The sequence below is a fragment of the Hypanus sabinus genome, chromosome 1, assembly GCF_030144855.1.
Source record: "Hypanus sabinus isolate sHypSab1 chromosome 1, sHypSab1.hap1, whole genome shotgun sequence".
Classification (NCBI taxonomy): Eukaryota; Metazoa; Chordata; class Chondrichthyes; order Myliobatiformes; family Dasyatidae; genus Hypanus; species Hypanus sabinus.
In genome coordinates this window covers 25,160,471-25,304,649 of record NC_082706.1, presented here as the reverse complement: position 1 = coordinate 25,304,649, position 144,179 = coordinate 25,160,471, and positions in this window count along the sequence as shown.

Genomic DNA, 144,179 nt, shown 5'->3' with positions numbered 1-144,179 from the left:
CCCTGCCATCCCAGGAATCAACCTAGTGAATCTATGCTGCACTTCCTCAATTGCCAGAATGTCCTTCCTTAAACCTGGAGACCAAAACTGTACATAATATTCCAGGTGTGGTCTCACTAGGGCCCTGTACAAATGCAAAAGGACATCCTTGTTCTTGTACTCAATTCCCCTTGTAACAAAGGCCAACATTCCATTTGCCCTCTTCACTGCCTGTTGCACTTGCTCATTCACCTTCATTGACTGGTGAACTAGGACTCCTAGGTCTCTTTGCATTTCTCCCTTACCTAACTCTACACCATTCAGACAATACTCTGCCCTCTTGTTCCTGCTTCCAAAGTGGATAACTTCACATTTATTCACATTGAATGACATCTGACAAGTATCTGCCCACTCACCCAGCCTATTCAAGTCTCCCTGTATTCTCCTAATGTCCTCTTCGCATGTCACACTGCCACCCAGTTTAGTATTGTCAGCAAACTTGCTGATATAGTTTTCAATGCCCTCATCTAAATCGTTGACATAAATCGTAAAGAGCTGTGGTCCCAATACAGAGCCCTGTGGTACCCCACTAGTCACCTCCAGCCAGTCCAAGAAACACCCATTCACTGCTACCCTTTGCTTTCTATCTGCCAACCAGTTTTCTATCCATGTTGAAACCCTGCCCCCAATGCCATGAGCTCTGATTTTACTCACCAATCTCCTATGTGGCACCTTATCGAATGCCTTCTGAAAATCTAGGTACACAACATCCACTGGCTTACCCTCATCTAACATCCTTGTTACACCCTCAAAAAACTCCAACAGATTAGTCAAGCATGATTTGCCCTTGGTAAATCCATGCTGGCTCAGCCTAATCCTATTTCTGCCATCAAGATGTGCCACTATTTCGTCCTTAATAATGGACTCAAGCATCTTCCCCACGACTGACGTTAGGCTAACAGGGCGATAGTTCTCCGTTTTCTCCTTCCCTCCCTTCTTGAAAAGTGGGATAACATTAGCCACTCTCCAATCTTCAGGAACTGATCCTGAATCTAAGGAACATTGGAAAATGATTACCAATGCATCCGCAATTTCCTGAACCACCTCTTTTAGAACCCTCGGATGCAGACCATCTGGACCCGGGGATTTATTAGCCTTCAGTCCTACCAGTCTACTCATCACAGTTTCTTTCCTAATGTCAATCTGTCTCAATTCCTCTGATATCTTATGACCCTGGCCCATCCATACATCTGGGAGATTGCTTGTGTCCTCCCTGGTGAAGACAGATCTAAAGTACGCATTAAATTCTGTTGCCATTTCCCTGTTTCCCATAACAATTTCTCCGAATTCATTCTTCAAGGGCCCAACATTGTTCTTAACTATCTTCTTTCTCTTCACATAGCTAAAAAAGCTTTTGCTATCCCCTTTTATATTCCTGGCTAGACTGAGCTCATACCTGATTTTTTCTCTCCGTATTGCTTTTTTAGTTAAGATCTGCTGTTCCTTAAAACTTTCTCAGTCATCTGTATTCCCACTCATCTTAGCCCTGTCATACTTCTTTTTCTTTAATGCTATACAATCTCTGACTTCCTTTGTCAACCACTGTGGCCCCTTCCCCCTCTTTGAATCCTTCCTTCTCATTGGAATGAACTGCTTTTGCATCTTTTGTTTTATCCCCAAGAATATCTGCCACTGCTGATCCACTGTCTTTCCTGCCAGGGCATCTGCCCATTTAACTTTGGCCAGCTCTTCCCTCATGGCTCTGTAGTCTCCTTTATTTAATTGCAACACTGACACCTCTGATCTGCCCTTATCCCTCTCAAATTGTAGATAAAAACTTATCATGTTATGATCACTACTTCCTAATGGCTCCTTTACTTCAAGATCACTTATCAATTCCTGTTCATTACACATCACCAAGTCCAAAATAGCCTCGTTCCTGGTTGGCTCAAGCACAAGCTGTTCCAAAAATACATCCCTTAGACACTCCACAAACTCCCTATCCTGGGGTCCAGCACCTACCTGATTCTCCCAGTCCACCTGCATGTTGAAATCTCCCATAACGACTACATTACCTTTAGCACATGCCAATGTTAACTCCCTAATCAACTTGTACCCAATATCCATGCTACTGTTTGGGGGCCTGTACACAACACCCATTAGTGTCTTTTTACCCTTACTGTTCCTCAGCTCAATCCACACAGACTCTACTTCCCCTGTTCCCAAGTCATCTCTTGCTAAGGACTGAATCTCATTCCTCACCACCAGGGCCACCCCACCCCCTCTTCCCATATTTCTGTCTCTACGATAGCACGTATACCCTGGTACACTCAATTCCCAGGCCTGATCCCCTTGTAGCCATGTCTCCGTTATCCCAACAATATCGTAGTTCCCCATTTTCATCTGAGCTTCAAGCTCATCTGTCTTATTTCTGACACTACTCGCATTCAAGTATAGAATTCTGAGCCCATTCCTCCTCTCTTTGCTTAAAACACTGTCTACTGTACCTAACCCAGCTCCTTGAACTTCCATCGGGCTAATTGCACCCTGAATTTTGATGACCTTCTCAAGATCACCCAAACCTTCTACACATTTAACCCCATGCTCCTTCTGACCAACCCTCTGGATCTGGATCCCTGCCCCCTGCACATCTAGTTTAAACCCCCCCGAGCAGCACTGGCAAACACTCCTGCAAGAATGTTAGTACCCTTCCGGTTCAGATGTAGACTGTCCCTTCGAAACAGATCCCAATGTCCCTGGAACAAAGACCAATTATCCAAAAACCTGAACCCTTCCTTCCTGCACCATGCTCTTAGCCTCGTATTGATGTGCATAATCATTCTATTCTTCGCCTCACTCGCACGTGGCACAGGTAGCAATCCCGAGATTGTCACCCTGGAGGTCCTGCCTTTCAGCTTCACTCCTAACTCCCTAAGCAGGAACCCCTCACTCACCTTACCTACATCGTTGGTTCCTACATGGACCACTATATCTGGGTTCATGCCCTCGTTCTCAAGAATAGCCTGCACCCGATCTGAGATGTCCCGGACCCTGGCACCAGGGAGGCAACATACCATCCGAGACTCCCGATCTGCCCCACAAAATCTCCTATCTGCCTCCCTGACTATAGAATCCCCTAAAACTATCGCTCTCTTCTCTTCCCTCCTCCCCTTTCTAGTTGAGGGTTCAACCTCTGTGCCAGAGGCAGGACCACTACAACTCATTCCTGGTAGGTCATCCCCATCAACAGTATCCAGTACGGTATACTTATTGTTAATGGGAATGGCCGCAGGGGTGCTCTGCTCTCTCTGCCTGCTCCCCCTGCCTCTCTGGACTGTCACCCATCTGCCTACTTGTTGGTTTTTTGGTGTGACTACCTCCTGATAACTCCTATCTATCTCTGCCTCTGCCTCCCGAATGATCCGTAGTTCATCCAGCTCCAGATCCAACTCCCTAACTCGGGCTGATAGGAGCTGCAGCTGGACGCACCTCTTGCAGGTGTGGTCATCAGGGACAACTGTGTTGACCCTGACTTCCCACATACTGCATACGGAGCACACCACTGCTCTGACTGTCTCCCCCATACCTGAACTGGATTGATAGAGTAAGTCTAAAAAGCACCTAGCGACCTTACCTTCTTCCCCTCAGTGAGCAATCACACAGGCTTACCGAAGTCCCCTTATGCCGAAGCCCACTTAGCCAAAGCCCAGGACTCTACTTCCACAGACTCCGCTGCCCGCTCTGAAAAGAAGTCCTGCCTTTTAAAGTGCGCGCTCGACGCTGACGTCACTCGTACCTGCGCAGTTCCCCCTCCTCCACAGGTATTGACCAGGTAGGCTTAAATCCTACCTACACGGTCGAATTCTCTGAGCTCCCAGCTGAATCACAAGCTGTAACTTGCTCCTGATTCAAATATAATATCCCTCTTGAACTTCCTTCCCCTTACCTTAAAGCCATGTCCTCTTGTATTGAGTAGTGGTGCCCTAGGGAAGAGGTGCTGGCTGTCCACTCTATCTATTCCTCTTAATATCTTGTACACCTCTATCATGTCTCCTCTCATCCTCCTTCTCTCCGAAGAGTAAAGCCCTAGCTCCCTTAATCTCTGATCATAATCCATACTCTCTAAACCACTCAGCATCCTGGTAAATCTCCTCTGTACCTTTTCCAATGCTTCCACATCCTTCCTATAGTGAGGCGACCAGAACTGGACACAGTACTCCAAGTGTGAAGTTGCATCATTACATCGCATCTCTTAAACTCTATCCCTCGACTTATGAAAGCTAACACCCCATAAGCTTTCTTAACTACCCTATCTACCCGTGAGGCAACTTTCAGGGATCTGTGGACATGTACCCCCAGATCCCTCTGCTCCTCCACACTACCAAGTATCCTGCCATTTACTTTGTACTCTGCCTTGGAGTTTGTCTTCCAAAGTGTACCACCTCACTTTTCTCTGGGTTGAACTCCATCTACCACTTCTCAGCCCACTTCTGCATCCTATCAATGTCTCTCTGCAACCTTCGACAATCCTCTACACTATCTACAATACCACCAACCTTTGTGTTGTCTGCAAACTTGCCAACCCACCCTTCTACACTCATATCCAGGTCGTTAATAAAAATCACGAAAAGTAGAGGTCCCAGAACAGATCCTTGTGGGACACCACTACTCACAACCCTCCAATCGGAATGTACTCCCTCCACCATGACCCTCTGCCTTCTGCAGGCAAGCCAATTCTGAATCCACCTGGCCAAACTTCCCTGGATCCCATGCCTTCTGACTTTCTGAATAAGTCTACCATGTGGAACCTTGTCAAATGCCTTACTAAAATCCATGTAGATCACATCCACTGCACTGCACTTTCATATCCAGGCCTGAAGGTTCAGGAAATTCTTCCACCCGCTGTTGACTATCACCAATTTTTATAGATGTACAATTGAAATTGTTGTATGGCAACTGCTCTGCCCGAGACTGCAAAAAATTGCAGAGAGCTGTAAAATTAGTCAGCTCCTTCATGGGTACTAGCCTCCGTAGTATCCAAGACACCTTCAAGGAGCGGTGCCTCAAAAAGGTGCCGTCCATTATTAAGGACCATCAGGAAGGAGGTACAGAAGCCCAAAGGCACACACTCAGCAATTCAGAAACAGCTTCTTCCCTCCTGCCATCTCAATTTCTGAATGGGCATTGAACCCATGAACACTACCTCATAGAACATAGCATATAGAAATCTACAGCATATTACAGGTGCTTTGGCCCACAATGTTGTGCGGATCACATATCCTACTCTAGAAACTGCCTAGAATTACTGTACCGCATAGCTCTCTATTTTTCTAAGCTCCATGTACCTAACTAAGAGCCTCTTAAAAGACTTTATTGCATCCACCTCCACTACCACCACTGGCAGTGAATTCCACGCACCCACCACTCTCGGTGTGAAAAACTTACCCCTGACATTCTCTCTGTACCTACTTCGAAGCACCTTAAAACTATGCCCCTAGTGTTAGCCTCAGCCCTAGGAAAAAGCCTCCGTCTATCCACACGATCAATGCCTCTCATTATCTTTTACACCTCTCTCAGGTCACCTCTCATCCTCTGTCGCTCCAAGGAGAAAAGGCTGAGTTCACACAACTTATTCTCATAAGGCACACTCTCCAATCCAGGCAAAATACTTGTTTGTACCTCACTACTTCTTTATTTCTGTTTTTGCACTACTTATTTAATTTAACTATATTACACACACACACCCCCCCACAGAAACAGGCCATCTCAGCCCTTCTAGTCCATGCCAAATGTTTACTCTCACCTAGTCCCACTGACCGCACTCAACCCATAACCCTCCATTCCTTTCCTGTCCATATACCTGTCCATTTTTAAAAAATGACAATATCGGACCTACCTCTACCACTTCTTCTGGAAGCTCGTTCCACACAGCTACCACTCTCTGAGTAAAGAAGTTCCTCCTCGTGTTGTATTTATTTATTTATTTATTTATTGTAATTCAGTTCTTTTTCTTCTACGTTATCATGTATTGTATTGTACTACTGCTACAAAGTGAACAAATTTAGGACATAAGCCAGAGATATTAAACCTGAAGGACAGTTTCTATCTGGCTGATATAAGATTCCTGAAAGGGCCTCTGGTACATAGAGGATGAACTCTTGACCTCACAATCTACCTCATCATGGTCCCTGCAACTTTTTGTCTACTGTCACTACACGTTCTCTGTATTTTTCATTTTGTTATTGCTTTTCTCTTGTACTACCTCAAGATACTTACATTTTCCAACTACCTGTATGGAAAACTAAGTTTTTCAATGTGCATGTGACTATAATAAACCAATAAGTTGTATGAAAACTAATAGCCATGGGATGGGGTGAAAGGGCAACTTATGTACCAGATTGATGCATTATGACCAGCGTGTAGCAGAGCTGGGATTATAAATATTGGAGATTACCAAAGAGTTAAGGTTGCAGAATTTGGACCTGCTTGTGTGAATTATGGCAACGTTCACTGACCACTGATGAGGGATACAAATAGTGGACATTTTGTTAGGTACAGAAATTGCTTAATAAAGTGGGCACTGAGTGTATGCTCATTGTGACCTGCTGCTGTAGCCCATCCACTTCAATGTTCACCACGCTGTGCATTCAGAGATACACTTCTACACACTACTACTGTTGTTATCTGAGCTACTGTTGCCTTTCTGTCAGCTTGAACTATTCTGCACTGAGTTCTCTCATAAACAATGTGTTTTCACCCACAGAGCTTCTCCCTCCCCTCCCGCCAGATGGTTTCTTTTTGATTTTTTTTCCCACCATTCTCTGTAAACTCTAGAGACTGCTGGGAGAGAAAATACCAGGAGATCGGCAGTTTCTGAGATACTCAAACCACCCTGTCTGGCACCGCCAATCATTCCACAGTCGATGTCACTTTCTTCCCCACTGCTCTGCTTGGTCTGAACCTCTTGACTGTGTCTGCGTTTTTTTATACATTGATTGGCTGATTAGATATTTGCATTGATGAACAGGCGTACAGGTGTACCTAATAAAGTGGCCACCAAGTGTATGTTCTGATAACATTTCTGCCTTTTAGCTGCATGCTGATCATTGCCATCATTTAGTGGTTCAGCGGATTAGGGATAAACAGCCTGTGCCTCCAGAGAAACAATATCAATGTAGACTAGTATATGTTTTGCATTGTGCCACAGTAATACTTCACTCCCTCATGGCCCCTGCTCCATTAAACTCATTGAGTCACTTGTCAGCATGTTTGTTTTGTGATGTAAAATTAGATCATGCTAGGCTGGTGTATTAGACCTGAGTGAATTCAGAGTTCCACTCCATCCAATGTGAAACAAACGTATAATTAGTGAAATCGGCTTTTGAGGGGAAATTGAAGATAAAAAGTTAATAAAGCTGAGTTATTAAGAGATATCCCCTTGCTCCCTGCACTATAAGGTAGATTGCCTTGAGCAAACAAATATTACTGTCCATATGGTGAAGGTGTTCCCACTACCTGGTGGGTGGAACAGTCTGGGATAAAGACCCAGTGGGTGTGATAGAAGAGCGGGTACTAGGATTACATACTAGGATCACATACATGATTGAGGTAACACTGAGCCAACCCTAGAAGATCAGACAGAGACACCACTGGTATTGAGGAATTCCCTTGGTACTTCAATCTGATTGTCAGAGTCTAGAACATAGAACAAGAACAGGCCCTTTGGCCCACAGTGTGTGTGCCAGCCGTGATGCCAAAATAAACTAAACCCATCTGCCTGCAGGTGATTCCTATCCCTTCATTCCCTATGTGTTAATGTGCCTCTTAAAGGCCTCAGTTATGTCTATTTCCACCACTATCCCCACAGGGTGTTCTAGGCAACTACCACTCTCTGTGTTGAAGCCTATCTCCTTTAAACTTTAGCCTCTCACCCTAGAGTTATAATCTCTAGTATCAGACATTTCAATCTTGGGAACAACACTCTCTGTGCCTTTGTACACTACATATTCTCCATCTCTCTCAGAATTTCATGAACTCCTATCAGGTCTCACCACAGCCTCCAATGCTCCAGGTTTGTCCAAACTCTCAATATAGCGAATTCTCTCTAATCCAGTCAACATCCTTGTGAGTCTGTTCTGCATCTCACCAAAGCCTCCATGTTCCTCCTGCAATGGGACGACTGGAACTGCAAACAATACTCCAAACGTGGCGGAACCAAAGTTTTACCTGGCTGTAACGTGGCTTCCTGAATCTTATATTTAACAATCTGTTAAAGATCTACCTCAGTCTGCACCCCATACCAATCCCGCAGATCCACGAACTGAGATTGAAGGCACACAGCTCTCCTCAGGAAGCTGCCTCACTTTCTCCTGCAGTCTAGATTGAGAGGTCTCCAACAGACTTGCAAAAACTGGTGCATCCTTTGGCAGGCTATGGACAAGTGTGTGGGGAGAACATGGTATAAGGCTGAAGACCAAGATGGCAGTCTGCTGAGCAGTCGTCCTGACTTCTCTGCTGTATGGCTGTGACCCCATACTGCTGGCACATCAAGATGCTTGGCCTTCGCAAGATCGTGGGCATCTCGTGGCAAGACAGAGCCCCAGCACAGAAGCGCTACGAAGGGCTGAGATGCCTGGCACAGAGACGCTGATCATGAAGGTTCAACTTTGGAGGGTGGGACAGGTGGTCTGGATGGAAGACAACTGCCTTTCCAAGATGGTGCATGGCAACAGAAAACAGGAAGGCACCACAAAGCACTGTAGAGTCTGAGTGAAAGCATCCTTGAAGCCATGCAGTAACCCTGTGACTGGATGGGAGGCCTTGCACAAAGGCTGCAATGCACATATAAAGGCACCAGCGCATTCGAAGAGCAGCGGCTGAAGGACCTCTATCGAAAGCACCAGGACCGCAAGGAGAGACGACTTGACCCTTCAATGGCCGTAACGAGCCTGACCTGTGGGCACATTTGCACTTCCCGGTTTGGGCTTCTCTCTCATCGGAAGCGCCACCAACATCATTATCATTCCCGACAGACTTCCAAGACCCCGTAAGCACAAGAGATCCTGCAGATCTTTAACAACACATATAAAAAGCTGGAGGAATTCTGCAAGTCAGGCAGTATCTATGAAGGGGAATAAACATTCAACATTTCAGGTTCATCAGGCCTTACCTCGGCCCGAATTGTAGACAATTTAATCACCGCCATTGATGCTGTCTGACATGCTGTGTTCCCCTAGAATTTTGTGTGTGTTTCCATCCAATTTCATTGTCCACCTCAAAGAGAAATTGTAACATACCCAAATTGTTCAAAGGTCCAAAAGTTCAGTTAAATATCAGAGAATGTATATAGTATACACCTAAAATTCTTCCTCTTCACAGACATCCACGAAACAAGAAACCCCATAGAATGAATGATAGAAATGTTAAACCCTGAAGCCCCCCTCCCCCGCATTGTGCATCAAGATAGCCTCCGTAGTGGAAGAGACCTATTTACATGCAAGGCTGGGATATTGTACTAAGAACAAACAGTGGAGTATGTTGTCTGTGGTAGAGCAGCTCATGCAGTAACAAGTCCTTCCTCCACAAGACATCATTACTGTGAAAAATGGTGACCATGAAGAAGATGAGTTAAAGACTCTACTGGGAGCTATGGAGAAGGATCACATCAGTGGCGGCTGATGAGGGAATTGAGGAGTGAGTGAGGAGTCCCGAGGGTTTGTGGAGAGGTGGCAGGAGTTGTTTAGGGTGGAAGGGAGGGGTGTGTTGCTGGATAGGCAGAATGGGGCAGTCAGTTCTAATGAGGATTTGGGATGGCTGGGCTTTCAGTTGGAAAGCCTGAGGGAGGGGCAGGGTGGCAGTGGACATTTAAGTAAGAACACACCTAAAGGAAGATGGAGTTCTCAGATTTCCTGACAGAGATCCAGGGCAGGACTGACTCTATGTCAGGGAACCCAGGTAATGTGTAGGTCAGTAGGGCTGCTGGAGGTCACAGGGAGAAGTCGGCAATGACAGGGAATGGTCGAGGTCACAGGGAATGTTTGGGGGCAGGTCACAGTAAGAGGCAGAGGCCACAGGAAGAGATGAGAGGTTACAGAGAACGCTCAAGGTCTCCGATAGAGGAGGGGTTCGCAGGGAGAAGCAAGGTCACAGGAAGAGGTGGGAGGTCACAAGAAGAGGTGGGAGGTCACGGGAAGAGGTGGGAGGTCACAGGAAGAGGTGGGAGGTCACAGGAAGAGCTGAGAGGTTGCAAGGAATGGTGAAAGCTGACAGAGAGAGGTGGACATATTTGAAGCCAGTGATATAAATTTTAACTTATTTGCTTCAGAGCCCCAGCTAGTCACACTGGTCAGTGAACACATGTTTTATGGTGGATGTGGCGTGCACTAGGACCCTTGCAACATACCTTTGGTCCATCTCAGGCTTCCAGCAGGCGAAGTACAGTCAAGTGAAGCGAGAGTGTATCGGCAGCTCTGGGAAAAGCAGATGCTGGAAAGAATAGCAGCAGATGTTCATCGTTTGCTTGTGCTGGTCTAATATAAATATGTAAATTACAAATGCAATGCTAAAATAAATCCAGACTCACTAATTTGTCTTGCTGTTCTGCTCAAGCCGTTTCCTGAGCTTGATGAGTCATGCTCTTCACCATTTAATGTGTAATTTGGAGGCTGTAATAAGCTTGTGGGCGGGTTTACCACTCCTTATTAATTTTTTCTTCAGTAATTTATTCTGAGTTCTAATCCACATTTGCCAAAAGCCAGTAGGTAAACACCGAGCAAGGAAGAAAGAGAGTGTGAGGGGGCGGCCAAGATAATTGAAGGCCACGGACTTCAGGTTTAAAGGTTGTTCAATGTTTTCTTGCCACATTTTAGGAAGACCCAATCGGATGAAGCTCTATCGAGGTCTGATGGCCAAGAGGAGTGAATTATTGTGTTGGCGAGAAAGCAGCAAGAGAGAGGGAAAATACAATGAGATACAGAAATATTTAGAGAATACTGGAGATTAGCACGCTCTGACAAAACTGGCATAAATTAGGAGCCTGGAGATTGTTGCTTTCCACTGTACTGAAGCAAAAATATTCTTTTCCCTTTCGAGGGAGAATTTATAAGCATGGCCATCTTTCTGTTACTAAAGCCCAAGGATACATTATAAGTTAAAATTTCAAAATAAATTTACTATCAAAGTATATACAGTGCAGTACTCTGCAAAGGTCTTAGACACCCTAGCTATAGATATATGCTTAAGATGTTTGCACAGTCCTGTATATGTTATCATATACTACCTGGAGATTAATTTTCTTGCAGGATGTGCAGGGAAATAAATAAAATACAATACAATATAGTTTATGAAAAGCCACACATGAGCAGTGACTGATAATGTGCAAAAGAAGAAAAGTTGTGAGAATGGAAAATAATATAAATAACATTAGTTGTAAAGAGCCCTTGAAAATAAGACTGTAGGTAGTAAAATCAATTTGGAGTTGTGGTACCGATTCAGAAGCCTGATGGATGTAGGGTAATAACTGTACCTGAACTTGGTGGTGTGGGTCCCAAGGTTTCTGTACCCCTTGCCTGATGGTACCAGCAAGAGCAGTGCATGTCCTGGATGGTGAGGGTCTTGAGGTAACAATCCATGTAAATGTGCTCAAAGTGGAAAGGGCTTTTTCGGTAATGGGCTGTGATGTATTCAGCACTTTCTGTGGCATTTTGCATTCCTGGACATTGGTGTTTTAATACCAGGCCACAATGCAACAGTTAGGATGCTTTTCACTGTGCAACTACAGGGGTTTGTCAAAGTTTTTTTGGGCATCACTGAAACATGGCTGAAAAAAGATGAAAGCTAGGAACTTAATGTCCAAGGACCCACATTGCATCAAAAGGACGGGCAGAAGGCAGAGGGAATGGCGTGGCTCTGCTGGTTACAAACAGATTAGTCATTAGGAAGAGGTGACATTGGGACAAATGGTGTCAGATCATTGGAACTGCAAGGGTAATAAGACCCTGATGGGAGTTATGTACAGACCCCCAAACAGTAGTAAGGATGTGGTCTACGAGTTACAAAGGGAGATAGAAAATGCATGCCAAAAGAACAATTTTACAATAGTCACGGGGGATTCCAATATGCAGGTAGATTGAGAAAATCAGGTTGGTGCTGAATCCCAAGAGGGGGAATTTCTAGGATGCCTATGAAATAGAATTTCATAGAATGCCTATGCTTTTTAGAGCAGCTTGTAGTTGAGCTCACTAGGGGTTCAGTTATTCTAGATTGGGTGTTGTGCAATGAATCAGAATTGATTAGAGAGCTTAGGGTAAAGGAGCCCTTAGGGACCAGTGATCATAATATGATAGAATTCACCCTGCAATTTAAGAAGGAGAAACTAAAGTCAGATGCATCAGTATTACAGTGGAGTGAGAGGATTTAGAGGCATGAGAGAGCAGCTGGCCTAAATTGTTAGGAAAAGAACGCTGACAGGGATGATGGCAGAGCAGCAATAGCTGGAATTTCAGGAAGCAATTAGAAAGATGCAGGATATATACATCCCAAAGAAGAAGAAGTATTCTAAAGGCAAGATGACACAACTGTGGCTGACAAGAGAAGTCAAAGCCGCCGTAAAAGCCAAAGAGAGAGCAGATGATAGAGCAAAATTAGTAAGGTTAGACAATTGGGAAGCTTTTAAAAACCAACAGAAGCCAGCTAAAAAGTCATAAAGAAGGAAAAGATGGAATACCAAGGTAAGGTAGCTAATAATATTAAAGAGGATACCAAAAGTTTCTTCAGATACATTAAGTATAAAGGAGAGGTGAGAGTGGATATTGAACCACTGGAAAATGACGCTGGAGAGGTAGTACTTAGGAGAAGAATTTTGCATCAGTTTTCACAGTGGGCAACACTAGTGGTATGGTGGAAGTTCAATCATGTCAGAGGGCAGAAGTGTGTGAAATTGCCATAATGAGGGAGAATGTTCTTGGGACTCTGCGAGGTCTGAAGGTATATGAGTCACCTGAATCAGATGGTGTACACCCCAGGGTTCTGAAAGAGGTGACTGAAGAGACTGTGAAGGCATTAGTGATGATCTTTCAAGAACCAATTGATCCTGGAAGGGTTCTGGAAGACTGGAAAATTGCAAATGCCATTCCACTCTTCAAGAAGGGAGCAAGGCAAAAGAAGGGAAACTGTAGGCCAGTTAGCCCATCTGACTGGTTGGGAAGATGTTGAAGTCAGTTATTAAGGATGTGGCCTCAGGATATTTGGAGGCACATGATAGAGGGAAACAGATGGGACATTATTTACTTGGATTTCCAGAAGGTATTTGATAAGGTGTCAACATAACAGATTTATCCATAAGATAAGGATGCATAGTTGGGGTGATGTATTAGCATGGATAGAGGATTGGTTAACTAATAGTAAGCAGAGAGTTGGGATACATGGGTGTTATTCTGTTTTGCAATTAGAGGTGAGCGGTGTGCCACAGGGGTCGGTGCTGGGCTCACAACTGTTCATGATATAGATTAACGATCTGGAAGAGAGGACTGAGTGCAGTGTATCTCACTTTGCTGATGATACTCAGTTAAGTGGAAAAGCAAATTGTGCAGAAGATAGGGAGAGTCTGCAGAAATATATAGATAGGTTAAGTGAGTAGGCAAGGGTCTGGCAGATGGAGTACAATGTTGGTAAATGCAAGGTCATCCACTTTGGAAAGAAAAATGAAAGAGCAGATTATTATAGTAAAAATGGTAAAAAAAAAACTTGCAGCACGCTGCTGTGTAGAGGGACTTGGGAGTGCTTGTGAATGAATCACAGAAGATTAGTTTGCAGGTGCGGCAGGCTATCAAGAAGGCAAATGGAATATTGGCCTTTATTGCTGGAGGATCATCTGGAGTAATGTGTGCAGTTCTGGTCTCCTTTCTTGAGGAAGGATTAACTGGCTTTGGAGGTGGTGCAGAGGAGGCTCACCAGGTTGATTCCGGAAATGAGGGGGTTAGACTATGAGGAAAGAATGAGTCGCCTGGGACTGTGCTTGCTGGAATTCAGAATAATGAGAGGAGATCTTATAGAAACATATAAAATTATGAAATGGATAGATTTAAGATAGAGGCAGGAAAGTTGTTTCCACTGGTAGGTGAGATTAGAACTAAGGGACATAGCCTCAAGATTCGGGGGAGTCGATTTAGGATGGAGATGAGGAGGAACTGCATTTTCCCAGAGAGTGGTGAATCTGTGGAATTCTCTGCCTAATCAAGCAGAGGAGGCTACCTCAATAAATATATTTAAGACAAGGTTAGTAGACTTTTGCATAATAAGGGAATTAAAGGTTATGGGGAAAAGGCAGGGAGGTGGAGATCAGACCATGGCCAGATCAGCCATAATCCTATTGAATGGCAAAGCAGGCTCGACGGGCCAGATGGCCTACTCCTGCTCCTATTTCTTATGTTCTTATGTACGCTGAGCAGCTCTTCAATCATAGTCATTCATTTCTTAATGTCACATTGCCGAGCAACAATGAAGAGGTTTGATTTGTGTGCTACCCTGACAGATCCTATGTATATCGAGGTGGAAAAAAGAAATACAAAAGGGCTGATAAACGAAAAGGCCTGCAGATGCTGGAAATCTGAATTAAAATAGAAAATGGCAGAAGTGACCAAGGAAGCTAACTTGGAGAGAGAAGCAAAGGCAACTTTCAGGTCAATCATTGACTTGGGATGTCTGTGGATACTGGCGTTTCCGGTACTTTCTATTTTGGCTTCCAATCCAATTTTGATCCGATGTACAAACAAAGGCAGATTTCAAAAGACAATCAGTGAGTAAGAGTAAAATTTCTGGGAGATGTTAATTTACCTGTGATGGGGATATGATGATCACTCCCAACAGCCTGAAATCTGGCCAGGCCAAAGATTTCAGCAGAATCAGGTTTATTATCACTGACATATGTCAGGAAAATCGTTGTTTTTTGGCAGCTGTTCTGTGAAACACATAAAAATGTTTCACTTGTTATTAAATATATAAAAAATAAGTAGTGTATGAAGAGAGTAAAATAATGAGGCAGTGATTGTGGATTCATAGACTGTTCAGAAATCAGATGGCAGAGAGGAAGAAGCTATCCTGAAAATGTTGAGCGTATCTCTTTCAGGCTCCTGTACCTTGTCGGTGATGGTAGTCAGGAGAAGAGGGCCTGTCTTTGGTGGTAGGGGTCCTCAGTGATGGATGCCAACTTTTTGAGGTTCACCTTCTGAAGATGTCCTTGATGGGTGCAGAGGTAACTGCCTAGCATGGAGATGGCTGAGTTTACAACCCTTTACAACTGCTGCAGTACTGTGCAGTGGCCCCTCCGTGCCAAACTCTGATGCAACCTGTTAGAATGCTCTCCACACCACATCTGTAGAAATTTGCTGGAGTCATTGGTGATTGAAGCAGGACCTTGTGCTTTCCTTTTTTATTATTCATTATGAGGCATGGTGGAAAGTCTGAACTCTGGAGACGCAAAATACTGCGGCTGCAACATGCTAAGTATGTCGGAAACCTGCATCAGGCCAGAGGTACAGGAGCCTGAAGTCTCCCACAATGAGGCTAATGAACAACTACTTACCTTCAACCATTCAGTTCTTGAACTAAACTGCACAAACAAACTCCCTACCTCAGTTTAGCAACACTATGACCACTTAGCACTAAAATGGACATATTTTATTTGAATTGCATTCTTTCTTGCTCCAAACCTACGCACATCCTCCCGTATACTTTAAATCATCTCTAGATTACTTATAATACCTAATACAATGTAAATGCTATGTAAATGATTGTTATACTGCATTGTTTAGGGAATAATGACAAGAAAATTTTTTTATTTCCAACAAAAACATTCAATAAAATACAACTTCAAATGAACTGAATCAAACACATGGTAAATGACTTATTGGAATAAATGTAGAATGTCACTGTCACTATAAAACTTCATAACTTGTCTTTCTGTTTCTTTAAATCATATACAGTGGTAGATCCGACACTATATTCTTCAGTAAAACGCTGCACAGACACACCATGATCAAGCTTCTGCAATAACTTGAGATGTAACACTGAGCGTCATAGGAAGTCATTCCTGCCTGTGGCCGTCAAACTTCACAACTCCTCCTTTGGAGTGTCAGACACCCTGAGCCAATAGGCTGGTCCTGGACTTATTTCCACTTGGCATGATTAACTTTTTAATTATAAAAAATGATTATTAAATGGCATGATTATTATTTAATTACTTATGGTTTTATATTGCTATATTTCTAGACTATTCTTGGTTGGTGCGGCTGTAACGAAACCTAATTTCCCTCCGGATCAATAAAGTAAGTCTGTCTGTCTGTAACTCCACTTTCTGCGTTATTGATAATGATAGATGCTTCCTTCTCTTTTTCTCATTGTTACCCATAGGGATATCTGCAGCTCTTTTTGGCATTTTCACAGTGAAATTAAACACAAAGTCAACAGTGAACACAAAATATCAGTGAATAGCAAATGCATGTGTAACCAGTACGAGCACTGAGTCACAACTGACGTCCGGCGGCCTCTGCTAGTGCTGCCACGTCACACCTGAGTGATATCAGCTGTTGGCGAGAAAAACTTCGGTTTTCGGAGCTTTTTGGATTTCAGAATTTTGGAAGAGGGATTGTGGACCTGTATTATTTATGCTTAATTTATGTATTTCTTGTAAGTGCATTGTCTCTAAGTGTTATGTGCCTGTGATGCTGCTACAAGGACATAGAGCATAGCAACAGACCTTTTGACCCACAGCGTTATGCCAAACTAATAAAACATCTACCAAACTAGTTCCCTCTGCAAACGCAAGATCCATGCCCCTCCATTCTCTGTATAGTCATGTGACTATCTAATAGCCACTTAAATGCCACTATCATGCTTCCCTCCACTACCACCCTAGGAAGTATATTCCCTGCAGCCACTGCTACGTTTTGTAACTTCTGGAATCAATCAAAAGGTAAACATGGGAGCCCAGGAGAACGTGTATGCTTCATTTTCACTTTAGTAAGGCATTCACTTATGATGTGGCGGCATAATGATGCTTGCCATTTATGTACTTTTACATAAAACCAGAAATGAATTATTTAAACAAGAATACTTAATCAAATAAAATATTTACAATATTACTCAAATATCACCGAAATATTAAATACACAACACTGCTTAGCTATACATTCCATCTCAATACAGAATGCAACTCGACTGCATACACAGTATACTGTCTAATACAACTACTATACAGACATCCGTGACATAGTAAATTTTAAATTTCCTATTCAGGTCTAAAGATTTAATCACTGTGGAGTATTTTTTTACTCTTGTGGAGTAGCGTCATTCTTGACAAGAGGGAGTCTTGTGAAACAATCTCATGTTCTCAGGCCTCCTCAGTGGTGCTTGTCGGAGTTGACTCTGAGACTGCAGGAAGTGGTTCTGACAGCTCCAAACACCTTTCTTCTCTAATTGACCCTGTTTTCCTCAACTGATCGATATATCATTTCCAGATGACGTGAGACACAATCTTCACCACGTAGGTGAGTGGTCCATCCTGTCCTTAATCTTTCCAAATATACACTTTTGATCATCTCAGTAGTCTCTTGCCAGCACTACTTGTCCAGGAGAGAAACAACAAGCCTTCTTGTTTGACAAGCCCTCAACTCGTCTCTGCTATTTGCCTTGCATTCTCCTTCTGAGGAGACCCAGGCATGAGCCCAAGGGATGGTACAGAAACAGCATTGCTGGTGAGTTTTTGGTTGTGGACTGTACTGCATTGTGATATGCAAGGAGGAAATTGGCAAGCCTGTCATTCATTGTCAGTATAGTGTGCTCTGCATTGCTTGCATTGCATTTTTTAGACTCTGGGCAAGCCTTTCTACCAAGCCATTTGCAGCTAGGTGGTCTGGTGCAACTGTAATGTCTCATTCTATTCATTTTCAGGAATGACTGAAACTGTTCCGCAACAAACGGTGGTCCATTGTCACTGACTACATGTTCTGGAACACTTGTCCTTGGGAAGAGGCTTCTGAACACATCAACAATGTGCAAGTTTGCAGTGGAGGTTATTGGGAACTTTGTAGCTGCTTTCACTACTACCGAGAAATTTGTGCCGGTGAATGGTCTGGCAGAATCCCCATGAATCCTGTACCAGGGCAACGTGGGCCATTACCAAGGATGGAAGGGGTGCTGCTGTTGGCATATTCTGGACATGCTGGCATCCTGAACAGTGCATGGCAAGCTGCTCGATCTGCTGATCTATCCCAGGCCACCAGACAAAGCTTCGAGCCAACACCTTCATTCCAACCACACCTACAATAGACGATTGGCATGTAGCTCCTCCAACACTTTAGCTATTAGCTTGGCTGGTACAATAACTCTCAATTCCCACATAAGGCAACACCACCCCATCCCCGTTAAGGGCAAGTTCATTCTGGCGCTGGTACAAATTGGGAAACTGGAATTTTTGGTTGCACGTTCCAGCCAGTTTGCGTTGCCATGCAGACCTGAGACAGCATGAGGTCTTTGGATTATCTCTTTCGCAATACGGAGGCTTATGATTTGCTTCAGGGAGATAACATTAAGAGGAGAGTCCACTTTTGTAAATTGTTCAGGTATTTCCTTTTCCAGGGGTAAATAGAACAATCCATTATCACTTCCATGATTTGTCATCCTCTTGAATTTGATCTTGTAGTTTGCCCCATTAGAAACAGAGCCCATCTCTGCAATTACACTGCTGCTGTTAATGGAATATCCTACTGTGGATTGAAAATGGACACCAATGGTTGAAGGTCAGTAATTAGGGTAAACTCTCTCTCATACAAATACTGGTTGAAATGTTTTACACCCCACACCATACTCAAGGCCTCTCTGTCAAGCTGTGCGTAACTTTTCTCTGTAGCGGTACGAGAACATGATGCAAAGGCTATGGAACACTCACTTCCATCTCTCATAACATGTGTCATAACTGCACCTATTCCATATGACGAGATGTCACAGGCAAGTTTCTAATGTGGATTCTAATGTGTGCGTACAGTGTCTGACATCACCACTTCCTTTGTCTTTTGAAAAGCCACCTCACACTGCTTTGTCCATTGCCATTTCTTCCCAATCTGTAGGAATGAGTTCAAGTGGTGGAGCACAGCAGCCAGATTTGGCAGAAATCTGTTAAAGAAATTCAAAAAATTCTAGAAACGACTCCAACTATGACATGTCTTTGTCTTTGAGGCAACTGCCACTGCTTGAAAATTGTCAGGGCTCTTGTGTAGACCTTCTGCGTCATTGGTGTGACTATAGTAAATGATGCTTAGCTTAAAGATTTCGGAATTGTTGCATCATGCTCTGAGCCCTTAATCTTCTAATTTTTTTAACACTGTTTTGAAATTTTGGAAATGTCCAGTTTTGTCATCCTTACTGGTAGCAATGACACCATGCAGGTAACACTGGGTGCCTGGGCAGCCTTGCAGCACCTGGTCCAAAGATTCTGTCAGAGTGTGAGTGCAGATGCTACTCCAAGAAAAAGCCTATTATAGCGATATAGTCCTGTATGTGTTTATACTGAGAAACACTTTAGACTCTTTTCCCCTCTCCATCTGTAGGTAGGACTCACCTAAGTCCACTTTATTGTGTTTCCCTCCAGAAAGATTTGCAAAAATATCCTCTATCCTGGGCAGAGGGTATTGATTGGGTTGATGGCGTCGTTAAAGTCACCAAACATTCTGACAGACCCATCCTTCTTGGCTACTGGGACCCATGGGCTCCACTCAGCCTTGGAAAGGATTATTTCCTGCATCCATGCGATCTAGCTCAATGGTTACTTTATCATGGATGGGGTATAGGAGCTTGATTGGCTTTGCAAGGCTTGGGTGTGGCACTTTCATTTAACAATACTTTACTCTTGATATGTTTGAGCTTTCCAATGTCATTCCTGACCACTACTATGACATCATCCAGTAGCTTTCACAACATGGAGGGCTGAAGGGCCTATACTGTGCTGTAGTGTTCTGTGGTTCTTTCTTAATTAGCATTCAATTGACTTTATTGCAGGTGATGTGGCATGCAAATATTGGATGGATCTCCACTCAACTTGTAGTTGTCTCACCCAGTCACATTCCTACAATGCTGGCCCTCCTCTTTTTACCACAAACAAGCCTATTATGGTTTGTTGTATTTCACTTACAAACGTTACAAACGTCATTCCCTCAGGAGTCATCTTCTCTCCAGTATAAATTCTTAGTTGGATATCTGCAGGTTTCACTTCTGTATTTTTGAAATGCCGTTCAAGCTCCTTATGTGGAAACAGACAAGGTAGTGTCCAATTCCATTTTAATTAATTTGCCGTTGACTTCTGGTGTAAGCCATATTGCTTGTCTACCATTAATGTTCACATTGGAAATCCCAAGAGTACACAATCCTGTGTCACTCTCATCACTATGAGATATTTCACCGACAGCATGCAGATTAGTGCTCATTTTTGAAACAGCGACTTAACTTTTTCTCTTTTTTTTTTCTTTACTGTGCAGTCTATTTATTCTTATTTTCCCAGCATGCTCTTTGTACGTATCCTACTTTGCTACATTTTCTGCAAGTTTCACCTTTAAACCTGCATTAGTCTTGTGTATGTGAGCCCCTGCCGCAATGCTAATACAACTTGTTCAGCCGGGCAAGTTTCTGTGTCGATATTAAAATATTGTTCACACTCACTTTCATTCTTGACTGCAATTCAACTGCATTTTTCGCTGCTGTTCCCATTGATAAAGCTACCGTACTTCAACCACATTTTTAAAATGTGAGTTATACTTGAGTTAGAAGTCATATTTTTACGCTGCTTGTAAAATTATGCCATCTAAACAATCACTCAGGGCATCACTAAGCCCATTCGGAACTGACCATGCGCGGATGATCTCTTCAGATAAGTCACATAACATGAAGTGGATTCTCTTTCCTTTTGATTCCGCTGATGAATCTTAAAGTGTTCTGCAAGCAACAGTAGTTTCAGTTCTAAATAATCTAGCATTACTTTCACGAGATCAGCAAAGCTCATTTCAGCTGATTCAGTTGGAGCAGTCAAACTTTTTCAGCAGACTGCCTGCTTCTCCACCAATACCTCCCAGCAAAACTGGCACTTGTTTCTCATTGGCTATTTCATTTGCTTCAAAATACTGCTCAATCTGTCCAGTATACGTCAGCCATTTGCACCTTCTGCAATCGCGTGTGTCAATCTTTCCAATGTTTCTGCTTTTTATTTTATTTATGATTATTGTCACCTAGTACGTGTTGCTTGGCTCCCTAAGATTGTTATAGCTAGGGTGGTAATGGGGAAAAGCTCCTACACCTTATTAAATGCTCCCCATGGTGTGCACCTCAAATAGCTTCTGACAACCAAGTCCAGCTCTTGGCCTTCCCATGTGGTTTAGCTACTAAGCCTGGCAGAACACTTTCTACAGACAGGAGAAGGGCAAAGGCTGGTTACTGGTGCCTTAGAACCAGTCACCTTTGGCAAATAGGGCTCATCAACCACAGTGGGCAGCTCATCTAGGAGAAGGAAAACTCTGATCTCAAACCTCCGCTGCCTTGCGGCTACACCCACTCATGGGGAAGGCTTCGGGAGTAAACCCTGAAGGAAAAATCCAGAGCTCGATTCCCTAAGGCAGTCCTGTGTTGAGTTCAATGCTGACTGACAACTCTTGTTATGCTGCTGGTACCAAACTGTATCAGTCTCTGCTATTCCTCTGGATTTGTCAGATGTGTGGAGAGGGGGAGCTTGCTCCCCCCAGCTTACTACCCAGGCTTGCGTATCTAGACAGCAAAACGCAACATCCATGGTCAGCTTTGACTGACAGAGGTCTCACTCACTCACTTATTGCTTATGCACTCGTAAATTTTATCCATTTTCCGCCTCTTCATGACTTGATTATCTCTCTCTTGTGAAGGAAGCGTGTTGTGCTTCAGTTTTTACAACTCGAACTTCTTGCTGTGCTTTAACAGGTGGGTAGTTGTCTTGGGTTCGTTTTAAAACATACTCATTGCCACAGTTATGTTTTGAAACTTTGGAAATTAATTGTAATTTAAACACAGGAGCCTAGGAGAACATGTACACTTCATTTGTTCTTCAATGAGGCGCTTACTTATGACGTGGTGGCATAATGATTTATGCCATTTACGTACTTTTACATATAATCCGCAATTAATTAACAAAGCATGTTTAATCAAACAATATATTTATAATATTACTCAAAAACTACTGAAATATTAAATACACAACACTCATCCCTGTAAAAAACTTGGCTCTGCACGTCTCCTTTGAACTTACAACCACTCACCTTAGGTGCATGCCCTCTGGAATTAGAATTTCAATCCTGGGTAAAAGATAACAGCTACCTCAGAGTCAGAATTAAAGTCAGGTTTATTATCACTGACATATGCTGTGAAATTTGTTGTTTTGTGGTAGCTGGGCAGTATAATACACAAGACACGTTACAAATTACAATAAGACTTTCACAAACCTACAAACTTCTATCAGGTTACGCAAGCCCCTGTACAAACGAGAATAAATTTGATCTTGATTTTGTTGTGAGGTCAGGCAATGTTGGTGGAAAGAGAAAAGTGTTAATATTTCAGGTCAGTGACCTTCCATCAAAACAGACACAATAAATCTCTTCTGAAATGTTGCTGGCAGCATATAATTTAGCATCATAATGTTAGTCAGCCTGTATTAATTTTGATGGTTGAGTGAATTGATAGGAAATTTAAACAGGAACTGAGCATTCACTTGCAGCAACTGTAAGTTTTGATTCTCACTGAACAGAGAGTTTGCAAGTTTTCAGAAACTAAGTGGCTGGTCATTGGCAAGTTTTAGTTTCTGTGATGTCAAGGACCTGCTTAAATTGTTCCACTGGCCCAGTCAAATGAGCAGAAACATTTTTCACTGCAGTGGCTCCAACTACACAGGTCCTTAATTGACAAGTTGTAAGACACCTTCAAAATGTCTGCCCCATTACTACCAAGTCAGTATTCTGTTTTGCCTGATTACTATGCTGTAGGGTGTCCAAAGTTACATTATTGAACAAGGGAAAGCTGTTACATTGGTAAAAGCCACACTATATTCCGGAAGTAACTAAGAGTTGAGTAGTGGGGCACAATGGCTGTGACCCTACAACTCAACACTACTGTCCTTTGTAGTAAAGTTTCTTCAGAAAAACACCTTCGACCGCAGTCCACCAGGCAGTGGTCAGTACAGAGCACTTTGTGGCTCTGTGGGAGAAGGGCACGGTGGATCTTGTGGGATGGTTCCATGAGCACACTGTCAAAGCCACGTTATTGGAACACACCGAAAATTACCAAGACCTCACTTGGCTGCCAATTAGCGGACTTATCCCCATCAGATCCTTCCTGCATGGTCAAGTTCAGACTCCTAACGCGCACTGGCTCGGAATGGGTGTGATGAGGAGAAGACAATCACCTCCCTCCTTGCAGACTGCTCACTTGCAAAGAAGGCCTGGAATAGGATGCAAGGGCCACAGTGAAGTTTGTCCCGAACAGCAGTGTACCAGAGGGCTTTCTGATCTCTGGGCTGTTTCTGGTGACACACACCAAGATTATTATCAACAGCTGCTGGAAGAGCATCAAATCACTATTTCACACCTATAGGTCTTCCAGCACGGCGAGAGGTCCATAAGGGAATGACGCCAACTGACACCTTCCAGGCTGCAGGTATACATGTGTAAGGGACACACTGGGATTCGGCGCAGTCAGTGCAAAGGCTTTGTGGGGAGAGATTGTAATCTACAATTTTTCTACCACTGGGCACTGATGGGCTGGATCCCATGTACCAGTCTCTCAAACACTTGATGAATGCATTATTCAAAGAGGTCACATGAATGTGAAAGGTGCTTTTCAAGAATATAGAATATAGATCACAGAAAAATACAGCACATTACAGGCCCTTCAGCCCATCATGCTGGGCCAAACTTTTAACTTACTCCAAGATCAAACTGTTCTCTCCTGCATAGTCCTCCACTTTTCTTCCATCTATGTTTCTATCTAAGAGAACATGTTCTTTCAATTTTATTTATTTATTGAGATACAACACAGATTAGGCACTTCTGGCCCATCGAGCTGTGCTGTCCAGCTACCCCCAATTTAACCCTAGCCTAATCACCGGACAACTTACAGCGTCCAATTAACCTATCAACAGGTACATCTTTGGACCAGGGGAGGAAACCTACATGGTCGCGGTGAGAACGTACAAACTCCTCAAAAGACAGCGATGGGAATACCTTCCATTGTGGTGGTAGAGGCAGAAGAGATGTTGGGTGGGGGGCAAATTTTTGTGCACACAGAGTGGTGGATGCTTGGAATGTGCTGCCTGGGGTAGAGATAAAGGCAGGTACATTAGGAGCTTTTAAGAATTGATGAGTTAGACTCATGAATGTGAGGAAAATGGATGGATAAGGACATGGTGTTGGCAGAAGAGATAAGTTTAGCTAACCATTTGATTACTAATTGGTTCAGCATAACATTATGGGCCAAAAGGACTGTCCCTGAGCCCTACTGTTATATGTTCTATGTTATATTAACACGATGAATGCAAAGACTGGATAACACTATGTGCAAATACGGCCATACACTGTTTTGATTTCTTGTATATATTTTTCTCTGAAAAAAAAAGTTAATTTTTGAAATAAAGAAACCTCATTCTTTGTCACTTATCATTTACCTGTTTTGTTTTGGACCAACATCCTGAATTACATCAGATTCACTCAGGCCAGTAAAAATGTTTATCCCAACTGAGAATTTAAACCAGACATTCTTTCTACGACCTACGTTTTTCTTTTTAGTGTTAAATTATCCCAGTGAGCCAACTGGATGCAAGCTCATTTGATTCTAAAGTCCCACTCTCTCGTTCACCAGTTCCAAAATCAGGTTGTATGTCAGGTGTCAAAGAGAGGCAGTGTGTTGATGTGGGTTTCAGTTTCTATGGAGAAGTGGGATCTAAGACTACAGCAGAGAAAAAAATCAGTTCTCATTCTCACTGGGAAAATACAGCTTCCATAGATATTGGAAAAAAATACAACATAATTAAAAAGTATTTGCATAAAGGAAACATTTTGTTTTCAAATTAAGGGTTTATAACAAATGACAGGAACTGCTGTGGTGCAACATCTGTTCAGCCAGATGTTGTTTATTGGAACCAGAAAATGTACGGACACACTAGTGTAAGAGTTACTGTAAAGGTCTTACTCAAGATCTACCACTTCCTTCATGTGGCACTCTTCATCAAAGTCACTTTGGCCTTTCTGACACGCTACTTCTAACCATCTAATAACTGAACATCATTAAAGGAAACAAGGCATAATAAAATGAACACTGAATGAAAAGGAGCAGTTTATATCAGAAAGAATAACGCTCATGTGATTAAAATAATTGTAGCCTGTAAATGTATACATTTGATGGCATCTCTTTTTGAAACTGGGATTACCATTTGACGGGACTCTGCCCACTGTTTGTGGCTGCAACATTTGGCTACGTAACTCCAATTTATTCCACCATATGGGTGCAGATTTGCTTCCAATTTTCTTTGTGAAATGAAAGTGTACATTTTTAGCACGCATCTTGCTACTTGGCAAACGGGCTGGCGCAAATGTAGGCGCGCGCATTGCAAGAGTGTGGAGCTGGCATTCCGTAACATTAATGATCGTGCCATAGGGCTAACGTTGGCTGGCAGCAGGAGGAGCCCACATCACCACTCAATGACTTTCTGTCTGTTGGGGATTGACTAGGAGGGAAACTTGAACATAGAACATTGAATTATACTACACAGGAACAGGCCCTTTAGCCTGCAATGTGCCAAACCAACTTAACTTGTAATTAAACAATTAATTAAACTAATTCCTTCTCCCTACACATTCTCAGCATGTTTTTATGCCTATCTAAGCCTCTTAAATACTGCTATAGTATTTGCCTCCACCACCCCAGCAGCAAATTCCAGGCAGCTACCATTCCAGGCATAACAAAATTGCCCCACACACATCCTTTACCCTTATTCCTTAAATCCATGCCCTCTAGTATTAGAAATTTTGACCCTGGGAAAAGACACTGGCTGTCGAGTTACTGCATTCTACACCATTGATATTTGGGGGCAGCGGTGAAGGTCCTCCATCTCTGTTTATCCTTGGCCATCTTCTCGATAGTACCCCAGATGTGGTTCAGGATCATTAGTCCTGCCTCTACGGCACGGCGCCAAGTTGTCATTGGTCTCCCGCGTGTCCTCCGCCCTTCAGGGGACCAATGAAATGCTGTCTTGATGATGGAGTTGGCCTCTGTCCTCATCACATGCCCAATCCGTCTCCAACATTTCCTCATGATGATTGTGGCCATGTCCTCCTGGTGACACTGTAGGAGTTGGGCGTGGATGGCGATCGTTCTTGACCAGAAGATATGGTGTGGAATGATGACATCTTGGCAAGGTCATTCTCTGTCATACACCAGCATTCTGACCCGTACAAGAGTGTGGACAGAACACAGCTCTGGCTGTCTACTCCATATATAACTTGGTTGGAGTGTATTATGATTTGGGGGAAGGTTTGAGACTTGGAGGTGCTGAAGCAGGGTCTGAAAGAGCTGTGTTCATCTTTCTGGGGCAGAATGATAAGTTGGGGCGGAGGGAGGATTCTGTCCCAGTGGTATCTCCAGGACCTTCCAAAAGCAGATGAAGGTGCTTTCAAAGGTGGTCAACAAGGCATGAGTTGTAGCCACAGAAGCATGCCACATCTCTCTGCCTTTGTACCTTCAACTGCATTTGGAGAGACCAGCCACAATTCCCAATCTTCAATGCCCAAGGGATTCAGTGCCCGAGGAGGTGAATTTGCCTCCTTCATTATGGCACTAGTAGCAGCCCAGGTTCATGGATCACCAACACAGGAAGCTTCCTGAAGGGGATGAAGGATTGAGAAATACACAAAATCACCCAGGTCACCAGAGTCTCAAGGTTTAGCTTTCCATTTATGTATAGATTGTGCACAACCACACACAGCAAGTTTCCATGGTCGTTATGTTGGGAATTTAAGGATCCTTTCACCTCACCCATTGAAGGTGGGCAGAGGTACTGTACCCATCATATTTCAGTCAATATTGGAGAACAAGGGCTATTTCCTAAATGCCATGGTCACTACAGCAGTGATGTCTCCAATGATACCCCTCAGTGTCTCAGAAATACTGTATATGCCCCAAGTAGTATGCAAGTGCACTCGAATCTGCTGCAGAGAGAGGCACCTTGTGCCACACCACACAATTGGTCAGGTGTTCAGACTCAGCTCTTGTGCAAAGCCACAGGAAGATGGGGAGGAAGGAAAGGCCGAGGAAGATAGGATGACAGAGTAGAGGAGCTGTTACCGAAGAGATCCATTGTTGCGTGAGAAACCAGCAAATTGCCCTTCATGTTCTGCCAGGAGCTCAGCAACATCAATAATGGTCCAGTTAATGTAACGTCATAGAGTTATGCAGCACAGAAATGGACCTCTTGGCCCAACTTGTCCTTAGTGACCAAGTAATCTAGTCCTATCTGTCTATGTTTGGCCCACATTCCTCCAAACCTTTGCTATCCATGCACCTGTCTGAATGCTTTTTTAAATATACTTGGACTACAGAGTACATCTTATGAAGATAGGTTGACTAGCTAGGGATTTTCTGTTTGGAGCAAAGGAAGATGCGAGGTTGTTTGATAGAGGTGTACAAGATGATAAGAGGCGTAGACTGTGTAGGTAGCAAGAGAAATTTTCACAGAGAGGAAATAGCTAATAGAAGGGGACATAATTTTAAGGAAATTGCAGGGAAGTAATAGACAATAGACAATAGACACTATGCAATAGGTGCAGAAGTAGACCATTCGGCCCTTCGAGCCTGCACCGCCATTTTGAGATCATGACTGATCATCTACTATCAATACCCGGTTCCTGCCTTGTCCCCATATCCCTTGATTCTCCTATCCATAAGATACCTATCTAGCTCTTTCTTGAAAGCATCCAGAAAATTGGCCTCCACTGCCTTCCGAGGCAGTGCATTCCAGACCCCCACAACCCTCTGGGAGAAGAAGTTTTTCCTTGAGTATTGAGGGATGTCAGAAGTAAGCTCTTACACAGTGAGTAGTGGGTGTATGGGGTAATGGTAGAGGCAGATACATTAAGGGGACTTAAGAAATTCTTCGATAGGCACATAGATAATAAAAAAATAGTGGGTTATGTAAGAGGGAAGGGTTAAAATGTTGGCATAACATCACTGGGCGAGGAGCTTGTATTGTACTGAGAGGTTCTATGTTCTATGTTCTATAAATGTTGTAATTTTATCCAGCTCGACTGCTTCCTCTAGCAGCTTGCTCCACACACCCACCACCCTCTGTGTAAAAAAATGTACCCTTCAGGTCTCTTTAAATCTTTAGCTTCTTCCCTTAACTCCATGCCCTCTACTTTTAGACTGCCCCACCTTGGGGAAAAATCAGTGACAATTCACATTATCAACGTAAGGCCTGGATTACATTAAGACATGGGCTGTCAAATTACCATCATCCAGGCATTCCAAGTTCAGGCAACAGCCACCCCAAAAAGGAAACAATCTCATCACTTTACCATGACATTCAATCTCATGGTTACTACTCTTGTTTGCAACTTGAAGATCACTACTGATCTAGACCAGACACCTAATTACTTTGGCTAAACCAGAGTCACATTATAACCCACGTCTGACTATATGACTCATCCATTGATGCCCCAGATTGTGGCAGAATACTCTCCACTTGCCTGGAAGATGGCAGTTCTCATGCACTAAAAGATGAACTCTTGATCTCCCAAATGTACTTCATTGGGGGCCTTGTACTTTATTTGTCTACCTGCACTGCACTTGTACGCATGCCCGTTAATGCAAATATCTAATCAGCTAAACATGTGGCAGCATCTCAACGCACAAAAGCAAGCAGACATGGTCAAGGGGTTCAGTTGTTCAGAATGGGGAAGAAATGTCATCGAAGTGACTTTGACCATAGATTGATTGTTGGTGGTGGCTTGAGCATCTCTGAAACTGCTGATCTCGTGGGGTTTTCAAACACAACTGTTTCAAGGGTTTACAGAGAACGGTGCAAAAAACAAAAAAAGTAACATCAGTGAGTGGCAATTCGGTAGGCAAACACACTTTGTCCCGAGAGAGGTCAAAGATGAATGGTTCAAGCTGGCAGGAAGACAACAGTAACTCAGATAACTACGCGTTACAACAGTGGTGGTCAGAAGAGCATGTCTAAATGTTCAACATGTTGAACCTTCAAGTGGATGGATTACAACAGTAAAAGACCTTGAACATATACTCGATGACAACTTTGTACTTCCTGTACTTAATAACATGGCTACCGAATGTCTATTGGGCGTTCTGCTTTCTTTTTACTAACTTGATGTAATTATAAATTAAATCTGTCTGGATGGCATGAAACAAAAGCAATATTTCAACATTTCAACAATACTAATATTTCAACACTACCATGGCATCTCACCCAGTGTGCTGCTGGTGTATCTGCATACAGAAGGCTTGCTGAGGTTCGTTGACTTCACGCCCCCTCCCACCCGGAGGATTAGAGAATCAGAATTTGTCTATTTATTAATATTTCCAGTAGATGGAGAGCCTAGGACCAGAGTGCACAACCTCAGAATACAAGGGTGTCCCTTTAGAACAGAGATAAAAAGGAACTCTTTTACTGAGAGGGTAGTGAATCTGTGGAATTCATTGCCAAAGATGGTTATGGAGTAGGAACACTTAAAGCTGAGGCTGATAGCCTCTTAATTAGTAAGATTGTCAAATCTTACAGGCAGAAGGCAGGATGATGGGGTTGCGAAAGAAAATAAATCAGACTCGGTTGAAGGGTGCAGTCGAATGGCCCAATTCTCTCCCTGTGTCTTATGGTCTTGTTATTGTCAAATGTACCGAGATTCAGTGAAAAGCTTATTTTGCATACCACTCGTACAGATCAGATCATTGCATAGTGCACTGAGGTCAAATATGGTCAAACAATAACAATGTAAGAACTACAGGCAAAGTGCAGAGCAGGTAGACAATATGCAGAATGTCATAATGAGGCCGATCGTAAAGTCAAGAGTATCTTATTGTACTAGCAAGCTCTTTGATAGTCTTATAATAGTAGGGTAGATGTTGTCCTTAAGTATGTATTTTCAGGCTTTTAGATCTGCTGCCCGATGGAAGGGGGAGAAGACAGAATGTGTTTTTTACACAGCAACAGGCCCTTACGTGTTGGCGCGTGGCCTAGTGGATAAGGCCTAGTGATCTGAAGGTCACTGGTTCGAGCCTCAGCTGAGGCAGCGTGTTGTGTCCTTGAACAAGGCACTTAACAACACTTTGCTCTGCGATGACACCGGTGTCAAGCTGTTTGGGTCCTAGTGCTCTTCCCTTGGACAACATCGGTGGCGTGGAGAGGGGAAGGCTTGCAGCTTGGGAAACTGCCGGTCTCCCATACAACCCTGCCCAGGCCTGCGCCCTGGAAACCTTCCAAGGCACAAATCCATGGTCTCACGAGACTAACGGATGCCTATTATTACTATTAGCAGGCCCTTCTGGCTGAGTAAGCCTGTGAAACTCAATTATGCTCATGTTAACAATTAATCTACCAACATGTATAGCTTTTGAATATGGGAGGGAACTAGAGCACTTGGAGGTCATGGGGAAAATGTACAGGCAGCAGCAAGAATCGAAGCCGGGTTGCTTGTGTTGCAATAGTATAACATTAACTGCTACACCACTGTGACACCCTCCATTCCAGGTGCCCTGGGTGGGCTCTCTTATTAGGCTGGCCTTGAGAAATGCAAACACAAGAGATCCTGCAGATGCTTGAAATCCACAGCAGGAAACGCAAACATGAGATTCTGCAGAAGCTGGAAATACACAGCTAGAAATATAAACTGGAGTCCACGGAGGGGAAAGCAATCACAGGGACACACGCAGCGCACAACTCTGCCTCCAAGGCAGGCAACTTTCTCACTTGCAAAAATATCTCCACTTCTTCCTCAGTGGAATCCGAACTCAGCAACTCCTGCTGAACCACACTGTGGGTGCTCCACAAGGACCCCAGTACGTCAAGGAAGTGGTTCCCCACTTCCTAGGCTGACCTCCCTGTGACACCCAAGGGAAAAATCCCCGTCATCACAGTCCACATGTCACTTTCCTTCAAATGCGGTAAACCTCAGGGATCACATGACAACATGAGTATGTGGCCTGAGCAGATCGCCCAACAAAGCTAATTTGGAAAGCAAAGCCATTGATCAAAGGATCAAGGATCAAAACCATTGACCAGCGACCTGGTGCACCCCTTCCATGCACTGTCTCTGTTGCTTTTCTCTTCATTACGTGGGATAGACAGTTTGTGTTTCACTGGGCCTTGTCAGTCCCAAATTTAAAGCCTCCTCACTGGGATGCAGGCCACTCAACCCACATGGATCTCTCATCCACATTGGTCACTGTGCCCCATCAAAGTCCCATCGGACAATGGAACTCAGCACAGTCATACATGTCGGAAGTCAAACCTTCTTTTGTGACCGCAGGATGAGGCGGGTGAAACGAAAGCTATCTGATGCTGCATTATGGTTGGGTCTTCAGTTAATGAGATGGACAGGTCACTAGCTACAGAATGGATCCAAGGCTCTACATGGGGCCATGAACATTGTAAGAGCTCCATTCTGCCATTCTCCTCAGCAGAATCGCTCAGATGTTGAGTTAGATATGGCTTCTGCTCATGAGGTCTCCAAGGGGGAATCAAATAAACCTTGAAGTTGGGCCTCTATCTCTTACTGAGGTGTTGACTAATTCCAGCCACTGGCCAAAGACATCCAAATGTTTTCAATACAACCACAGCATACAAGAGCAGAGTTAGGTCATCCAGCCCACTGACTCTTCTCTGCCATTTAGTCATGGCTGACTTTTTATCAACCCCATTCTTACACCTTCACCCTGTAATCCTTAACCTCCTTACCGATCATGAACCTATCAATCTCTGCCTTAAATACATCCAATCACCTGGCCTCCATGGCTTCTATGATGACAAATTGCACAGGTTCACAACCCCCTGGTTGAAGAAATTCCTCCTTTGTTCTAAAGGGATGCACCATTATTCAGAGGCCATGCCTCGGACCCTAGACTTTCCCACATGGAAACATGAGACCATAAGACCTTCATACATAGAAACAGAATTAGGTCATTTGGCCCATCAGGTCTTCTCCATTTTCCCTCTCAACCCCATTCTCCTGCCTTCTCAAACATAACCTTTCACACCCTGACAAATTAGGAACCTAACAGCCACCACTTTAAACACAGCCAATGTCTTGGCCTCTACAGCTACCTGTGGCAAGGAATTCCACAGATTCACCACCATCTGGCTGAAGAAATTCCTCCTCATCTCCATTGTAAATGGACATCCCTCCAATCTGAGGTCGTGCACTCCGGTCAAAGACATCCCCACAATATAGAACACAGAACATAGAATAGTACAGCACAGTACAGGCCCTTCGGCCCACAATGTTGCGCCGACCCTTAAACCCTGCCTCCCATATAACCCCCCACCTTAAATTCCTCCATATACTTGTCTAGTAGTCTTTTAAATTTCACTAGTGTATCTGCCTCCACCACTGACCCAGGCAGTGCATTCCACGCACCAACCACTCTCTGAGTGAAAAAACTTCCTCTAATGTCTCCCTTGAACTTCCCTCCCCTTACCTTAAAGCCATGTCCTCTTGTACTGAGCAGTGTTGCCCTGGGGAAGAGGCACTGGCTGCCCACTGTCCATTCCTCTTAATATCTTGTACACCTCTATCATGTCTCACAATAGGAAACATCCTCTTCACATCCACTCTATTGAGGCCTTTCAACATTCAATAGACTTCAATGAAATCCCCTCAAATTCCCTAAATTCCAATGAGTACAGGCCTAGAGCCTTTAAACGCTCCTCATATTGTAACCCATTCATTCCCAGAATTATTCTTGTGAACTTCCCCTGGACCTTCTCCAATATCAGCAGATCCTTTCTTAGATAAGGGGCCCAAAACTACTCAGAATACTCCAAGTGAGGCCTCACCAGTGCTTTATAAAGCTTCAGCATTACATCCTTCCTTTTATATTCTATTCCTCTTGAAATGAATGTTAACATTGTATTTGCCTTCCTTACCACTGAATGAACCTGTAAGTTAACTTTTAGGGAATTGTACTCAAGGACTCCCTTTTGCACTTAGGATTTTTTGAATTTTCTCCGCATTTAGAAAAAGGTCTACACTTTTATTCTTTCTACAAATGCATGACCATACACTTCCCATGCTGAATTCCATCTGCTACCTCCTTGCCCATTCTCATAATCTGTCCAAGTCCTTTTTCAGTCTCCCTGCTTCCTCAACACTACCCCCCCTCCATCTACTTTTGTAACATTCACAAACTTGGCCACAAAGCCAGCAATTCCATTACCCAAATTGTTGACATACAATATAAAAAGAAGAAGTCCCAAAACAGACAAGAGAAAGTCTGCAGATGCTGACAATCCAAGCAACACACACAAAATGCTGGAGGAACTGAACAGGCCAGGCAGCATCTATGGAAAAAGTACAGTGGACATTTGGGGCTGAGACCCTTTAGCAGGACTGGAGAAAAAAAGCTGAGGAGTAGATTTAAAAGGGGGGGTGGGGGTGGGAGAGAGAAACATAAGGTGATAGATGAAACCTGGAGGGCAAGGGATGAAATTAAGAGGTGAGAAGTTAATTCATGAAAGAGATACGAGGCAGGAGAATGAGGATTCGGAAAGGAGAGGACAGAAGGACATGGAAGAAAGAAAAGGGGGGAGGAGCACCAGAAGGAGGCAATGGACAGGCAAAGAGATAAGGTGAGAGAGGGAATGGTGAAGTGGGGGGACAGTACCAGAAGTTCAAGAAATCAATGTTAATGCCATCCGGTTGGAGACTACCCAGATGGAATATAAGGTGTTGTTCCTCCAACCTAAGTATGACCTCATCAAGGCAGTGAAGGAGGCCATGGATAGTCATATCAAAATGAGAATGGGAAGTAGAATTAAAATGGGTGCCCACTGGGAGATCCAGCTTTTTCTGGCAGACAGAGCGTAGGTGCTCGATGAAGCGATCTCCCAATCTATGTCAGGACTCATCGATATACAGGAGTCCACACCGGGAGCACCGGATACAGTAAATGACCCCAACAGATTCACAGGTGAAGTGTTGCCTCACCTGGAAGGACTGTTTGGGGCCCTGAATGGTAATGAGGGAGGAGGTGCAGGAGCAGATGTAGCACTTGTTCCACTTGCAAGGATAAGTGCCAGGAGGGAGATCAGAATGGACAAGGGAGTCCCCATACAGACCCCTGTGGAGCACCACTAGTCATGGGCAAACAATCCAAAAATGCTCCATTTATTCCCTTTCTGCCTCCTACCAAACAGCCAATCTTCTATCCATCTCGTATCTTTATCTGTAATACCATGGACTTAACTTGTGTGGCACCTTATCAAAGGCCTTCTGAAAATCCAAATACACAACATCAGATCATCCTTCTTTGTCTATCGTGCTTATTATTTCCTCAAAGAAATCCAACAGATTTATCAGGTAAGATATTCCTTTAAGGAAACAATGCTGACTTTGGCCTATTTTATCATGAGCCTCTAACAACCCTAAGATCTGTAACAATCAACTCCAACATCTTCCCAACTACTGAGGCCAAGCTATCTTGCCTATAATTTGCTTTCTTCTGTTCCCTGAAACTCTCAAACTTCTGGCATACTGTTGGTGTCTTCCACAGTGAAGACCGATGCAAAATACTCATTTAGTTCATCCTCCATTTCCCTGCCCCCAATTACTACCTCTGCAGCATCATTTTGCAGTGGTCCAATATCTACTCATGCTCTCTTTTACCCTTTATATATCTGAAAAAAAATTGGTATCCTTTTTGATATTATTGGCTCGTTGACCTTTATATTTCATCTTTTCCCTCCTTATTGTTTTTTAAGTTGTCCTCTGTTTTTAAAAGTTTCTAATAACTTTCCACTATTTTTTGCTCTATTGTATGCACTCTCTTTTGCTTTTATGTCACCTTTGACTTCTGTTGTCAGCCACAGTTGCATCATTCTGCCTTTAGAACATTTCTTCTTCTTTGGGATGTATCTATCTTGTGCCTTCTGAATTGCTCCCAGAAACTCCAGCCATTGCTGTTCTGCCGTCATCCCTGCTAGTGTCCCCTTTCAATCAACTTAGGCCAGCTCTCTCTCATACCTCTTTATTTCTCTTTACTCCACCATAATACTGGTACATCTGAATTTAGCTTCTCCCTCTCAAATTACATGGTGAATTCTATTACTAACTCCTAAGAGTTTTTTTTTACCTTAAGCTGCCTAACCAAATCCTGTTCATTATAGACACCTGATCTAGAATAGCCTAGTGGGCTCAACCACAAGCTGCTCTTAAAAAAAATCTCATAGGGATTCTCTCTCTCTTGGGAACCAGCACTAACTTGATTTTCCCAATACTATCTTAACATCACCTTTTTGGCAAGCCTTTTCTATCTTCCATTGTAATTGGTAGCCCATATCCTGGCTACTGTTCGGAGGTCCGCATGTAACTCCCATCGGGGTCTCTCTACCCTTGCAGTTTGTTAACACTCCCCACAAGTCTCTTACATCTTCTGATCCTATGTCACGTTTTTCTAAGGAATTGATTTCAATTTTTAGCAACAGAGCCACACCACCCCCTCTCCCTACCTGCCTGTCCTTTCGATATAATATGTATCCTTTAATGTTAAGCTCCCAACTATAATCTTCTGTCAGCCATGACTCAGTGATGCCCACCACGTCACACCTGCCAATTTCTAACTGCACTACAAGATCATCTGCTGTATTCCATATACTGCTTGCATTCAAATATAACACCCTCAGTCCGTTATTTGTTACCCCTTCCGATTTTGTCCCTGTTACACTGCAGTTCATCCGGCTGACTGCAGTTTTGCCCTGTCATCTGCCTCCATCTCCACTCTGTCCCGGCCTTTCTGCGCTTTAGTTTGCATAGTTTGTGGAAGCAGCACGGTCTCCATAATGTTCTGACCAGACTCTTAACCATGGAAGAGCTGGAGAGTATGTTGTGCATTTAGTATTTCAGTAGTATTTGAGTAAAATTTCAAATATACTAATTGATTAAGCATTCTTGTCTGTTTAAATAATGAGACATAACAACCAACAAGCCACATTGGACTTGTATGTACTAAAAAGAGGAGGACCAGCATGGTTGGAGATGCGATTGACTGAGACAACAGTTTGGTTGGAGATCTATCCACCATTTGCATGCCATATCCCCTGCAAAAGAGACAACTGAAAGCTAATTAAGAAAGTTACTGGATGATGCCACAGCAGTGATTAGGGCTGACACTGGAAAACTCAAACATATCAAGAGTGAAATAGTGTTAAATGAAAATGCCACACCCAAGTTTTGCAAAGCCTATCTGGTTTCCTATACTATCCATGATGAAGTAGCCAGTGAGGCTAGATTGCATGGAAGCTGAAGGAATTCCTTCCAAATTTGAGTGGAGCCCACGTGCAATGCCAGTGGCCCCAGTAACCAGGAAGGATGCGTCTGTCTGGTTCTGTGGTGATTTTGAGGACAGCATAAACCCAGTACTGATAGTAGATCAGTACTTTCTGCCCGGGATAGAGGATATTTTTGGAAACCTTTCTGGAGGTAAACACTTCCAGCAAAATGGACTTAGCTGAGGCCTTCCTACAGATGGATCAAGACTCCAAAGTGTTTCTCACCATAAGCATTAACAATGGACTTTATCACTATAATAGGCTTAACATCTGCACCTGCACTCTGGCAGAAAACTATGGACCAGGTATTGCAAGGCAGTTCAGGTATTCAGTGTTACCTGGATGACATCATTGTTACCAGTAAGGATGATAAGGAACATCTTGAAACTCTCAAGGCAGAGTTAAAAATATTAGAGGATTATGGGCTCAGAGCACAATGCAACAAGTGTGAACTTTTTAAAACAAGAAGCACTTACTATGGTCACAAAATTAACACATAAGGTTTACACAGGTGTACTGTATTCAAGCAGTGTTGGATGCCCCAAAGCCGAGAAAAATGTCACAGTTATGGTCCTTTTTAGGATTTGTCAATTACTATAACAAGTTTCTGCCAAACCTGGCCACTGTGTTCCATCCCTTGAACTCATTATTGTGAATCAGGGAGAACCCGCTTATGCGTGGGAGGGTGGAGCTGGGGGGGCACTTTGGGGTTCTAACATTTAACTGTCATTCATTCTTTGGGGCAATCCTCTGTTTTCATGGATGTTGGCAAAGAAAAAGAATTTCAGGATGTATATTGTATACATTTCTCTGACATTAAATATGCCTTTTGAAATGGCAATTAACAAAGCAGTGTGACGTGGCTTTCCAAACGGTAAAGGAGATGGTGAGGTCAGACACTGTACTCACACATTATGGTCCACATTGTCCAGCGAAGCTTACCGATGCCAGCGCATCCAGAAGAAAGTTATCCTGACCTGTCAGAAGTGTTTCCTGCAGTTCCAGAGTCAACTCCTACAACTACCACCAAGGAGGCCCTAGAGATTGTTTCGTAGTCACAAGTCTCTCCTGCCAAGCAGGCTGATCTCATTTATGAGGAAAGATGTTACCCATAAAAGTAAGAAGAGCTCCACAGCAATTAAATTCTTAGGCCTGAATGGGACAATTTAAAATTTACAATGCTGTGCATGTCTGTATATAGTAATTGTATTATGTACAAACTGTATATATACAGTATATTATATTCTATATAGGAAATACATATTACATATTATATATACAGTATATTACATAATTGTATTTCATATAGAATATACTGTGTATATGGGATTCCTTGTTATAGCCGGAAGTGGTAATGGGGATAAGCCCCCACTACCTATTAAATATTCCCAATGGTGTGCACCTCAAATAGCCTTTGACGCCCAAGTCCAGCTCCTGGCCTTCACATATGGTTTAGCTACTAAGCCTGGCAGAACCGTTTCTACTGACAGGAGAAGGGGCAAAGGTGGGTTACTAAGCAACACACACAAAATGTTAAAGGAACTCAGCAGGCCAGGCAGCATCTATGGAAAAAAAAGACTGTCAACATTTTGGGCCAAGACCCTTCAGCAGAACTGGAGAAAAAAAGGTGAGGAGTAGATTTAAGAGGTGGGGGAGGGGAGAGAGAAACACAAGGTGGTGGGTGAAACCGGCAGGAGGAGGGGTGAAGTAAAGAGCTGGGAAGTTGATTGGTGAAAGAGATACAGGGTTGAAGGGAGAGCCTGATAGGACAGAACAGAAGGCCATAGAAGTAAGAAAAGGGGGGGAGGAGCACTAGACGGAGGCAATGGGCAGGAAAGGAGATAGGTGAGAGGGGGAAAAGGGGATGGGGAGCGGTGAAGGGGGAGGGGGTCCATTAACAGAAGTTTGAGAAATCAGTGTTCATAAGGTGTTGTTCCTGCAACCTGAGTGTGGCCTCATCGCGGCAGTAGAGGAGGCCATGGATTGACATATCTGAAGGGGAATGGGAATTTGAATTAAAATGGGTGGCCACTGGTAGGTTCCTGGTGCTTTAAAACCAATCACTTTGGACAGCTGGGGCTTGCAGCCATGGTTGGCAGCTCATCTAGTGGAAGAACTTTGATCTCAAACCTCCGCTGCTTTGCAGCTATACCTGTCCATGGGGAAGGCTTCGGGGTCTGCGTGCGGTTGGAGGTGGGCTCGCCTGTCAGTGCTGCCCTCCTGTGTTAGGTCCATGGAATTACAGGCTGGACCACCAGGAACAATCAATTTGCAGGACTTGACACTCAGGGTCTTGGACCTGAGTTTTCCTACCTGACTATGTGCTTTTATTTCTTTCTCGCTATATTGAACGTGCGTGTATGTTTTTGAACCTTGGCCCCATAGGAATAATGTCTCATTCACCTTTATCCAATGCATGGTTTGAATGACAATTAAACTTGATTTGACTTTACACCTTTAATCTATGATGTCTAGTTCTAATCTCACCCAACCTCAGTGGAAAAGCCTGCCTGCAATTACCCTCTCTGTACCCTCATAACTTTATATACAGTAACTCTATCAAATCTCCCTTTATTCTCTTAAACTCCAGGGAATAAAGTCCTAATCTAGTCAATCTTCCCTATAACTCAGGTCTTTAAGTCCCGGCAATATCATGGTAAATGTCCTTCCTCAAGAGTAGAAGACCTGTGTGCCCTGCCCTCTGAAAGTTGACGTCTGTGCTACCCTAACCCCTGACTAAACTGCAGCCTATTCATGCCCAGTGCTTGTGAATAAACACTGAAGTGTGCTGGGACTGGTAGTGTCCCACATGCAAATAAAGACACAGCTCTAATATTGGATCAAAACATCGTGTATTAATTGAGCACCGGTTCCAGCACATGCCCTCCAGCGCAATCTGAATACAGTCCCTGAACTCCATGCCTATTGGTGCTCCCTGTAGCACAGGGAGTTTATACTCCAACCTTGCTGGGGAGTTAAGTATAGAAAACTCCTTCAACCGCACACCTGTACTTCCTCTGCTGTGCAAAGATACATTCGCAACTTCGTTCTCAATTGCACAGCTATTGAAACATCAGAAAACACAACCCAACGAATACTACCGAGTCCCAGTTCCCAACACATATGGCCTCCATTGGGGGTTTGAATGGCCTGAATTACCTTCTGTTACCTGAAGTCATGTCATCAGCTAATGCATCAAGAAAAAAGAGTGGAAAGAAATACACTTAGCATTTATTTATTTATTTTTGTCATGTAATTTGTGTCAGGCCATACAAGTGTAATCACAGAGTACTACAGCAGAGAAAGAGACCCTTGGCCCATCTCAAATTTCTGGGTCATAACCTGCAAGGACTAATTTTTGTTACTCCATCAGCCGTTACGTGGTGGCTGCCTGCACGGCATAAAGCCGAACCAAACCAATCAGGTATAATTCTGGATTTACAGCTCACACCTTTTTTGTTCATGTTCTATTTTGATTCAAAGGGATCTGTTTCTGAGTTTTGTTGTTGGTCTGAATTCTGCTAACATGGCCTCAGGTGAGCTGTGATTGGATAATGGCCTGCTGATTTTGGAATCCATGGGCTGGAAACTGCATGACCCCAGAGGGAGGGTAATCGTGAGATTCAGAGGGGTGGGCACGGGCAGTGGTCACGAAACAGCTATGTGTGGTTGTATAGGATGACAGTGCAGGTGAAAGCAGCACGTAGGGTCAAGATTGGGTATTGGAGATGGAAGAAGTCTGGGGATAAGTGGGGTCAGGGGCTGGAATGGGGCGGGGGGGGGAGAGTTTTGAGGCCTATCAGTCAGGACTGCAGTCACAGGAGGGCAGTTGGTGAGGAAAGGGAGAAATGGACTGGTTAGAGCTCAGGGGGTCAGGCCCATCGCAGAGCTTTGGGACTGATTGTAGTGACTGGGCAGTGGGATTGTGTGGTGGGAAGCTGGTTGCTAATTGTGCTGGGCGGTGCTCATGGAAAGGAGCCAATTAGAAGAATGTACTCGGATTCGGAACAAGAAGGCAGTGGGAGAGTACCTAAGGATTTCCGGCGGGAAGACATTTTGAGTTCTCAGGGGAAGAGAGAGGCCAGACTGCACAGGCGCGTGATGTCAGCCAGTTGAGTGTGAACAGTTTAAAAAGGAGGCAGCCATATCCAGCGGGCAGTGTTGGCAGCGGGCAGCAGAGTGAAAGGGCTTTGGCTCAACTGGCTTCGGTGGTAACGGGATGAGGTGAGGCAGTTGTTGATTGCAAAAGGAGGTAGTATGTGTGTGAGGCCAGTATTCTGTGGTCGGTGTCAGATGTGGGAGGTCCTGGAGTCTTCCAGCATCCCAGACGGCCACATCTGCACCCGGTGCATCGAGATGCAACTCCTAAGGGACTGCGTTAGGGAACTGGAGCTGCAGTTCGATGACCTTCACCTGGTCAGGGAGAGCGAGGAGGTGATAGAGAGGAGTTACAGGCAGGTGGTCACACTGGGGCCACGGGAGACAGACAAGTGGGTCACAGTCAGGAGGGGGAAGGGGAAGAGTCAGGTACTAGAGAGTACCCCTGTGACTGTACCCATTGACAATAAGTACTCCTGTTTGAATACTGTTGGGGGGGGGGGCAGCCTACCTGGAGGAAGCAACAGTGGCTGTGCCTTTGGCACAGAGTCTGGCCCTGTGGCTCAGAAGGGTAGGGGAAGGAAGAGGAAGGCAGTAGTGATAGGGGACTCTATAGTCAGGGGTTCAAAAAGGCAATTCTGTGGACGCAGGAAAGAAACTCGGATGGTAGTTTGCTTCCCAGGTGCCCGAGTCCGGGATGTTTCTGATCGCATCCAAGATATCCTGCGGTGGGAGGGAGAACAGCCAGAGGTCGTGATACATATTGGTACCAATGACATAGGTAGGAAAAGGAAAGAGGTCCTGAAAGAAGACTACAGGGAGTTAGGAAGGAAGTTGAAAAGCAGGACCTCAAAGCTAGTAACCTCAGGATTACTGCCTGTGCCACGCGACAGTGAGAATAGGAACAGAATGAGGTGGAGGATAAATGTGTGGCTGAGGGATTGGAGCAGGGGGCAGGGATTCAGATTTCTGGATCATTGGGATCTCTTTTGGGGTGGTGTGACCTGTACAAAAAAGACAGGTTGCACTTGAATCCCAGGGAGACCAATATCCTGCCAGGCAGGTTTGACAGAGCTGTTGGGGAGGGTTTAAACTAGTTTGGCAGACTGGTGGGAATCAGAATGTGAGTGCAGGGATTAAGGTAGAAGGACAAGGGCATGATGCTAAGAGTTCTGAGTTGCTGAGGAAGGACAGACAGGGGACAGAACATAATTGTAGCCAGTTAAAGGGGTTGAAATGTGTCTATTTCAATACCAGGAGTATTAGGAACAAGGAGGATGAACTTACAGCATGGATTAGTACGTGGAATTACAATGTTGTAGTCGTTACTGAAACTTGGTTGGAGGAAGGGCAGGATTGGATGATGCAGATCCCGGGGTTCAGGTGTTTTAAAAGTAATAGGATGAGAGGTAGAAAAGAGGGTGGGGAGTGGCATTGTTGGTCAGGGATAGTATCACAGCTATAGAAAGGGAGGACGCTGCAGAAGGAGTTTCCACGGAGTCAGTCTGGGTGGAAGTCAGAAATAGGAAGGGATCAATCACTGTGCTGGGAGTAGTCTATAGGCCCCCAAATAGCCCTCGGGACACCGAGGAGCAGATAAGCAAGCAAATTTTAGAATGGTGCAGGAAATACAGGGAGGTAGTTATGGGTGATTTCAACTTCCCTCATATTCACTGGCACCTCCTGAGTGCAAGGGGGATAGGTGGGGCTGAATTTGTCAGGTGTGTTGAAGAAGGCTTCCTGACACAGTATGTGGACCGGCTGACCAGAGGAGAGGCCATACTGGATCTAGTTCTGGGTAATGAACCTGGTCAGGTGACAGACCTCTTGGTGGGGGAGCATTTTGGTGAGAGTGACCACAACTCCCTTAGCTTCAGCTTAGCTATGGAAAGAGATAAAGTCAGAGGAAATGGTAAAGTGCTTAACTGGGGAAGGGCTAACTTTGAAGGGATGAGGCAGGAACTAGTGAGAGTAAACTGGAAACAGATGTTCAAAGGGGAAAGCACAGGAGTAATGTGGGAGAAGTTTAAGGACCACTTGAGCTGGGTTCAGGATAGGTTTGTCCCACTGAGGCAAGGAAAAAATGGTAGAAAAAGGGAACCGTGGTTGACGAAACACGTGAGGCAACTCGTCAAGAGGAAAAAGGAAGCAGGAAGTAGGAGGGGCTTATGAGAAATATACGGTAGCCAGGAAGGAGCTAAAGAAAGGACTTAGGAGAGCTCGAAGGGGGCATGAGAAGGCCTTGGCATGTAGGATTAAGGAGAAGCCCAAGGTGTTCTATGCATATGAGAAGAACAGGAGGATGACGAGAACGAAGGTGGGACTGCTAAAGGATAAAGAGGGCAACATGTGCCTGGAGGCGGAGGAGGTCAGGGAGGTCCTAAATGAATACTTTGCTTCAGTATTCACAAGTGAGAAGGATCTTGATCAGGATGAGGTCGAAGTAGAGTGGGCCTGTGTGCTGGACAATGTGGAGATTAAGGAAGAAGTAGTGCTGGATCTTCTTAAAAACATTAAGATTGATAAATCCCCAGGGCTGGATATGATACACCCCAGGTTGTTGTGGGAATTGAGAGAAGAGATTGCAGGAACATTAGCTATGATCTTTGAATCCTCTTTGGCTGCAGGGGAAGTGCTGGAGGACTGGAGAATGGCAAATGTGGTTCCCTTGTTTAAAAAAGGTAATAGGGAGAAACCTGGGAACTATAGACCAGTGAGTCTTACGTCGGTTGTCTGCAAACTACTGGAAAGGATTCTTAAGGATAGGATCTACAAGCATTTGGAGAAGTACAGTCTATTCATGGATAGTCAACATGGCTTTGTGAAGGGAAGATCGTGCCTCACGAGCCTGATTGAGTTTTTTGAAGAGGTAACAAAAGAAATTGATGAGGGTAGGGCAGTGGATGTGGTTTACATGGACTTTTAGCAAAGCATTTGAGAAGGTCCTTCATGAGAGACTCATCCAGAAAGTCATGAGGCATGAGATAAGTGGAACCTTGGCTGTTTGGATAAAAAATTGGCTTAAAGGAAGAAAGCAGAGGGTAGTTGTGGAAGGAAAGTATTCTGCCTGGAGGTCGGTGACTAGTGGAGTGCTGCTGGGATCTGTCCTGGGACCTCTGCTATTTGTGATTTTTATAAATGACCTGGATGTAGAGGCGGAAGGATGGGTGGATAAGTTTGTGGATGATACGAAGATTAGAGGAGTTGTGGATGGAACTGCAGGCTGTCGAAGGTTACAAGAGGATATAGACAGGCTGCAGAGTTGGGCAGAAAAATGGCAGATGGAGTCCGATCCGGACAAGTGTGTGGTGATGCACTTTGGAAGGACAAACCAGAAGACTGAGTACAGGATTAATGGTCAGTTACTTAAGAGTGTGGATGAACAAAGGGACCATGGGGTTCAAATCCATACATCCCTCAAGGTCGCTGCTCAGGTTGATAGGGTAGTTAAGAAGGCCTATGGGATGCTAGGCTTCATTAACAGGGGGATTGAGTTCAAGAGTAGAGAGGTCATGTTGCAACTCTACAAATCTCGGGTGAGACCGCACTTAGAGTATTGTGTTCAATTCTAGACACTTCATTATAGGAAGGATGTGGAAGCTATGGAGAGGGTGCAGAGGAGATCTACCAGGATTTTGCCTGGTTTGGAGAACAAGTCATATGAAGCAAGGTTAGCAGAGCTGAGACTTTTCTCTTTGGAGCATAGAAGAATGAGAGGAGGGAAGTTAAGGGGAGACATCAGGGGTAAGTTTTTTTTTACACAGAGGGTTGTGAGTGCCTGGAATGACTTGCCAGAGATGGTGGTGGAGGCTGAAATATTAGGGGTATTTAAGAGGCTCTTGGACAGGCACATGGATGAAAGAAAAATGGAGGGTTATGGGGTTATGGGGTAGTGTGGGTTTAGTACTTTTTTTAAAGGATTATATGGGCCGGCACAACATGGAGGGCTGAAGGGCCTGTACTGTGCTGTAGGGTTCTATGGTTCTACTCACCCGGAATTCACACTGCCACAACGTGCTTGTCCTACAAGTGCCTATATAATAAATTATTTCGAGATACAGCACAATAAGTCCCTTCTGGCCCACTATGTCTGTGCTGCCTGTTGACACCTATGTGGCTAAGTAATGTGAACCTGTCTCGATGGCAGTGCTTCCAAAGCACAGGGTGCTTCCTTTATTACACACTCAGGTGCACAAGGGTGATTCAGAGCTGGAAACGCTGATCAAATTCCTCGAAGGGCATGACTGAAGATAGAAACAGTGGCTGTCTGATTCTGTTACGTTTCCCTCACCCCCACCCCAATTTCCTTCCCCATTTAGGCTCTCAGGCCTTCGCCCATTTCTGAAAAGGCTCACAATTGGGAGGTGAACTGGAGTGGCTCGGAAACCGGGGTGTCGCAGCCAATGGGCCAGAGCCAATGAAAGCCAGCCAGGTTCCATTGGCTGGAGCCTAGCATGGGAAGGTGTGGTGGGAGAAACAGATTACTTACAAAGACAAGGAAGCTGAAAACTTCAAGATGCAGGGACGCACTGAAAGCAGGAGATAAATTCATTGCTTTGGGAAGCAAGTAGAATGTCGAAGGGGGTGTTGACCTTCAGTGTAAAGGGAGTATAGAAGTAAGGAAGTCATGTTGAAGCTGTTCAGGCCTTTAGCAAGGCCTCATTTGGAAAAAGAGTGTGTGGTTTTGGTGTCTGAAACTAAAAGAGGATGTCCTTGTTTGGAGAACTTAAATGTTATGCAACTCCCTGAATCCTCCACTGCCCCCCTCAGGCAGTGAGTTACGGATTCAAAACATCCTCTGGGTAAAATGATTATTCCTCACATCCCTGCTAAACCTCTTGCTCCTCACCTCTGGTCTTCGAGTATGTAAATACTCTAATAAACTTCTACAGATGATCTCTGGAAGTGTTCTGAGTGATTGTACCATGGTCTGGTATGGAAATTTGAATGTGCAGCAAAGTTCAAAATGGCAGAGCAGTCAACTCAGTCCAATTCCTCACAGGCATATCCCTGTCCACCATCGGTTATCTCACGGGCACACCCCTCTCCAGCATCAGTAGTATCCATCATTAAAGATCCCCACCATCCCCAATCTTGCAGCTGCCATTGGGCAGCAGGTAAGGCACCCTGAAGTCCCACAACAGCAGCTCCCATCAACCATCTGGTGTTGAGCCAACCAGCAAAACTGTAATCAGCACAATACAGCAATACTACGACCAGTTTGATCACTTTGCACTAAAGTGGACTTTTTTTTGGTTTTATCTTGTAAAAACTGTGTGTAATTTGTGTTTTTTTTGTAAATGCTGCCTTATGAAGTTTCATGCCTGCGATGATGCAATAACTTCATTTTCCATTGCTTCCTTGTACTTGTGCATATGACACTAAGTTCAACTTGGACTTTGAAATAAAAGAACCTATGGACTAAGGCAAGAGGAGGACATCTGGCAAGAGGAAAACCGCTGTGCCCTTTAATAAGATCTTGACTGAACTAATCCAGAAAGTTTGAGTATTCCTCAAAAGCAAAGCTTCCAAGTCAAGTCAAGTCACTTTTTATTGTCATTTCGACCATAACTGCTGGTACAGTACATAGTAAAAATGAGACGACGTTTTTTCAGGACCATGGTGTTAATGACGCAGTACAAAAACTACACTGAAAAAAAACTCGGAAAAAAATTACACTAGACTCAGACCTACCCAGGACTGCATAAAGTGCATCAAACAGTGCAGGCATTACAATAAATAATAAACAAGACAATAGGGCAGTAAGGTGTCAGTCCAGGCTCTGGGTATTGAGGAGTCTGATAGTTTGGGGGAAGAAACTGTTACATAGTCTGGTCGTGAGAGCCTGAACGTTCGGTGCCTTTTCCCAGACGGCAGGAGGGAAAAGAATTTGTATGAGGGGTGTGTGGGGTCCTTCATAATACTGTTTGCAGATGCAGCGTGTGGTGTAAATGTCCGTAATGGCAGGAAGAGAGACGCTGATGATCTTCTCAGCTGACCTCACTATCCGTTGCAGGGTCTTGCGATCCGAGATGGTGCAACTTCTGAACCAGGCAGTGATGCAGCTGCTCAGGATGCTCTCAATACAACCCCTGTAGAATGTGATGAGGATGGGGGCTGGGTGATGGACTTTCCTCAGCCTTCGCAGAAAGTAGGGACGCTGCTGGGCTTTCTTTGCTATGGAGCTGGTGTTGAGGGACCAGGTGAGATCCTCCGCCAGGTGAACGCCAAGAAATCTGGTGCTCTTAATGATCTCTACCGAGGAGCCGTCGATGTTCAGCAGGGAGTACTCGCTCCATGCCGTCTTGAAGTCAACAACCATCTCTTTTGTTTTGTTCACATTCAGAGACAGGTTGTTGGCTCTGCACCAGTCCGTTAGCCGCTGCACCTCCTCTCTGTAAGCTGACTCATCGTTCTCGCTGATGAGACCCACCACGGTCGTGTCATCAGCGAACTTGATGACATAGTTCGAGCTGTTCATTGCAGCAGAGTCATGGGTCAGCAGAGTGAACAGCAGTGGACTGAGCACGCAGCCCTGGGGGGCCCCATGCTCAGTGTGATGGTGTTGGAGATGCTGCTCCCGATCCCTGATGTCATCTGACTCCATCTTTTCCACACCCACTCCATCATGAGCACCGGATAAGGCAACTTCCACTCTTGGAACAGGTTCCCGAATGCAGCCTTCCACGGGGATTTGACTCCCAGCCAGTGAGACTCCAGGTAACACAGGACATCTCCAAACCTACCTGGTGTGATCTGACATCGGTGGCTGGTGAAGCCCTGTCCTTAGACCACCATCTACCTTAGCTGAACGCTTGTGAAGGCCTTCACTACTGACAACAGATGATAAACGTCCAGGCATTATTTCAATATCGAAGATATTAGAGAAGAATTTAAACAATGTTTTTAAAAGTCTCAACCACTTCAGAGCTCCAACATACATCTGAACTAGAGGGAGTTATCAGCCAGCAATTACCCCTGCCTCACAAAACCCCCTTTCCTATACACACACTATGTTCCCTCTTCACTTTTGGTTCTGATGCAGGGTTTTAGGTCAAAATTCCTCTCCCTGAACAGCTGCTCGATCCGCTGGGTTCCTCCAGATTCCAGTATCTATGGTCTTCTGTGTTTTTGAAAAGGAAGCTAACTTGTATTTCCTGCCCTCTACCTGAGACACTTCTTCCACTGAAATCAATAGGCCTGTTGAATATACACTGGTGTGGGCCCCACAAGCCAGGAAATGTGGTGTCGAGCAGCGTAGCAGAAGGCTGTGTGCTCGGGAGTTGCAACATCTGCCCAGTTTAAGTCAGGAAAAGTTCTGTTCCAAGCAGAAATTGGCATTTGTTCCTTGACATTCAGTGGCATCACCATCACTGAATCCCCTACTATCAACATCCTGGGGGATATCATTGACAGAAAAGTGAACTGGTCTGGCCATATAAACACCATGGCTACCAGAGCAGATCAATGACTAGGAATTCTGCAGCATGTAACTCATCTCCTGACTCCTCAAATCCTGTCCACCATCTACAAGGCCCAGGTCAGGAGTGTAATGGAATACTTGCCACTCACTAAATGAATGTAGCTCCATCAACACCCAAGAAGTTTGATATCATCCAGTACAAGGCAGCCCACTTGATTGGTACCCGTTTCGCAAGCATCCAATCCCCCCACCATCAACGAACAGTTGAGACAGAGCGTACTATCGACAACACACTGCAACAACACACCAAAGCTCCTAAGGCAGCACCTCCCAGACCCACAACCACCACCATCCAGAAGGATGAGAACAGCGATAGCTGGGAATACCATCACTTGGAAATCCCCCTCCAAGTCACTCACCATCCTGACTTGGAAACATATCGCCGTTCCTTCATTGTCACTGGGTCAAAATCTAGGGTTCTGAAAGAGATAGCGTCAGAAATTGTGGTGACATTAGCAATGATCTTTCAAAACTCATTGGACCCTGGCACGGTGCCGGAGGACTGGAAAATTGTAAATGCCACTCCACTCTCCACGAGGAAGGAAGGCAGCAGAAAGGAAATCATAGACCAGTTAGCCTGACCTCAGTGGTTGAGAAGATGTTAGAGTCAATTGTTAGGATGAGATGATGGAGTACTTGGTGACACAGGACAAGATGGGACAAAGTCAGCATGGTTTCCTTAAGAGAAAATCCTGCGTGATGAACCTGTTGGAATTCTTTGCGGAGATTACATGTAGGATAGATAAAGGGGATGTAGTGGATGTAGTATATTTGGACTTTCAGAAAGCCTTTGACAAGGTGCCACACATGAGGCTGTTTACCAAGTTAAGCGCCCATGGTATTACAGGGAAGTTACTAACTTGGTTAGAGCATTGGCTGATTGGCAATGGGGATAAAAGGATCCTCTTCTGTTTGACTGCCAGTGACTGTTGGTTTTCTGCAGGGGTCAGTGTTGGGACCGCTTGTTTTTATGCTGTATATAAATGATTTACCGTAAATTCTGGACTATAAGCCGCTACTTTTTTCCCACGCTTTGAACACTGCGGCCTATACTATGGTGCGGTAATGCATGTTTTTTTTTCATGCCGCCAAAAACATTTTGCCTCGTAACAGTAGACCAATAAAATTGATGAGTAGTTCACAGAGGTCCAATGAAATTGTACGATAAATCAAGCGCACTTTCACAATTAAATTATTGTAAATCAGTCATTTGTACTCACCCTCATCAACATGGAAAACACTCGAAGAAAAGCATATGATGCAGCTTTTAAGTTAAAGGTGATCAATCTGGTGGTTGAAGAAGGAAATCGAGCTGCTGCACATAATCTTGGCATAAATGAATCGATGGTGAGATGGTGGAGACGCCAGCGTGAAGAACTGAGTCAATGCAAAAAGACGACAAAAGCTTTCAGAGGTAATCATAGCAGATGGCCCAAACTTGAAAACTTTCTTGAATACTGGGTTAACACACAGAGAGCAGGCGGCCGTGGTGTTTCCACCGTGCAGATCAGACTGAAGGCTAAAGCAATCGCCACCAAAATGAAAATCAAAGATTTTAGAGGTGGGCCATCGTGGTGTTTTAGATTTATGAGACGAAAAGGCCTGTCTGTCAGGGTACGCACGACTCTGTGTCAGCAGCTCCCTCCCGACCACGAGGAACAACTTGTTAACTTCCGCACATTCACTCAAACAAAGATAGCGGAGGAAGATGAAGAAGGCGATCAATAACTTTTCCTGTTAGGCTGCAGTATATATATTTTTTACCAGTCGTTAGGAGATATTGGAATGTTGTTCGTGCACTGTTCAGTAAAAAAGTATACGCAACGTAATTTGTGTGTTACCGATACGTATGTATATTTAAAAGTAGCTGTGTTACAGGCACTGTTTGAATAAAAGCATTTGCAATATGTATTTGTTTATGTTACCATACGGATTTAATTAAAAGTTAAAAAATCCTCACGTGTAATATCTTTCTGTGTAAATATCTCATACTACAACGTGGGACACCTGCAGCTTAAAATCCGGTGTGGCCTGTACAAGTACAAAATTGATTTTCTTTCTAAAATTAGAGCGTGCGGCTTTTAATCAGGTGCGCTCTGTAGTCCGGAATTTACGGTAGATGATGAACTAGATGGCTTTGTTGCCAAGCTGTCAGATGATACAAAGATTGGCAGAGGGGCAGATAGTGTTGAGGAAACAGGTAGGATGCAGAAGGACCTAGACAGTTTAAGAGAATAGGCAAGAAAATGGCAAATGAATGTTAATGTTGGAAAATGCATGGCCATGCACTTTGGTAGTAGATATAAACGTGCGGAGTATTTTCTAAACGGAGAAAATCTGAAAATCTAAGATGCAAAGGGACTTGTGAGTCCTTGTGCAGAACACCCTAAAGGTTAACTTGCAGGGTGAGTCTATGGTGAAGAAGACAAATGCAATTTCAGCATTCATCTCAAGAGCAGGGATGTGATGCTGAGGCTTTATAAGGCACTGGTGAGACCTCACCTTGAGTATTGTGTACAATTTTGGGCTCCCTCTCTTAGAAGAGATGTACTGGCATTGGAGAGGGTCCAGAGGAGGTTCACAATGATGATTCCAGTAATGAAAGAGTTATCGTACAAGGAACGCTTGATAGCTCTGGGTCTGTACTCGCTGGAATTCAGAAGGATGAGGGGGGAATCTCATTGAAACCCTTTGAATGTTGAAAGGCCTAGACAGAGTAGATGTGGAAAGGATGATTCCCATGGTGGGAGTGTCTCGGACAAGAGGATACAGCCTCAAGATAGAGGGGCATCCATTCAAAACGGATGTGGAGAAATTTCTTTAACCAGAGGGTGATGAATTTGTGGAATTTGTTGCCATTTGCAGCTGTGAAGGTCAGGTCGTTGGGCGTAATTAAGGCAGAGATCGATAGTTTCTTGATTGGAAATGGGACAAAGGTTGTGGGGAGAAGGCTCGGAAATGGGGTTGAGAAGGAGATAAAAAGGATCAGCTATGATTGAATGGTGGAGCAGACTTGATGGGCCAAATGGCCTAATTCTGCTCCTATGTCTTATAGTCTTATGGTTATGCTTTTGGAAAATCTGATTTATTCATGAAGCTATGACAGAAAATATACTCATTTTCCGAAAGAGAGTATTTTAGTTAGCCAAACTTGACACATCTTCCTGTATCACCAGCCTAGGGATTGTGATTGTTAGCCCAGTAATTTAAAGGTAAACTGCTCTATCTGGTATACAACCTTAGAAAAGTTTCACAAAGGCTTTTTGTAAAGATCTATAATTATATAATCTTGCCATCTGTAACTTCGGATCATGTATTTTCTATTTCCGCCCTATTATGTGGCCCTTTAAAGTTTATATTTCTGACTTTAGTAATTGGGACGAACTGGAAGACTAATTCAGATCAGGCGTTTGGTGTCTTAAAACTGGTGATAAGGTTCTAAATTTAAAATTAAACTCCCCTCAACAGAATTAAATATGATAAATATAACTGGCGTGTCAGAGCTATCAAGAAGGTACATTAGCAAGCTGTGAGATTTGGCAATATTTACAATTCCCTTCATCCTCGTTAGCAATCAATGCGAATATTCACAACCTGTTTCATCAACACTCTGGTGGAAAATGAGCTTCCAACAAATTGATATCTGCACAGGAAATCAAAAGGAAGATGGTGAGCAGCTGATAAACGGTGTTCAGACATCGTGTGGTCCTCTTTATGAAAGTGGAAACCACTCAAGGCCACCTCAATATCTCTGGAAGGAGACTCCTGAGAAACAGCGAATGCCTTCGCATTTGGCTTCCCGACTGCCATCTGCTGTTCCGACACCGTACGAAGGTGTTTCGCATTCAGCATTGTACAGCTTATGGAAGTGTTAGAACAGTAAGGTACTTAACAAGGATGGTTTGGGAGGGAGAGTCGACTGGAACGACTGTTACCCCAAAGAGAAGTTGCAAGAATAAAACTGACCTTAGGCTTCACTGCCACCTAAAGGGGCAGAACCATCGCTTCAGGGTGCTAGAAGAACTTTCAGTAATTTCCTCCCCCCTCTCTTTTTACGTTCATCCTTTTGGCTCGCCTCTCACTCTCTTCTCTTCATCTGCCTATCCTCTCTCTTGTGTCCAACCTCCTTCCCTTCCACCCATGGTCCATTCTCCTCTCCTATCAGATTTCTTCTTCAGTCCTGTCTTTTCCACCTATCACCTCCCGGCTTCTTACTTCATCTCCCCCAAACCCATCCACTCACCTACCTTCCCCCTCACCTGACTTCACCTATCACCTTCTAGCTTGCACTCCTTCCCCTCTCCCCCACCTAATTCTGGCAATTCTTTCACCTTCCTTTCCAATCTTGGTGAAGGGTCCCACCTGAAGCGTTGACTCTTTATTCCTTTCTACAATGCGGCTTGAACTGCTAAATTCTTCAGGCACTTTGTGTGTTGCTGCGAGAAGAATGTTGCTACTGCACTCTGCAAATCTCTTTCAGGCTATCACAAGGGCATAGAAATAATGAAGGAGTTTAAATGTCATAGTCAATTGTGCCCTGCAAGCAGCATTGGTGGCATGGAGCCCAGGCTGATCATCACACTTTGAATGACCACACACTTTCAATTTCCTTTGGTGTCTGACTCAGGTCCTTTGCAAGCTGCTTCAGAAAAAGTAAACAGCTTTCCACTATTGCTAGCGCAGAGGAGATCTGAGGAGGCAAAACATTTATTTCAATGGCATTCCATCGATAATGAGTCGAGAAAGCCCAGTGGTCCCAATAAGTACATGTGGTCTGTTTGCCAATGTGTTAGTGTTTTCTGATATCACCACTTGTGGCATAAGAGCATAAAGCAGAATTAGGCCGTTGCCCATCAGGTCTGCTCTGCCATTTGAACATGACTAATTTATTATGCCTCTCAACACCGTTCTCCTGCTTTCTCCCTGTAACCTTTGACACCCTCACTAATCAACAACCTGTCAAGAGGCACTTTAAATACGTTCCAATGACTTGGCCTCCACAGCCGCCTGTGGCAACGAATTCAGCAGATTCATCACCCTCTGGCTGAAAGGATGAAATTCTTTTCTGGGCCTGTGTCAATCTCAATCCCACTCTCCGGAATTCCCTGCGCTCCCCACTTTATGAGGAATAACAAGAAGCCAGGATTGCTGCTTATTCTTTGGCCGGGCAGGTGGGGATCTTTGACGATAGATGTTGTTTTCCTGAGTCAGCAGATACTAGCAGTGGTGCTGAAGAATATGCCCATTATCGGATATGCCACTGGAATTCTCTGCATTGCACACCTTATGAGGAAAAACGAAATGTTGGAATTGTTAACAGAAGTTGAAAGATAATGGTGGCACTCAATCTGTAATCAATATTCAGAAATCTTCATTTTGGCTGCTGACTCAAGAAAGGTCGGATGTATTATCTGAAGACTTTATTTACTGGCCTTCCTCCCTCTTTCCCAATGCCCTGCTGCCCAATCCTGTAAGATTGAGACACAGGAGACTGCAGATGCAGCGACGCATGAGATACTGAAAGAACTCACTGGGTCAGGCAGAATTGGTGAAGGGAAATGGGCAGGTTTTTCAACACAGAGGGTGCTGCATGCATGGAATGAGCTGCCAGAGGAAGCTGTGGAAGTGGGTACAATCACTGCGCCTAAAAGGCATTCAGACTGGTCCATGGGCAGGAAAGCTTTAGAGGAAGAAAGGCCAAACACAGAGCAACTGGGACCAGCTCATTTAAGTAATTTGGTCAGCATGGATGAGTTGGGCTGAAGGGCCTGTATCCATTCCATCTAACCCCAGGGCTCCAGGTTATCTACACATCATCGCCACGCCTCACCTCTCCAAGCGCCTTGATTGAAAGGTTCTGGGCCGTTAGTCAAACCACCCTTCCTTTCTCAATGTCCAAGTCATTGTGACTAACAGACAAAGCATGATTCAGTCACTTACTCCTCCATGTCTTTTCTGTCACACTGTCCCGGAGATTGTTCCGGATACCCATCCGCGTGCTGGGTAGAAACCCATAATGGTTTCTCCATGGGCTCTAGGTGCCTCACTTTAGGAACATGTCACTGCCAACACATTACCTCACTTGGCGAGGAATTAGGAACCATAGCTGAGGTCATGGGCACTGGCCCGTTTACACATGTGTCTGAGATTAGCTTAGTTTCCAAAACTATTATTGGAAAAGGGAAGTGAGGCCTTGATGAATTTGGCAGAAATAGAAAGGCAGAAAAAAAACAGACCTCAACCACTTCCCATGTCTCCACGTCACAGGCATCATCATGCAGTTAGCAGCTAAGAACGAGACAATAGCGGCAGCCACTTCAATGACTTCCTGCAATATTTTCCTATTTTTGAAAATAAACATGCGCGTCAAACCCACTGCAAGCAACACATCCTCACAAGGCTTTGCAGCGACAAACGGCACTGTTTTGTGTGTTATTGAGTAAAATCCATTTAACTCTGTTAGCAGCGACACAACGTGCCAAGGTTCAAAACGCTCACAGAATGTAGAGCCCTGCTGATAAAGCAGCAGTGCCCTGCTGTGCTGTCGCTGGGTTGTGGAACACTTGGTCGGGATTTGTTGTGGATGACCTCTAGCTGTGCTTAGAGTACAGCTGCAATAAGACAGGGTGGAAAGGAAATTTTTTTTTGAACTTAGTTGGAATCTTGGTGAACTGCAGCACAGAGGGATATAGTTTGTGTGCATGCCAGTCGGGGTATAGCCATCTAGGAATATTCTGAGTCCAATCCCATGCTGGTTCCATTAAAAAAAAACAGCATACCACACTGGCTGTTGGGCATTAAATACTAAAGCTCACATGGAATGGTTTCTATTCAGATCTTCCCTTAGTTTCTGGGTTGTTTTAACTTCATTTATCCTTTAAGGTAAAATTGTCCTGGTTTGGTTGTAAGAAAGAGAGAGTATGTGGACTTAGGGTGTCAGGAATTCCTTGTAAAGAGTAGCTCACGTCTGTGGAAGAGGACAAACCGCAGGCTGGTTACACATCGCATCAGGCTGAATGCTGCTGACACAGGCTGAAGGCACAGACTTCCAGGACCATCTCCCTCACTGCTTTATCCCGTTACTATGCTTTTGCATCATCCTCCCGCAGTCTTTGATCAAACCTGCCATCTGCTCCAACTTTCAGCAGAAGCCCCTTGCATTAACTGGAGACGTTAAACAGGTGTACAGCATGCTTGCCTTTGTTCGTTAAGGTGTTGGCTTCAAGAGTCAGGAAGCTATAAAACTCTGGTTAGGCCTCATTGCATTCAGCTCTGGTCAGCCCATTATAGAAAGGATGTGAAAGCTTTAGAGATGGTGCCGAAGAGGTTTACCAGGATGCTGCCTGAATTAGAAGGCAGGTGCTACTAGGACAAATTGGGAAAAAAAAAACTAGAATCATTTTAGAAGCATAGAAACATAGAAAACCTACAGCACAATACAGGCCCTTTGGCCCACAAAGCTGTGCCGAACATGTCCTTACCTTGGAAATTACCTAGGGTTACCTATTGCCCTCTATTTTTCTGAGCTCCATGTACCTGTCCAGGAGTCTCTTAAAAGGCCTGATCATATCTGCCTCCATCACTGTCGCCAGCAGACCATTCCACGAACTCACCACTCTCTGCATAAAAAACTTACCCCTGACATCTCCTCTGTACCTACTTCCAAGCACCTTAAAACTGTGCCCTCTCATTTTAGTCATTTCCGCCTTGGGAAAAAGCCTCTGACTATCCACATGATCAGTGCCTCTCATCATCTTATAAACCTCTATCAGGTCACCTCTCATCCTCCGTCGCTCCAAAGAGAAAAGGCCGAGTTCACTCAACCTATTCTCATGAGACATGCTCCCCAATCCAGGCAACGTCCTTGTAAATCTCCTCTGCACCCTTTCTATGGTTTCCACATCCTTCCTATAGTGAGGTGACCAGAACTGAGCACAGTACTCCAAGTGGGATCTGACCAGGGTCCTATATAGCTGCAACATTACCTCTCAACTCCTAAACTCAGTCCCAGAGTTGGTGAAGGCCAATGCACCGTACGCTTTCTTAACCACAGAGTCAACCTGCGTAGCAACTTTGAGTGTCCACATTTTCTATGAGGCAATGGGTGAATTGTCTGCTGAAAATTGTCCCTGCTGTGTAGGTGAGTGATGGGAGATCCAGGTGAAGTAAGTGAGTGATGGGATTGCAATGAGTGCCAGCATGCACTCAAGGGGCTGAAAGGCCTCCCATGTTGCGAAGAATAGCGTCACAGTCTCACATCTCCAGATTCTGGGTTCAGTCCTAACCTAGGGTGCTGTCTGTGAGAAGCCTGTCACCTTGTGGATTCCTACCTTCCACCCAGACACACTATGTCCCAGATATGTGCGGGTTGCAAGTCTAATTGGATGCTGTAAATTACTCCTCATGTGTCGGATTAGTGTGAACAGGTGACAGAAGGTCTTGCTATGACCTGTCGCTGTGTTGCATGGCTGTATCTATAAACACTAACTATAAGCTGTTAATGAGAGCAAAAAAGAAATTAAAATCAAAAATGATCAACAACTGCCCCCAACATGTAGCAGAATCTGAATCCAAATCAGAATTAGACTCAGGTTTATTATCACTGAACTGTATGTTGTAAAATTTGCTGTCTTCTGTCAGCAGCGCAGTCCAATAAATGGAAAAATATACTACAAGTTATAGTAAGAAATGTAAAAGAAATAATTAAATAATTAAGTGAGGTAGCATTGATGGGTTCATAGCCTGTTCAGAAATCTGATGGCAAAAGGGAAGAAGCTGTTCCCAAAAGATTTGAAAGTGTATCTTCAGGCTCCTGTACCTCCTCGCTGATGGTAGTAATGAGAAGAGGGGATGTCTTGGATGGTGAGAGCTCTTAATGATGGAACATTTGGACGTGAAGAACAGAATCTTTTATCTACAACCTTGTGTGAAAAGTACGCCTCTGTTTTGGCCGATTTTGATTTGCGGCACTGTGTCCTGTGTCCCAGTGACTGCAACCAACGCTTTCAAGCCTTGATGAAGAACATTGGCTTTGAAGTGAAGTTCTGGCAGACACTGACAGTACAAGCTGCTCGGGTGCCATCTTTGGCTTGGCTGTCAGGTGGCAGAAATCATTCCTGGCGACTCAAGTTTAACCCTTGGGACCTATGAACCGAACAAACTACTGGAGGTCTGGTCTGAGCTTAAGTCCATAGATGTTGCCCGACCTGCTGAGCTCCTCCAGCATTTTGTATGTGTTTCTCCCTCCCCCTTTCTGCTATTGAAATGATATTGGTTTATTTATAAATTACAGCCTTATTAACAGCGTTGAGTTGAATTTATTTAGAGAAATAGCTGTTGGCGAGATTTCTTAGTGTCTTCTTGCCAAAGCAAGTTGTAAAATTGTTCTGAACTAGTGGTGTAGGGGAGGCAACAATGCAGGAAAAGTACACACTAGAATGTCGTTGCATAGATGGTAGCTTGATATGTGCATGAAAGGAAAGCTTTGCATTCTTGTAACAACTTTCACGTTATCCGAAAGCACGTTACAGTTGTTTAAGTACTATTCAAGTGCATTCACTGTGGCGATGTATGAAACTTGGCAGCAGAGTAAATTCCCACAAACAGCAGTGTGATAATGAGAAGATAATCTGTTCTAGTGATTTCGATTGAGGGATAAATATTGGCAGAATTCACTGGGGAGAACTCCCCACCTCTTCAAAATAGTGCCATGGGAGTGATTGCATCCAGCTGGAAGAGCAGATGGCATCCTGGCTGAAAGTCTCATTTGAACGATGAAACCTTTGAGTGTGTGGCATTCCCCTCATTACTGCACTGGTGTGGGTTCTGAACCGAGCGCTTATTAGCAGAGGAGGGGAAGGCTTCACGATGAGCCACAGTACAGGTATAGGCACATCAGGCGAGTGGGGAGGATCTGAAAGCGAGAGTTTGGGAGGAGTTCAGAGCCAGTCTCACTTCCACGCGTTTGGCCCATACCCCTGTAAACCTTTCCTTTCTACATACCTCATATATTTTAATTGTAGAATGGATGTAGGAGTACACTTGAGAAGGAGATTAGGAGGGCAGAAAGGAGCCATGAGAAATCACTGCCAGATAAAGGAGAATCTTAAACGATTTTATATTAAGGTAAAAGGGGTGCTAAAACCACAGAGAATGGGTGAAGTCTTAAATAAATACCTCTTGTCCACATTTACATGGAGAAATACATGGAAGCTAAAGAGTCCAGGGAATGGAACAGAAATGTCCTGGAACATTTAAAAATTATGAAAGAGGTACCCTTGGAGGTCTTGAAATGAACAAAGCCGGGCCTGATCAGGAGAATCCTAGGAAGTAGGAGAGGGGATTGCTGGGCTTGTGGAAGAGAATTTGTATCTTTCTTAGTCATAGGCGAGGTACCAGAGGATTGGAGGGCAGCTTTATTTAAGGAGGGCAAAAGGATTAAGCCAGGGAACAACAGGCTGGTGAACCTTATATTAGTGGTGGGAAAATTATTAGGTGGGATTCTGAGGGACAGGCTTTATTTGCATTTAAAAAGGCAAGGACTGGCTAGGAATAGTCAGATGTCTTTGTGGGTGGGACATTGAGTCTCATGAATCTGACTGAGTTTTTTTGAAGAGGTACACAGACAAAATTGCTGGAGTAACTCAGCAGGTCAGGCAGCACCTACGGAGGGAAATGAACAATCAATGTTTCGAATCAAGCCCCTTCTCACCCCAAAACATCAACTGTTTATTCCCCTCCATTGATGGTGCCTGACCTGCAGAAATCCTCCAGCATTTAATGTGTTTTGCTCAGGACTCCCAGCATCTGCAGAATCTCTTGCATTTTTGAAGAGCTGATTGGATTGACAAGGGTAGACTGATGGGTGCTGTCTACATGGCCTTTAGTAAGGCCTTTGACAAGATACCATGTGTCAGGCTGTAAAATGTAAAATGTGTCAACCATGTGTATGGTTAGAACTTGTGCTCCAGGGTGAGCTGTTAAATTGGATTAAAGTATTGGCTTGGTGCTAGTGGAGGGTTGATTTTTTAAGATTGGATTCCAGCGAGCAGAGGAGTGCTGAAGGGTTAGTGCTTCTCCCAGTTTTTTTTGTCATATACATTAACAATCTGGCTGAGAATGTAGATGGAATGGATAACAGGCCTTGAAGATGACACCACATTTAGTGACATGGTGAAACAGTGTAGATGGTTGTCTAAGGTTACAATGGGGTCGAGATCAGCTGGGAAAGTGGGCCAAGGCAATGGCAGACGGAATTTAGTTTGGGCAAGGGTAAAATGAGAGAGAAGAGATTCTGCAGATGCTGGAAATCTGGAGCATCACACGCACAAAATGCTGGAGGAACTCAACAGGTCAAATGGGATCTCAGGCAGTGTGTTGCTGCAAGTGTAGAGTGAAGCATTTTGGAAAGTTAAAGCAAGACAGGAAACACATAGTGAGTGGCGCAGTCTTGGGGAGTGTCGATGAACAAAGACCTCAAAAGTTCCCTGGTGGACAGGGTAGTGAGGAAGGCACATAGTGTTCTTGCCTTCATTGACCAAGGAACCTAAGTATGAGCTGGAAGCTCGTGCTACGACAGTACTAAACATTGATTAGGGCCACTTGGACCATTTTGTGTACTGGTCATCACACTGATTAAGCAAGAGAGGAAACAACAAGCATTCATAAAGGTTTTGGGGCAACAGGAGGGCCTGTGTTGAAAGGTGAGATTGGATAGCCTGGACTGTTTTCCCTGGGGTGTAGGAGGCCGAAGTGACATGTGTTCTGTAAAGTTATGAGAGGCAGAGGTAGGGTAGATATCCAGAGTCAATTTCGCACAGCCAGGGTGTAAACAATTATAGAACATAGGTTTAATGTGTGACAGAGGAGATTTATAGTGGATCTGTGGGGTAAATTTTTCACAGAATGAATAGCTCTTATCTCAAATAAGGTTCAAAAGTTTCAAAGATTCACTTAATTATTGAACTACGTATGCAGAATACAACCCTGGGGTTTCCCTTCTTCAGATAGCCATAAAATACAGAAAACCATAGAAGTTGTTGAAAGAAAAACATCAGTCCGCTCCCCGCATGAAAAGAAAAAACAAAAATTTGCAATCCCCAACCCCCTCTCCCCCCCTCCACCAACCACTCCCTCGCACAAAAACTAACAAATGACCCAAAGCCCCCAGCATGCCAATTGGCAACAAGAAAGAATGGGCAATAACAAGAATAAACGTAGAACTGGAAGAGGTCAATATGAACTGCAGTCCAATCCATAAATCTCAGAATTTCAATAGCATCCCCGAGAGCATTTTAACTCCGAGGAAAGTGACACGAACTAGCGGCCCCTCTGAGCGAAGCAACATGAACCAGTGGCTTCTCCAGGGGCAAAGTACGAGGGGTTGGTGTGGATAAGAGTAGTAACAATATTTAAGAGGCATATGGGCAGCTACTTGAATAAGCAAGGATCAGAGGGAGGTTGATTTAATGCAGACAATTCGGATGAGTATAGCCAGCATGGATGTGTGGGCCGAAGGGCCTGGATTCCGTGTTTTTCAAACTTTATGACACGATAACCTTTTAACACTCAGTAGTTCTTAAAATTCATCAGTGATCAGTCCTTCAAGCAGTCCTCAATGAGTTCTAACTTTTTTGAGACTTGAGGGATGCACTGGAAATTAAAAACTAAAATGCTTTCTTTATATTGCCGCTGATACATTTGTAAAGTTTGTAAAAGTAATGGCTGGTGATGTGTTTACAGCAACACCCATGCAATGGGAACATATGCAAATGTCAGACACCAGTCCCTGTCAAAGGAAACATTACAGGCCAATCTATTAAAAATCAATAAGTAATGTAAATGACATAAATAGATTTAGAATAATCATTCACTAACACTGTTCCATTACAGAAGCAAGTAACAAGTCTGTGGTGAAGAATTCGGCTGCCCACTTCCTCTCCAGTGTTGTGCATTTCCTCTCGACTTTCAGCAAAATTAGCAGCAGAAGCTTTCCACATATAGCACCTAGTCATCGTGCTTGTTGTTAAAAAAAAGGAAACTTTGATGCAAAATAAATATCTGAAGCTATGTTTGATTTTCAGCAGGCCTCTATGATTTTACATTGATTAGTGTTTTTGAACAGCCCCAGGCAATGTGGCAGAGACGTTGCCACAGAAATGAAACTGAAGCGAAAGGTGCGGCCAGCCGTCAGACAAAAGCACGTGTATTTATGTGGGCAAAGGGAGTGGATCGAGCAGGGGCCACTGGGTGCTCAGGTTACTGTCACAACACACTACTATCTCATCACACACTCCTACCCAAATATACAACTATCCCCTCTCCTCTCACACCCACATCTTAATTAAAAACCTTGGATAAGTTCCATTTACTACGTTATTCCAACAACTGGTATCTACACCTGTTCATTTACATTCAGATAAATCTTTGTGCTATCACATTTCCTCTTTAGATTAATTCATGCAGTAAACAATATGCACATGCTGTATGAATTATATCAAATGGACCAATTGGGTCTGGGTTACATTCCAGAATCCACCACTTGCCCACCTCTTTAGATGGAAAACATTTGGCTGTAGGGATTAGATTAGAAGAAGGTAGGTGGGCTAAGAAAGTGCAACACACAGCGCTCTGGGCAAAAAAATGTTGATGGTAAATGTCCTGTAGTCAATAACGGAATTAAAGTTGATAAAGATGCAAGGATCTTACCGGGGCTTGTGGACCTGAGATCCAGGGAAAGTTAGAATGGTTCAGGCTTAACTACTTGAGCGTGGGAGTATGGGGAGATTTCATAGCTATATATAAGGTAGGCACTGAGTGTAGAACTAGAGGTCCTAGGTTAAGGGTAAAAGGTGAAATATTTAAGGGGAGCATGAGGGGGAACTTCTTCACTCAGAAGGTGGTGTGAGTGTGGAACTGCCAGTGGAAGTGGTGGATGTGGGTTTGATTTCAACTTTTAAGAGGTTTGGATAAGTGCATGGATGGGAGGGGTATGGAGGGCTATGGTCTAAGTGTAGGTCAATGGGATTAGGTAGAGCAACAGTTCAGCACCGATTAGATGGGCCAAAGGGCCTGATTCTGTACTGTAGTGCTCTATGGAACATATTTATAAACTGCCCTGCCTCACCCCTCAGTGAGATCTCAATATGTTCCCCTGGGAATGAATTGTTTCTGCAGCGCAGTCGTGATCATTATGCTGGGAAGATACTGGGTACAAAAGCTATCACTCAGTTGCCAGAATAAAAACAGTGAATGCTGGAAATCAGCAGATCAGGCAACATCAGTGGAAAGGAAAACAGTTAACATTTCAAAACTGAGAGAGAGGCCATATAACACTACAGCACAGTACAGACCATTTGGCCCACGATATTGTGCTTTTAGCTACTCCACAATCAATCTAACCCTTCCCCCCCACACACTCCGCCATATTTCATTCAAGCATGTGCCTCTCTAACAGTCTCTCAAGTATCCCCAATGTATCTACTTTTACCGCCACCTGGGTCAGAGTGTTCCACACACCCACCAAACTATATGTAGAAACCTATTTCTGACTTCCCCTCTATACTTTTCTCCTTGGATTAGCCATTCTAACCTCCCCCCCCCCCCCAGGAATCTGTCTCTAGCTGTCCACTTTTCTATGCCTCTTGTTATCTTGTACACCTCGATCAAGTCACCTCTCACCCTCCTTCTCTCCAAGGGGAAAAGCTCGAGCTTGCTCCACCTATCCTATAAGATATAGGAGCAGAAGTAGGCCTTTCAACCCCTCGAGTCTGCTCCGCCATTCAGTCATGGGCTGATCCAATTCTTCCAGTCATCCCCACTCCCCTGATGCCCTGGCTAATCAAGAACCTATCTATCTCTGTCTTAAATGCACCCAATGACTTGGCTTCCACAGCTGCTGAAGGCAACAGATTCCACAGATTTACCCTTCTTTGACTAAAGTAATTTCTCCACATTTCTGTTCTAAATGGATGTCTTTCAATCCTGAAGTCTTGTCCTGGACTCCCCCTACCATGGGAAATAACTTTGCCATATCTAATCTGTTCAGACCTTTTAAAATGAGATCCCCCCCCCCCCTCATTTTCCTGAACTCCAGGGAATACAGCCTCACAAGATGTGCTCTCTGGACCAGGCAGCATCTTGGTAAATCTTCTCAGGACCCTCTCTAAAGCTTCCACATCCTGCCTGGTTAGTCTCAATAGCAGACAAGGAGAGGGAGGGCAATGGGTAGGTTTGATTTTCATGCGCCTGTTGCTGATGTGTTAAATGAGACAGGAATGCTCTTGCAACTGCAGAATGGGTCAGTGAGGCTTCAACCTGAAGACTCTCCATATAGAATGGGGTACCAGAAAACCCTAATTTCGTACGAGCACACTGACAAGACAACATGTGGCCAGACGTCAGAAAATGTGACAAGCTTTCTTCTTTGATTAAGGAAGTGAGAGGCAGGAAGCAGCAGTGGTGAACTTAAAGGATTTCTGTCAATGGGTTGGAAATGCAGTGACTCAACACTCACCCATGACCTGGCAGCTGCAGTATGGATGATAAAAATTCAGGCAGTTTCCAACGGATGTTTATGTTTTGCCCTCTTGCCTCTGAGAGGGAGGGCAATAGAATCCACTAAGCCACCAGGTGAGGACCGACAGTGCGTACCCCCAACCAAATTATCTGCTGAATTTACCTCAGAACTGGAAAAACGGATAGTGAGATTGAGAAAGAGAGAGACCGAGAGAGATGCCAAGATTCTTATTTGCTATAACTTGAACTTCAATTAAATTACAATCTGATATAACTTGATCTCTCAGAATGTTTCACACTGTATCACACCCTAATCACTAACATTGGCCAGGGATATGTTTAAAGGTCATCATATGAATAATTTGCCAAATTTAAACTGCTCGTTTCCTTTCCTTTCGTTATTTAACTCTGAAAACACATGAGTTTAGTTCCCTTGTGCTGTGCAACTTCCCTTATTACCAACCTACAACATCCTTCCTTGTAACACACCGCACTTTGACCATGCTCAACGTTGGAACCACCTCACTAGTATGTTGTTCTGCACAGGACTTGGGCAAGGTAGGCTTTTAGTAATAAGATTTGCTATGTTGCTAGTCCCCTCTGTTTTGCAGAAATCCATGTGCAGCTCATCTTTCCACATCCACATCCAGCAAACTACAAAATTCCATCTGCATTCCCTTGCCACTCTCCCAGATGATCTCCTTCACTGTCTGCCACACTAAGTGTGGTGTCATCTGAAACTTAATCGCATTTTACCTACAAACTTCAACTGACAGGTAACTGTACTCATGCCAAGTGTGGTCCGCTGAGTATCACAGGTCTATGTGAGATGTTTAATGTAGTAACTTCACCATCATGTCTGCAGATCCCTGCTGCAATTGACACAGATGCTCACATCTCACCTCAGACTCACACCATGTTGCTTGGCAGAGAGAAATGGGACTTTGTTAGTTGATGTTTAAACTTCAATTCCCCTCACTCTCTGTGCGTACCCCCCACCCAGTGTTAGGGAGACTGGCGTGATGGATGGGGATGGATTTGCTGGGTGCCGTGGGGCTGCAGGCATCTTCTGCTGGGTGGGAAGCTCCCAGTAACTTCTCTTCCCAGTCCCTTCCCCCCGAGCCACAACAATCAGGGGCAAGGTTAAGCTGAGCAGAGCTGGGAGTGCCAAGTGCACTCACCGAGTTGGTGAGGCTGGCTGGCAGCTATTCATTCTGTCCCTGCTCATGCTCATCACCACTGCTTCTGTGATCCCCCCCTTCATTCAGTTGCTGTTCATTACTAAGGCATGAACAGTTCTCAGGAATGGAAACCCAGTCATAACTTGAGGACTGCCACGAATACAATAGATGCAATTTTCAAACCAACCCCACAACATTGTTCAAAGTTCAACTTAAAAAGCCAGTTACTTCATTCTTTCTTTTCAAAGAAAACATGGCCTGTCTTTCTATAGTATCCTTGACATAACACCGCAGCCCAAACTGTTTAGTTTCCTGGCTTAGTTCAGGGGTTCAAAGTTCAGAAGTCAAAAGTTCAAGATAAATTTAAGTCAAAGTAACCTGTTCCCTCAATTACTATCTCTGTTTTGTTAACAGTTCATCTTTGGGTCCCTACAATAAATTGGTAAACAGCTGTAGATTCAGGCCTGCTGAGTTTCTGCAACAGATTTTTGTGTCATGTTTTACATCCTGGTGAAACTGCTTTTCAGTGAAGTGGATTGGAAGGAGAATTGTTTGGAGTTTTTAAACGGGAAGCTAATGATATAACTTTCAACTCAGTAAGATAATTTTTGGCTCCTCTGATCTTCAAGGAAACATATTCTCTATAATCTTCTCTCTCGTCCCAGAAATCTAGCCAGGACAGAGCATTGGCTGATTGGCAGGAGGAAAAAAGAGGGAATAAAGGGAGCCTTTTCTGGTTGGCTTCTGGTGACTAGTAATGTTCCACAAAGGTCTGTGTTGGAACCAAATCTTTTATGTTATATGTCAATGATCTGGATGATAGAATTGATTGTTTTGTAGCCATTTTGTTGAAGATATAAAGATATGTGAAGGGGAAGGTAGTTTTGAGGAAAGAGAGAGGCTACAGAGAGGACTTAGATTAGGAGAATGAGCAAAATAGTGGCAGATGGAATACAGTGTCGTATATGTATGGTCAAGTACTTTGGTATAAGAAATTAAAGCATAGACTATTTTCTAAATGGAGAGAGAATTCAAAAATCTGAGGTGCAAGGGGATTGGGGAGTCCTCGTGCAGGATTCTCTAAAGGTTAATTTGCAAGTTGAGTCAGTGATGAGGAAGGTAAATGCAATGTTAGTATTCATTTCGAGAGGATTAGCATATAAAAGCAGGGATGTAATGGTGATGCTTTATAAAGCACTGATGAGGGCCTCACTTGGAGGGTTCTGAGCAGTTTTGGCCCCCTTACCTAAGAAAAAATGTGCTTTCATTGGAGAGGGTTCAAAGGAGGTTCTCAAAAATTCAGAAGAATAAGGGGTGATCTCACTGAAACCTGTTGAATGGTGAAAGGCCTTGATAGTGTGGGTGAGGAGAGGATGTTTCCTATGGTGGGGGTGTCTAAGACTAGAGAACTCAGCTTCAAAATAGAGGGGGATGTAGGAGGCATTTTCTTAGCCAGAGAATGGTGAATCTGTGAAATTTGTTGCCACAGGCAACTGGGGAGGCCAAGTCACCGGAAGCTGAGACAGTGGGGCTGATGCTGATAAATTCTTGATTAGTCAGGGCATGAAGGGATACGGGCTGAGATTGGGGCTGAGAGGGAGATGGCAGATAAAATGGCAGAGAAGACTCGATGGATCAAATGGTCTACCTCTGCTCCTATATCTTTTGGTCTAAATCCCTTGGTCACTTCCTGTTCCTCTGATCTCCAGGGAGACAAATTTTCCACAATCTTCTCTCTCATCCCAGAAACCTCTTGCACTGAGGAAAGGCTAACTACAGAGGAGAGAGGGCATTAGCCAAGTGAAAATACTCCGTCATCTTTTTCCTTTGGCTCTCCTGAAATCTCTGGGGATGTCACTCATCTCTATTTGTACACAATTTTTAGTGACAGTCCATATAAAATTCACCAAATTTGTTTTTTCCATAATAACATTCATGACCTTGAAATCAAATACCAGAATCTCCAATGGCTGTCGTGAAGATATGAAGTTATTGGTGAGTAGGGTATACTTATGTAACGATGAACAGTTTCTCAATGAACAGAAAAAGATACGAATTTCCTAACACTCTCTATGCTACTACTCCATTGATCCCAGTAAATCCTACCAACTCAACAGCAGCAAAACTGACTGTATTCCCCAGCTCATGTCTCTGTCAACCTCTGAACTTAATCATGCATTCACTGGTGGCCATGCCTTCACCTGTCAAAGCCCCAAGATATACGGCTTCCCAAATTATTTTCCAAGACTGCCACATTTTAACGTTTGAGATACCTCATAGCACCAGATGACTGCCAAAACAAAGTGATGGTCAAGCAACGAAAGAATAAGGATGCCGCCAGATCTCGGATATCGACCAGATAATTTATGAAAGGTGATGTGTATTAAGGGATATTAAGCAGGAAGCTAACAAGCACTGGGTATGCATTGAATTGTGGTTATGAATCTTGTATTACTGACCCTGGGAGGAGTTTAGGCTTTGGCTTAAATCTAATTCAGCACTCAGATCTCTGCACTGGGATCCAAACCCTATTTCAGTGGAGAAGGGGATTTCCACTCAGGACATATTTGGTAATGTTTGGATTTGACTTCATGACCTGTACATACAGAAACAGTCAGAGGCCCACGCATTGCAATTCTTGGCAAGGGACACCTCAGCCTGACGGAAGTACTGGGCACCCAGCCAGTGAGCAGGAAGTGGGAGAAACACAGAGGCCCTTTCTCTCACTGTCCTATCTCCCTATCTCTCCCAGACACTCTTGACACTCAGGTCGGCATTCCTTCATTCCCTCTCCTTGCCCTTCCCCACTCTTTCTTGCCCCCTTCTTTCCTCCTTTCTACGTTCACTCCCTCGACCACCTTTCTGCTTCCTTCCCTCATCATCCCCTCATCCTTTATTACACTTTTCCTCTTTCTCCCCCTCCTCCCACCCATTTCAGTGTCTTTTCCCCTCGTATCTCACCCTCCCTCTCAGTTACTCCTGTCCTCCCCCAAAAGATCAATAAGGTGGCTCTCTCAATCTCCGACTCTCTTCTTGCCTCTCAGCAGATAAGGAGGTTACGAGCTTGAAGCAAACCTGTTCAGCTGCTTCAGAATTCAGAACTACCTCTTCCTTCAGTGCTTTCATGGCTTGATCCATCTTTCTCTTCTGATTGAGTAGGTCTTGGTATAAGGCAAACAGCTTAGTCTATATTTGAATTTCTAACGACACAACAATGAGAAAAGAATTCAGCTAATTAGTTTCTTACTAAGATTGTTCAAATTATTTTGGTCTACTTATGAGGAGTGACTTATATTACGGCTGGCTGTGAAGACCAGACTAGGTGAAAACCACACTTGAGATCAAAATAAACCCAAGAGTTACTCTCACTGGAACAAATTGGATGTTGTGTTATTTTTGGCCTGTTATTATTTTCTTCTTCTTTGTGGAGTTAAATGTCATGCAGTGTATGACCCTTCATGGCTTGCAATAGACATTTTTTCATGAGTGGGAACATCTCATGAGTCATGAATCATACCGGCATGGAACAGTTGTCACACCAATCTGTATCCAATGAGAGAAAACTAGTAATACGCAGACACATTGATCATTCATTTTCAGTTTATTGATCGCATATAATAATGAATGAATCCATTTGATTTAACTGAGCTGGAGGATTATTCCGATACACGCTGAGTTATGATCAGGAATGCTCTCCCAATTTATACTCTAGCTAAGAATTCCAAGAATAGGAAGTTTGTCAGGGATTAGTTTCAAATTAGTGGAAAGTTTGTCACAGGGCTATTCCTAATCCAACCTCAATCCTTTGGCATTTATGACAATTATAAAGTCACATAGTGGTACAAATACTGCATTCCTCAATCATGGAATCTTGCTTATGATAACCCAGAATTTCAATCATTCTGTATGAAAATAGGCCAATCCATGCTGGCAAGGTGTCCCTCGATGCTAGCCTGCGTCTCGTCCATATCTCTTTAAACCTTTCCAATCCATGTAGCTGTCCAGTAGCGTAGTGATGCTTTGTAGTGCCAGCGACCAGGGTTCGATTCGTGCTGCAGTCTAGAAGGAGTTAGTGTGTTCTCCCCGTCACCGCCTGAGTTTCTTTACCACTGCTCCCATTTCCTCCCTCATTCCAAAGAGGTCACATAGTGCAACTGGGCATCGCAGTCTCAGGGGCCACAACAGCCGGTTATTGTGCTGTATCTCTAAGTAAACATTATACTGCAGTTGTTCCTGTCCCAACCACATCATCTGGCAGCTCATTCCATAGATCCATCACTCTGTATGAAAAACATGACTCTCAGATCCACTTTGAATCTCCCCCCCCCCCCCATCTTTAAACAATGTCCTTTAGTTTTGGACTCCTCTACCCTTGGGAAAAAAGTCTATGACCCTCTGCTCCATATATGCCCCTCATGATTTAATACTCCATTTGTAAAATCATGATACTGTTCATCAGGTGCGATGACCTACCAGCAAGAGGGGCACTCTAGAGTCAAGCTCCAGTGAAAGCATCACTCCCTTTTCTAAGCATTACTACACTGAGCTTCACACAAGGCAGGAATAGGCGTCAGCAACTGAAACCTCTGGAGAACCGAAGAAGGTTTGGGAGTATTGAGAAATGAGGTAGTTTGGGGAACAGAGTTTAAGGCTTTTGTCAAAGTGGAATGGAAACATGAAATCTAGCTGGTGTTGGGTATGGTGGAAAGTGGAAAATGACCAAGTTTGAGAGAGGAGAGAATGTGAGCTGTCATCTGCTCAAGCCTGTTCCAAATCACAGTGAGAGGAGATTATCAGTGGGCTGCCGGGGGCTCTGTGTGGTCCTGTGAGGAGTTGTTGAGAGAATGGATGGATGTAAGGGGGTAATAGGGACAAGGGGGGGGGGAATCTCCCACGCATCTAAACAACAGGGGTTTTGCACCGGTAGCAGATGTGCAAACAGGAAAGCCCCTATCAGCTTTACAGGTCAAAGAAGTGCTGCAGAAAATCCAATGCATTTAAAGCTGATCTCCAGCCTAACTTGATTACAGTGTTTGAAACAAGGGATCAATTAAAGAATTCCCAGTGGGATCTAAAGCTGAGTTCAGTAGAGAAAAGCAATTTACCTGAACCTTCACCTTTTCAACAGCCAAGAGAAATCCTGCTTCAATGCTACAGTTAAACGAAAAGCACAGCTGATAGTTGTCCCTTGGGTGTGCTAATCACACCTCTTTAACTGCCTCACCACTTGTTAACTTTAAACAGACCCAGTTGACATCTTCTCCGGTTTTGTTTCAACTCTCTGGGGATTTTAAACAATTATTTCTTAAATCCTTGCAGAATGATAAGTCATTTGAAATTGTTGGAATTTTCCTTATATACATGAGATTTCCACATTGTAAATTTTGGATTAAAAGGGTAAGTTTTGGATGAATGTCTTTATGATGAAATCTTTTGTATGTTTTGATTCATTATTTTTTCAGGACAACATTATTATAATTACAAAATTACAGAACTTCACAATACACTCTAGACACAATTTCAAATTACCTTATAACACAAAATTATTTTCCAGAATGGACTTAGGTCCCTACGGTTTCCACTGGTCCCAGAAATCCTCCATTGTACCTGTGGACACCATGTTCAGCTTCCACAGGGAAACACAGGCACAGATATAACAATGAGGCCATAGATTGACAGTAATAAGACATAGGCTTGAAGACCTTGGCCTCAGTACCTCCCTGTGCAATTGTATCCTCAATTCCCTCACTTGCAGACCCCAGTCAGTTCAGAATGCCAACAAGATCTCCTCCACAATCTCCATCACAACAGATACACCGTAAGGCTGCGTGTGTAGCCCCCTGCTCTACATGCTTTATACTTATGACTGTGCGGCTAAGCACAGCTCCAATGCCATTTTTAAAATTGCTGATGACAACACTGTCATGGCCAGATCAAAGTAGGTGATGAATCAGCATACAGAAAATCTAGCAGAGTAGTTCCACCACAACAAGACCAAGGAGCTGATTATTGAATACAGGAGGAGGATATCAGAGGTCCTTGAGCCAGTCCTCATCAGAGGATCACAAGTGGAGAGGGTCAGCAACTTTAATTCCTTAGTGTAATAATTTCAGAGGCCTGTCCTGGGCCCAGCACCTTAAGTGCAATTATTAATAAAGCATGGCAGCACCTCTACTTACTTAGAAGTTTGTGAAGATTCAGCATGACGTCTAAACCTTTGACAAATTTCTATTAATGTGTAGTGGAGAGTATATTGACTAGCTGCATAGTATCCTGGTCTGGAAACACCAATGCCCTTGAATGGAAAATACGCAATCCATATTGGGTAAAGCCCTCCCCACCACTGAGCACATTTACATAGAGCACAGTCACAGGAAAGCAGCATCCATCATCAGGTACCCCCACCACCCAGGTCATGCTCTCTTCTCACTGCTGCCCTCAGTTCAGAACACCACCCAGTTCAGAAACAGTTAGCGCACCACAATCATTGGGCTCTTGGACTAAAGGGGATAACTTCACTCCTCTTCACTTGCCCCTTTACTGAAATGTTCACCCAACATATGGATTCACTTTTAAGTTCTCTTCATCTCCTTTTCTCGATATTTATTGCTTATTTATTATTATTATTTCTTTCTTTTTGCTTTGCACAGTTTGTTATCTTTTGCACACTGGTTGATCGTCCAAGTTGGTGGGGTCTTTCATTGATTCCATAATGGTAAATTTTCTGCTGTGGATCTGAGTATGCCTGCAATAAAGTGATTCTCAGGGTAGTATATGGTGACACATACTGCATGTGCTTTGAACATAAATTTACATTGAAGCTTTGAATTTTGAACCTTTTGACATTGGTGCAGAATTAAGTCATTCAGCCCATCCAGTCTGCTCTGTCATTCCATCATGGCTTATTTATTATCCCTCTCATCTCCATTATCCTGCCTTCTCCCCGTAACCATTGATGCCCTTAGTAATTAAGTTCCTATCAACCTCCACTTTAAGTATACCCAATGACTTAGCCTCCATAGTTTATAGCAATGAAATACACAGATTCATCACCCTCTGGCTAAAGATATCCCTCATCATCTCTGTTTAAAAGGGTGTCTTTTTATTCTGAGCCTGTGCTGTCTGGTCCTAGACTCCCCCACTATAGAAAACATCCTCTCCATGTCTACCCTATGTGACCAATTTATCTAGGCCTTTTAATATTTGATAAGTTTTATGAGATTCCCCTCCCTCCCCCCATTCTTCTAAACTAGTGGTTCCCTATCTGGGAGATATCAGCCCCTGGGGGTGGTGAGAGATTCTAAGCAGGCAATAAAGATAAAGGGGACAGTGGAGGCGGACTCTCAATGCCTCATAATTGGCTACATAAACATGTAATCACCTCATTCTTGCTATCCCATGTTGTCTTAAAACTTTGCTTGAAGCACATCATAGATATTGAAAAGCAATGTACCACTATTACCTACTGTATTACAGCATTAGTATAATTCCCATACTCTGACTGCACAGTGACATAATTACTGTGAATTAGGGTATGACACTCAATGGGGTAAAGTTCAGAATCTGCCCTTTCGAGTGGTCTTGACCATATTTCTCTAGCCCACAGCCCAATTAAGATATTGCTGCTCTACCTTATGTACCTTCAGGCAGAGAGTCAACTTTTGCCTGAGCTATGATGATATCACAACTTTCTCCTTTATTGATTGCAGTGTGTGAGGTTGGTCTTAAACAAAAGGTGATTGACTGTGGTCATTAATCCGTAATGAAAATGGCAGAAGCACACCAAACGAAAATGGAGTGTAGACAGTATAGTGTGAAGTGCCTGAAATATGGATTTATATCAGCAGCAAGCAAGGTACCTTTGCTTCTTCAAATGGAGCAATGGCACCGTCCAAGGTCCTTGAACATTAAACGAGAATACACTTTGATAACACTAACAAGAACTTGGTTTATTTTCAGTTGCTTCGTGAAAACTTTCATAAGTGAAATACATTCCAACGCATGTTTGCCAGCACTTTGCAATAAAACAGTGATGATTTGCATGCTTTATACAACATTTCTTGCTCAAAGTATGGGGCTAGAAAGCCCCATACAGTTGGGGAAGACCTGTTTTTGCCAGCATTAAGGGAGTTTCTGAGTAGTTCTGCAGAAGTCACCAGACCAAATAATTAATGCAATTCTACTTGGTAACAACTTTGTTCAAAGATAAATAGATGAAATGTCTGAGAATGTGAAAGACATGTTATACAACATACCTAGGATAACAGAACTTGCTCTGCAGTTGGACGAGTCAAATTTGCCAGGCAATGAATCTTTGCTTCTTGGTATGTTCGCTTCATAAAAGATGAAAGCATGGTTCAAGAGCTGTCATTTACAAAGGGACTAGAAACAGACATGAAAGGGGAGTCAATATTTTGGGTCATTGAGCATTTTTTCAAAGAGAAGGATATTCTGCTCACCAACATTCTTGCTTGCGCAACAGATGGGGCACCATCAATGACACATTTACCATTCACTGGGTAATTCACAGATAATATTGTGTAACAAAAAAAACCTAAGTGATTGGCTGAACAAATCATTAAATACAGTTATCACAGCAGTAAAAATGTCAAGTCCCATGCTCTCAATTCTCAACTATTTTGAGAGCTTTGTATTGAGAATGATGAACAGTTTGCACACAGATGTCAGCTGGCTCTCAAAAGGAAACTGAGACACTCTTATGGACTTTTAGAAACTGTGGTAAAATTCTTTGAAGGCTTGAATGCTTCATTCAGTAATCAAGAATATTAGGCAGAATTCATTGCTTATTTGGCAGAATTATTTGCAAAGTTTAATGAAATCTGTCTTCACTTGCAAGGAAAGGACGTGAATCTTAGCAAAGTCAAATCAGTCATCATCACATTTCTATCCAAGTTAACCCCATTTAACTGCAACATTAGCCGTTGCAACCTTTTCCAATTTCCGAGCCTCTCTGAGTTGGAAGAGAAAGAAAGATTAGCAGATGATGATATCAAGAGTACTGCGCCCAACTGGGTGAGCTGCATAAAGACATGTCAGAGAGATTTCAGGATCTTCTTTCGATCCAAATTCCAGATTGGGTGATAAATCCATTCTGCACCACTTGTAATGAGGAATTAACAGGAAGGATGGAGGAAGAGCTAATCTCGCTATAAACTGACTTCGAGCTGAAGCTGAGGTTCAAAAAAATCAAATCACTGCACCAAGATCACCCATGTCATTGAAAGGTGAAAAAGCACTTAGTGACTTAGTGAACAGTTGGATGATTGACGAAAATTGATTTTACTGTAAATAATTTTATTTGTAGATTTAAATAGATTTGAATAATTTGAATAATTTTTGCAATTATTTATCACTGCTTTGAATTTGTAGCTCTTATTTTATTTCACTGTGCATCATAAATCAAAATTCTTTGTAAGTTTTGTGCAATGGCCGGCAAGGGAAAGGTTGGTCTGAGAACCAAAGGGGTGGTAACCCCAAAACGTTAGGGGCCTCTATTCTAAACTCTAGTGAGTACAAGCCCAGAGCCATAAAATATTCTTTGTACGTTAATCCTTTGATTTCCGAGAGCAATCTCATGAAGCTCCTCTGGACTCTCTCCAATGCCAGCACATCCTTTCAGGATTTAAGAGGGTATTGTCATTCATCAAGTGTGCATCCATCATCAACATCTACTTTTACACTCATCCTTCCTTAACCCATTTTATTCCCCATATTCCATCAAAGCTCCCACTACCCTCAGATTAGACCACTTGCCCACACACTAGGGGCAACTAATCTACCAAGCATGCCTTTGGAATATGGGAGGAAACTGGAGCACCCAGAGGAAAATCACAGAAAATGTGCAAACTCCACCTAGACAGCATTGGAGATTAAGAGATATGCCATTGAGCTGCCCCTGTGTCCAGGGTGTCAATGGTTTATGGGTTTCTATTTGCATACATGGTTGAGTTTGGTAAGACTTGACCCGGAAGGTCAAGTAGGAGGAAAAAAGAGCCAGAAGTATTGATATAAGTCATAAGTTTCAGTCAGTTGGTTTCACATGGTGAAGGTGTTATGGCACTCCAACAGAAGACAGGCAAAATGGAGTTGCAGAGAGATCAGTGCTGGTATTGGTGAAAGATCCATGTCTGGTTCACACCTTCATATCAAACAGGCTAGATCTCTGCAATGCACTTTTTTACTGGCCTTCCAAAGCAATCTATTGACAAACCTCAGCTCAATCAGAACGATTGCTAAAGTTTTAACTAAAACCAGAATGAAGAAACATATCATTCCCATCCTATCTGCTCTGCATTGGCTTCCTATTTCTGTTAGAATTGATTTTAAAGTTCTCTTTCTTGTTTTTAAAGCTCTTAGTGGTCTGGGACCAGAGCACATCACAGAATCATTTTCGTTTTATAATCCTACTCGAGCTCTCAGGTCTTCTTCCTCCAGTCTCTTAAATTTAAACATCCTCCCTCAAAGGATAATTGGCAGGTCAGTATTTTTGAACTATGCTCCTGCACTGTAGAACTTAATACCTAAATCTAGAACGGATGCAGACTCCACTGACACTTCTAAAAGCCAACTCAGAACCTATTTATTTGCCGTACCTTTCCTTTTAACTAACATCTTTTTTGTCACAATTATTTTGTGTTTTATATTTGTAGAGGTCTGTTTTCGCTTTGACACGAAAGAGTGTTTTCTATTGATCAGTGTCAAAAAAGCCAGATTAAATCCACTATGATTCAATGTTGTAAAACAATAAAACATGAAAACTTTCAAAGGGGTGGGGGTGTGAGGTGAATACTTTTTATAGGCACTGTATGCACCATGTTGATACAATTTTGGTACATTGTTGCGTCAACCACTGTAGATAGATGTGTGGTTGTGATCTTCAATAAAGGATATTTAGTTGAAGTTCTATCCTCATTATTTATCTTTCCTAGAAGCAATATAAAAGAACCTGCAGATGCTACAATACTGATAGAAGCCACACATCATTATGTAAAGTTAACAATGTTAACAGTGTGCTATTGAGTGTGGATTGAGAAATCCAAAACCTGGCATCATACATCACCGAAACAAGGCCAATTCAGTGCTGGGGCATCTCTGAATAGTGGGTTGCAATGACTATCCGAATGAACGGATGCTTTCCACACTGTAGATTGTCCGTGTCCATGTTTCACGCAAGGGTCATCATTTATGTAACCGGGCATGGACGATGCACTTGTTCATGCCTCCTACCCACAATACCATGGGGGACTGGAATGCAACGTACTGCACTATTTTATTCATTGTTTTCACCATTAATTTAAATATGTGAGCGAAAGTTAGAGTGTTTAGTTCCGTTTACTGTTCCTGCCAGATTGAAACCCCAAGCTCAGCTGGGTTATTAGAAAGAGGCAACTAATGTTTGCTAAGTACTTCATGAGTCAGCTTGACCTGAGGCTGATATTCACTCAGACCAAATATCAGCCTACGAGGGTGCACAGGTTGAGGCTGAGGCCTAATGTACCAAGCAAACTCTTGACCGGGAGGCCTGTCATTGTATGCTGCAGGAAATTCTAAAACAGAAGAAGCAGGAAAAAAACACAAATGCTGCTGTCTGATGTCCTCCTCTCTGCTACAGAAATGCTGACTAACTTCATAAACAGCTGATGCAAATTCACATGTAAAGCACATGTCTCTGTAAACAGCAGGGGAAAGTTCCGTGTTAGGTAGAAGGGAGGGGTGGAATGGTAGGGATTGATCTATTTAGTTCAGTAGAAATTACAGTTGCAAAAGATTGGATGTTTGAGAGTGAGATAAACTAGGAGGATTAGAAAGTCAGTGGGAGTTGTAACTGGAGGAGTGTGGTAATCTGAATAGATGTGGTTGGGATTCTTGCCAATATGCATGAACAGACTAATACAGTACTGAGTGAAAAGCTGGTTCCTCTGAAAGGCAGATGAATGTTAATGAGTCTTTCACTGGTGCTGGCCAGATCTGATGTAAAGTCAATCAGTTTCATTGGAAATGAAATCTGCATACAGACAGGAAAATACTGTATACGCTCACTAAAAAGGAGTAATCTTTTAGGAGTAAAAGTAGGAGATATTTATAGGGTATGAGTAAGCAGTGAATATCCCTTGTGTAATCAATAAAGAGTAGCTTTACAGTAACACTTCTTGCCAAAGAGATGTACATTACTGTGAATGGTGGATAATGGAGGTTTGTGAGCATGCGTTGTTGGTACATTTGTGGGCTGCCCCCCGCACATCCTTGAATTATGCTGGTCGAGGACGCAAATAACACATTTCATTGTATGTTTCAATGGTTCAAGGTCCATGTGACAAATAACACTTTTCTTAAAAGAAAACCTTTAATAAAAATATAGTGAGGATTACAATAAGAATATTGATTATAAGCTAAAAGGAAAATAGCAAAGTTATCCAATTTAATAGGAAGAATTGATCGGAAAATATTGTTTAAGTGAAGAGCCAATAATACTGATGTACAGAGGGAGACACAAGAGGCTGCAATATTATATTGTTGAGCAAGAAACAAACTACTGGGGCAACTCGGCCAGATGAGCAGCATCTGTAGATGCAAAGGGACAGCTGACATTTTGGGTTGAAATCCTTTATCAGGACTGATGCTTGACTTGCTGGGATCCTCCGACTCCTTATTTTTTGCTGTATAGGGGGAGCTAGGGATCTTCATATACGGTCAAAGGAAGACAGCTTGCATGTCCAAGTAACATGGAGACAAATACAATACTGGCTTTTATTGCTGAGGCAGTACGAAGTCTTACTACAACTGTACCCAGCATTGGTGAGAGCATGCTGAGGTTTAGGTCACTATGAGTAGTTATGGCAGGCTAAATGTCTCTTTTGGGTGAGTTAGAACTAGATGACAGAATAAGTAAATGAGGATGAATTTCTTCTGTCAAAGAGTTGCTACTCTGAAAATTGAAATTGAGAGCTATGGAGGCAGTAACATTTCATGTATTCCAAGCAGAGATAATTTTTTGGAAGTCTTTAAGGAAGTCTAAAGTTAAGGGGTACAGGCAGGAGTGTGGAGTTGAGACCCAGATCAGATTATACTTGTTTTGTAGCCTTACTCCTATTTCTTAAGTTCTGAGGTAAGTTCTTTCCTTTCCTACCCACCTGGCTTCACCTATCATCTTCTAGCTATCCTCCTTCCCCTTCTCCTACCTTTGTATTCTGTCTTCTTGTTAACTATTTATTCATTTGTATCAACGCTGTTGTCCTGAGTTTCTCCAGCATTTTGCGTGTGTTGCTATTTATAACTAGGGTGCCTAAGACTTTAGTACAGCATTGCTGTAATTTTATGTATTCCACTGTACTGCTGTGGCAAAAAAAAAACAAATTTCATGACATATGTGAGTGATGATAAACCTGATTCTGATATATGTCTGTATTGTGGACTCTGAATGGGAAGGGAGCAGGGAGAGAGGAATCATGGTTGGGAAAAGAGGAAGGGAGAGGGGAGGGAGCAGGAAGCACCAAAGGACATTGTGTAATGAACTGTAAACCAATTGTATGGAATCAAATTACCTTGCCTGGTGTCTCAGGTCTGGGCATGTCTGCACCCACACCAGCCCCATCCCTGGCACTCCTTCTTTGCTATCTGTCCCGCGGCACTCTACCCTCACCAATCCCAACATCCGTTGCTCCTGCCAGACTTATAAACTTGCCGTCTGCTGCACATTGAGAAATACAGTAGTCTTAGGCATCCTAACTATATGTATTTACATGTGCCTAAGACTTTTGCACAGTACTGTAGATCCTTGTCAGCAATGGCCAAATCACACAAATGAATAAAGAGATTATATTAGCTCAGCAGGTACTAGTGAGTCACATGTGTTGCAAGACTAGGTGTTGCATATATTGTTGTACAGCCTGTTCCACTTGTGTTTCCATTGCTGTCCCCAAAGAGCCATCGCATCCGCATGCCTTCAGGGCCTGAGCCTCCCACTTTCTGACACTTGTTGCACCTGCTGAAGAGGAATCCTGATGCTGGGGATTTCCATTTGAGACCCTGAGGATGGATCAGGCTCAGAATCGCAACAGATGGAGAGTGCTGACCTGGGAGCCCACCTCAAGAGGCTGGGGTTTCTGAAGTGGGGAGATTGTACACAAAACAATGCCGTCTTCAGGGGCACTGAAGCCAGCTGGAATTGGCTATGGTGAGCCATCTGATAAATAGGTGTTTGTTTTCACAAGGGAAAGGAGGGGATTGGGCAAAATTCTAGGAAGTAGCACATGTTTTTAAGAACTAAAGTCAAAGTTCAAGGTATTATCATATTATCAAGGTATGTAAACGACCTTGAGATTCATTTTCTTGCTGGCATTTACAGGTAAAAAAGAAATAAAATAGTACTTACAAATAACTATGCATAAACAAACACTGACAAATAACTAATATTCAAAAGAAGGCAAACTGAGCCAATAAAAATAAGAATACAGAGGTGAGTTGTAAAGAGTCCTTGAAAGGGACCCTGTATGCTGTAGAACCAGTTAGAGTGAAGTTATCCACATCGGTTCAGGGGCCTTACAGTTGTAGGCTTATAACTGTTCCCGAACCTGGTGGTGTGGGACCCAAGATTCTGTATCTCCTTCCTGAGGGTAGTATTGGGTAGCCATGGCCTGATTGAAAGAATGGCAGATAATCTCACAGTTATTCGTGTCTAACTACAAACAGTACATACCCCATGCATATGTCTACTCACCCAACTTAACAGTATTTAGAATACTCAAGATCCTTTTTGCATCTTCTTTATGCACACATCTCCCAATCACATCCCACCCCAGCTTTATGTTATCTACAAACTTAGAATAATATATTTAGTTCCATTATCCGGATCACTGGTGCATATAGTAAACAGCTTGGGCTAAGCAAAAATCCCTGTGGTACCCCACGCCTGCCACCGGATATAGAGTTGTTTGTTCCAACTCTCTGTTTTCTGTTTACTTCCTAACTTACTGACTGTTCACCAAAATAGTTCCAAAGATCTACTGTGCCCACCTGAGAGTACTTGGAACCTCAAATTAGTGTCTCAAACAGACGCTTTTCCCTCTGATATCAAGTACAGGGGCTCACTGGGTTACAGATGACTGAACATACAGAAATACAAATTCTCTCATTCATGTTTTCAAGTATTTTTCAAGCTAGCAAAAGTACCACACCTGCCCATACACCTCTTCCCTCACCTCCATTCAGGGTGCCAAACAGTCCTTCCAGGCGAGGCAATAATTCACCTGCAAATCCGCTGGAGTCATCTATTGTTTCCGGTGCTTCCAATGGGGCCTCCTCTACATCGCAGAGACCTGTCGTAAATAGGGGGACCGCTTTGTCAGGTATTTCTATCACAAGCGGGACCTTCTGGTGGCCATGCATTTTAACTCCCATTCCAGCTCCAACATATTGATCCACGATTCCTGCTTGTGCCAAGATGAAGCCACCCTCAGGGTGGAGGAGTAAAACCCTGTATTCCATCTGGGTAGCCTGTAACATGATGGTATGAATATTGATTTCCCCTTATTATGAACAATTCCCCCCCCCCCACCCACCTTCTTCTATTCCACACTCTGACCTCTTACTTGTTCTCACCTGCCTATTATTTCTCCTTAGGTCCCCTGCACCTTCCCTTTTGTCTGTGGTCCACTCTCCTCTCCTATGAGATTCTCTCTTCTTCTGACCTTGACCTTTCCCACCCACCTGGCTTCACCTATCACCTTCCAGCTAGCATCTTTCCCCTCCCCTCCACCTTTTAATTCACACATCTCCCCCTTTCCCTCTCAGTCCTGAAGAAGGGTCTCCGCTTGAAACGTCGAGTATTTACTCTTTTCCATAGAATGCTGCCTGACCTGCTGAGATCCTCTAGCATTTTGTGTGACTGGACAAAATATACGTTCCATTAGTTTAATTATGGGTAGTACTATGGTGATTATTCAATCAAGTGAGAGAATTAAAGCACATGTATGACACAGGTGGCTATATAAAATAGTTCTGATATACGGAGAAATCAGTTTCTCGGGAATGGAATCCTTATGTTATCCAGCACTGTATGTACTCTCTTAGTACCCTTGGACTGCCAGGTGTGGATTTTATGCTTGGGTCTTTGAACTTTGAGACCTTTTGACACAGAGGTACCCACTGGACCAAAGTTGACGTAAAGACGCAAGCACACTTCATCTTGGGAATTCTGATTTCCATTCCCATTCCAATGTGTCATTCCAACACCTCCTCTTGTTTCAAGATGAGGCCCCCCTCAGGGTGAAGGAGCAAAACCTTATATTTCTTCTCTAACCTGATGGTATGAATATCGATTTCTCCTTCCAATGAACACCTTGAAGAACCTATTATGATGAGAAATGTTTATGAACAGCACAATAATTCCCCACTGTCGGTCGTTAATGTGTTGGGCCACTTTGTTCAGTGGTTACCCGATCCATACTGACTCTTCAAAAGAACATCTTTAACTTAATGGGAATGGGAGCGAAGGAAGATTTATTCATTTAGTCAAAGTTATTGTTCATCCTTTTGAACTGTTAACATGATGGGTCATTTTCAAGGGCAATTAAGAGGCAAGTTCTAGGAATGTGAAGTGATAATAGGGCAGACTGGGCTACAACAAATGACTTCTATAAAGGATAATAGTGAACACCTGAGATGTTTCAACAATCCAGTAGTTTCATAATATCCTGTACTGATACTAACCCTCCCCCTTTCACACAAAGTTCTGATTCCTGGTGAAAATATCTCTCCTGGCCCCATGTTAACCTGACTCAGGCCCTGTCTTGTTCTCTGGGGAGTGGTTGTCTCTCCACCCTAACACACCCAGGAACTTGGCATTGGTCCATGAGAGTATGCAAAATATTGCAAACTTAATATATCTTACTTAAACTGTACATTTCATTCTTCAAATAATGTAAACTAGTGTGGATACCCAAGTTGTGAGGAGGGAAAAAGAAGGATTTTTTTCTGATTTTGTCAAGCCTTTACAATTAGCAGGCTGGTGGGATTTTTATCACATTAAGCAGAATTTTATTCATTCTTTTGATTAGGAACTTACAGAAGGGGCACACAGATGAAAAGTGAGTACAATTGAAACTTCATCAGCAGAATAAAGTAGCAGTAGTTTGTATTGAGATCCCAAGCTAAACCTATGATATGATAGTACTACCTCTCACAAACTCTAAAGATTTTATCAAAAATGAAGGAACTTACAAAAAACTTGAGGTTTGATTTATTATTTGGATTTTGTAATTTAGAAAATCATGTTCTTTCCTCACTCACAAGGCAAATTAGTTAGTGTTCTGTTGAGCAAATCAGGTAGCTAAGAAACCTTCTCCACAGCTTCGGATTCATATTTGTTACATAAAATGAATCTGCAATTTTATCTTATTGAAAGAGCAAGTGAGATAGATTGGTGATCAGTTCCTGATGTCTCGCCGAGACTGAGGCTAAGAATGGCAGCTCACAATCTCTCTTCTTGTTTGCTCAGATGAATATGCTTAAGAGAGAAAATTTTTGGCTTTCCATTCTAGAATGGAGCTTTTTTGAGATGAGGTTTTACTAAGGTACATAATTGAGAAAGGAAAAACAGAAAATTAATATAATGAAACCATGGAAGGAAATGGCAGTGGAGAGATTCAAATATGTTGAAAGCAATGTGTGGTCTGAAGTCAGGAAATTCTGCTGTTTATCACTCTGATGGAGATTAATGCATAACATCAAGTTCTAAGTATGATAATAAAGGCAATCGGATATGTGGCGATCAGATGTTGCCATGGGAGAATTTTCTCATGCACACTTTTTGGACACACTTTTTCACTGTAATTGTCTTACAATACTGTATGATCAGAGCAGAGGTTATGGCTAAAAAGAAGCATGTTCATCCTCAGTTGGGGGTGATAATTATTCCTTTTTAAATCCTGTTTTGACCTAAGTTTTAACCCATTTAACAGCACCTTCAAACCGTTTCATATCCTTAATACATAAATTCATTGCAAATTCAGAACAAACACAAAAAATGTCTCTCCACCCATCAAGCTGATGATTTTTTTAAGGTAAGTTATGGTGGAATTAGATTTCATTGACCATTTCACTTGAACTTATCTCCCTAAATTAACTTTATAACATTTCTTTATGAGCAGGTATTTTTTCACATTAATGCTGCTCAACACTTTCTAGCTAGTGTGGAGTTAAATATACAAAGATCTAAATGCCACAAATGAACGCAGCTCGACAGTCAGGAGACTCTCAGCACCACAAGGAAGCCAGCAGAGTACAAGAAATAAGTAAACACCTGGAAGAAAGTGCAATCATTGTTTCTCGGTATGAACATGTAGAAATTTGCTCTCTTGAGTTACGGATTGTTTATCTACATATCGTGGAATTTTCTGCTCTCGCTATTGATGTTAAAATATTTTCAAATGCTTCAAACTTTGATTGTAATCATGACAAGTGTGCATTATATCCCTTATTATACCAACAGCAAAAAATACCATCTTATCGTGTCTTGTTAGTTGTTAAGCAACAGTAGTGAAGAAATAGTTCTGGCAGCGGGCGTTATTCAGAGCTGAGTTCCTCTTTACAAGCTTTTGGAGAAATGCCCTCTCTTTAGTCTTTATAGTTCTGGGTCATGAATTGGGTTGAAGCCACCGGTTTTCCAAGATTGGATCTGGTAATGAATAAATTCAGGTTCCAATTACCTAGGCCAAAAATAAATCAGAATTAGTGTAAATCCAGCATGAAGGGAAGAGTTGATGCCAACAATCCTGCACGTTCATTCCTATGTTTATAGGCAAGTTGGAATATATCTCCTGCAGCATGTAAAAGATATATTTCAACTTGCCTGTAGACATACAAATTAATCTGTCAGGATGAGCATATCAAAGGATTTGTAGACATTCTCCTGAGTTTGGAATGTATGTAAAATGGTAGATGCATAAGCTGCAAATAGATTAAAAATACTGAATGTTGGTTTAAGATGCCCTAGGTATAAGAAAATCTAGGTTTCAGAAAACCTTCAGAAGAAATACATATGGCTACACATGTACATCCAAGATATGACTTCCACCTTCTATTGCTTCTTAAAATATCAGCTACTTAATTACATTTTGCTTCTGATTGGAGAGATTTTTTATGATTCCTGCTGGGAAAATCACAATAAATTTTTAATGTGTGTCAGGGTAGGGGTTAGCACGACACTATTACAGCCCGGAGCATTCCAGAGTTCAGAGTTCAATTCTGGCATGATTCTGTCAGGAGTCTGCATATCCCCCCTGTGGAATGCGTGAGTTTTCTCCGGGCACTCTGAGAGTTTTCTCACTCAGTCCAAAGCTGTACCAGGTAGGTTAATTGATCATTGTACTGTAAAATTCCTGTGATAGGGTTGGGGTTAACTAGGGATTGAGGGGTTGCTGGGGTTACGTGGCTTGAAAAGATGGAAGGGCCTACTCCTCGCCGTATCACTAAATAAGATAGAAATAAATATAACCTTGCTACAAACTGTTAATAGGGCACCTGACACAATCAAATTTTTCAGTTCTTAACTACTACTACCACTCTGGTATTGTTGGTAAACATAATGCTATGCTTGGTTAAGGTAAGCCTGGAAGATAAAGTTGTGTGGTAATCGGGCAGTGAACAGTGGCGGTAGAAGTTGGGAGCTGGGACGACCATAAACACACACTACTCACAGTTTTTAAAACACTTGTTTGGATTTCCATGCACTTGACATGCCAGAACATGAAGCACATAGAGCATGCATAAATGATGTAAATCATTGTGCAACTATCTTTTTGAACCACCCTACTGGACTACGTCAGAAGTCGATTACAAGATAGCTTGAACTGATCGCAGCAAACCAGCTTTAACTGTTCCCAATTTCTCCCTTTTTTTCAAACTCAGCTATTCATTGTCTCAGAGCTTTCAAGGGACAAAATTCACCTTTTAAGTGGAGGAAAGAAATTCTGTTTCTCCCCCTTTTTTGAGTGAAAGAGGGGTACAACTTCCGAAGGGACTACAGACTTGCTGAAGATTCCCCAATGTAGGTGGGATGAAGGGTCATTTTTGAGATACCCCAGCCTCAAGAGACTACAGAAGGGTTGCTTCTTATCAGAGATATATCAACTTTGAAGGTAGTGCAGAAAGCCTCAAGATAATGGATTCCCCATGTCAGTCTGAGACAAGGAGTAATTTTTTTTCTCACATGGCTGTGGATGCTGAGTCACTAAATAACACTCAGTGGCCACTTTATTTGGGACAGGAATGGAGCCCGGCGTGGTCATCTTCGCTGTAGCCCGTCCACTTCAATGCCTGACATGTCGTACATTCTAAGATGCTCTTCTGTGCACCACTGTTGTAATGTGAGGTTATCTGAGTTACTGAAACACAGCAGGCCAGGCAGCATCTATAGGGAGGAGCGCTGTAGATGTCATCAGAGCTTCCTCCTATAGATGCTGCCTGGCCTGCTGTGTTCCACCAGCATTTTGTGTGTGTTGTTGTTTGAATTTCCAGCATCTGCAGATTTCCTCGTGTTTTATCTGAGTTACTGATGCCTTCCTGTCAGCTGGAACTAATCTGGCCATTCTCCTCTGACTCTTTCATTGAAAGGCGATTTTGCCCACAGAACTGCCACTCACTAGATGCTTTATATTTTTCACACCGTTCTCTGTAAGCTCAAAGAGACTACTGTGCCTATAAATCCTAGGAGGCAAGCAGTTTCTGAGATACTGAAGCCACCCCATCTGGCAACAACAATCATTTCACAGTCAAGCTTACTTAGATCACATTTTTTCCCTATTCTGATGTTTGGTCTGACAAACTACTCAATCGTGACCATTTCTGCATGCTTTATGCATTGAGTTGCTGCCACATCATTGGCTGATTAGATATTTGAGTACAGGTGTACAGGTGTATCCAATGAAGTGGCCACTAAGTGTATATGCTGCTGAGATAGATATTTAAATGCCAAGAAATTCAAGGGTTAACCCAGCCATGACATGAATGAGTGGCATGAATGAGCTGAGAGTACAGCTTTCTTGTGCTCCTGTTCTATTCCTAAATACATAAGCTCTCCAGGGATCAATGTCTCCGGAAGATACCATAAATTGAGATGTCAGCTTCTGCTGGCAGTTCTCCAGCTATGCTACTTTGACTCCATGGGCTGAGCCTTCCAGTCAAAGGTTACGTCATCAGTTGGGCTTCTAAAATTTTTTTGAAGCCAATCCAGGTGGTGATCAAAAATGCCAACTTCAATTGAACTGAAGTTATGCTTGACATGGTTTTAACCATCTTTGGCTGGGTCTGTAAGTTAGACCTCCATTTTTATTGGACATATATAATCCAAACACTTTCCAGGAAAGGTCAATTGATACATAAAGGAAAATGTTTCACCAGTCAAGAATGTTTTCCAGTGAAGTGGCTCTCCCTGGTATTTATAGATCTTTGTATGTGATAAAATACATACATATTTGATTTCATCTCACTTTCTGTGTAGGATACTGTTTTCCTATTAAATTTTTTACTAACCACAAATTTTGATGCTGAGATTCTGATGAAGTTTGGATGTTTTACCATTGGGGTTGCTGCTTGTCTAATTATTTAATTGCTGCCTAAAATTACACAGTTTACCCTTGAGTAAATCCCTGCTCTATGTTGTTCCTTAATTTCTCCACTGGCTACTTAATAATAGAGTATAATTACATGCTGCTTCTTATAAATTCATAAATGCGAAAACAGCTAATATACTCATTCCAATGACTCGGAGAATTTTTCCAGCAAAGTTACGTTTTGTCTTGTACATAGTTTATTTTTCTACATCCTATGTTGTGTTTCACAAATCATTAAAGTTAAATGCAATATTTTTTCTCAGTAATGCTTCAATTTACATGAAGAAATGTGTCTATCAACTGTTGAGGTGTGAATTCTTTTTCTTCACATCTACTTTCTTTAATTAATTTTATTTTCATTCTCCTTTTGGGTTATTATAAAAGTTGAACTGACAGCCAGCTGTCACACCCCTGTTTATTTTAGATCTCAGACAAGTTGAAACAAAGGTGTGTGAGACAGTTTGTGGTGGCGTTTCACCGAATAATAAACCCTCTTCCACTGCATTCATTTAGGTAGCACTGGACCAGCCCTTCACCATCACACTCCTTGCATAGAATCTCACACCTGCTTCAGAATCCAACATGTGGGAACGCATCATTCTGCTGCAAACAGTTTAGTTGGGGGATAAAAGTCAATCGCATCTTTTTTTTTAACTTTGGTGAGTTGTATTTTATCACCTCTTCCTTGCCAGTAAACATAAGTTTTTACAGTATGCGATGGAAATAAACATTGCCTCTTTCTGAGATCTCTGCCAATGTCACTCACATTAAGATAACTCAACTGCTGATATCTCAACCTTATCTTTTTTTAAGTGGCCTTACTAGTGTCATGGATTTTGTTAGAATTTTTTCATTTCAAAATAAACTTTACTCAAAATTATATATGTTGTAAATAAAATGCAATCAGTAAATATCTTTCTTTACATGCATTTTGCTAACAACTCAAGGCAATGCATTTACAAACCTCCATTGCCATTCATGTGGCCTCTCTGAACAATCCAGTGCTTGAGAGGCTGTAACACAGGACCCACCCCTTCAGTGCCCAGTGGCAGATTGCATTTCTTCTCCATACTGCTCCATACAAACTTCGGTGCATCCATTAGCACTTATTCCTAAAGGATTCACTCACAGGCAGCAGGCCGCACAGGAAGACCAACAGGTTTTGGCCAGTGCAAAATTTAAGGATTCTGAGTAGTTCTCTCTAACTTACATGGGTACAGTTGAAAAGCTGGAAAGTGAAAAGATGGGTAGCTTTTCTCTGGTAGTATCACATTATGAGTCAAATGACTCCCTTCTCTCCTCGAAACTTCCCTGATTCTATTGTATATTTATCCTACATCTCTTTGGCACTGTATCCTTTAATACCAAGTGGCTGCATCCATAAAGATACTTATATAAAATTTACATAAGATATGCAAAGTAATTCAGTACCGACTTGAGCTGAATGGCCTTGTTCTTTGCTTTACAATTCTACAAAAGTTCAAAATATAATTTCCCTTCTTGACTTTTTATATTTATGCTTCAAATGATTTAAGGAGTTTTATGGCATTACTTATCTTAAATAATAAAAAACCTTTTTAGAGTCAAATTTAAATGAGGTTTATTGTTTCTGGTTTAATAAATCACAGGGGACAAAGTATGCATTTTTAGAAAGGGATGCATGCAATAGCAACTGTAGGTAAAAGAGCTTATTTGGCTCAGATAGAAAGATAGGTGAGTTTTGCACTCATTTCACACCCATATTAAAATAATAAAATTGGTCCAAGTATCAGTAAGAAATAAAACAGTTAAAAACAAAAGCCGACTCAGAAATTAGATAAAAGATCTATAAACAGTCACTTTACCTATAGGTAAGCCAGTTGCTAGGAGATTCTCTTCTCCTGCTATGGTGATGACTTTAGTTTCACATGCAAGGCTGGGGCACCATTTAAACAACCGATCACTGTAGAAGTGCCATATCTCCTAGCAACAGTAACAGATTGGAAAGCTGTTTTCATGTTTTTTTTTCTAATTCTATGATTATGGAAAAGTGAACAAGCTACAATGCATTAACTGTGTTGTTCTCTACTCAAGGATGGCATGAGGGAGTTTGCACTACTGCTAAGGGTGCTGAATATGATTCGATAATGGCTTTTGAAAGGAAACTGATGTATACTTGAAAAGCAGAAGAATTGTAGCCTTTGGTAATAGGAGACTGAAATAAAAGAAAGGTTGTGGGTGCTGGAGTTTCCCTGGTCCTTATCTCCCACCTCACTAGCCTCCGTGTTCAATGGATCATCTTTTGCAATTTCCACCAGCTCCAATAAGATTCCACACCAGGAACATCAAATCATCTCCCCCTCACCCTCACCCTCCTCATTTTGGAGGGATCAATCTTTTTGTGAGTTCCTGGCCTGCTCTTCAATCACAACTGGTTGCTGGCCTTTTTATGGCACTTTTCCATGCAACCATAGGGGACGTTACGTCTGCACTTTCACCTCAGTCCTCCAGCGATCCAAACATACCTTCCATGATAATCGTGATGCACCGGCACTTTCACTAATGCATAATACTGTCATTTTTCATAACATGGTCTCCACTACAAGACAGATAGGATAATTGCTTTGTGGAACACCTGCATTCAGTCCAGTCCAGAGCCATAGAGCACTACAACACAGAAACAGGCACTTCAGCCCATCTAGCCCTTGCCAAACTATTATTCTGCCCAATCCCATTGAAGCTCCCCATTCAGAGCCCTCCATGTTCCTCCCATCCATGTATTCTTAAATGTTGAACTCAAACTCGCATTTCTCACTTCCACCAGCAGCTCGTTCCACACTCACACCATTTTCTAAGTGAAGAAATTCCCCTCATTCTCCCCTTAACCATTTCACCTTTCACCCTTAATCCATGACCTCTAGCTCTTGTCTCATCGAACCTCAGTGCAAAAAAGCCTGCTTGCATTTACACAGTCTATACCCTTGCATAATTTTATATATGTCTATCAAATCTCCTCTTATTCTCCTAATAAAGGCCTAACCTCTTCATCCTTATTATCTGACATTTTAATTCTCCACCCATTCAGACTTTTCTGTCTGTAACCTGCTGCACTGTTACAGTAAAGCCTAACACAAGCATCCCTCTTCTATCCCTATCCCAACTACTCAGCAACTGAAAACAAACTTGTTTTTCTTTTGCTCCCCATTGCGATGATAGGACTTTGACTAAAAGAAAGGCTAAACTCTGCTTCTCTTTGCTCAAATGTTGCCTGACCTGCTGAAAGTTACCTGCATTTTCTGTTTTTATAAGGGAGCAGGACTAATTTGACAGCTTGTGCAAAGCATTAGCAGAAGCATGATGGACCAAATTGCCTCCTGTAGTGTAACATTCTGGTGACTCTATTTATAGGCTGCTGTACAATCTTTTAAAATCATTAGTTGCTTGCAATGTGGAGACTTAGGTTAATTTTGTTTAATTAAGTTTTTAATCTTTAAATTGAAGTTAAATGCACATCCCCCCCCCCTCACCTCCCCTCTATCTGTTTAATGCTCCTGTACCTTTAATTAATTAAGGCATGTTTTGGTGGGATATATTGTCTTTTTAGGATTAAATAGATGGAAAATTGAAAAGAAAAACAAAATATCAGTATCTAAATAGATAAAACATTGAAGCATTTGTAAATATGACCCACTCTGTCTGTCAGGTGGACCTCATGACATCGTTCTGACCACTATAAATCTGATCTTTACGGAGTAATGCCTCAGAAAGGCGGCATCCATCATTAAGGATCCCCACCTCCCAGGACATGCCCTCTTCTCACTGTTACCATCAGGAAGGAGGTACAGAAGCCTGAAGGCACACACTCAGCGATTCAGGAACAGCTTCTTCCCCTTTGTTATACAATTTTTAAATGGATATTGAACCCTTGAACACTACCTCACTTTTATTATTTCTGCTTTTGCACAACTATTTTTAATTTAACCATTTAATATATATATATATATATATATATATATATATATATACCGTAGTTCATTTAGTTACTTTTAAACTATATTTATATTGTACTGCTGTCACTAAGTTAACAGATTTCATGACATATGCTGGTGATATAAAACCTGATTCTGATATACTAATGTGCTGGCCAATAATTATACTTCAACCAACCAAGCTACAATAATACTATCTGATCATTGCTTCACTGTTGTCTGTGGAATCTGGTGTGCAGACTGGCCTGTGGTTGAGTATTCATATAGCAAAATGGAATGTTAAAATAGTCAACACGAGGAAATCTGCAGATGCTGGAAATTCAAACAACAACACACTCAAAATGCTGGTGGAACACAGCAGGCCAGGCAGCATCTATAGGGAGAAGCGCTGTCGATGTTTACAATAGAGGAGGCCATGGATAGACATACCAGAATAGGAATGGGACGTGGAATTAAAATGTGTGGCCACTGGGAGATCCTGCTTTCTCTGGCGGACCAACTGTAGGCGTTCAGTGAAACTGCCTCCCAGTCTGCGTCGGGTCTCACCAATATATAAAAGGCCACACCGGGAGCACCGGACGCAGTATACCACACCAGCCGACTCACAGGTGAAGTGTCGCCTCACCTGGAAGGACTGTCTGGGGCCCTGAATGGTGGTGAGGGAGGAAGAGTAAGGGCAGGTGTAGCACTTGTTCTGTTTACGAGGGTAAGTGCCAGGAGGGAGATCGGTGGGAAGGGATTGGGGGGGGGGGCGAGTAGACAAGGGAGTCGTGTAGGGAGCGATCCCTGCGAAAAGCAGAAAGAGGGGGGGAGGGAAAAATATGTTTGGCAGTGGGATCCTGTTGGACGTGGCGGAAGTTACGGAGAATCATATGTTGGACCTGGAGGCTGGTGGGGTGGTAGGTGAGGACAAGGGGAACCCTATCCCGAGTGGGGTGACGGGTGGATGGGGTGAGGGCAGATGTGTGGGAAATGGGGGAGATGCGTTTGAGAGTAGAGTTGATGGTGGATGAAGGGAAGCCCCTTTGTTTAAAAAAGGAAGACATCTCCTTCGTCCTGGAATGAAAAGCCTCATCCTGAGAGCAGATGCGGCAGAGACAGAGGAATTGTGAGAAGGGGATATTAACAAGAGTCTCCATTTGCTGACAGTCAATTAAAAAATGGCAAAGTTCAAAATCACGGAAAGTTATGCTGGGATAATGACAAGTAACACTGAATGGCCTTGTGCACCTGGTCTCACACATGTTTACACACATAGTTGGCCTGCAGGAAAACTAGGAACAGTACAGATTTCTACCAGCTCAGCTGCAACCCCGAAGGAGAATAACACTGGAACAGTCTGCAACATTCACTTACGATTTCCTTGTCAACAATAATTACGGAAAATATTTCCGCCCAAGAGCTCGCAATGCCAGTGGAACAATGCTGGTAATACAACAGAAGAGCTAATAAGAATTCAATTTCCTATAGCACTGACATGTATTAACCAGTGTTCTTTTCTATTTCATTGTCAAAACAATACAAAGCATGTAATGAAATTCCTTGAAAGCTGATAAAATATTAAAGGCTATAAAGATTTTATATTTGCTACTTTTCCAATTACCTACCATCAGTAACACAATTCCAAATCAGGAATTTTAGCAATGGCAAGGATTTCACAACAAATATAAAGAGGTGAATAATTTGGTAGTCCTGAAGAGATCCACTGATATATATCACCAGTTTAGGAGGATTAAATTGTATCCTAGACATCAGTGCAATCCAGTGACTTAGTTCAACCTGTCTTGTACCCCGTGTCTTTAGCATGCTTGATGAGTGCCTAATGCTGTGGATCAGTACTGTACCTAGATGCACAATAGTGATTATGAAAAGGCATTAATGCTGCACTTTGCCTTATCTGTAATATTGGCCTTTAATGTTGCAGATGGTTATCAGAATTTACTATCTTTGATATTGCAGTTGCAAAGTTTGAGTCACTCATTGGATATGCTTAAATATCAGATTGTGTTGCATGCATGCAAAGATAAAATCACTTCCTTGACTCAATTAGCAGTATTGTTCTTTTGACTAAAGAGAACAGGATTGCCCTATTTTGAGTGTTTATATGCTCAACGTAGGCTGCAAATTATTCTCATCATCCTCTAGACAAATTAGAGAGTCACCATTACATTTGTGACCTCCGGTATAATACCGTTAATTGGAAGGACATAATTATATACAGAAATTGAAGAAAACAAGGCCTATGATTTTGCCACTGTGTTTTGAAAGCCAGATTTAATTGTGCAAAATTAGCAGATAGTCCCTCATTTGGTTTCACGGTTATTTATATCAGGATGAAATGGAGGTTCGGATGAGGTAATATAACTGCATGACAGAATAGACACCACGTGTTGCTGAGGGACATGTTTCCCAGAATAAGTATATGCCTACAAAAAAGAAGGGATCTATATTCAACTGTACATACACTAACCCCTACAAGATGTACAGGAATAAGTCATTCTTAAAGGAAGCTGCAAAAGTAAGTTTAACTGGTATCTCTATTTATGATTGCATAACTTGTTATATTCCAGACAACTAGTATTTATTGACTCAAGAGTCTCTCATCAACCAGAAGTCCTCCTAAAGTACCCAAGAGGACTCACATAACTCAAATCCTATCATTGTGTAGAAGAATACGTTAATCTATTAGCATGTTTACTTAATGACACAACAAGCTGAATCTTAAGCAATGTCTGTCTGTGCATTTTCCTCTTAAATTTACAATAGATCATGGCAATTTCTCAAATTTGACAGCAGTTTGTATGCAATGCATGCTCAAAATGACTCAAAATGAAGGAGAAAAAAGAAAACTGCAAGTCCACCATTTCTGTGCCAGCTACCTACAATATTTTCTCAGGGTTAGGGGAAAGTGAAGCCACCAGCTGTTCAGGAGTATTGATCAGCACCATCCAGTAGTTTTCTTTTGTACCCACTCCCACAGTCTTCCAAAATATTTGCATTAACACCATCTTTACTGAGGACAGGCATGCGGCACTTTGGAGTCTGCAATGCAAATATAGACCAAGTGAAAAAGTGAAAAGTCATTACATTAAAGCACTACACCGTGCCGTGTATTCCTCATCTCAACTTCCAGCACCACACGCATCTGATGCGATTCAGTTAGTTCACGGCTGACATCAGGTAAGGCAAAGGACCACATCCACAGCAGTAATTGAGGGTTCCTGCTGAATGTTATCAAGAACATTTTCTGCAGTTTCCTAAATGCACTGCTTCCAGTTGTGTCAATTTTATGCCAAAGTTTGGCTGTGTATATTCTTCTGTACAATAGGGGCTCATGTTCTATCTGGGTTACATGAAACAAAACCCACTGATGTCAGTTTTGGAAATTCCAACTGACCCAAATTCCACAATAGTTTGGAGCAGCACCTTCCATTTTCCATCACTTTCTGTGGGGAAAAATATTTCCTGGATGCTTTGCATATCAGATCACGTATTAAAAAAGTCTCTGGTTGTTGACTAAATAGTAACAGCTCCAGTGACTTCAATGGGGTGGAGTTTCAGAAGTCGACTATTGTTTAGGTGTGAATTTCTAGGCATTTAAAGATCTGCTATGCCATCCCATCATGGCTTAACTGCATTCTCCCGCCTTCTCCCTGTAACCTTTGACACACTTAATAATTAAGGATCTATCAACCTGCGCTTTCAATTTACCCAAGGACTTGGCCTCCACTGCCATCTGTGAACTCTAGAGATCCACTGCTCTCTGGTTAAAGAAATTCCTTCTCATCTCTTTTTGAAAGGGCTATCTTTCTATTCTGAGGCTGTGCCCTCTGGTCCTAGACTCTCCCCACGTCCACTCTACATCTTTTAGGTTTCAATAAGATTTCTCCTCATTCCTCTAAGCTCCAAGCAAGTACAGGTTCAGAGCCATCGAATGCTTCTCAAATGTTAATGCTGGCACTCAATCATCTCAGCCTCAGGATATTGCTCCAGAGCCATCCATTTTTAGCCATCAATATCCTTCCTTCCATCATTAATGAATCCATCCTTGCCAGCATGCAGTCAGATAATGATATCATTCAGACAAATGCAGGTAAGTAGAAAATAGCATTCACACCATACAAATTATCAAAGCCATTCCCATAGAGAGTCAAACCATCTATCATCCTTCATGTATAATTGTGTAACTTCCTCAATACCAATGGGTTTACCACTGATCAGAAGCAACAGAGCATGCCATAGAAATACTGAAGCTGGATATTCAGCAGCTGGAGACTTGCCAAAGTCTTTTCACCATCAATACAGTACAAGAGTGTGATGAAATAATCTTCATTAGTCCAGATAAAGGCAGTCCCATCAATATTCAAGAGGTTTGGCAACACACTGGACAAAAATAGTACACTTACTTGGTAACACATACAAAATGCTGGAGGAACTCAGCAGGTCAGGCAGACTCTAGGGAAATGAATAGACAGCTGACCTTTCAGGCTGGATCCTTCTTCAGGACTGGAAGAGAAGATTACAGAATAAAAAGGTGGGTGTAGGGGAAGAAGGATAGCTTGAAGATGACAGGTGAAGCCTGATGGGTAGGAAAGGGCAGGAGATGAAGGATTCTGATTGAAGAGGAGAGTGGACCATAGAGAAGGGGAAGGAGGAAGGAACCAGGGGTGGTGATAGGCAGGTGAGAAGCAGCTAGAGTGGGGAATAGATTAAAAGGGAAGGGGGAGGGAAACTTATTTTGACTGGAAGGAGAAATGAATATGCATGCCATCTGGTTGGAGGCTACCCAGACGGAATATAAGGTGTTGCTCCTCCACCCTGTGGGTGGCTTCATCACTGCACAAAAGGAGGCTACGGACTGATATGTCAGAACACCAATGGGAATCGAACTTTGAATGTCTGGCCACTGGGAAGTTCCTCTGGGGTACAGGTGCTTGACAAAGCGGTCCCTAATTTGTAACAGGTCTCACCAAAGAAGAGGAGGCTGCATTGAGAGCACCAGCAGATCTACAGGTGAAGTGCTGCCTGGAAGAATTGTTTGGCGTCCTGAGTGGAGGTAAGGGAGGAGGTGAAGGGGCAGGTGTAGCACTTACCTGTTATTGCATTCACTACACTAAACATTCACTCCTTCACTACCAGCATAAGTTAAATGCACTATTTATAAGTTATCACATTCAATTATAAAATACCAGTATAAATTAGTCATACTGTTCACTTCAACTACCTTTGCCAAACCCAGGATTTCTGTCACTGTACAGAATAAGACATGCAGATATTTGCGAACACCATTACCTGCAGTTCCCCTCCAAATAGTACACAAAACTGATCAGGAGATATATTACCATTCCTTCATTCTCACTGGATCTGTACAGTAGGCAGTACATTCTATATCCTAATGACATGGTGGTTAAGAACAGTTTTCTTTTTCTAATGTCTGATTTATGTCTTTGCTTCTGATTTGTTATATACTCACCTAAATATTCCATATTACAGACTTTTTATTTAACTTTTCTCAACTCTGAATGATTTTAAATGACTCTGCCCTCAGATTGAAGGTGTGAAACTATAAACTTTCCACCCATATAACTGAATCCCCTCAACACTGAAGCCATTCTCATAAACTTGTCCATATCCTCTTCATGGTCCCGTGCCTAGAAGTGGATATCAAATGTAATTAAATTCAAAACTATATAAAATTGAGCCTACTTCCTTGGGTTTGAAACCTCATGCTTCTGCTCACAGTTTCATAAAATACTCTTAATCTGTTCTGCAATCTTTCAAGATCTGCATAGAAGCAGTCTAGATCTCTTGGCTAGGAGTCATGAGTCCAATTTATGAGCAAGAATCCCAATAGAATTTGGTTTTCCATCCTTCCTGAGTTTTATTTTCCTCCATTGATTACAATAACGTTTGGAAAGATTATTCATTTGCAAATTAAAAGCAGGTTCAGCTGCATGGACATCCTGAGAAGAGAAAGATATCACAACATCATGAGCCAAAGTGTTTTGTTGTGAGCCATACTGTTTATTTTCCATGACAACTGCCATTAAACTGAGAACAGTTTGTCAAGTTTAGACCATTGTCAGGCACATTTACATAGTATAAAGCATGACTTTTAGCCCAAGTTTTCCATGCTGACCAAGATGACACAAGGAGACACAAGTTTCATCTTGATTCCAAGGCAGTTTTATCTATTCTGGGCAAAAGATGTATAAACATTATGTTGTAACCTGGTTTTGTAATAAATATATAACAGTAGCAATTAACTGCTTCTGCTACAGTCTTCCCACAGGAATCTTCAGGGCCAATATGATTGCTGAGAATTATTGTATTTTTTAAAATTCCACTATAAAGGCTGAAATTTAAATTGATAAAAACTTTCTAAGTAGTCCCTCAGTTGCAGGAAATGATACTTTAGGAAAGAAGATGAATAGCTTTATTTAGGGATTTATAAAGATAAAATTATATATTCAAACCCCGAGGAAGCAGCAAGAAGCCATATCCTAATAACAAATGTTTATCTCTGTAACAATTTGGCTTGAATTTACTTTTTTTCTGTGGTCGATGACACTGCAGCACAAATATAAAGGTCAAATAAAAAGTCTGCTATTTTGTGGAGGTGTCTCAAAAGCTTGTGGTATCCTGTTGAACTGCTACAACCTACTTGTGACATTTTCTTGCTTTGCTGACTTCTGCCTTTCATGATCCTAGCAGTTTCTTCTTAGTCACCCTTGCAATGAGTGGATGAGTGAGACACCCATACACACATCCACCAGTGTGACTCATACTTGAACATACATTACTGCCATCTCCAGTCAGATGCTGTATTGGGGATTTCCAAATCTGTGCACTGGTGAATTCAACCAAGCTGAATTTGGAGGGAACAATATTTTTTAAACAAATATGATTTCCGACAGCTAACATGCTTTCATGACCTGATCTTGAAATATGATGGTATTAACTCTTTTAGTACTTCTTCAAAATTAAATTAGATGAGTCTACTAGTCTCCTGGTTTTGGTTACGATCCATTATCCATGTTCTGATGAAGGGTCTCCAACCTGAAACTTTAACTGTTTCGCATTCCATTTTTGGGGCTGAACTTGCTGAGTGTTTTCAGTAATTTGTTTTATTTCAAGTTTTCAGCCTGCATATTTTGAGACTTAAGTATCCCTGTGAGTTTTAGAGGCACATTTGTTAGCCTTTGGTAACCACCCCCACCTCCAATTTCCTTACAAAAATTAAAATCTTTAATAGAGCTATCTGCAGCACACAGTATCACCACAGCAATGATAACACTACAAGCTAATTTCTCAAAGAAATCTTTGTAAAATGAAATCTGAAGAGCTACTGGATGGAAAAGTAAGTATGTACATTAGCCTTTCAACCCTACATAATAAAGTCTCAGTACAATACAAATGGTTTGATTAAAAGTCATATGTATTAGGAGTTTGTGTGCCTGCTATATCAAAGGTATCAGCGGTTTCAACCAAAAGGAGAAAGCTAATCTTAATTTAGTCCTAGTCAGCAAATGCATTTAGAAAAACGGATCGTGGTCTCGAGCATTCTCTTAGAATTTGGGCCAAACCTGATTTCTTTAATAGGGCAGAGGTAATGTTACTTTACCTTTCAACAGTGATGCCATTTTCTTTCTCTGCTTCCCTTACATAAATGCTGATTTCATCCCTACTGCATGTCCTGACTATCAATCCTAAAGGCTATTCAAACATGTGTGCATGGGAGAGGAGGGGTCACAATATTTAAATCCAAGTCGAAGGTCAATTTTAATTCTCATTCAATCATTCATGACTACCCGTGAATGCAGTTAAATGAAACAGTGATACTCCAGGGGCAAGGTGCAGAACACAGTACCAGCAGTCATACACAGAACAAGGCACATATTGCATATATAAGACAGCAAGCATATATAAGATGGCAAGCACATATACGAGGGGTGTTTGATAAGTTCGTGGCCCAAGGTAGAAGGAATCAATTTTAGAAAACCTAGCACATTTATTTTTCAGCATAGTTCCCTCCTACATGTACACACTTAGTCCAGCGGTCGTGGAGCACATGAATTTTGGACCTTCAGAAAGTGTCTGCAGATGGGTGATTGATAAGTTCATGGCCTAAGGTAGGAGGAGATGAGTTATACAGCTCTCGTTACATGCACATGCAGGCCAACTCTTTGGGTGATTATGCAGAAAGTTTGGTTAATAACTCATCGGGGTGATTGGTAAGTTTGTGGCCTAAGGTAGAAGGAGATGAGTTATTAACTTCAAACTTTCTGCATAATCACTCAAAGAGTTGACCTGCACGTGCATGCAACGAGCACTGTATTCCTCATCTCCTTCTACCTTAGGCCATGAACTTATCAATCACGCCTCTTAAAATAGCAGTAAAATATGTCACAGGATAAAATATAGTCCAGATTCCTGAGTCCATGAATGTTGCAGCAATCTGCAGCTGACACAATACAGCTTATCTTCTGCTGAATGAACACCGGGGGCAGCACTGACTCCAGCATGGACGGCGTATCACACCACCTCCAGCATTCTAGTGGAGCTCCCAACTCTGATGTCTCCCCCTGAGCAGCTGCAACATCACAGCTTGAGGCCTAGTCCTCACTACGATGAAGGCCGTGAAGCTCCCTCATCGTCTGGCCCCGCTATTCGCCAATAAGCCAATTAATTGGACTTGCAACATTTCACATCAACAATGTCCAACAGGGTCTTGTGATCACAAGAAAAGTGACCAAGACTGTCACTCACTGTTACACTGCCATTGCGCACCGATGTCTCACTGTCGCAGGTAGCATCGTGGTCTGCACCAAGTCCACCTCCATCAGTTTCTCTGCCAACATGCAACTCACTGATGGGGTAGACCTACAGTACCTTAAGTTCTTAATGTCCAGCAGGGTCTTGCGATTGTAAAAAATATGTTTAAAAAAGACAATAACATCTTTGGTTGGCACTATAGAAGCCACTGCATCTGAACATGCCACCATCTTACCAGAAGTCTCAAATCTTATTCTTGCCACAAGCATTTGCTAATCAAAACTGATGGACAGCAAGGAGGTTGAAGCCAGGCAGAAATTATTTTGCTAATAGCTATCTACTGCAAAAGCTTAGGGTCAAAGAGAAAGAGGCTGAGTACAAGTAGCCAACCTGTAATACAGAGATGATCTATTATGACAGAAAGGGACAGTGTGAAATTAAATATTGAAATCACACTGTGATTTGTGGTATATACTAAGCAGTTTGAAGGACAGAACATGCTATGTTGTGGGAGCTAACCACAATGTTGTATGTCTGCCCACATGTCGCTGGAGAAAGAGCATACCGTATCCACGGATACAGTGGGGGCCTTCTGACACCAGTGGGCACTACATCGACTCAAGTGTGTTCCAAAAGAGATGATTGCACTTTAATTTGAAACTGTAAATAGTGTGAATTATAGAATACTTTAATATTGTAATAATAATAATCACTGAATCTCTGGGAAAGAGAAGAAAATAAGAAAGCGTAGACTGCTTTTAGATGTTAAGAAACTAAAAACAATTGTTGTATTACTTCCCATGTAAAAAATGTAAACAGTACAAGATAACTGTCCTTGGGAGCATGGCTGCTAGTGCTGTTGGGAACAGTTAAACTAGAAGAACTACAGCACTTGGAATGGAAATCTCTATAGAGACAGGGAGAGGATAGGAAAACTCAAGAAAAAATAAAAGACAAGAAGGGGAAAAGTAAAAGTGGAAGGTGGAAAATCAAGGGCAAAAACAGAGCCATGGAGCATAATAATGACAAGAATGTTAAAAAGAAAACCTTAATGACTTTGTGTCTTCATATATAGAGCATCCAAAATAAAGTGGATGAATGGACGTACAAATCAATGTATCATTGTAATTGCAGAGATATGGCTGCTGCAGGGTAGAGGATGGGTAGAGGACATCTAAAGGCTGATCAATATTTAGGAAGGGAAGCAAAAATGACAAGGACATGGGGAGGAGTGGTCGCACTATGGAAGAATTCCTCACTGACTCAGAAAACGACTGGTGATACTGAGACTGGAGTACCAATCCAAATTAAATAATCTACAATATTATGATGCAAAAGTTGACCAAAAATAGGCTGGGACTAATAGTCAACAAGCACAGAACAAGTAACTGGGGTGTCAGTGGAGGAGCACTTTGTGACCAGTGGTCAGTGACCGTAGTTCCATTAGATTTAAATTAGTTATGGAAAGGTACGAATCTGGTTCATGTGCTAAATTTCTTAATTGGGACAACACAACTGTGGTCTGTATCAGGGAGGAACTTGCAAACGTTGATTGGAGTTCATTGTTTATAGATAAAGGGGTGCCTGGAAAGTGGGGGACTTTACAAAAGTGAGATAACAGTTGGTCAAGATCTGCACGTTCCTGTTAGAGTGAAGGTAAAGGTGACAGGAGAGGGGAACCATGGATGACAAGGGATACTCATGCTCTGGTCGTGAAAAAGAATGTATGAGTCAGAAACAGGCAGCTGGGATCAAATGAATACAGGAAGAGTATGCAGGAATATATTCAAAAAGCAAACCAGAAGGGCAAAATGGTAGCATGAAATAGCCGGAGAGCGGGGTTGAAAGGAAAAATAAATCGTTCCATGATCGAATGGCAGAGCAGGCTCTATAGACAAAATGGCCTAATTCTACTCCTATGTCTTACAGACTTTTTGAAAAAGAAACTTGTCTCATTTCTGGGTGTAAAGTGTCACATAGCGAGGCAAATTTTGGGGCAGAGGTTGCAGATTCATAGAGCAATATAAATTGGAAAAATGTCCTTCAGTCCAACTTGTCCATGCTGGCTGTGCTGCCCATTGAGCTAGTCCCATTTGCCTCCATTTGGCCCATGTCCCTCTAAACCCCTCCAATTTATGAACTTAAAGAAACCATAACTCTGACTAAGTTAACAGCAGCCTGTCCAAAGGTCTTCATTAGCTGAAGTCTGGCTAAGAATTAATTTGTTACTAATTGTCTTGCTGAGCCAGGAGGAACATATATTGCCTATAAGAAGTATTCACCCCTTGGATATTTCGCGTTTTATTGTTTTACAACATTGAATCACATCAGATTTAATTTGGCTTTTTTGACAATGACAACAGAAAAAGACTATTTTGTGTCAAAGTGACAAGAGAACTTTAAAAAGTGATCTAAATTAATTACAAATATAAAACACAAAATAATTGATTGCATAAGTATTCACCCCTCTTAATATGAAAGATTATTGAAAAGCACATGTGAGGAGATGGATACAAGAAAATGCAAGTCACTGAATATCCTTTGGAGTACAGTCATCAATCATCAAGAAATGGAAAGAATATGACACAGCTGTAAATCTGCCTAGAGTAGGCCATCCTCACTCTACCTACAGTAATCATACAAGAAGGGGATTAGAGAGAGAGGCCACCAAAAGACCTATGTCAACTCTAGAGGAGTTACAGGCTTCAGTAGCTGAGATGGAAGAGACTGTGTATACAACAACAGCTTTATGGGAAAGTAGCAAAGAGAAAGTCACTGTTGAAAAAACTTGGCTAGACTTCACCAAAAGGCATGAGGAAGATTGAAGTCAGCTGGAAGAAGGTTCTATGGTCTAATAAAACCAAAACTGAGCATCAGACTAAATGCTCTGACTGGTGTAAGCCAAGCACCACACATCATCAAAAACACACCATCCCTACCATGAAGCATGGTGGTAGCTGCATAATGCTGTAGGGATGCTTCACTGCAGCAGGCCCTGGAAGGCTTGTGAAGGTAGAGGGTAAAATGAAGGCAGCAAAATACAGGCAAATCCTGGAGGAAAACCTGATGCAGTCTGCAAGAGAACTGTGACTTGGGAGAAGATTTGTTTTCCAGCAAGATAATAACCCCAAGCATGAAACCAAAGTTACACAGAAATGGCTTAAAAACAGCAAAGTTAATGTCCTGGAGTTGCCAAATCAGAGCCCAGACCTCAATCCAATTTAGAATTTGAGGCTGCACTTGAAAAGGGCTATTAATTCACATTCCCCGTGCAAACTTACAGAACTTGAGCAGTTTTGTAAAGAAGAATGTGGAAAATTTGCAGTGTCCAGATGTGCAAAACTGGTTGAGACCCAATCCCCATAGCCTTAAGGCTGTAATTGCTGCTGCAGGTGCATCTACTAAATACTGACTTGAAGGGAGTGAACACTTATGCAATCAATTATTGTGTTTTATATTTGTAATAAACTTAGATAATTTTGTAGATAAAAACACAAAATGCTGGCAGAACTCAGCAGGACAGCCAGCATCTATGGGAGGAGGTAGTGACCAGAAATGAGTTCAGTGGGGCAGGAGCAAGCAGAGACAATGGGTCTGCCTGGACAGGCAGGTTTGTGAATCTTAGGTAGGAGGTAGAAACGGGAAGTGCGGGGTGTGGGAACTATAAGTTTGGTGGCCGTGGATGGGAGATCTCCCAAGCTGATGAGATCAGAAATGGTTTGGGAGACAATGGACTGGTGCTCCCTAGTGGGGTCATTGTCCAGGGGTAGATAAGGGGTACCATCAAACCTGCTGATAAAGAGAGTGTTGTTGTCATCTGACGCACCAACCTGTACATAGCAGAGGCACGACGACAACTCGCTGACACCTCCTCTTATCTACCCCTGGACAATGACCCCACTAGGGAGCACCAGTCCATTGTCTCCCAAACCATTTCTGATCTCATCAGCTTGGGAGATCTCCCATCCACGGCCACCAAACTTATAGTTCCCACACCCCGCACTTCCCGTTTCTATCTCCTACCTGAGATTCACAAACCTGCCTGTCCAGGCAGACCCATTGTCTCTGCTTGCTCCTGCCCCACTGAACTCATTTCTGGTCACTACTTCCTCCCATAGATGCTGTCTGGCCTGCTGAGTTCTGCCAGCATTTTGTGTTTTTATTTATTTCCAGCATCTGCAGATTCACTCGTGTTAACTTTGTACATACCTGTTTTCACTTTGATATGAGTCTTTCTGTTGATCAGTGTCAAAAAAAGCCAAACTAAATCAACTATGATTCACTGTGATAAAACAATAAGATATGAAACCTTCCAAGGGGGTGAATACTTTTTATAGGCACAGTAAATGTTCCACCCAGCTCAATGGCACTACAGTTTTGGAGCACTTGGTCCTCTACTCCTATTTCCTAGCTTTCCAGATCTGATCTGGAGACTGTGATGGCAGGCAGCTGGATTTTATGGCTAGGGAGGTGATAGGGGCAACCACAGTTCACTGACAGCATTAAAAGATGGACAAAGACCAACTCTGTCAATGCAAGGAACAAGCCTTACACTGGAAATGAGCTGTAAGTTAGCTCTAAATAATCACAATGAATGTCACGCCTAGAATTTCCAAAATGAAAGAATACACTGACTCATTTTTCATTCACAGCTCCACTGGTAAACTCACATGCTCCTATTGAAATCACATTTGCATATTTCCTGGCTTATTTCCATATGTTTTTAAAAAGGCCATTTGTTCCCCTGAGTGCATATGAGCTCTGAAAAAACCATCGCCCTATTAATTTTTCCTCATACTTTTTTCTACCTCATTTTTATCAATTCTATCACCTGCACTAGGCCAACTTACAGAGGACAATTAACCCACCAACATTCACTTGTTTGGGACATGGGAAGAAATGGGAGTACCTGGAAGAAACGCATGTGGTAAGGAGGAGAAGGTGAAAACTAGTGGGCTTCAATCATTGTAATTTATGTCAGTGATTTGAGTGACGGATTTTGTGGCTTTGTGGCCAAGTTTGCAGACGATACAATGATAGATGGCAGGGCAGGTAGTGTTGAGGAAGCAGGGAGACTGCAGAAGGACTTAGACAGAATGGGCTATAGCGTGGCAGGTGAAATACAGGGCAGGAAAGTATAAGGTCCGAACAACACACACAACATGCTGGAGGAACTCAGCAGGCCAGGCGTCTTCTATGGAGAAGAATACAGTTGATGTTTCAGGCCGAAATCCTTTGGCAGGACTGGACGTAGACTATTAAAGACTATTTTCTAAATGAGGAAACAGTTCACAAATCAGAAGTACAAAGGAGCTTATGCAGGACTCCTGGGGAATCAGTTTATAGATTGAGTTAATGGTAAGGAAGATAAGTACAATATTAATATTCATTTCAAGAGGACTAAAATATAAAGGTAAGGATGTAATGCTAAGGCTTTATAACATATTGGTCAGAAGGCACTTAGAGTACTAAGAGCAGTTTTGGGCCCCTTATCTAAGAAGGGATGCGCTGGCATTGGAGAGAGTCCAGAAGAGGTTCACAAGAATGTTCCCAGGAATGAAAGGGTTAATATATGAGGAATGTTTGATAGCTTTGGATCTATACTCATTGGAGGTTCCCATTGAAACCTTAAATATTGGAAGGCCTAGATAGAGTGGATGCTCCTATATTAGGGGAGACTTGGACCAGATGGCGCACCCACAGAATGGAAGGATGTCACTTTAGAATGAAAAAAGATGGAGAGGAATTTATTTAGCCAGAGAGTGGTGATTCTGTGGAATTCATTACCACAGAAAGCATTGGTGACAAAGCCACTGGGTATATGTAAAGTGGAGGTTGATAGGCTCTTGGTTAGAAATGGTGTCAAAGGTTACAGGGAGACAGGAGGAGAATGGGATTGACAAAGAGAGACAATAACTCAGCCATGGTACAACAATGGAGTAGACGTGATGGGCTGAACATCCAAATTCTGCTCCTGTGCCTTACGATCAAACTCTATACTGACAGTAAAGGAGGTCTGGATTGAACCTGTATTGTTGTAGCTGTGAGGCAGCTGCTCTACTAACTTAATTACCGTGCCACCCACAGGGCCAAATTGGCCCCAATTTCTTACATGATATTGTGCAACACCTACCTTCTCAAAATCCAGACCTAGACAAATCATTTAAGCAATGTTCTCTCTGTTGTCTCAGGTCAAAGTGAAAAACAGCCTCGTGACACCCATTCAAAACAGAACTGTCATCAAAGACACTTGAAAATTTCTGCAGATGTACGGTGGAGAGTATCCTGACTGGCTGCAAGGGTATAGACTCTCCAGTGCACAGGATCACAAGAGGCTTCAGAGAGTTGTCAACTCAGACTGTTTCATCATGAGCACAGCCACCCTGCCATCGAGGACATCATGAGGCCTCAAGAAGGTGGCATCCATCATTAAAGACCCTCACCATCCATAACATGCCCTCTTCAAGATACTACCATCAAGGAGGAGGCACAGGAGCCCAGAGAACCACATCAGTATTTTAAGAACAACCTCATCCCCTATTAATATCAGATTTCTGAACAGTCCATGAACCCATTAACACTTCCTTGATACTTTACAGTATTTTATTTTGTAACTTACAGTAATTTTGATGTTATACATTGTACTGCTACTATAAAACTACACATTTTATGACATATATCATTGATAATAAACCTGATTCTGACTCTTTCCATTTTCATTACTTCATCCTTAGTGGGTGTACTTTTAGCTTGCTGTGAAATTCCCTCCCTTAACCACTCCACACTAAATCTTATTTATTGGTTCTACCCACTTTTCTCCCCTTTTCCTTTATTTAATTCATACAACAATGACTTGTCATAGAGTGATCCAGCATGTAACCACACTTTCCAGAGAATTAGGTCCACACTGAATATCAAGAACCCATTCACACTAATGCCTTTTAATTCTCCCCACATCCTCATTTACTCTTTCCATACTCTACCACATTTAACAGGCTTGGGGCAACCTACTGTGGACGATTAACTTTATCAGTATGTGCTACAAAACTGTTTGCTAAGTGTTTTAGGTCTTTAAAGGGAGTAGACATTTCTGCATTATCCATCTTCATTTTTCATTTATGTGGAAAAAAACTGTACATTTCCATTCTTTTTATCTGCAGGTTAGGCACGAAGCATTTAATTCTGCTCCAGGGTAGTGGAAGAGGATTGGGGAAGAGAGGGGGCGAGTTATTTTCATGTGCTCATGGTTGACACCGTGAGTCAGCAAGGCATTCCTCTGGGGGTGGAAGTTATGCTGCCTGCTTACATCTCCAAACATCCAATCAGAAAAGGCACTGAAGGTGGTGGAGAATTCTGTGCTTAAAGACCTCCCCCACGCAATCTCTGAAAGGAGGAATACTAGTCAGAGAATTACAAAGGGATAAAAATAGCAGCTTAGTGGTTGTATAACTGCATCATAGTGTAAACTGAGGGGTTTTTTTCCATATTAAGCTTCGATGTACATAAAATAATAATGGCCAGATGTTATGTAATCAGGCATTCATCAGGATTCAAAATCTGCAATTGCTTCAAATATTCACCATTCTAGCTTTTTACTTTAACTACCAGACTGATTATCCAAAAAGTTAGTACTTCATTTTATCAATCCTAGTTTCAACAAAATATCTGGAGGTAAATTGTTTCTTACTGTTGGTTTATTTCCTTCCTCTACCAGGCAGCTAATAAATGAATTGCCAGGAATGTCCCCAATACCTCTGAAAGGTACTTACACCTATATCTGGGAGCCCCTCAATCATCCTCGTTTCACCTCAAATAATTTGGTTACATCAGATAAATACTGTAAATACGGCAAATACTGTATATCTATATTGAGATTCCAAGTACTAACAACACCATTGAAAGTTTAATGGACGAGAAATTGTTTGGCCCTTGTTAAGGCCTAAAGATCACTGGGATACTTAGACGATGTTGTGAATATCTTTCTTCACTATCTGGATGAAAACAATTCTTCAACTTACTTTTAAATCTTATGTCCATTGGTTATAAACCACCTATAAAAGAGACATCCTTCTCTGTAAAGTGACTAGGAATGTTTTAGAATAAGGTTGACTGCAGCTGACAATGGCAAATGAGGATTCAGCTCTACCAGCTGACTGGTTCAGTCCTCAAGCCCCACCTGTTACAGTTCAGCCCTTGAAACTAACCCAGTTTACTTCCAGTCCTGGATCCAGGACCACAGACCAGAACCTGGAGGGCACTTGCAGGGTTTGGTTACTGGGCTGACCTCACTGTACCTGGTCTGTGTATGGACTGAATTAGGTCTAGTCTCTGGCTCACACCCAACAGACTGGGATTGCTCGTCCTAAATCTGTTACTGAGCTTAGTCCCTGGCCCACCCTTATGTAAGGCTCATCCAGATTCAGTCTATACATAATTCAACCCTGGCTACATTATAGGGAGTATAGATCTGTCAAAATAACACTGGAGAACAATATTGGTGAATATAGTATTAGTCACGGTATACACTAAGATGACCTGCTGGTCGGTACAGATCTGTAATCTGCAACACAGGAACAGTATTAGCGAACAAAAGTTGTCACTGAAAAATTGGGGCTCAATGCTACATGGGACTGTCTGATCTATCACTATAACACTGGTGCACAGCATGATTGGGAACAAGGTCAAGTTAACAAATTCACGACATATACCAGTGATATAATATTTACTCTGCACACTATGTTACTCATAATTCTACATGCCTCTCTCAGTCGCCTCCTCAAGCTTCTTCAGACCAAGGAAAACAGTTTATCCAGCAGTCTCTCCTCATAACTGAAACATTCCATCCAGGCAACATCCCCAATCTCCTCTGCACCCTTTCCAGTACCATCACATCCTTCCTACAATGTGTCAACCTGAACTGCAGATAGCATTTCAGCTGTGAACTGACCAAGACCTTCCTCCTCTTATACTGCATGCCCTGGTTAGTGAAGGTAACTATCCTGGATGCCTCCTTCAATAACCCCTCTACCGTCCTGAGCCTTTCAGGAATTTTCGGACTTTCATTTCATTGTTCCGAGGTCCATATCATCCCTTCCCTTAATTGACTCTCCGTTACCTCACTATTTCCCGACCCAGTTTACTAGCTGATCAATATGATTCCGAAGCCTAAGTCTAACCTCCTGAACATCAACACCACCAACCTGAAGTGAAAAATGATGCTGCGGAACGTTACATAGAAAAATCAAGCACAGCCATCTGGGAACATTGCAAATGAAGGTTACATCTCCAAAGATAACAGTGACATAGTGACAAACTGTACTTAATCTTACTAAAATATAGTAAATTTGTAGCTAAGTATGTAATTATAAAGAAAATTCTTGTCACGGATACCCACACCTGTTCCTGCACTTGTTGAACAATTAAGTTTTAGAGAAGTCAGGACATCTTGACTGTTTACATATTAATTTTAAAAATCAGCAGGTTAATGTGGAAATTAAGCATGCCTCAAATTGGTGGTATTTTCAGTGCAAGATAAAAATGATAATTTGTCAGCCTCAGCTACTCTTAGAGTCTCGGTAATGGCTACTAAAACTGAAGAAGGAAGATACTGCTGTGAAGATGCACTGATACAGAACTGCAGTTAAACTGAAGTGAACACATTATATGTAGGTGTACTTTCAAAACATGAAGTAAATCTGAGTGTACTGTATCTATACTGGAGTTTCCCTTTACCCTATAACCTCAGTATAACCTCGGTACAGTTAGTGAAATATGCAAAATTAAAAAATATCCATCAGGTCGCTGTAATAACTGAAAATGCACAACATGGCTGTTCTCTAGATTGCATGCTCTAGATTAGCGGCCCCTTAAAGTCTTTTCCTGTTATGATTGATAACGTGACCAAATATATTTAGCTGCTATCTAGCAAAATGATAAAGCGATGACTTGGAGACTCAAAAGGCTGCAGACGCTAGAACCTGGAACAAAAAGCAAACGGTTGGACGAGCTGGGTTAAGCAGTAGTGAGAAGGCTGATGTTTCGGGTCGAGACCCTGCATCGGGACTGGGATCATGAGTCATGAGCAGTGAGTCATTTGTTTTAACCTGCTAACCAAAATGATCAGCAGTTTTGGTTCCACATCTCAAAAATAATTACACACTGCAGACATGTTCCATGAGGCATCAATTCATGCTTTAGATACAACCAGGAAGTACTTGTTAATGGAAAGTTAAATTTAGACATTAATAAAAAATAAATTTATGGAAAATAAATAACAGGAAGTAAGTGTTTCAGTTCCTAAACCTAGCTGATGTTATCTTGCGTAACCTCTGTATTAAATATGCTGTGCCAGAATAATAATCACCAATTACAATTTCTCCACACCATATTATCTTCTTGATGAGAAGAAAAGAGCAAAATTATGCTTTGCAACCGAAGAGAAATCTTTAAAGGCGCTAGCCTAAAAATTCTTCAGTGCTTGGAAAGGACTGCTAAATGGTGACAGTCAGTTATTACGTTTTATCTTCACTGTGTGGGCCTTTTTGGCTTTTGAGCAGAATAGTTTGGTCAAGCTAATGATCATGGGAATCATGACACATGAAACAAGAGTTTCATTAAAATTGTACTACAGCAATATTGCCCCTGTTTCATTTGATTAATTTCAATAGAAGCCAAGCTGGCAATTTTTTAGGTTATTAAAAACACTGGTTGTCAAAAATTAAAACTTCTAACTGTTCTGCTAGAACTGTGAAAAGATATTTCTGAAAATAATGTGGAATTAGAAAGTTTTACTAAGGTTTAAACCAAAGATTATTTCTAAAGAGTTCTTTTCTGTCTTTGAGGGTGAAGAGGGAAATGGAGGAATGAGGTGGAGAATAAGGTGATGATGGAGGGAATGGAAAAGAGGACAACAGAAAGGAGAAAAGGAGTGGAGTACAAAGGAGTCAAATAACAGAGGCAAAGAAAGTAAGGTGGAGCAGAGGGGAGACAAGTGAAGAATAAGATGATAAGATAAAAGGAGAAAGAAAAGTATAGGGAGGGGATAGGAGTGAAAGAAATGAGGAAAGGAAATCCCTTCCTCTCCTCTGCCTTCTCTCTCTTTTTGCTCTTCTACTCTTCTCTATTTCTCTTCGCTCTTCTCACAATCTTCATTACTCCACTTTTCCTTCCCATTTTATAATCTTACTCTCGCTTCTCACTCCTTTCCACCTCTCCCTCATCTCTCTCCCTTTTCTGCTCTCCCATCTGCTCTCCCTCTTTTTTCACCTCATCCCTTTCACCATTCTAATCTCTTTCTTGTTTCCCCTCCATTTTCTCTCTCTGATCTCTCTGCACACCCTACTCTCATCTTTCCATCCCTTCCACCTTCTCTGCACTCCCATTCTTTTTATATGCTTTCCCTACTTCTCTCCTCCCCCTTCACTCTTCCAACTTAGTGTTTCCCCTTTTTGTGTTTTCTGTACCCCTCTCCCTCCTCCATCACTCTCCTTTCTGTTAAGTTATTCTCCCTTCCCTTACCCCTCCTTCTCCTTTACTGAATTCTCCAACTTTCCCTACTCCTCTTTGGATTTCCTTCCAAAGTCTCATTGTCTCTCTTCCCCCACCTTCTCATCATCTGTTCCTCCGTGACCCATTCTCTCAACCCCCCCTCCTCTTTCCTCATTTCTTCCCTTGCTTCAAATCCTCTCTCCTCTCTCCCTCTCGCAGCTGTACTATTTAATGTTTCGTCTGCTCGCGCTATCTCCCCATTCCTTCTCCTCTCTCATACTTCTTTTTCTTTTCTCTCCCCTTCTCTTCCCACTTCACTCTTCTTTTTATACTGTTCTTCCCACACTGTCTGCCTCCTTTCCCTCCATCTCTCTTTCCTCTCTCCACACCTCTCTCTTGTCCTTTTGCTTTTCCCATTTTTCTTTTTTCTACCTCCCATCATTTATGCCCCCATGCTCTTCCTGCTACTCGTTCTATTTCTTCTCTCCTCCCGTCCCCTCTCCCCTCTCCCCATTTCTCTTTCTGCTCCTTTTCTCTTACTTCTATTTTTCCCTCAGCTCTCCTCTGCTTTGCCTCTATCTTACCTATATATCTTGTGTTTCCTCACCTTTCCCACTCTGTTCTGCATCTCCTTTTCTTTTTCATCTCCCTGTCTTTCATCCCTTCTCCATGCCGTTATGTCCTGTCCCTTCATCCACATTTGCCCTTCTCCTCACTCTTCCCTCTCTCCTTCACCCCCCCCCCCCCATATTCTTGGTCTCCCTTCCACTTTGCCATGCCTCCATTCTTTCCTTTTGTCTCTTGTTCCAAACTCTCTCAACTCTCTCTCTTTTCTCTTTCACTCTGTTCCCCTATCACTCTTCTCTATTTCTCTTAAGCCTTTCCTCTCCCCCCTCTGCTCCTCTCTCCACCTGTCCTGATGCCCATCTCTCTTTGCCTCCACTCTTCCACTTTCCTTTCTTTCCTCTTACTCCTCACACCTCTTTCACTCCCACTGCCTTATATATTTTTTATTCTATGTTTTTTAAATATTTTTTATTTTTTTCTGCAAAAAACAAAAAAATACAGCACATCCACCAAAACCACGACCATAACAAAGTCAGATTAAATATTGAGCAGCAAAAGGGAGAATAATATAAAGGCAAAAGTAAACATACACGGCAGAGGTGCACCGCACCAGAAAAACCTCAGTCCTCACCCCGTAAGAAAGTCCAATACAGGGCCCCATATCCTTTCAAAGATGTCCCCTCTGTCCTCATTACATAGTCTCAGTCTCTCCAAATGTAAAGTATTTGTCAGTTCTTTCAGTCACAGATCATACGTAGGCACAGAGTCCATTTTCCACATTTGTAGGATTAACTTCTTAGAAATCACCATTCCAAACAATACAGCCATTTTTTCATACTTATTGGCTGAAGGTAGGGAGCTTGTTGCCATGAGGGGGTCTGGTTCCCACTACTTCCCATAAGCCTCAGAGAAACTGTGAAAAATACTTTTCCAGTATGCATAAAGTTTACAACATGACCAGAATGAATGTGACAAGTTACTGTTCTTTTTATTCTATGTTTTGTTCAAAATCACAACCACGATCCCAAAAGGCTTGTGTTTGCAGGAGATGTAGCATACTTTCTTTTCACAGCAAACAATATTTCCAATGCAACAGCAAATCCAGAGTACAAAAAAAGAATATCACTGAATGAGGAGGGAGAACATGCTCTGCTGACTTTGTAGCCAAATGCTAACACATTGACCATGGCTGGCACCAGTTCCACAACGTGTTGGCCTATAATGTCCTCAGGTTGTAAGTCATCGTCAATAAACAGCCCTACTGCTACAGAGTCAAACACAAATTAAGAAAAAGTTAATTGGGACTGCTAATATTAATGCTCCATCAAGCATGCCCCGAGTTAAATTAAGATGTTGATTATATCTTCTTGGAAATTGTGGGCTGTGATGGATCTTTAAGTACAATCCCTGCTTAGAGAGTTTGATTTTGGCTATGTGATTGATGTGGCTGGCCAATTAGAGCCTGCTAAATGTAATTGGGCCCTCAGTATTGGGCATGTTGTCTTCAGAGTGGAAACTGATGTTGCTTCACTTATTTTGTCAATGGATTTCAAGGAACTGTGGAAACAGCATTGTTGATAGCTCATCAATGTTTGAGGTGTCTGTTGTAGAGGTCCATGCCTTTAATGGATATGGAATGGATGGGGTATCTACTGCCCAGATCATGAGTTTTGTGCCAGGGTTGAGGTTTTAATCTGTGAACAAAATTTTCCTCAGATGGTCAAAGACTTGGGTGCTCTCAAGGAAGTAGTGGTGAATTTCATTATTGATGCCTGCCTTCATTGAAACGTGGCTCTTGAGAAACGGAAAGAGGTCTATATTTTCCAGGGTGCACATATTAGGAAACAGTAAATAATGGTGGGAAGAGAATCAGATGTGATGTTCCAGCTACACTTCTTTAAAACTGAGCATTTACTGTCTAATTTCAGTTGAAGAATGGGTGCTTGAATGTTTACAAAAGACTAAATACACCGTATCCCCACCCAATTCCACATCATTAATTAGGCTTTAACTTCTATTTTAGGAGAAGACAATAAAGAAGTTGAGCAAACAAATCAGCCGAGGAAGTTAACCAAATAAAAAACACAAAAATGCTGGCAGAACTCAGCAGGCCAGGCAGCTTCTATGGGAGGAGGTAAGAATGACGTTTCAGGCCAAAACCCTTCATCAGGAGTGAAGTAACATGGGATGGTCGAGGGGGGATAAGAAGTGGGGGAAGGGATAAAGTAGAGAGCTGGGAAGTGATAGGCTGGAGGGAAATGGGCTAGGAGGAAGGTGGAGAATTATGGGAAATAAAAGAGAAAGAAAGGTAGGGCTGGGGAGAGATTATAGTGAGGGGGGAAAAAGAGAGAGAAAGAGAACCAGACTAATATAATAGATAGGGATGGGGGTGAGGGTGGGGGGCAGGGGTATCAATGCAGGTCTGTGAGTTGGATGTTCATGCCGGCAGGAAGGAGGCTACCTAGGCGGGAGATAAGGTATTGCTCCATCGACCTGCACGCGACCTCATCTTGACGGTAGAGGAGGCCATGGACAGACATGTCGGAGTGGGAGTGGTCTGTGGAATTGAAGTGTGTGGCCACAGGGAGATCCCGCCACTGCTGGAGGACTGAGCGCCGGTGTTCGGCGAAACGGTCTCCCAGTCTGCGGTGGGTCTCCCCAATGTATAAATGGCCACATCGGGAGCACCGGATACAGTATATCACCCCAGTTGACTCGCAGGTGAAGTGGTGCCTCACCTGAAAGGACTGTCTGGGGCCTGGGATGGTGGTGAGGGAAGAAGGACGGTAGAGGAGGCCATGGACAGACATGTTGGAGTGGGAGTGGTCTGTGGAATTGAAGTGTGTGGCCACAGGGAGATCCCAACACTGAAGGTAGAGGAGGCCATGGACAGACATGTTGCCACATGAGGCCACATGCAGGTCGATGGAGCAATACCTTATCTCCCGCCTAGGTAGCCTCCTTCCTGCCGGCATGAACATCCAACTCACTGACCTCCGTTGATAACGCTGCCCCCCACCCTCACCCCCATCCCTTTCTAATATTTTAGTCTGGTTCTCTTTCTCTCTCTTTTCCCCCCTCACTATAATCTCTCCCCCCCCCAACTTTCTTTCTCTTTTATTTCCCATAATTCTCCACCTTCCTCCTAGCCCATTTCCCTCCAGCCTATCACTTCCCAGCTCTCTACTTTATCCCTCCCCCCACTTCTTATCCCCCCCTCGACCATCCCATGTTACTTCACTCCTGATTAAGGGTTTCAGCCCGAAATGTCTCTATTACCTCCTCCGATAGATGCTGTCTGGCCTGCTGAGTTCTGCCAGCATTTTGTGCTTTTTTATTTATTTCCAGCATCTGCAGATTCACTCATGTTTATGAGGAAGTTAACCATGCAGTATTGTTTATTTCAGTGCCAAATTGTTCAAAAGAGTGAAATGAGTTGACGACACTTCCATGTTGTTACACAGACTTTTGGAACATTACCAAGACAGTTCAATCTCATTATTCAGAACCATAATTGGTCACTTTTGAAGAACAAGCTGCATTTTTTTAATGCTTTCCTGGCATGGGACCATACTGAGGTAAATGCTGTTACTTATCTATATGTTTCTCCCCAATGGACCATGACACTGACAGTACCAACTACTGATAGCGCAGATCCCTTGATGGTCCCAATACTCAAAACCCATTCCTTTTAAGGGCTTGATCCCTTGATACCCTGAAAGCCCAAACATATTAATCCCTCAATCTCTAAACCTTGGTAAATCTATACCTTCCCTTCCTGGCTCTAGATTTCATAAGGCTAAACCAATCCCCATCCACTCAATGTCACAATTCTCAGTCAACTGCCTGGCCTTGATTAGTGTACAAAGACTGGCTCTCTCCCACTCTCCTTCACCCCCTTCCCTCGAACAGACCTCGACGGAGATGGTGCATTTCTTTCATGGATTCAGTCACTCTCAATGCCATGGGCATCAGTCATTAATGAGTTTGAATTAAGGCCTGGATAGAGTGGATAATATGTTTCCACTAGTAGCAGAGTCAGGATCTGAGAGCACAGGGTCCGAATGAAGTACGTCCCTTTAAAACGGGATGAGGATGGTGGTGAATTTGCGCAATTCATTGCCAATGAGGGCAGTTGAGGTTAAATCAGTTTAAGTCGGATATTGATCAGTTCTTGATTGGTAAAGGGGTTAAGGGTTATGAGAACAAATTAGGACATAGGGTTGAAAAACATCAGCCATGATTAAATAGTGGAGTAGCCTCGGTGAGATGAATGGCTAAATTCTGTTTTTGTACCTATGGTCTTATGGTTTCCAATATATTAGGGAAATAGCCATTTTTAAATAGGAGCCTATATTGACCGGTGATTCTTGGATCTTATCCTCTCACCATCGGCACTCACACCCTTCATATCAGTAGGGTTGGATTATGTACAACCGAAAAAGTACTCATACTGACCGATCCTCCCTCACAAGGATATAGGTCCAGACATAGGAGACTGTAACAGTGGTGTACAAACAGAAGTAAAGTGAACCATTACATCTTAGCAACTGCTCTCATATATTACTGCCCGTAGCAAGAGTTCCTGCCTCAGAGGAGGCCACGTTAACTAGAGATGGTACCAAACACAACGGAATGAAACACAGGTAAACTGCTATTTGGAATCAGACATTGTCACTTTTAGACCAACATGTAACCAACGGCATGAGTACAGAACTTGAACAATGTAAGGGAAAGCTGCCATTCAGCTATAATGCTCAGTGTGAAGGCGCCGTTCAATGAGAAATAGACCGGAGAACCGCCACCTGCCTCGCAGCCATTTAACAAACTTCCTTGATGAGGTGCAGCAGTCTGTGCAACTGTGCTGTGCCAGCCTATTGTCTGTTACACCTGGCTGCAAGTAGATATGATACCAAATAAAATAAGACATTTCTCATTTGTACTTATATATTCACTGAAATATTTAATAAAGCCATTTGAATTTTAACATGAATTTAAAGTCAATTTAAGATACAGGTCCTCATGCCCTTGAGTTTTGCAACTTTGTGTGAGTTTGTCATTGCCAGCAATTTGTCATGGTGTCTCCTGCGTGGCTGCAGTCTGCTTTCTAGAAGGTGATTCCCTCAGTGGAAGTGTAAACAGATGGCCTTACAGACCTATGAGAAGCTCTTGCCCTGGAAAGCCCAGTTTCCCACAGCCGCGTAAGGAAGCAGTCTGGAAGGGTGACTGCAGGGAACAGGTAAACATGCAGATTCAGAGGTTGTTGTGCCAGGTGACTTTGTGCCTTGTCTTGCTCCATGTCTTATTCCTTAAGTCTTCTGCTAGACTCTTAACTCATTGGTCAGTGCTTGAATACTTCCCTTTTAAGGAAATTCTAACTCCTCACAGTGCTGACCCCTGAATAGGTGCCTCCAACCTCTTTCAACACTTAGAACAGAGATGAGAATGAGTTTCTTGAGCTATAGGGTGGTGAATCTGTAGAATTGTCCCAAACACCTGTGAAGACCAACTCACCGGGTATATTTAAAGTGAAGGCTGACAGATCCTTGATTAGCGAGGGTGACAAAGGTTAACAGCAGAAGACAGGAAAATGGCATTGAGAAGGATAATAGTCAGCCATGATGGAATGGTGAAACATATGCGATGGGCTGAATGTTTGAATCTGCTCTTATGTCTTACGTTTTGTGATCTCACTCTGGTGTTTCATCCTGCTTTTCCTCTCTCTTCAGGATCCCCTGCTCATTTGTTCTTCCTCCTCTGAGCAAGATGAGGAAGAGGAGGACACCTCTGGCCTCTCACTGTGCAAAATTAGAATAAGGGATAGCAGGACTTACAAGATGTGGCATCTATGCATTATGTAAATGCAGTGACATCTATGTATTATGTAAATACAGCATGCGGATGTCTGTGATGCTGTACACTGCCAGGGAATATTAACTTTGACAACAGAATAAAACAATGGAGCAATAACATAGCTTATTTAGGGTTCTGCCTGTATGTCCGGTTGTTTGACTGTGTGGCATCTCTGTCCACCGGTCTCTGTTTGGTACCAGTAAACCACAGCAACATTCTACATATTTTACTTCCAAATATACCTCTTGAATTACTGTCACTTTCGTCTGCAGAATATAATTTCCCTTTACCAATATGCTTTTAAATCAACTTAATGGACTACAGATTTCACAATCTTCTGAAGGACTTGGTGGGCAAGGAGGTATGGCATGGTTCATCACAATGGTTGGAAGCAGGGCAGGAATGGGGGGTGGGGGGGCGACTCCAAGCCAAGCTGAAACACAGAAGAATGAGACTCCCTTCTACTAAGCATCTTGTTAGCAAACTTGCAGTTGTGAATAATGAAGTTGAGGTCCAGAGAGCAAGGCTGCTGTATTAGAGTGAAATGAGAGATTGTTGTGTTCTATGTGTAACTGAGACATGGCTTATTCCCAGCATGCCAGATACAGCGATCAGACCCAAAGACTTCTCAGTTCACAGGATGATCAAACTGCTGATTCAGAAAAGGCAAAAGGCGGTGGCGTATGCTTCATTATAATTCTTGGTGGTGCTCTGATGTAGCAGTTTTATCAGACTTGGGTTTCCCCAAACTAGAAAAGCTAACGGTCAAATGCCATCTATTCTATTTACCTAGAGAGTTCTCCTCCATAATCCTGACGGCAGTTTACCTACTCTCAATAGCTGACTATGATCAAGCATTTGAGATACTGCATGACATCATCTCCAAACAAGAAACAGTCCTCTCGACACATTTTCAATCATAGTCAAGCAAACCCTGCCCAATTACTGTCAGCATATAACCTGTAGCACCTGAGGTCCCAACACGCTTAACCACTGCTACACTAAGGTAACGAATGCCTACCATTCCATATACAGACTGCATTTTGGTGAATCTGAACAGTTGGCTGTCCTTCTACATGCATACAGGCAGAGACTAAATAGCAAAGCTCCCGAGATTAGGACAACAAAGAGGTGGTCACGGGGAGGCAGAGGAGTGGCTAAGGGATTGCTTCAAGTCAGTGAATGGGACTTGATCTGTGGATCTGAATGAATAGACCAAGGTAGTCACAGACTTTATTAAACCAGTTGTGGAAGAGTATGTCCCCACAAAATCATTAAGAGTCTTCTCCAACCAGAAGCCTTGGCTGAACCAGGAGATACACAGACTGCTGAGGGCCATAAGCATTCAAATCTGATGACCAGTTAGAAGAGGTCCAGGTATGATCTCTGGAAAGCCATCACTCTGGTAATTCCATACTAAGCCTGAATTATGAAGGATGCTCGACAACCATGGCAGGGCTTGAATGCTGTTACCCCTTATAAAATAAAATCAAGCAACATAGGCAATAAAAGGGCTTTGCTTCCAAAGGAGCTCAATGCCTTCAATTCTCGCTTTGACTGTCAAAACATGTAGAAGCCTTCACAAACTCCCTCAAACCCCGATGACTTTGTGATATCAGTCTCTGAGGCCAACATGAGTGCATACTTCAGGAGGGTGAACCTGCAGAAAGCATCCAGCCCAGACAGAGTACCTGGCCAACTATTCAAAACTTGTGCTGATCAACTGACTGCAGTGTTCAGTGAGATCTTTAACCTCTCACTTCGACAGCCTGAGGTGTCTAACCACTTCAATTATTCTGGTGGCTAAGAAGAACATGATAAGCTGCCTCAATGACATCACCCAGTAGCACTTATGTCCATGATGATAAATCTGTTTTGAGAGGTTAGTAATGAAACATTTCAAATCCTGCCTGAGAAGCAACTTGGACCTGCTCCAATTTGTCTACCAGAGCAACAGGTCCACGGCAGATGCCACTTCATTAGCTCCTCACTTAACCATGGAATATCTGGACAGTAAAAGTGTATAAATTAGGATGCTCTTTATTGATTACACGATGTTCTTTATCGATTACACCTCAGCATTCAAAACCATTATCTTCTCAAAGCTAATCAATAAACTCCAAGACTTTAGCCTCAACACCACCTTGTGTAATCAGATCCTGGAATTCTTCACTTGCAAACCCCAGTCAGTTTGAATTGGCAACAACATCTCCGCAAGAGTCTCCATCAGCACAGGTGCACCACAAGGCCGTGTGCTTAGCCCCCTGCTCTACTCACTTTACACTTATGACTGTGTGGCTAAGCGCAGCTCCAATGGCATATTAAAGAACACTGATATCGTAGGCTGAATCAAAGATGGTGTCAAATCAGCATTTAGGAGGAAGATTGAAAATCTGGCCCAGTCGTGTAACCACAACTATCTTTTATTCAATATCAGCAAGACCAAGAAACTGATTATTGACTTCAAGAGGAGGAAACCAGAGGTCCATGAGCCAGTCCTCATTGGAGGATCAGGGGTGAAGAAGGCCAGTAACTTTAAATTTCTCATGTCATTATTTCAAAGGACCTATCCTGGGCCCAGTATGTAAGTACAATTACAAAGAAAACATGACAGTGCCTCTACAAACTTAGGGGTTTGTAAAGATTCTGCATGACATCTAAAAGTTCGACAAACTTCTTTCAAGGTGTGGTGGAGAACATATTGACTGGATGCATCACAGCCTGATATGGAAACAGCAATGCCCTTGCATGGAAAATCCTACAAGTAGTAGTGGATACTTCTCAGTCCATCACATGTAAAGTCCTCCCACCATTGAGCACATCTACATGGAGCACTGCCACAGGGAAACAGCATTCGTCGTCAGGGACCCCCACCACACAAGTCATCCTCTCTCCTCACTGTTGCCATTTGAAATTCAGGAATCATAGGATTCACGTGACCAGGTTCAGGAACAGTTATTACCCCTCAACCCCTGAACCAAAGGGGATAACCTCACTCAATTTTACTTGCCCCATCATTGAAATATTCTCAAAACCTATGGACTCATTTTCAAGGACTCTTCATACCACGTTCTCGATATTTATTACTTATATATTTATTAGTGTTATTATTATTTCTTTCTTCGTACTTGCACAGTGTCTTTTGCACACTGGTTGAATGCCCAATTTGGTGCATCTTTCATTCATTCAATTATGGCTATCATTCTATTATGGACTTACAGAGTATGCCCGCAAGAAAATGGTGGCATATACATACTTTGATAATAAATTTACTTTGAACTTTAACAGTGCTCGAAGTGAGGCCACACCTTGTTGCCTCCTACCCATCTGAAGGTGCTAACTGGGGTGTGAATAGTAGTGTGAGGGTGTGAGTTGCATGGGAATGACAGTAACTTGCGGTGGGTCTCAAGAGAATGTGTGTGTGTGTGTGTGTGTGAGAGAGAGAGAGTGAGATAAAAGGGGTGGGGGGGGGGGAGATACTGTGACCAGACACCATTCTCAGATACCTCTTCTACACTCTCCTGATGCTACTTTACAGAGTTTCCTGGGCTCCCTGTGGCATAGAATTGGTTTCTGAACTAGGTGAATCAACTAATGGAGGAGCACTGATCTTCTCTCAGGTAGCATCTCTGTCAACCCTTGTCACCATTGTGTATACTTCTGTTGTATGCATTTCCTGGGGAATCATTCCTAGAAGCTGATGCCCTTGTGGGATCAGGCCAAGAAAAGTCTGCTAAAACCATATAATTCCAGATCTGAAAAATACTATTTTTCTTAGCAGTGTTTTCAGCCAAATTTTGCAAGTTTTTGCGAGAAAAACTGATGGGCATTAGCACTGTACATAGAACACATCTTTCACAGCAAATATACCTTATTCTGTACATACCTGTTATATTTCCTCTTGTGTCTCCATTGTTATGCTGCTGTTTGAGAGAGCTTGCTATGTGCAAATTGACTTCTACGATTTTTACATCACAACTAATGACTACAGTATCAGTAAGCTGTCAAGTACATTGAGTCACCAAGCTTGTGAAAGGTGTTATATAAACTGAAGTATATACAGTATATAACATGCATTGTGTTTAAATAACACTTCAGTGGCGCCAAGTGGCACATCGAAGAACTACAATAGAATTACATTGAATCTTCTGTCCGTGATCTAATGGAGGAATGGGCACACGTTCTTCTATTTTAAAATTTATCCAAATTTATACATAATTTCCAGTATTTAAGACTCCTGGACCTGCCTTCCATTATTGATAATTGCTTGACATGTCATGTCGATGGTATTGGATGAACTTTAACAGCCCTACAATAACTTGCTCTGCAAATTACTTAAGGCGACCTTAGTTATTTATGATACATCAATGATCTTCTCCGAGGATTGTCAGCTTGTCATGGTGGAGACAGTGGTGAGTTTCTGAGATCCCGAGGGTGATGCTGTCTGGTGGTTAAACATCTGCTTAGCTCTGGTAGGATTACACATGGTGGTAAGTTTAAGGGCGAAAGGTTCCAGACAAAGATCCAACCAAGTTGTCAACAGTACAGTTGATGGAAGATGATGGCACGTCACAGTGGTAGCAAAGGTGGAGGAAGGCTGCAGCAATGAATGGTCCTCAGCCTTGTTGCATTCCATGCCACCGGACCCTAACCCCAGTCTGTCAAGACTGTGTGGTGGCTGCCCGTGCATCTGCCTCCCCATGTAAGCAAAATCATACACAAGGAAATCTATGACAATATCCCAGTTATGTCGATCCCGGATTGGTCTCTACAGCCAACTAAGTACTTACCAATAGGCAATCTCTTTGGAGAACATTATACTCCACTCGAGAGATTGCACTACCGTCAATGGTCACATTTTAAACAGCCACACACAGTAAACCTCAGTCAGGACAGAAACACACAGTAAACCTATTGGAATAAACCTCAATCAGGACAGAAAATGCACAAATGTATATTTACTTCAAGCTTACCAAGCGTTTCATTTATAAATAACCAGCTGTGATGTAAGGTTATTGGCCTATGACAGTTTTTCTCTCCACAGAAGCTCCCTGACTGTTGGCCATTTCCAACATTCTCATTTGTTCCATATTTTCAACAGTTGCCATTTCTGTTCTCATAGTTTATTTCTCCCCTCTAATCACCCTCATTTATTTATTAACTAGATGGTACTAAAGGCTTTGTGCCATCTAGAGAATTTTGGTTTCCAAACTATTACAAATGATTCCTCTGTTCTCTGCATAATTTCATCCCTCTACAGCATGGGTTCCCAGGCTGGGGTCCATGGACCCCTTGCTTAATGATATTGGTCCATGGCATTAAAAAGTTTTGGAACCCCTGCTCTACAGCTGAGTAAATTTTTTTTTGCTTTTCCAGTTCTGATGAAGATAATTTACCTGAAAGGTTAACTTTGTTTCTCTTTCCGTCGATGTTGCCTGAACTGCTGAGTATTTCTAATAATTGATTTCAGGTTCCAGCATCTGCTTTTTTTTTGCTATATCATGGAGTACTTGCTTTGTAATCACTACAGGATTTTAAAACTTTCCCTTTAGTGCATGCATCATGCAATCTTATTGAAACTGCTTTTTGTTTGGAAAGAATGAAAAACCAAATAGTAGTGATGATGTGCATCACCATTCAGTGTTCTTTTGAACCTCCTCAATGAAATATCATGTCTTCCTGATTAAGAAAATACACAACCCACTCACAAGAAACAAGTTTTTAACAGCAACTTCATGGGAAAGTAAACCATCTTTCCTTTTGTCACAGAGTCAGGTGCAGATAACCTTGAACAGCCCTCATGAATCCAGCAGCAATAGATTTCTGAACTTCTGTAAAGCATTAAAAAAATCTTTTTCCTTGGATTATTTTCTCTGGAAAGTCAGAGACTGGGGGATAACCTGAAGGAAGGATATAAAATTATCAGAGACACTGATAGGGTAGAGAGAGTCTTTCTCTTGGGATGGAACTGTCAAATACTAGATGGCGTAGATTTAAGGTGAGAGGGGGCAAAGTTAAAGGAAATTTGTGAGGCATGCTCTTTTTAAGAGTGCTGGGTGCCTGGAATGTGCTGTAAATTGGTAGAGGCAGACACAACAGCAACATGAACTGGTAAGAAATGGAGGGATTAAACCATGTGCAGCAAGTTAGGATTGGTTTAGATTGACAGCATAACCAACACAGATATCAAAGGGCCCATTCCTGTGCTGTCATGCGCTGTGTTCTACATTTTGGTTCTTTGCCTACAGTACTACAGTGATGGACCTGCTGTACGTGCTGTTGGGAGTATGTGGAGATAGCCTGAAGGCAACAGGCTTGTCTAAAGAGAGGATGAAGGAACAGTTTCCAAAGACCCTATACCTCAAACAGCATGATGGAAACCTTGCTCCATACCCAGTGCATCTGAAAACTGATGATGGAAGCTGAATCATTAGACTGAATTAAAGTGGAGGTGAAGGTGGGTAACTATTGGAGTAGAGATGTATGGGAACTAGCACAGTGGAGTTAACACCAATGTAGATCAGCCAATATCATACTAAATGGAGCCAGATTGAAGGGCCTAGTGGCCTATTCCTGCTCCTATCTTTGCATGTGCTTGTGACCATTTTGAGGGTAGTCGTAACTCAGAATGATCACCCTCTACAGGCAGAGCTCCAATCACAGACCCATGGCTGTACATGTTAGGATCTCTGTCAAGCCAAACAACTCAGTCGCCAGAGACTAATATGTGCCACACAACTCACTTTTCAGCTCAGCACTGCATAAGACACATGCTGTCTACTCAAGGAAATGGATCCATCTCCTTATCCTTGAGTACATAGCAGCAGACTTTGTGGGCACTCAGAAATGCGACTTCCTCAGAGTTAGGGAATGCTAGAATGTAATAGATTTTGCTAAACAAGGTATCATTTCCTGCCTTATTTCCATAGTTATATTGCAGAGGCACTAGGGTATTAAAGATGATATAGTCCCTGGTTGACCAGGGGAACCATATAGTTCTATCCAGAACATGTCTCTTTTCAACATTGTCTGCTGTGTAGTCCACAACCTCATCATTACAAAGACACAATGCTAACTTGCTGATCTAAACTGAAATGGCAATAGCAGGAGGTGGAGGAAAAGGTTATGTTAATAGATAGTGACAACCTGCCATGATGACTCTCCAGTAGGTATTAGGCAACCACAACACCATAAATGCATAATTATAAATTGCATGGCAATTCCCAAATTCTACCAAGGAAGTATTTTGAAACCCTACCATCAGGAACTTAAATCACCAGCAACTAAAATGGCTTCTGCAGCTGTATGTGGAATATTGCAAGGTCACTTTAACCCTGACAGTACATTCAAATACTTGAGAAGCCCAATGCAGATTCAGATGGATGTGCTTTGTGTGGAGTCTGATCTGCTAGAGACCTTAGAACTTTCTGCAGGGCTTTCAGCAGAGTTTGAGCCCAGTTTTGCCTGTGGGAAAGTAGTGGGCATCTCTCCAACAACAAAAAAATCACATTTGAGAAGCATAGGTCTTGCTGAGAATCAAAGATAATTAAGTCCTATATCCTTCAAAGTAGCACACACCAGAAAGAAAATATACAGAAAAAAAATTTACCTCCCCAAGTAAAGAAGTTGAACTTCAATACATCGACATTACATATTGTATCAAAACAGCATTGATCAATTTGCTTGCTCGAATGCAGGCCTTCCTGTTAGAGTCTGCTGGTATCACCACACTTGGTTGCCTAACTGGAAGCTTTGTCAGAAAGAAGACATACTGTAGCACAAATGCAATGCATACCAGAAAATACAAATGAGCACAAGGTTCACCCATTAAGCTAGGACATAAGGTAGCTGCCTTGTTATTCAAATACAGAATGGCTACATCCAATGGCTGTGATATTGAATGTGAAGTTCTTGTCAAAGATCCATTTCAATAATAAAAAAAATGTCTTGAACAGTCATAGCTTTCAAGTAGGTATAATCTGTCAATATTGCACATAAAGTGATTGCAAAATTGGCTCCAAGATCTCTACATTTCTCAGTATACCTCCTGCATGTTCATGATGCCATATGCTCCAGAACTGCTAATGTGACTTATTATACTGCACAAGCACAGCTCTAGATCTGGAAGACAACTGATCAGCAATCTCAGGCTGATTTCATAATAAAAATCTTTCTGAATCGCACCCATTCAGGGTTGTTAGTTACTGAGGAATTGGCGGTTAGGTTAAACCCTTACAATGGAGGAGACGGCAAGCAGAAGGCTGAGCAGCTATAAGTCAGTTAGAGACTTCACATTCTCTGACCTGCTGAGCTGTAGGGCAAATACAGAGTCAAGGGTGACATTAGAGGAAATCACATAGTGTATTTTGAAGAGGTTGACATATTCTTGTTCCAAAGAGTCATTAGCAACGTTCTGGTTCAGGACACCAGATGACCTTGTGAGAATACATCACTGCCATTTGTCCTGAGACCTATGCCAAATGGTAGTTCCAGTGCTTTGATGGCAGCAGACTGGATGGGAATACTGGATCTATGCACTGGACACCCTCCATCTGTGCTGCTGTCAACCACTTCCACATGGCTGAATCTATGCCCGCTGGCAAAGAGGTGCCCACTACTATCCGAGAGGCACAATTTGGCTCAAAACTTTGCTGAAAGGCCTGCAAAAAGTTGGAGAAAGAATGATCCATGCTCCTTAAGATCTTGAGCCGATCTGACGTCATGTAAAGCAAATCTTCATAAATTTGCAATATCCACCTCATATATTAGAAACCTCATCTGAGACATCCAGAGCTGAACTGGTTTGAGACCTTGCTTTCCTGCATTGACACACTCATCTCTCCTGTTCTCAAAACAGGCTGTAGGTTGCTTGTTTCATGAGAAACAACTGACTCTAAGCTACCCTCTAGTGCAAAGGTTCTGAACTCTTTTATGCCAAGGACCAACACCATCCAGCAAGGGGTTTGTGGACCCCAGGTTGGGAACCCCTGCTCTAGTGAATGAGATGTCAGGTCTGTTCTGAGCTGTAGTTGGAGATGTCAAGAACAACTATAAACTTTTCTTCCTCTTGCTCACCTTGGTGAAGGCACAATTAACAGGGGCACTTCTGAAGCAGAAAATACAATGAAATGAGGGAAGGAGGGATCTGAAGGATAAAATTAACTGAATGTGTGTTAACAAGTGGCTCTTTCCATTGGTTCCTGATTCTGAAACAGAGATAAGCACTATTTCAGTCACCCTTTCCTCCAGCCTAGTAAGATAATGGAACTGAAAAGGGACCCTGCCCAAATATACATTTTAGATGTAAATATCAGTTCAAAGTAAATTTAATATTTATGTACATTTATGGCACCATATACAACCCTGAGATCTATTTTCTTGTGGCATATTCAATAAATCCATAACAGAATCAATGAAAAACCAGACGAACTTGGGTGTTCGACCAGTGTACAAAAGACAACAAGCTATGTAAATACAAAAAGCAATAAATATTGAGAACGTGCAGTGAAGAGTCTTAGAAAGTGAGTCCATAGGTTGAGGCAACATTTCAGTGGTCAAGAACCTAATGGCTGAGGGGTAATAACTGTTCCTGACCTGGTGGTGTTGGCCATGGGGGAATTAAAATATGGAAGAAAGTATTGAACTCGAATGAGTCGAGGACTTGGAAACAGACAAACTCAGGGTCTGCATCTGCCCTGAGTGACTCAGGCTGGTTACTGGTTTGGTAACTGATTTAAAACAAAGCGGGTTAAAGTGCCATCAGTTACTAGTTGTCATTTGCAGAAGTGGGCAATAAATGGATGCAGGCTTGGACCAGAGTGGTTAAGAAGGTGTTATAGGTTAGTCAAATGCCCCATAGCCAAAAACACTGAAATGCAACATTTGGACTGATAAGGAATGAATATAAAAGCAGAGACTTCAAATACAAAGTAGCGATAATTTTCGAAGATCCACCATTGCTAGGAAGAATCTCTATGCCAGGGGCCGGGAGAAGACGGATTGATCATCTGGCGAATGGAAGATCCCCTGTTTTGATGTTATAAATTGGAAAAGTGGTCTGAGTGAGTATTGGTACAGAGGAAACAGTAGAATTCATGCTCTAAATTGTTGGCTGAGGGCAACAGAGTTATGTTGTTCCATGGGCAGAGACAATAATGTGCGAACTTCAATTAATTCAGAGTTGCAAACTGACTTTCCTAACCTAGTTCCAATGATGAATGGTCAACAGTGATGTGAGTCCTGAGCTACCTTCTTCCTGATTGCAGCAATGCAGCTGGCCTGGGTTTGTGAGGTACCCCCGATGACGAATGCCGCTTTCCTGCAAGAATGCTTTGTGTCGATGTGCTCAATAGTGCAGAGGGATCCGATTGTGATGGGTTGGGCTGTATCCACTACTTTTTGTGGGATTTTCTGTTCGTGCAATGCAGCCAGTCAATATACTCTCCACTACACATTTATAGAAGTTTGTCAAAGTTTTAGGTGTCATGCCCAGGAAAGGTTCTCTGAAACTATAACACCAAGGAATTTAAAGTTGCTGACTCTCTCCACCTCTGATCCTCCGATGAGGACTTACTCATGGACCTGTGATTTCCTTCTCTTGTAGTCAATAATCAGCTCCTTAGTCTTGCTGACATTGAGTTGTTATGGCACCACTCAGCCAGATTTTCAATCTCGCTCCTATATACTGATTCATCACCACCTTTGATTCAGCCTATGGTAGTGTGGTCACCAGCAAACTTGAATATGGTTTTGGGCTGTGCATAGCCACACAGTCCTAAGTGTAAAGCGAGCAGAGCAGAGGTCTAAGCACACAGCTTTATGGTGCTCCTGTGCTGATGGAGATTGTGGAGGAGATGTTGTTGCCAACCCGAACTGACTGGGGTCTGTGAGTGAGGAAATCATGGATCCAGCTGCACAAGGAAATATTGAGGGCAAATTCTTAGAGCTTTTTGATTAGTTTTGATGGGATAATGATATTGAATGCTGTAGTCAAAAAAGATTATCTTGATATATGCCTCTTTGCTGTCCAGATGTTCCAGGGTTGAGTGACGAGCCAATGAGATGGCATCTGCTGTGTACCTATTGCATTGGAAGACAAATTAGAGTGGATCCAAGTCACTTTTCAGCCAGGAGTTGATATGTTTCATCCCCATCCTCTCAAAACACTTCATAATTGTGGACGTACGTGCTACTGGATGCTAGTTACTGAGGCAGGTTACAACGTTCTTTTTAGGCACCATTACATTTGAAGCTGGCTTGAAATAGATGGGTACGTCAGACTGCTGAATTGAGAGGTGAAAGATCTCAGTGAACACTCAGCCTGTTGATCAGCACAGGTTTTTAGTAATTGCCCAGGTACCTCGTCTGGACCGGATGCTTTTTTGTGGGTTCACCCTTTTGGAACTGCTTCTTATACTTCAGCCTCAGAGACTGAAATCACAGGAACATCGGGGGCTGTGGGAGTTTGTGATGGTTCCTACATACTTTGACGGTCAAACAAGCATAGAGGGCATTGATCTCATCTGGAAGCAAAACCCTGTTGTCAACCAAGATGTGCACACGTCTTGCTATAAACCTTAGTCCAGCGGTACTGGAGGACAAAGTTCATGCACTCTGCTGTATGTCAAGACAACATATTTATTTAAGGGCAAAGGAATTTCATGGATGACGTCCTAAAAGGTATGAAGGTAATGATGGCAGAAAATGAAAATTTTGGGTTGTGTAAGCATCTGAACTCCTGCAGAATTTCAAAATCAATTCAAATGTTATACCAAGGTTAAAATTTGATACAATTTCTGAGTAACCATGGTAACAGTGCACGTAGCCATTGCTACATTCTCCAAATGATTCTTTTGCCCAGAGTCTGTCAATTGCAATGAACTAAAATGTTCTGGTGATGGTAGCCAGGGGAACCTATCTATTGACAGGTTTTCCTGCGCTGGTTCACTGGCACCATTCAAAAGCTGTTTTCTTTTTAGGAGTCATGGATGTCACAAAAAAATTCATTTCTTGAATTCTGATACTGATAACACAGAGCTTCATCTATGATTTGTTGTGTTCTCATTGGAAGATTGCTTCTTTTCATTCTGGGGCCTTTTATATACCAGTGACTTCCGTTGTGGGCTGCTGTGGCGAGCAAAAACAGCCTATGGCTATTGGTCAGCTGATAACCAATCCCAGTCTGACTTTCACTGATTGGTTATTGTTCCAAACAACATCTTGAATGTTCTTGGGCAAACCATCTAAGTAGTCATGCTATGGGGTGCACTGTTGAATATTTGTAGCTGTGTGGCTTCACTGAATAAAATTTGTTTAGTGTTCTGGCTTTGTTCTATCTCCTGGCTTCAGTTCCCAATGGTTTTAAAACACTACAGCACAGTACAGGCCCTTCAGCCCTCCGTGTTGTGCCGACCCATATAATCCTTTAAAAAATGTACTAAACCCACACTACCCCATAACCCCATAACCCTCCATTTTTCTTTCATCCATGTGCCTGTCCAAGAGGGTCTTAAATACCCCTAATGTTTTAGCCTCCACCACCATCCCTGGTAAGTCATTCCAGGCACTCACAACCCTCTGTGTAAAAAACTTGCCCCTGACATCTCCCCTAAACTTCCCTCCCTTAATTTTGTACATATGCCCTCTGGTGTTTGCTATTGGTGCCCTGGGAAACAGGGTACTGACTATCCACCCTATCCATGCCTCTCATAATCTTGTAGACCTCTATCAAATCCCCTCTCATCCTTCTACACTCCAAAGAGAAAAGTCCCAGCTCTGCTAACCTTGCTTCATATGACTTGTTCTCCAAACCAGGCAACATCCTGGTAAATCTCCTCTGCAACCTCTCCATAGCTTCCACATCCTTCCTATAATGAGGTGACCAGAATTGAACACAATTAGGTGAGCAAACACAACAAGTTGGTGACGAGGATCTGTATTACATAGACATGGCAATTTCAACAGAAAGCTTGCGCACAATTCTACAGCAGCACACGCACTTTGAGGCAGCCTAACTGAAGTAAATCAAAACCTTGACAGACAGGTTATCAGCATGTCCAATGACGTCTATGTCAAACACTGAACAGAACACGTGAGTTGGTTGTGCATCCATTCCCAACTTCAAGTTCGATGCCACTTTGGGAGTTACATTTGAATCCATGTTTAAATACTATGAAGATACTTTTTGGGTCGAGTTCGCAAATAAAGACAATTTGTAAAAGACATGCACTCTGCTCCACAAATTGGGTACTGCTGAACGTGAACATTATTTCAACTTTCAATGTGACCTATCATTTGATGAAACTGTCTAACAGCTAACAAGCATTTTTGGAGAGCAGTCAGCTCTTTTCAGTGTTCACTACCATTGTCTAAAACTCATTAAACATGATGCCAATGACTTCATTTGATGAAATTGTCCAACACCTAACAAGCATTTTTGGGGAGCACATACTCTTCCGTCAACTCTTTTCAGTGTTTGCTACCTTTGTCTAAAACTCGTTACACATGATGCTGATGACTTCACAACATATGGCCATTCAACTACAACTTGATATGGCATCAGGTATCACCATTATCTCCAAGCATATGTGTTGGGCACTTGGGTTTCCACCAGTCAAAACAATCCTCTGGGTGGAACCTTCCAGCTAATTGGCAAATTGCACTGCAAGGGTGAAGCTGAATGATAACCAGGCCAAAGGTATGTGCTACCTAATAGGCCAGTCTGAATGTTCTTGGCACTAACTGGATGGACAAATTTGATCTCTGGTGCATTCCTGTGGATGAGGTCTGTACGAAGATGCTGGCCATCCAAACCATCAATTCATGAGGTCTTACAACGAAAACTGCAACAGCTTGATGCAGCAGTGTTTCAAGATGGTTTAGGTCGCAGCACAAAACTGCAAGCAGAACTTCATCTCCACCCAGACACAAAGCCAGTCTTCTGTCATAAACAACCGTTTCATACACAGCCTTACCAGTTGTGGAGCAAAAGCTAGATTGCATGCAAAAGCCACTGTGATCAAAGCTGTCAAATGCTCTCACTGGGCGGCTCCAATAGTCATCATTAATTAAGCCAACAGTGCAGTGAGGTTATGTGCAAACTTCTCAATTGACCTCAAAGTGGTTCACACACCAGTACACATTACCAGTACCCGCAAATCTCTTTGCAAAATTGAATGATGGTCTTTATGAAGTTGGACTTGGCCAAAGCCTATTTCCATGTAGAAATGGCAGAAAATTCAGAAGAGATTCTAACCAACAACACGTAAGGGGTTGAGTTCCTTCCTCCATCTGCCTTTTGAAGTAAAGGCAGTTCTTACAATTTTCAACAGCTTATGGACACCACTGACTGATATTGATGGTGTTGCCACTTTGCTCAATGACATCATTGTGATGTATGTCCATCATCGTGATGGACATGCACCAGAGAAAGCTATGCCAATGCCTGAACCACATTTTGAACAAACTACAAGACTTTGAGCATGAGATGCAACCTCCTGATGTTTTCACAGATGAGCACAGTGATCGCCTGGATCCCGAAAACATCACTGCCATCTTAAGGAAGCCTCCACCATCGTATGCCAGCACCTCATAATCATTTTTGGGCATGATCATCCATTATTCAGCATCCCTCACAGCAATGCACTGGCTCAACAAGGGTGCCATGCTGAAATGGTTCAAACGATAGCAAGAGGCTTTTGATCAGGTGAAGAATATGTTGTTGTCTGACCTTGTCTTGATGCATTTCAACCTCGAGCTGCAAATTGGTATCGTGAGGCTTGTGTTGAACTATGGGGTGGGTACATCATAAGGGATGTATCCAACTATGCAGTGGATGCTGTCACATCCTATTGCTTTCCTGATAGTTCCAAATCAGTTATCATGCATGTAGCCAAAGCACAGACTGCAGCAGAAAGGAACTATAGACAATGGAAGAAGGAAACTTTGGGTATCAGGTTTGCGGTGGAAAAATTCCAAAGTGCTTTATGGCAGATGATTCACACTCCTAACTAATCATAAGCCACTGTTGTCCATCTTTGGGCCTAAGAAAAGCATCCCAGTATGTACAGAGCCTACAAAGGTGGACAACAATGTTATTAGCCTACAATTTTGAAGTCAAGTACAGATCAACCCAGGAACTTGGTCAGACCAATGCCCTCTCCAGACTTATAAATCAGGAGGTTACTGGAAATGAAAACAGAACCATGGCTGTGATTTCAGTTGACTGCAAGGTCCACCTCATGTTTAACTGCTGCCTAATGTTTGGAGATAGAACAGTGATTCCATGAACATATCTACTAAAAGCACTAAAGCAATTCCACCATGGTCAGCCAGGCATCAATCTAATTAAAGTCCTGGCAAGAAGCTTTGTGCACTGGCTGACCACCGATGAAGTTATCACATCTGCATGTAAACAATGACACCAGAGCCTTGTTGCAGCAAAGGATCCAAGTAGAAGCAATCCACAGCCATGGCCTCAAGCTACCAATCTTTGGAGTCAAGTACATATTGACTTAGTTGCCCATCAACGAGTGTAACTACCATAACCTGGCCAACATCTATTCCAAATGGCCAGGAGTATTACTTATTAAGTCAACAATGACAGAAATGTCTCTTCCTAACAATGACACCCAATTCTGTTCACAACAGTTTGCTGCATTCTGCAAGGACAGTGGACTTATCCACATCCGCTCACCTCCATATCCACTCCCCTCCACATCCACTCACTTCCCCCCCCACCCACCTTATGATCCACAGTCCAACAGCCAGACAGGGAAATTTATAGATACCTTCAAACAGTCATTTTTGAAATCAAGAATAGAAGGAGCATCAACCGAGGCTCTCACAGACTCTGCTGATGTACTGAACTTCACCGTATCGAGGCCTCGAGAAGTCTCCTGCTGCAGTGCTTTTGGAAAGGAAAGTGTACACAGCATTGGATGCAATGCTGCCAAAGTGTCCAATATCCAAGGCAGCAGATGGTGAGGTGCAAAAGACGGTCATCCAGACCTTGATTGATGGGTGGCCCTTCAATCTCAGAACTGCAGTGTGGGCCAGATAATATCACAAAAGCATGGCCCATGGGTACCAGGTCAGATCGTCAAACAAATGGGGAAAGTGCTCTACAAAGTTATTGTAGACGGACATCCCTGGCATTGCCACATCAACCAGTTGTAGTTACATGCTGCTGAATGCACACCAGGTTCATTGCACAGACTATCAGACACAGAACCTGACTTTCATCTCCTCCCGGAAAGGTTAGATTTACCCACACCAAACCAACTACCAGTGTCAGCACAGCCACAAGCAATGTTGCCACAAGGAAACCATAGCTGCAACCACTAAGAAGGACTGATCACCAGTGCAAACTGGCTGCTCCAATCAAATCCAAATCAACCCTCAACTCAAATCGCACAGGCAATCATCTTCAAGAGGGAGGTGTTACAGTGACCAACTTCCAGGTTGACAACCCAGGCTGACTCTCGCTGATTGGCCGTCTCGAACGCTCTTCTTTAAATAGTCACACTTTGGGATGCACTGTTGTATTTTTGTAGCTGTGTGGTTTTACTGAATAAAGCTTATTTCATGTTCTGGCTTTGTCTTATCTCCTGGCTTCCAGTCTCATTAGTAGTTATAGGCAAGTGAACACAACAAGGTTATCAGCTAAATCACTTTGTTTGCTCTGGATTTTCAACCCTCGTCGCTAAAACTGAAGATGCTGGTTTTGCACCCATCACTGAGAATGGCAGGACTCAAGATCATGGTTACATGGTTACAAGAACCATTACGTTTCAAGCATGATAAGTCTAAAGCACGTGAATATCTTCCATTGCAAGTGCACCGCTCGACATATTAGGAAAGGAAGCAGGTGTTCAACTGGTGCGAATATGCAAATAAGTGGTCAAACATCTAATTTAAGGTCCCTGCTTCATGACTGAGGCTGCCAAGCATCATTATGAGCTAGACACAGGGACTGACTGACATCAGAATAAACTATCTGAATGTATAATAGGGAGGAGCAGTACTGTTAATTCTGATCTTTCATTAAATGAATGATTTTAAGGTACTCCTCTCATGACTCAAGCCTAACTTGTTCTCTGTCATTCTTATGACTCCGATCCCTAGGACCCCTGCTTTGAGTCTAGCCCACTTATCTTAAACTTCAACTTAGATTATCCACCACACTGTGCTGACAGGCTCCTGTGTCTCACTTCCTTCATTATAATGTGGCCTGAGGCCGATATCTGGAAAGCTTTTGGCTCATCAGTCAGGTGCTGGGGTACAGGGAAGTGCTTATTGCTAACTCACTGGTTCAGTATAAACTCCAAGGACGATACATTGATAAATGTCACCAGCAATCACTGCTTACTAAACACAGTATTTTTAGTTATCAGTTGATAATTCATTAACATTATCACTGATGTTTCCAATCTTATTCTTTAAACGTCGTTGGTGTCATGACTGCTTAATGTGGTTAAAAGTAAATATCTCAAAAAGTGAGGACCTTTAATTCAACCGCAACACAATTCTGAAAATGACTATTGTTTAAGTGCAACTTTGTGCAAAATCAAATGCAAAATCTGTTCCAGAAATCATTGCAGCATGAGCTAATCGGCTAAACAGGTACTGTAAGCTGAAAGAATGAGGCAAGGTACCAATCCACCTCCCACAAAAAGCTGCCACCTACAGTTGTGGTCACAGAAAATCCCATCGTTCCACCATGAGCACAAGCTGATGTGTTAGTACACAATATATTACTACTTTCCAAATCTGTTTCAAAGGGTATTTCCCCACCATGTAAATGAGTTTAACGGAACAATTAATGTAAGCAGTTCCCCGTTACTGCTCACTAATGCCCACATTTATTATTTGCTAATGACTATTGGCTATTAACTATTTTCATGAAACAATCCCCAACATGTTACCATCATGAACTGTGTGAATTAAATCTAACACTACAATTAATTCTACTTTTCCAAACTAATGCAAAGTGAGGATGTTCTGAGCAGAAAGTTGAAGGACACTAACACCTGGAAAATGTAAACACAAGAGATTCTGATGATGCTGGAAATTCAGAGCAATACACCGTAAATGCTGGAGGAACTCAGCAGGTTAGGCAGTGTTTATGGAGGAGAATTAACAGTCAATGTTTCAGACTGAGACCCTTTCTGTTTATTCCTCTCCATAGAAGCTGCCTGACCTGCTGAGTCCCTCCAGCATTTTGAATGTGTAACACCTGTAAAATCAGAATTTTTTGAAATTTTGCATGCAATTTTGGTCCTTCTTGCTTGTAACCATCTAAGTCCTCCCGGACAATGAGTGTCCAACATACATACAGCCCATACATATGAATGAATGTTTTGTAGACCAGTGGGATGGATTTGCCCGTTGCTATGGGGCTGCAGGCATCTTCTGTCATATGGAAACTTGTTCATGCAGGAACAGAACCCTGCTGTAACGTTGGGGATATCTGAAATTAAATGGTACACACTGGAACCTGTAGATTTAGAAAAGAGCGATTTTACACCGTTCTCATTGAGCAGTGTATATAGTCTCATAAGACCATAAGATATGAGAGCAAAATTAGGCCATTTGGCTCAACATGTCTGCTCCACCATTTTGTCACAGCTGATCCATTTCCTTCTCAGCCCAAATCTCCTGTTTTCATGCCCTGACTAATCAAGAATCTGTCAACCTCGGCCTTAAATATACCCAATGACTTGACCTCCACAGATGCCTTTGGCTATGAATTTCACTGATTCACCCCACTCTGGCTGAAGAAATTCCTTGTCATCTCCGTTCTAAATGTACATTCCTCTATTATGGAGCTGTGGTGGTCTTAGACTCCCCTATCATAGCAAATATCCTCTCCACATTATCTTTCAACATTTAATAGGTTTCAATGAGACTCGCCCACACATTCTTCTAAGTTACAGTGAGTATAGACCAAGGGTCATCAAACATTCCTCATATGATAAATCTTTCAATCTCAAAATCATTTCTGTGAACCTTTTTTGAACCCTCTCCAATGTCAGCAAATCTTTTCTTAGTTAAGGGGCCCAAAACTGCTCACAATACTCCAAGTGAGGACTCACCAAAGCCTTATAAAGCCTTAACGTTACATCCTAGTCCTCCCAAAAAGAATGCTAACATTATATTTGCCTTCATCACCATTGACTCCATCTGCAAATTAACCTTTAGGAAATGCTACATTAGAGCTCCCAAGTTCCTCTGCAGCTCAGACTTCAGATTTTTCTCTCCATTTGGAAAATAATCTACGCTTTTATTTCTTCTACCAAAGTGCATGACCATATACTCCCTGACACTGTATTCCATCTGCCACTTCTTTATCCATTCTCCTAATCTGTCTACATCCTTCTGTAGCCTCTCTACTTCCTCAAAACTACCTGCACCTTTACCTCTTCTTATCATCTGCAAACATGGCCACAAAACCATCAATTTCATCAGCCAAATCTTTGACATATAACTGTATTGCTCTGTAAGGTTTCACTGCTAATGTAATAGCCTTTCTGTAATGTTTCACTGTGAGGTAATGGCTTCTCTGTAGCAGCAATGTTTGGGTTTTGGCTAGAGGTAACGGGGGCTTTGGAATGTATGCTAGCCAATGAGGGGGATGTTGTTCTTTCTTGTGGGTCTGGGAGCAGGGAGAGAGGAGGAGAGAGGACGTGAATGGAAAGAGTTGGTAGACCACCGGATGAAGTAGACTTTGAGTGAGGGTCCAAGGGTTGGCTAAGCCCGCAGGATGTCGACAGGGAACAAATGATTGGAACCATAAGTTCTAACATTGCCCATTAGACTGTTTCATAAGAATTTATTTTCTTACTTTTGTTTCTTTACAAACCATATAGTCAAATTAATAATTATAAAGCTCAATCATTTAATTGCATACTGTGTACAGTTTGTTATTTCATGGCACTGATTTGTAACAGGGAACAGATCGTGCAGCATCCACCTAAACAAGATTTCTTAAGTTTGACCAGGCCAAGGGACGTCTTCCCTAAATTAAGCTGCTAGCCGAACTGAGAGTTACATAAGATATAAAGTTGATGTCCCAACGAAGATTCCTGTGGAACACTACTAGTCAGCAGCAGCCAACCATTTATTTCTATTCTTTACCTCCTGCCAATGAGCTCCTGCTTTGTCCATGCCAGTAACTTCACTGTAATTACATGTGCTCTTAATTTGTTAAACAGACTTACAGGTATATATGGCACCTTGTCAAAGGCCTTCCTAAAATCCAAGTACACACCATCAACCTTTGTCTATCCTGCTTGTTATTTCTTCAAATTCCAACAGATGTGTCAAGCAAGATATTAGCTTAAGGAAATCATGCTGACTACAGACTATTTTATCACATGCTTCCAAATATCCTGAAACTAACTGGCCTACATTTCCCTTCCTTCTGCCTCTCTCCTTTCTTGAAAAATTGAGTCACTTTGCAATTTTCCAGTCCTCTAAAACCATGCCAGAATCCACTGATTCTTGAAAGATTATTTCTAATGCCTCCACAATCTCTTCAGCCAACTGTTACAGAACCCTGGAGTCTGATCCAGATGACTTACCTAGTTTCAGACCTTTCAGTTCCCCAAGCACCTTCTCCCTAGTAATGGCAACTTCACACACTTCTGCCCATTAGCACTCTCATGTTTCCAGAACACTAATGTTTTTCACAGTGAAGACTGATGCAGAATGCTTATTCAGTTCATCCGCCATTTCCTTGTCCCCCATTAGTACATCTCCAGCAGCATTTTCCAGTGCTCCCAACATCTACTCTCACCTCTCTTTTGCTCTTTATATATTTGAAGGATCTTTTTGTATCCATGTTAATACTATTGGCTAGTTTATCTTCGTATTCCATCTTTTGCTTCCTTATAATTTTTAGTTGCCTTCTGTTGGTTTTTGAAAACTTCTCAATTCTCTAACTTTCACTATTTTTTGTTCTGGTATATACCTTCTCTTTGTATTTTATATAGGCATTGACTTCTCTTGTCAGCCATGATTGCATTATCCTGCCTTCAGAATACTCCTTTGAGAGCTATATATCCTGCGCCTTCTGAATTGTCCCGGAAACTCCAACCATTTCTACTCTGCCATCATCCCTGCTAGCATTCCCTTCCAATCAACTCTGGCCAGCTCCTGTCTCATGCCTCTGTAATTCCCTTCACTCCACTGCAATACTGAAACATCTGCCTTTAGCTTCTCCTTCTCAAATTGCAGGGTGAGTTCTATCATATTATGATCACTGGCTCTAAGGGTCCTTTTACCTTAAGCTCTCTAATCATTACACAACACCAGTCCAGAATAGCTGATCCCCTATTGGGGTTAACCATGAGCTGCTCTAAAAGCCATCTCATAGGCATTCTAGAAATTCCCCTTGTTGGGATCCAGCGTCAACCTGATTTTCCCAATCTACCTACATATTGAAATCTCCCATGATTATCGTAACATTGCCCTTTTGACATGCATTTTCTATCGCCCATTGTAATTTGTGTATCACATCTTTACTGCTGTTTGGATGTCAGTATCTACCTCCCATCAGGGTCTTTACCCTTGCAGTTTCTTAGTTCTACCCACGATTCTACATCTTCTGATCCTATGTCATCTCTTTCTAATGATTTGCTTTCATTTTTTTTAACCAACAGAGCTACCCCACTGCCTCAGCCTACCTGCCTGTCCTTTCAATACAATGTGTATCTTTGGATGTTAAACTCCCAGCTATAACCTTCTTTAAGCCATGATTCTGAGATGCCCACAACATCATACATGCCAATCTGTTACTGTGCTACAAGTTCATCTACTTTATTCCATTCACTGTATGCATTGAAATATAACACCTTCAGTCCTGAATTCATCACCCTTTTTGATTTTGTCCCCCCTTTACATTGTAACTCATCCCATTAATTACAGTTTTGTCCTATCATCAGCCTCTCCTTGCTAGCAACACACACAAAATCCTGGAGGAACTCAGCAGGTCAGGCAGCATCCATGACGATATTTTTTCCCCATAAATTTTGGATTTCCAGCATCTGCAGATTTTCTCTTGTTTTTAAGAGGGTAGTCCTGTAAGATACCAACTACCATACTCCTTGTGACTTCTCTAAGAAATACAGACAAGATATCACAGACAGCACTTGGTCTTTATTCAGGGATGTCCTCAGAAAATTATAGGAAAATGTGCTAGAATTTGGTAAATTCATGGCAAAGTGCTTTAGAAACTCTGATTGCATTTTAACACAACAATAATAATGGTTTTAAGAATAAGTCTGTGTGACAACATTTGAAAATAATTAAAACAAGCTTTGCTTGTAGTTCTGTTTTTTTTGTAGGGAGAAAGCACTGTGCTACAGTGTGCCACATTGGTTTATGGCTGACAGATGTCATTCATGTAGATGGATATGTCTTGTTTCTTGTCAACCTTCCTGAATGGTATTGCAGCTCCATTCAATCAGACACATAGAGAACATTTCACCACACCACTGAAGTAACTTTATGGAATGAAGTGTTCATTTTCCTGCCTCAAAACTAGTTCCCAGTGTGCTCGTTTGGCACAAAAGATATTTACCAATGATCAGTTCAAGCCTGAATACTGAACAGGTCTATCTTGTACTAGATTGGCAATCTGGATTTTTATAATTAAGTTTCTGGGCTGTGGTCAAATTGTATAGCATGCTGGTGAGACTGCATTTGGAATACTGCATGCAGTTCAGGCTAACTGGGTATGTCATTCAGTTGGAAAGGTGCAGAAAAGATTTATAACGATGTTACTAGACTGGAGGGTTCAAGATTTTAGGGAGACTGAATGAGCTGGGACTATTCCTATTGGAGTGCAGGAGCTGGGTGTGACCTGAAAAAGGTTTATAAAATCATGAGAGGCATGGGTGGGGTGAAGGTCTTTTTCCTTAGGGGAGGGGTGTCTAAAATTAGAGAGTACAGGTTTAAGGTGAAAAGGGGAAGGCCTAAAAGGGATCTGAGGGGCAACATTTTCCAAACAGAGGATAGTGGGCACATGGAAAGAGCTGCCAGAGGAAGTGGCAGAGGTGTGTACAATGGCACCATTTAAATGACATTTACACAGTTACAAAGGCAGGAACACAAGAGGTTCGACAGACACTGGAAAACCAGAGGAACTCAGCAGGTCACACAGCATCAATGGAGGGAAATAAACTATCAACATTTCAGGCTGAGACGCTTCATCATTATGTTTCTGTTTAGTCTCCTCCATAGATGCTGCCTTACCTGCATTTTGTGTGTGTTACACGAACAGAAACGGTCTTGAGGGATTTGGGCCCAATGCAGAGAAATGGGACTAGCTGATGTATCAACCTGGTCAACGTGGATGGGTTCGGCTTTAGGGGACTGTTTCAATGCTGTATAACTTTTATGACTCGATGGATTGAATCTTCAGTCTTCTGAATAGACACGAGTGCTACCAACTAAGCAGTAATGCATTTTATACATGATTTATCTACATCTTCTGTCATCACTTGGTACCAAAAGGAGTGGAAAGGAAAACTCTTCTGTATACCAGCATTAGTGCCAGGGGCCTTGAAATATAAATATAATAAACAGGATGCATATCTGCCAAATTCCAATATTGAAATTCTGCATGAAAACAAAACCCATACAGAAAAAATGGATCAATAAAAATAAATGTCGCCATTGCTAATTTTGAAACCATTTCAGCTGTGCACTGGATATGATTAAAATATTCTTCCGGCAGATGTTTCTGTGAAATAAAACACACTTGTGACTTTTCTTGTTTCTCAGATGGAGAAATGAGATAACAATTGGATTATTCCCAAGGGTGATGAACTACAAAGATGTCCCATATGCTTATTTACCATTGTTCCTGGCTTTGTTACAGATATTATTTTCAATTTAATCTCAGGCAGAGTTACAGTGCAACAGACCGTGAGCGCTCAGCCAGAGAAATGCAGATGCCAAGAATCAATGTGTGGTTCCTGGTCAGCAGATAATGCAGGAACAATATAACAACTTGTACAGAAGTCAATTCTAAATTTCTTAATTTACATACTTGCAATTTATTGTCAATTTGATAGTGCCTAAGACTGTTCCAGATATTGGATTGTTTATTCTGTGAATGTGGGCCAAGGTAGCTGTTGAATCAATGCTAACACTTGGAAAATTAAAGAGAATTCCGTAGCATTGACAGCACAGAACAGACAACTCAAACTACTCTATTTCATATAATCCTTTTCACACTTCAAATTATTTAACCCTATCACCGGAACAGTGAGGGAAAAAATTGTAAAATGTATTGGCAGGGAGCAATTGCGTATTTAGGCGAGAAATTCATTTTGCTCACTATCATTACTGCCAGCTTTGCTAACCTCTGCACATTTGGTTCCTTTGTATGATTGTGCAGGCAACTGAACAATATATCACAAGTGTCATCACAGATGGCGAAGGCGGCTTTTGGTGTGGCAACCTTCATCAGTCAGGGCACTGGGCATAGAATTTGAGATATGCTGCAGTTGGACAAGGTCTTGGCGAGGCTGCACTTCGAATGCTGTGTTCAGCTTTGGTCACCCTGCTACAGGAAATATGCATTTAAGCTGGAAAAGGGGCAGAGAAAATGTATGAAGATGTTGCCAAAGACTTGAGGGACTGCATTAGGGAGGTTGAGCAGACTAGGACTTCGTTCACTGGAGCAGATGAGGGATGATCTTACAGAACAGATAGAACATAGAACAGTACAGCACATTACAGGCCCTTCAGCCCACAATGTTGTGCCGACCTTCAATCCCTGCCTCCCATATAACCCCCCACCTTAAATTCCTCCATATACCTGTCTAGTAGTCTCTTAAACTTCACTAGTGTATCTGCCTCCACCACTGACTCAGACAGTGCATTCCACGCACCAACCACTCTCTGAGTAAAAAACCTTCCTCTAATATCCCCCTTGAACTTCCCTCCCCTTACCTTAAAGCCATGTCCTCTTGTACTGAGCAGTGGTGCCCTGGGGAAGAGGCACTGGCTGTCCACTCTGTCTATTCTTCTTAATATCTTGTACACCTCTATCGTGTCTCCTCTCATCCTCCTTCTCTGCAAAGAGTAAAGCCCTAACTCCCTTAATCTCTGATCATAATCCATACTCTCTAAACCAGGCAGCATCCTGATAAATCTCCTCTGTACCCTTTCCAATGTTTCCACATCCTTCCTATAGTAAGGTGACCAGAACTGGACACAGTACTCCAAGTGTGGCCTAACCAGAGTTTTATAGAGCTGTATTATTACATCGCATCTCTTAAACTCTATCCCTCGACTTATGAAAGCAAACACCCCATAAGCTTTCTTAACTACCCTATCTACCTGTGAGGCAACTTTCAGGGATCTGCGGACATGTATCCCCAGATCCCTCTGCTCCTCCACACTACCAAGTATCCTGCCATTTACTTTGTACTCAGCCTTGGAGCTTGTCCTTCAAAAGTGTACCACCTCACACTTCTCCAGGTTGAACTCCATCTGCCACTTCTCAGCCCACTTCTGCAATCTTCGACAATCCTCTACACTATCTACAACACCATCAACCTTAGTGTCATCTGCAAACTTGCCAACTCACCCTTCTATCCCCACATCCAGGTCGTTAATAAAAATCACAAAAAGTAGAGGTCCCAGAACAGATCCTTGTGGGACACCACTAGTCACAACCCTCCAATCTGAATGTATTCCCTCCACCATGACCCTCTGCCTTCTGCAGGCAAGCCAATTCTGAATCCACCTTGCCAAACTTCCCTGGATCCCATGCCTTCTGACTTTCTGAATAATCCTACCGTGTGGAACCTTGTCAAATGCCTTACTAAAATCCATGTAGATCACATCCACTGCACTACCCTCATCTATATGCCTGGTCACCTCCTCAAAGGACTCTAGCAGGCTTGTTAGACACGATCTGCCCTTCACAAAGCTATGCTGACTGTCCCTGATCAGGCCATGATTCTCTAAATGCCCATCGATCCGATCTCTAAAAATCTTTCCCAACAGCTTTCCTACCACAGACATAAGGTTTTGGTCTATAATTACCTGGACTATCCCTACTACCTTTTTTGTACATGGGAACAACATTTGCCTCCCTCCAATCCTCCGGTACCATTCCCGTGGACAATGAGGGCATAAAGATCCTAGCCAGAGGCTCAGCAAAACATTCCGTCAGGCCCCAGGGACTTATCCGTCCTAATGTATTTTAACAACTCCAACACCTCCTCTCCCTTAATATCAACATGCTCCAAAACATCAACCTCATTCATATTGTCCTCACCGTCATCAAGTTCCCTCTCACTGGTGAAAACTGAAGAGAAGTATTCATTGAGGACCTCACTCACTTCCACAGCCTCCAGGTACATCTTCCCAATTTATCTCTAATCGGTCCTACCTTCATTTTATGCACCTTCATTACAGAGGTGCATAAAATCATGAGGAGAACAGATAAGTTGATTGAACTCAGTTTTCTCCCCCTCACCCCCAGCGTTTGGGAATCAAGAACTGGAAAACAGCGGTTTAAAGTGAGAGGGAAGAGATTTTATAGAAGCGAAGGAGGAAATATTTTCACCTGGAGAGTGGTCAGTATATGGAATGAGCTGCAAGGGGGAAATGGTTGAGCCAGGTACGTTAACAACATTTAAAAGGTACTTGGACAGGTACATGGATGGGTAAGGTTTGAAGGGATAGGGACCAAATGCATGAAAATGAGACAGCTTGGAGGGAAATCTTGGTTGCCATATAACATCTATGTAATCAACTACTTTGCTTCCATACTCCTTTGACCTGAGAAACAAATGCTAACTTTTTGAACATTACCGCAGAATGGAATTACTGTCAAGGTTATATTTTATTTTCATTTAACAATACAGAGTGAAGAAAGCCCTTCTGGCTTTTCAAGCCATGCCACCCCAGCAACCCCTGTCAAACCCAACTGACCCTAACCTAATCACGGGACAATTAACAATGACCAATTAACCTATCCGGTACATCTTTGGATTGTGGGAGGAAACCGGA